The 116,915-nt window shown below is 43.6% G+C and overlaps 2 protein-coding genes across 5 annotated transcripts; one reads left to right on the top strand and one right to left on the bottom strand.

Moving 5' to 3' along the window:
* Positions 1–593: 593 nt before the first annotated feature.
* Positions 594–69,411, bottom strand: REEP1 (receptor accessory protein 1). 2 transcript variants are annotated; one of them, XM_071447476.1, is made up of 9 exons: positions 69,187–69,411; positions 41,041–41,113; positions 38,189–38,265; positions 36,229–36,349; positions 34,546–34,659; positions 21,231–21,399; positions 15,359–15,394; positions 6,611–6,750; positions 594–4,482 (listed from the first exon to the last, which is right to left on the bottom strand). In XM_071447476.1, the coding sequence occupies exons 1-9, from the start codon at positions 69,216–69,218 to the stop codon at positions 4,411–4,413; spliced, it is 834 nt and encodes a 277-aa protein (XP_071303577.1). In that variant the 5' UTR covers positions 69,219–69,411; the 3' UTR covers positions 594–4,410. The 2 variants fall into 2 exon arrangements, with proteins under 2 accessions (XP_071303577.1, XP_071303576.1); XM_071447475.1 differs by lacking the exons at positions 6,611–6,750; positions 15,359–15,394 and having other exon boundaries at positions 69,187–69,401.
* A 17,207-nt stretch (positions 69,412–86,618) lies between these two features.
* Positions 86,619–116,057, top strand: KDM3A (lysine demethylase 3A). 3 transcript variants are annotated; one of them, XM_071447381.1, is made up of 26 exons: positions 86,619–86,769; positions 87,307–87,495; positions 89,983–90,132; positions 92,284–92,394; positions 93,925–94,027; positions 94,654–94,778; positions 95,258–95,330; positions 95,411–95,499; positions 97,539–97,690; positions 98,686–99,257; positions 100,472–100,673; positions 102,084–102,298; positions 104,981–105,133; positions 105,426–105,521; positions 105,854–105,981; positions 107,666–107,852; positions 108,320–108,489; positions 109,244–109,480; positions 109,904–110,075; positions 111,013–111,103; positions 111,667–111,797; positions 112,597–112,716; positions 112,801–112,940; positions 114,708–114,884; positions 114,966–115,100; positions 115,314–116,057. In XM_071447381.1, the coding sequence occupies exons 2-26, from the start codon at positions 87,325–87,327 to the stop codon at positions 115,392–115,394; spliced, it is 3,981 nt and encodes a 1,326-aa protein (XP_071303482.1). In that variant the 5' UTR covers positions 86,619–86,769; positions 87,307–87,324; the 3' UTR covers positions 115,395–116,057. The 3 variants fall into 3 exon arrangements, with proteins under 3 accessions (XP_071303482.1, XP_071303484.1, XP_071303481.1); XM_071447383.1 differs by lacking the exon at positions 86,619–86,769 and adding an exon at positions 86,774–86,908 and having other exon boundaries at positions 112,804–112,940; XM_071447380.1 differs by lacking the exon at positions 86,619–86,769 and adding an exon at positions 86,774–86,908.
* The last annotated feature ends 858 nt before the right edge of the window (positions 116,058–116,915 follow it).

The following is a 116,915-nucleotide window of genomic DNA, read 5'->3' as shown; positions in this document are numbered from 1 at the left end:
GGGGAAGGGGAAAAAAGAGAGCAGGGTCCATCTTAGCATTGTTGCCTGTCACAATAGCACACTATTGCCTTGTGTCCATGCTAGAAAGTGCAGGGGAAAAAAAAACCCAAACCAGAATTTCATGCTGGTTTTATAACTAATTTTAAAATGTATTGGCCACCAGCTTTCATTACAGGACTCACATTTTATGTCCTCTGTTGGGTTTTGAGTAGTACAATCTATTCTTTGTGTCCTGCACAACATCCTCAAGCAGACAAGTCAGGTAATTTCTTGTTCATTTTTCCTTTAAGTCTAAATAGACCTCATACTGCACATTCCTGGTCACACATGAATGGAACAACCACAAGGGTTTATCATGGGATCTCTTTGGAGTGAGCAGATCAACCAGACCCTTTTTTTGCTAAGGCTTGGATCAGATGTTTTCTCTACAAAGCTGATACTCCAGAAAGTGTATGAAAGCAGTACTTTAAAGCATTCCCTGGTCCCCCATTTTTGAGCAGAGTCCCTGGTCATCAGCCCCAGAGCTGCCTGTATAGCAGAGGTGTTTTGCTGTACAAGGCTGTAAAAAGAATTTCAATGAATTCACTAGTTACTCAGAGTGTTCAGTAGCTGTATTTTGTTCTTTTTTCCAGTTCATGATACAGAAAGTTCTGAAGGACATGCAGCACTTAGTGAATACATCTATATACAGTCAGCCAGAATTCAGATAAAAATAATACAGCAATCAAAGTGATTATTCTGGCCTGCCAGATACATTGAACAGACTAAAGATGTTTGGTTTTGTTTTTTGTTCTTTTTTTTTTTAATAAAGAAAAGATTAAGACTTTATTCAAGATGTATATCAAGCAGTATAACAAAACCAGCAAAACATCAGCCTTTGGAATTCTGTTGGTAATGGCTGTCCTTGTGAGGCATCGAGTGTACCTTTTCTACCCATCACAGGAAAGAAATCACACCAAGTGCACAATTATGAGCCTTAAATAGTTTGTCTAAACGCAAATCCCGATGTGTTCTCTGCTAGTTCAAATGTGCTGGATGCAAAACAGGAACCTGAAACTAACAGCAAAAGGGAGACTGTGGGTGAGGAGCACAAGGGTTCATCACGACACGAGGACTCGCTGGCAGCCAGAGGCAGCAGGTTGTTTACAGGAGAAGCGTTGTCTCCAAGCAGCTTTCTCCCTCCTAGCAGGAATAAATTGCCTGATTCTCTTCCCTTCTGTGCTGGGTTTGCACTTCCACAAGGTTTTTAGGTTGATTCATTCCAGGGTGACAGGGACACACGTGAAGTCTGTCTTGTTATTCGTGGGATCCTGATTCAGCAGTTGGTGACTGCTGGAGCTGTGCTGATGCTGACCCCTATGGCAGGAGAGGAGGCACAGAGGGGAGCACTGGGCTGCTCCAGGCTTATTTCTTCATAACTGCATGATTTTATGTAAATTGGGGAGGTCATTCACAGGCCTGTTTACCACAGACCACCTCCAGCTGCAGTTTCTCTCCCCTCAGCCTCAATTTTATGTGATTAAAATAATGCAGGTTTCACTGGAGCCTTGAGCTGGGTAAAGGCTGTTTCCTTGGGCTGGCCTGTTCTCTTCAGAGTTCCACTCTCTCAGCCCTCTCTGAGACATCAGGACATGCTGCCTGCCCTACAGGACTGATGGTAGGGGCCAGCTGCCTGAAAGGCCCCAAAACTGGGCTTTTTAAATTGAGCCAGATCCGCTCTTTTAAACCATCAGCTGAAAGATTGCTTGATTTTAGGAGGGGAGATCTGGAAGTGCTCAACCAGCCTGCACACCCAGAGCTGGAGCGGGAAGGGAGCTGAGAACTGCTCCTTTCCAACACATGCCTAGAAAGCATCCATCCATCCATCCATCCATCCATCCATCCATCCATCCATCCATCCATCCATCCATCCATCTCTCCTGCACACCCCGGTTTGCCAGGAGGGGTCAGCAGCAGCGCAGGAAGGCGAGAATCACCGAACCGGACTCGCTCATTGCCAGAGGCTCCAGAGAAAAGCTGGAACAAAAGAAAGACTTCACGGGTGGTGTTTATCCGGAATGAACACAGCAGCTGTGACACCGAGCTGACAGGCTGGGGACAGCCCCTGTAAACAACCTGTGCGAGGAAGGTGAGGAATCAAAGCGAGTGGCTGCTCTCGTCTGTACAGGGCACTGGAGCACAAGGAGCACGAGTGCACGAGGTCAGGCATTCACATTTCTGTCTATCTATATGCAAATATACAGCTCCGTTGATAATACAGTTTTTCTTTTCCAGAGATATGAAAAGGTTTATTTTTCTCATTTATACAGTGAATGTTTTGAGAGATATAAGGCAACTCCCTTGTCAACATTTCACCTCAGCACTTAAGAAATGCTAAACAGTCAAGTTTACAGTAAAACAGCAGATTAGACGCACATTAAATAGTTTTAGTGAGAATCAATGTTAATACAGCGTGGCTGAGATTAGAACTTGTCAGATGTTATGCAGCTCTATGTTGTTGGGGTTATTTGGCATAATTGAGTGCAAACTTGTCAGCTTCTTTTTTATCTTACAGCAGCCCATTGCATAGCAGGGAAGCATGGCTTGCTTGCAACAGGATTTTATTTTCTGCTAACAGTGCAGGCAGTTTTCCTATTTCTTTTTAATGTTAGCCAAAAGAAATCAAATAAACTCTAAAGCTGCTTAGAACTAAAATACATTAGCTTAGCTTCTCAAAGCTTTTGCTGAGTATCTTCCAGGGACCAGCTCTTCTGTAACTGCTCTTTAGACAGGTTTGTTTGGGATTTTTTTTTAGTTTACTTTCTGAAGAATTTTTCAAAATTTGCAAAATATGACTGAATCAGCACATGGAAATAAAATTCTCGTGTAATGAGGCCAAATACTGTGGCAGACACAGGAAACACCTGCTTGATTTTCCATTTCCTAGCCAGGTCAGATAAACATTTCTGTGTGCACGTAATTTATTTCTTTCTGCCCCACACATGTAGGAAGCTGTGGGGGTGACCTCAGGGACCCACCAGGTGGGCAGCTGGGATATGGATGCACACCTGGCAGAGAAATGGTTTCAAAGGCCACTTCAGAGTTATCTGTGAGCCTGGCACACTCCAGCTGGTTTTTGGCACCCTGGGCTGCTGCACCTGAGCCAGATGAACAGTGACACCATGGAGCCCCTGTGCTGATCCACTGGTGATGGCACATCCTACATAATGCTAAATCCTTTTCTAGTCTATGTGACAGGTCCAAGAGCAAACACAAAGGGTCACGTAATTAACTTATGTGTGAATCTCACATGCTCAACACTTACAAGAGACACCAACTTGAAGCACAAATACACAAACCCTACCATGTCTTCCTCTTCTTTTATATTTCCCATTTATATATGGATACAAATAAACCACTCCATCTGGTTCTTGTGGTTCTAACCAAACTCCATGCTACAGGAGAAAGTCCAGGCTTCAAAAAGCAGCTCAGACCCAGCACCCTCCTCTGCTCATGCAAGCAGAACAGCAGCCCCTCAGCAGCAGAGCAGAGTGCTGGGACTAGCACTGTTGCAGCAGGGAAGAAAGGTGTCTCTTCCCCTGGAAATGCATCACTAAAGCAATTCTAATTTCTGTTGCTGCAGCTTGCTCAAGCCTGGCTTGCTCACACTTTAAAACTCGCAGTAGAACATTGGCCACAAGTGGTGGGATTTAGTTCTTCTATACGTCATTTTCCACAAAATACTCTCCTGGCTCAGGCTGATTGAAATTAGGACTCTCCCTTCATTACATCATTGAAACAATTTTTTTTTCTCTTGCACATCACTTCCTCATCCTCTGTAAGTGGTTTTGTCTCTGTGGGTTTAGCACAATGGTTTTCTCAGAACATGTGATTTACTTGCAGAAAAACTCATTTGCAGCTCAGCTTTCTCTAACAAATCTTGGACATTTTGTACAGTCAAAGTACTTTGACATTTGTTACATCATTCACAGTCTTGAGGAGGAAGGGAGGAAAGAGAAATCCATGGGTTCTGCAAATCCACTTCATCCATGATAAAGCCATAAATAAATACACTGTCAATGTAGCATCATGAGTAACTGATTATTGTTGTTTCCTCTGGGCATTCACAGAGCAAGAGCTATGCAGACACAAATGAAACTGTAAATGTACACTGTGGGTGGGTGCACATTCTGCAAACCAAACCAGGACCCCTCACCTGCAGGTGCCTGCCAGACTGTCCTACCCACAGCAGGGACAAACACCAGCAGAGTGCCACAGAAGGACGTGGAGAGGGGAGGAGAAAGGCCATGTCTACAGTGCTGTACATCAAAGCACATCCATCCCACTGCTGCTTCCTAGGTTATGAACAAGTAGCTCTTTAAGGCAGAAGAGAGACATTCTGTGGATCTTGGTGCTATTGGCTCATTGCACTCACATTGTTTCAGTGGCAGAGGACGAGGTACTTTTCTTCCTGAAGCGAGGTCTAAGAGTCCTAGGCGGTGCCTGCAGAGAAACGAGACAAAACTTCAGAGGCATAGTAGGAAACATCTTTTTATTCCTTACAACACACCCATCTTTGGGGGACCTCTGTGAATAGGATCCCATTCCACTCATGAAATAATGCAGAAGTTTTGGTCCTGAAGATCAATGAATGGCCAGGTGAGGACTAATCTCTTTAAGAAACCTGTTGTACACCCAGGTGTAATTAACACGTTCCTCTCTGGTTCTTGATTAGAGGTGTGGCTAACGATTGCTAATAACTCAACAGTTGAAAGAGCCAGGTCAAACTGGTGCCATTTACAGCAGCTCATGAATCTAGAGATCAAACAGGTGGCAGGGAGCCAGCTCTGGTGTCTCCCAGCCCATCCTGCCCTGTCCAACCCATCCACAGCTCCTCGGAGGGTACAGCTCATGGCATTACAAAGCTGCAGGGTTTCCCAAGATGGGACACACAAGGACTGTAATTCTCATGTGGTAGAACTCCTTAAAATCACCCTCTTGCTTGGGAAAGAGGCCAGACAATATCTGTTGAAATTATTTTAGAAACCAGCTATTGGATTTCTGCCTTGTAGTCAGCTGGTGCAGAGCCCTTACAAGGAGCCCTGACTACCCAGGAGGAGGCAGACCAACTCCAGGAATTTGGTTTCCTGTGGTTAACCCTGTTCTCCAGTCTCAGATAGACATTAGGCCAGCCAACAAATGAAAGAAAAAGCCCTAATCTGCTGTGCCTACTTCTCTCTGAAGAGTTCTGGAGAGGCATTGTGTCTCATGAGCTTCACAACAAGAAATGGTTATCAGATGTTTTACCAGGGCATGGATTCTCAGTGTGGAGGCCTGTCACTACATCAAGTAACACTGCAAGGTGTGGTAGGATCTTCTATTCCATTTACATAAACATCCAAAGCCTTGCTTTCTTAATAGCCATTAACCCATATTTACCTGTTAGGGCCTGACAGGACCAAAGCAAGGACTTTTCTTTAACCCATATTTACCTGTAAGGGCCTGACAGGACCAAAGCAAGGACTTTTCTTTAACCCATATTTACCTGTAAGGGCCTGACAGGACCAAAGCAAGGACTTTTCTTTAACCCATATTTACCTGTAAGGGCCTGACAGGACCAAACCAAGGACTTCTCTTTTTTCAGGACTTTCAAACCCAAGACCATGCCCTGTTTCTGCATTGCCATGATGCAGCAATGTATAACAGCACGGTGAGGTTTTGTTTAGATTACACCTAAATCTCCATTTTTTCTAGCTTGACCATAAACCCAAGTAGTTTCTCCAGAGATGAGATTAATCCAACACTTCACCCCATCTTCCAAGCCCGAAATCTTCCAAGCCTGAAATGCAGGTCCCTGCAGTGAATCCCCACCAGCACAGCAGATCTGGATGGGATCTGGAGCAGAGGTGAGGAGCAAAGCTGCTGTGTAGAGCAGCAATGGATCCCACAGCACACCTGACTCCACAGCTGCTCAGAGGAGCTCTGTGTGAACCAGGGACACAGCCAGACAACTAGAGCAGCAGCTCCTGCAGCCTGGGAGAAGGCTGCTCTTGGGGAAACCAGGTGGCCCTTAAAGCAAAGCTGTCATTAACTGCACAGCCAAGGCCCTTAAATGGGGCATGAACAGCTCTGCCTCCTTTGGGTGGCCACTGGACAGCTCTGGGAGTAGCTGGAGAGGCTGCACCTTTCCATGGCTGGAACAGAGCAGCCCAGACTTTGGTGACAGCCCCCACAGGTAGGACAGCCCAGCAGAAGGGATTGCAGCTGCTGGCCAAACCACACAGCTCTGCTCCCTCACACTGAGCCAAGGGAAGGACTTGGGAGGCAACAAACTCAGCTTCCCACAGGTGGAGATCTGCTGGCTGTGCCTCCATCCACCCTGCCCAGATCTGCAAGGAGTCTGCCTACAGCATCTCCCACAGAGATTTTATTTCCTCCATAAGGAAATGTTGCTAAAATATTGGCAAATCAGAGCAAGGTCTGCATTTCCTTTAGTTCTTTTGTTTCCATGAAGCAACTTAAAGTGTATTTAGTGAGTTTAGACCAAAGAGAGGTGTTTGTTCAGTTGAAGATTCCAGCTGAAGAATCAAGGAATGTCATAGAAGGAGGAGTCTTGACAGTATGGAAGTACCTCAAGGGGTGGATCCTTCTTTTTGGGCCTTTTGTTCATGGATGCACAATCGTTCTCTTCATCATCTGAGAACACTGAGCCTTTTGTTTCACAGTTTGTCTCAGGTGGCTTCTCATACCTAATGCCCACACTTAATTCACCTATTTAACACAGCCATTTGCAGCCTAAATGTGAAGACAGGGGATGAGGAAATCAGTGATGGTTTGGTTCACACAAAGGTCACTCACTGCAAAGCCATGCATCTTCCAGGGATTAATACGCAGAAGAGTCACACATCACACTCTAATAATAGCAGCTGTGGGATTAGAAATCAGTAGGCTCTTGTTTATAAAGCCATGATAAAGTCTATTTTGATTATTTTACACAGAATTGAGACTAAATTCACAGCTTTTGATGTTTGGGAGGTTGACACTAGAAAGAGATTTTTTGTTTGTTTGTTTGCTCAGGGATAAATAAAATAACTGATTTCTTGAATTGCTGGTTCCATCCATAGCTCCTGCATCTACTGCTTCCTCTAGAAGACTCCAAATGGGTGTTGAAGTCCTCTGGCAAGCACAGAGAGAGCTGCCTGGGATGCAGAAATAGGAAACAGCAGCACTTACTGACTTGAAACTGAGAGTGGTCAAGGCAAGCCTTGTGGTCAAGTGGTCAAGGTCAGGTCAAGACTCAGTCTGAGATCCACTGAAGTTCTCAAAAAGCTTCACCAGGCACTGAATGGACCCTCATCAAGTGGGTGTGCTGCTGGAAAACCAGTGCAGGGAAAAGTGTCTCTTCTTTCACTCTGGAGTAAGTGTGGTGGTGGAGCACTGGCTCTGCTGATGTTCCTGAAGGCAGTTTAGGGCCTCATAACTTCAAACCACAAACACTTGGTGGTTCTTACCCTTGTAACTTATGGCACACTCTTTGTGGGACTGGTTGTGCTACACAACACAATCCATTTGCTGCCTAAATACACACAGTAAATTTTTAATGAACAGCCCAAAGCAAGAGGTACAGAAGAGGAAACTCAACATGACCAGGTTTCCTGCTCTCCATGGTTTCTTACCAGCAGGGCTGGAGGTTTCTCTGGAGGTTTTAATTGTTTTGCTGGATGTTTAATTGTTTAATTGAGAAGGCTTTTTTTTATTCCAAAACATGGGAGGAGGGGAACTATTTGCTGTTGAAGTGGCACTAATCAGAATTACTGGGTCTATACTTCGTTGCATGAACATACATAGAAATAATGCTCTGTTCTTCTTGTCTCAGCCTGACTGTAAGAGTCTGCTGGACCAAAGACTGAAACCAAAGAGGATTCTTAAACATCTAATACTTACTAATCCCTTTTGCTTCTTAAAGCCCAAAAGAACTGAATTCTTCGACAGCTCTTCCAGTTGGGTAACAGACAGGGGGGAAATGATTTGGCCACAGCAACACCACAAGTCATGAGCAGGTCACTGGGGCTCTCCCCAGTGCCAGATTAAAGTCAGCAGCTAATCACTCTCAGCCCACAGGATGCAGCTGCTGCTCGAGACAGCAGCCTGTGCACACCATCCTCTGCCCACTGACCCTGTGCTTCTACCCCTTTATCACCATTCACATGGGCAGGCTGGAAAACACCACTGCAGGTTTGCAGGAAGAGCTGGAAGTTGACTTTTTCCCCAGCTGTACTGAAGATGTTGATAAGCATGTTGCAGAGAGGCCCAGGATAATGCTGAAATGTTTTTATTCTGTGTAGGACTGTAGTGTGAACACTGCACTGTGGGCAGGATTAAATGTTCTCTAGACCACATGGCAGAAGAGTACAGGAATGTTTTGGTTTACTATTTTATCCCTCCACTTGGGAAGTGATCTACCCAGGAGCAGCCTGGCTTAGACCCTCTCTTGGCTGTGGAAGCTGTTCTTTGCTGCCTGCCTAAGCCAAATCAAAATTTAGTCAAGTTTAGTAGAAGTGGCTCAGAGCTTCTTTTAATGGCCTCACTGAGGTTGGCACAGTGGCCCAACAACACAGTTCCAGCCATGTGCCACTGAGAGCAGAAAGGGGCTTTCACCAGGGAAAAAGGGCTTGGAAAGGGACAGGATGGAGGGGTGTTGGAGACCCAGAGCTGGGGTGGTCAGTGACCAGAGTGAGGAGACACTGGCCGCTGAGGCTGAGGGAACAGAATCATGGCAATGTGCCATGCTGCCATTCTACAACCAGCCAGTCCATGGAAAAAGAGCCAGAAGGAGCTGTCAGCCTGACAATGCTTCTGTGAATCCCATAGTTTTGCAGCACACATTGATGTCACCTCCACAGCAAGCACAGTCTCCTGCAGGTTTTCCATTCTCCCCATCAGTCCAAGCATCACATCCATGTCCTGAAGCTGCTTCCATGAAGATCAAGAGAAGAGCTCAGCCTCCAAGCTGGCGCATGCTGCTTTGATCCCTGCAGCTGAGAGGTCTGTAAAGCTCACTGGAAGTTGGGCTCATGCCCTTTTCTTCCCTGCTCCACGTCATTGTGAGTGGGACACTGAAAACCACCCAAATGGGAACCAGTTTAGCTTCAGCCTCACTCAACTGGAAGAAGGAAGATGGGCTCTCCCAGACTATTCCACCACTTTTCTGGCCATGGATGAGAAAAGATCTTTAATACACACATCACTTTCCTTCAGACCTGGAACAAGAAGGGAGGACTCCCTGCCCATCCTGCCTGGATTGTGAGCAAGCCAAGCTCATATTGATCTGCCAGGCTTTGGGGTGCCAGCCTTTGTCCCACATTTGTGGAAGCATTCTGCTGTTGTGGGATGGCAGAGAACTCATCTCCAAAAAGCAGCTGCTGTGTGAGCCCCAGCTCTGAAATTGATATTTTTTGTGAATATGATGATGATATGATAGAAAATGGATTTTCTGACACCAAGAGAGTGAGTAAAACTGTAAAGCAGGGGTTAATCAGAAGAACAAACACACATGTGAGGAACTGCTGAGAAAGGAGATGGAGGTTTAAAGTGAATTAAAGTGTTCTGGGACACCAAGGGTTGTTACCAGAGAAGGTAAAGATTGAGGAGCTAAACATACTGTTAGGGCTGGAGCGTGCATTTTGAGGACAGCACTTGGCCTTGGGTGACCTTCTGTGTGTTTGTAAGAGCCATTTTTATGATCTGAGGCTGTGGGGCCTCAGGTCACTATCAGATGTCCCCAGAGCAGCAGAGTCAGCAGATTGTGCTGCTCCAGGAACAGCCAACAAGCCCAGGGACTGCCCCAGCCAGGAGGTGGCTGTGTACAATCATGGATCAGACACCAGACCTTTGCCCTGGCCCTGCTGGGGAGACCCTCACTGCCCATCCCAGGCTGGGCTGTGCTTTAGGTGTCTCCACCTGGTACATTTATGGCTCCACAGCTTTGTGTGGAGGGGCTGAATTGCTGCAGAAGTGGGAAATGGGCTGGTGTTCCAGGACTGAAGCTGCTGCTGCCTCTTGCAAACACCTTTTCAGTGCACAGACCAGATTACACTCCTCTCTCCACTAAAGCAAGACAGAATCTGACTGTAAACAGTCTAAGGGAACAGATTATTCCAGTTAATTCCCTTAATTCCAGTTCCTATCATTCCATCATAATTCCTCCCAAGGGAACTGATACAACCAATTGTGTGGGAAGCCCTGAAAATGGGCACATTTCAAGGTAAAGCAGACATTTGAGTGCTCTGCAGAGTTGGGATCTGAGCTGTTAATGTACTTCAGGGAACAACCCAGCATGGTGCAGGAAATGTAGGGCCAGATCAGCACAATCTTTCATCTCTATGATTCAACAAGGGTAAGAAATTTCACTGTCAACACTCTTTCTACAGCAATATCTGGGATTGAGCAGTGTGTGCTGGTTCAGCAATCACTTTGGTTCAGACTCTGGTCCATGCTGCCATGTAAATCTGTACCAAATTCCTTTGGATTTTCTTGACAACAGAAGTCAGGACCTGGCCCAAGTGAACAAATGACTTTGATCTAGATCCTCTGAAAAATCTGGACACTTAAGTAAGGTTACAGTGAGAATCAGACAACTTTGACATTGGGCCTCCCCTTACTTTGCCAGGCACAATATTTCTTTCTCCCATCACTTGAATTCCTCAGGAGCAATGGGGGAAACCACAGTCACAGACTACACAAACCAAGAGTGATGTGTTGTATTATTGTAATGGAAGGTAAAGTCACTCCAAAGTTAAGCCTTTCCAGGGCATCATTCATACAAAGAGGTTTGCACACCACTGAATAAGCACAGGAGAACAGATATTTATTCTACGATGGCCATCAGCTTCTTTCCCCTGCAACAAAGATAAATTCACCATCATTTCCAAAAGACATTGACCCAAGTCCTGTACTCCCCAGCAGTTTTCATTGCCAAACCAAGGAGTTAGGAGCAGCCAACTACACCAGCACACACTGCCCAGGAGCCACCAAACAGAGGCAGACATCCTTTCCAAAGCTGGAGTCAAATGCAACCAAAGCAAACAAGCCTAATTACATCAACAAAGTCATCCGTTAATGAAAACACATCCCACAAATGAGCGAGTTGTTAAGTGCTAGTCTACTCCAAACACCTCAGAGGAAAATTCATGCAATCTGTAACACTTACATCAGAGTCCCATAATATTTACATAGAGAAAAAGAAAGAATAAACTGTTAGGAGAAAACATTTGGGTGCAGAGGGGGAAGGAACATTGTTTCAGAACACAGAAATATTCATCTTTGCTTTTATCAGATCTGTCATTCAGCCGAAGTTTATTAAACAATAATTAATGTTTTCACTTTCTGCTGGTACAATGCAAATGTGCTTAAAAACTTCTGATTTTCTGTGAATTTTTTTCTTCCCTGAAGTAACCAAAATACATCTGAAACTATTTTTAAATCTCAAAAAGAAAATCACAAATTGCTATTCATAAATACCAGTGCAAAGGGATGCAAACCAGCCCCGTAAAAATTTGCTTCAGTGTTTAGTAAAGGGAAATTTTAAGGAACAAAATGCCTAGAGCCACAGAAAATTGCTGTTTGTTCTTTAAGTTCAGTAAGGTTAAAAAAATCCTCAGAATAAGAGCTGGAAGCAAAACTGGCTAAGAACCAAAATAAAACCACCTACACCATTTAATTGAATTAGTTCAAAGATGTACAATCAGCCCCCTTGACATAAAGTCAATTAGTGTTTTTAAAGCACTTTCCACTGTAATAACTCATGTGCACTTCTGAGCACACCACAAAGGAGGGGTTAGATTCAGTAATAGACCAAGGAGGTGATTTATTTAAAGCACAATTAAGTGGATGTCCCATTGAGGTCCTTGGAGAGCTGCACTGATGGCTGGGTGTGATCTGTCACCTTGTGGAGCACAACCCTGCAGTGCACACCCAAACCAGAGCCATTCATCACAAATGTCCCTGCACATTTCTTACACTGCCTAAGGCTTCTCATCACCATTTTTGTATTAAATGTCCCCTCAAATACTTGCAGTCCTAACAATTCTCCTGATATGCAGCTGATTCTTCACTTCATGAGAGATATATTTATTCTCTGCAAGAAGGAAAATGGTTTCTCCCTCTCAACCATGCCCCAGGTCTTTGCAACCTAAGAGACATTAGTTGAGAGAACACCAACAAACATAATTTTGTTACTTCTTAAATGCTGGTCCCAAGCAAGATTGTTTAATATTGAGCAGCCTTTAAGCATTTGCCAGGCACTGCCAAAAGACAAACAGATATCCCTGGAGATTTTCACTCTGTCCTCTCTGAAAGGGAAAAGGAGCTCTTACATAATTGTACCATTGCTCCTGAACGCTGCAGCCTGACTTTCCACAGAACACAAAGGAGAGAAATCAGAAACTTGGGTTAAAACCTGGAGGGAGTTCCACCAGCAAAGGCCTGGCCAGGAACAAAAGCAAGAGGAGCTGGCATAGGAGCTGTCAAAAAGATGTGCTGGAGTGCATCTGTCAAACAGGCTTGTGGTTTAATGAAGCTGCCCAGGGCAGAGGAGGATGAATGTCCTGAATTGCATCAATGTTTTGTCATGTGCAGACTGTGAGGCCAGTGGGAGTGATCCAAATGGGCAGGAAAGGGCTCTCCTGTGGAGCCAACAGCTTCAGCACAGAGAATCTCATCAGTGCTGACAGGGACAGACCTGCCCCAGAGCAGAGGGGCCCATCAGCTCCCTGGGGTGCTGTTCACAGGGGTCCCAGGATGAGGGAAGAGGTGAGAATCTTGACTCCATGTTTCAGAAGGCTGATTTATTATTTTATAATATATATTGTAAGGAAATGATATATTAAAACCATACTAAAAGAATAGAAGAAAGGATTTCATCAGAAGGCTAGCAAGGAATAGAAAAGAATGGTAATAAAATTTTGTGACTGACCAGAGAGTCTGCAACAGCTGGACTGTGATTGGCCATTAATTAGAAACAACCACATGAGACCAATCACAGATGCACCTGTTGCATTCCACAGCAGCAGATATTTATTGTTTACATTTTGTTCCTGAGGCCTCTCAGCTTCTCAGGAAAAAAAAATCCTAAGGAAAGGATTTCTCATAAAATATGTCTGTGACAGCACCCAGCCCAGCACCAGTGCTGAGAGGGACAGTCCTGCCTCAGAGCAGAGGAGCCCATCAGCACCCAGCCCAGCACCCCTGACAGGGACAGATGGAGCTCAGGGGCTCAGCCTGGCCTTCAGGCTCTGCAGAAATGCACACTCCATGGCACCTGCAAGGTGCCATCCTCCTGACACCTTCTCCCAGGGTATCATCTAGGGAGAAGAATGCTTGGACTTTTGCCCCACCAGCCTGTGCTCTCCTAAGAGCTGAGGAGGTTTCTGGGAGTCAGAGAGTGAAATAATGGAGTTTTACCTACAAGTTTCACCACAAGAGTGAAATAATGGAGTTTCACCTATTTACAATAATAGAGTTTTACCTGCAAGAGCATTAATGCAACTGCTCCTGCCAAAAAAGACTGCACCAAGGCTCTAAAGCAGCTTTTAATATCCCTGCTTGAGGAAAGACTTGACTATCTGCCCATTTAGATCATAAACTCTTTGGAAATGAGAGCTGTTAATGAAGGACTCTGAAATTGGCTGCACTAAAATTTGCACCAAGAGAAGATGAGTGCCAATAGCTCAAGGGAACTTAGCCCTAGCTAAACAAAATTAGATTCTTTCCTCCCCCAGCTTTTTGTGGCACTGAAAAATGTTCACATGACGTAGTCAGCTCTCCAAAGCTACCAAAGATGCACTTACAAAGGAGCATTTTAATGGCAGGCCACTGTCTGAGAGTGCATTAATGCATCTATTGCCTGGGAGACAGAGAAAGGGCAGCCTGTGGAGACAGAATGAACCCTCTATGACACAGAGCCTTGGCACATCCCTACTGACATGGTCTATGCTGGAGAGGGGGCAGGAATAGTAAAACAAGCCAATGTGAAAAACAGGGTATGCAATTTCAACAAGACCCAAATTACTTTGGGCCCACTTCATAAACATATTAGACTGATTGCTGCTTTAGCATCATTAAAAGACTTCCCTAAGATTACCTCATGACTTTTAAGCCCATAAGGATTCAGTGATTCTTTTTATAAATAACGCTTTGAAGTCAAATCCATAAAATAGGTTTAGGCTAAAATTAGAAGAGTTCTAATAAAATGCCCTGTGAATACAAGTGTTGTTTCAACAGATACCATCTTAAACATGTTTCCTTGTCCTGCACAATGGCACACTCTGCCAGAAAAGGAGGGCTAACAAATCAAATATGAGGGAGGGTTTGCCACCCAGGCAGGGTGCAAGGAGCCTGTGCCAGGCTGGAACTATCAGGCTCCAAGCACCAGCACTGGGCTCTGGCATCAGCTTCAGGGCTCTGGGAAGGCACAGGCTGCAGCACTGTGATCCTTTAGTCCTCCTGCTGCTGTCTCCAGTGTGCAAAATACACAAAAAGCACATGAGATGAGAAGAAAAGGAGTTACAAAGGTTTTTTTGCTTCCACCAACATGAGACACTGCCAGTCTGTATTTCTTTTTTCTCCCCAGACAAGCTGCTTGGCAGTCCCATCCTCTGGCATGCCCAAATTGGAGTTCTCCCACTCCTTTCATCTGTCACTGGGAAAAAAATGCAGAAGTGACATGTCTGGGCTCTTAGCAACCCAGCTAACTGGCACAGCACTGAAAAGACCACCAGCAGCTAAACCATTCACTGCTCTCCACGTTTGTAAACACAATAAATGCTGGGGACAGTGGGGACATTTTTCAAAAGACCTTCTGCCAGAGACTGAATCAGGGAGAGTCAGTTCAAGCCTACTTTGTCTTACCAGGCTCTGCTGCTGGGATTTGCTACATACCCTGCTCACCCCAAACACAAATGTCCTCTCCACCAATGGAGAAACATGTGCCAATCCTTAGGGAACACAGCAAAACAGGACTGGGGCTGGTGAGGTTTTGCTCTTGCTGCATTCCCAGTGGATTTACACCAGCACTAGGGGCAGAGGAGTTACACTGCACAGCAAGGACATGGCCCATCCTCTAGAAGAGAAAGGAATGAAGTTTTTCTCCAGAGGAACAATCCCCATCCTTGGGTAACACAGGTCAGTATGGTGAGAAGCACTGAGAGTCCTGCCATGAGCACACACACACAGCTCCCAAACCCACTCACAGCCTGGCTTTGCCCCCCTGGTGTTAGGAAACCCAGTGAGCAAGAGCATCAGGAGCAAGCCAGGCTGGGGGATGCTGCCATGCCCAAAAGGGATGCATGGATACCAGGAGAACAGGAAATCCAGCACTCACCTCTGAGGAGTCGGCACACCGAGCAACACGTGCACACTGGAAGAGGAGCTGAGAGTTAGGAACTCATTGGGGAAGCCACTCACTCTTAGAAAACACCTGGCACCACTTTGAAGGGCCCTTCAAGGCCCTGGTGTACACAGGGAGATGAGCAGCATGGAGCACAGACTCAGGAATGTGCCTCATCCCAGGCTGTGTCCATAGGGGTGTTAAGGATGGGGTTAGATACAACTCCCTGGTGCTGTTCTCAGATCACTGAACAGAAGGAACTCCTGAGTGGAGGGATCTGGGAGTGTGGGTAAGCAATGGGAGCATGGATGCATAACCCAGTTAAAAAAGGCTGTATGATAACAAACAGAGTGCAATACTGGGGTTTGTAAGGCTGTGTGCCTGGATTCTTCCAGCAGATTTAGAATTCTTGTAGAGGTCTACAAGAATTCTAGAATCTACAAGAAGGCTGCTGCAACCACTCAAACAGCCTCTAAAGGAATCTATCCACACATCCCTGATCTTCCTAAACCAGGAGAGTCCCACAGGAATTAATATCCTGATGGAATTGCCATAAGAATGAAAGCAGCCAAGGGGATTGCATTGCACCCCTCACTGAAAGCAGGTAGTTCATAACTGTTCATGAACATGTGTGAAGTTTACAGCTTCATCTTGAGCACAGTTTGTGTTCCAGGAAACAGCCTAAATTTCCAGTTGGAGCCTTTCAATTTAATGCTCACAGTGGCATCAATGACTCCACATTAAAGAAAGTTATTGAAGAAGAAAAGGTTTTGAGCTCTGTGTGATTTTTTTTTTAGTTATGATTATCCTGCACTGGAGACACTGGAAGTTCTTCTATAGTTTCACAGTCATTTTATTTAAAGCAGCACCATTGAGAGCAGATGTCTCACTGTCCCTTGCACTCTGGCCTCCACCTCCTTGTCCCATTGCTGATGTCTGTGCTGCTGCTCTCCACTGGATCTGACCCAGGTCAAGAGCAGCTTGGAAGCAAGGGATAACATTTAACTTGAACCAATTCCTTGACTGGGGTCAGCATGTAAAAATAGGATTTGAATGTATCCAAAGGAAAAGAGATGGGCAGAGTGAAGCAGCTGGGTTACAGCTTTTAGTGGGAGTGCAGCCTCACATTGGCTGGATGCTGCTGTGAAACTCTGGGCTTCCTCAAGAGATCTGCTGTGGGTTCAGCCTCTGATCTCACACAGAAGGAAGCTGATCACAGTTTTATGAGAGTTTATTCTCTGGGAGTTCAGACAACATATATCTGGGGTGCTCTCACACATCTTTCTGGTTGATGGGGACTGAATACAAACACATCCTGACTGCTGATGTTCCCCCACCTTTGTTCTGCATTGCAAAGCCTTTGGTCGTCCTGCACAACACCAAAAAACCAGCTTTGATTCTCTCCTGCTCAGAGGAATGGAGAGTATGAGAAAGCACACTGTCCATTCCTGCTTTGAAATCATTCCAGATAAGAATGATCTTAGCCTGGGACAAGCTTAAGCAGAAAGAGTTCTGGGTTTGGGCAATACAGAGGGTGGCTGCATTGTTTGTGATCCTCTGCCCCAGGCAGCATCAGCTCTGCACACTGACTGTCCTCTGATGCAACACAAATTAAGGTAATGCTGTAAGGTTAAGAAGTGCAAAAGCTCCTGTTAATAAAGATAGGTCTGTATGTGAATTGTTACTGGGCATTTGCCAGAACAACAGGATTCCCTTGAAAAATATTTAGAAATATTGTTCTGGAATTGACACTTTTCCATAACAATGCACAGCCACATGACATTTACAGTTCCCAAAGGAAAGAGGCATTTCTGCCTGTGGAAAGGGCACAGGTTGGAGCAGGCACAGAAGTAAAATGTCACAGTCCATCATCTGGGTGCCAGGACAATAAACTGAGAAATGCTGAACCAAAAGTGAAGTGAAAAATCAGATGAAGAGGTGGTGGGCTCACTGTGCATCCTAGGTGCCCATCAAAGGAAGGGGTGCACGTTTCCCTGGAGCTGTTTGTGGGGTCAGCAGCCACCCACAAATCAGGGCAAAAGCAGCCTGTGCCTCTCCATGCCACCTGGGTGTGGCTTTTGGCTGGGTGTGAGGAGGAGGAGAAGGGGCTTTCTGGGATGAGTGGGCACACCTAGAGCCCACTGTGTGCTGAGCAGTCCCATTCCTGCAGAAGGACCATCCTCACAGCAGAGCTGCACAATGGACAGGCATTGACTGCCACTGAAACACAGCAAAGACACAAAAAGGTAGAGGGGGCAAAAAAGGGTAGCAAAGGGTAGAGGAAAAAGAGCAATTCTCCTTGTCTCAAAGGCAGCTCTTGCTTATTCTATTGCTTGGCCTCATAAGACACTCTTCAGCAGGCAAAAAAAACCCCCTTTGCTGTATCTGCATGAGGTTGTTACAAAATGGCAAACTCTTCACACAGTACTTTGTGTCAAGAGGGGATTCAAAGAATCACAAATCCATCTAAGCAGCACCATTCACATTACAAAAATAACAGCAGTGGAAACAGAACAGGCTGAGTGTTTGTGTAGCCTGGTCCTACAGCCAGCTTTTGGCCACAGGCACAGCCCACTGGTGTCAGGAGAGCCTTTTCTCATGCTGCAGTGGGCTTGGAAACATGCCCAAGGGTTGGGAAACCAGAACCTGAACCACTGCTGGTCACAGGGGTTGGGGGGTTTCACACCAACAAAACTGAATTTTAGCACTCCCTTCTGTGCAGGAAAGACAACAGAGCTCTCCCTATGCCCCTGTCTTTCCAAAACACTTTATTTCAGATGTCACATCTGCTCTTAAACACAACAGTCACACAACAGGCTTGGAACCAGCAACACCAAGTTCCACCCCAGGTCTGGCTGTGTGTCCACTGCTCAGGGCATGGGAGGCACATGAACAACTCTGAGCTCATCCCAAAGAGCCCTCTCTCCTCTCAGGTGGGGTCAACTCTCAGCACCTCCATGCCAGCTCCCGAGTGATGACAGGGCTTTAGCTTCTATTGGCTAATTGGGTTAACATGCATTTTTATGTTCAGACATCATTGTTCCAGCTATACCTTAATTGTAACCATGTGAGTTTCAGAGCTTTCATCAAAAAGGGATGATGGTTTGGGTGTGTGCTTCTTTCCTGAGGGCTTAATCTAAAATTCCTTAATAGCAAGGCTATTACCCCTCAGAAACTGAGCTCTGCTCTCTTGTCAGACTAAGGAACCACACCAGGTGAGAACATGGCTCTGTGGTTTTCACTGTGAGCATAACCTTAAAGTCCAGCCCTCAGCTAATCCTCTTAATTAGTGTGGTCACAAAGAGATCAAGGAGCAGGCACAATTCTAGCTGGCAGCAGTCAAGGACAATCAACATAAGCCTCCTTTGAATTATATAAACTTTAGGTTTTGTTTTGGGAATCATTATCCTCCTATTTTAAGGTTTCTCTTAGAACACCAGAAATGAAGCATTTACAGAAGGAAAGGGTAAGCTGTTTCCTTTTTTGTTGGTTCTTTTCTTAATGTTGCTAATATAATTTGTGGATTTGCAGTGGGACTAGGATGGAAAGAAAAAAGAGAGGGGAATATTTCTAAAAAGAAAAATATCAAAACAAAATTATCTACTTTAAGTCTGCTTTGGGTGAAAGTTGCTGATGTAAGAGGTAATAGAGCATCAGGAAAATAGAGGTACAATGCAGGTTCTGTAATTCACAAGAAAAGTTGTCCATTTAAAATGAACACCCTCATGCCAAACACTGTCTGGGTCATTTTTAATGACTCCATCTGATGTCACATTGACTGTGTCCCACTGTTTCTAAAGAAGGTAAAAAATCAGAGGAGTTCAATGTTTCTGTGAGGCAGTGGGGACATCTGACAGGGATATTTATGTCATCTGAAGGCTTTGAGACAGGAGACAGGGCTGTGTGTCTCCTGTTCTGTAGTGGCTGCTCATGCCCATTCTCACACATGCATTATATATATATATGTATATATAGCACACTAATGGGCAGAGGCAAATTCTGTCTGTCCCTTGCTGATGTCCAGCTCTCCAACTAAACAAATATGAAAGGTGGAATGACAGAGCTCTGTCTGGGCTTAGTGTGCCCAGAGCAGTGTCCTCTCAGCAGAACAAGGCCCTCAGGACGTGGCACAGTGTGGCTGGCACATCACAGTCACACACACACACATATGACAGCTGGCTCTGATCAGTTCTCCCCTCCAGACATTCTGGCTACACACAAAATGGTGCCCACATGGAACAGCACAAGGATTGCAGAGACCAGAACTGGATCTTTCCCTTCCTGTGATCAGAAGGGAGAGCAAAGCTCGCAGCTGGAGTCTCCCACCACCTGCAAGGGGAGTCTGTGTTCTCTGCAGGTGGAGAATGAGGCACCTCAATGAAATCACCAAGTGAGGTGGGACAGATGGAGTCTTGGAAGATTTTGCAAATTTGTGCAGTTTCCATTAAAAGAAAAATTAAACCCACAATCTCAAATTACTTGAATCCAAAGTTTGTGATAAACACTCAGTCTGATTTCAAAATATTTACAAACAATTTTTCAGAGATTCATTCTGAGAGATCCTTGTGCACTATGGACACTAAACCAGACCAAAATAAGAAACTCTTGTGTCTTGGGACAGGGGTTTGTGGCCAGGTGAGCTGACTCCACTGTCCCAAGAGCAAAGCTACAAAGGCTGCTCTACTCCATGTGGAACTAAGATAAGTAAATTACAGTTTATTTGTGTCATTATTTATTTTTGTCTAAATATATGAGTTTTTAAAGACTTTTATATTCTGTGTGTGAACACTTTATTTTCAGACTGATTATGTCAAGAGAAGTGTACACAAGGCCATATATAAAGATGACAATAAAACCACTGTGCACCAACATTTCAGTTTACCCATAAAGAAAATGTAATTCAACAGATAATATTAAAAAAAAAAAAAGGAGAAGTCTGATTCACAGAATTTGTAAGAGGCTTGAAGGATACTCTTTAGGAAGGATCAGACAAGACATTTCCAATACCATTCCAAAACTAAAGCAAATTAGAAGGCATAGCAAATACCCAGGCTTGAAACAGTGCAAGTGTTTGCACAGACCTCAGCACAGGTTGAAAGTTGAACAAGTTGAAACTGCTGAATTTCTGACTTGCCAGCATATGTTTCACAACTCCCAAGTGCAACACGCCTGCAACTTTCCATGGCTTCTCATCACAGCACTGGAGTTGGGTGATCTTTGGTGGTGTGTGGGAATCCCAGGAACCATCTGGAGCCACCTCCTTGGGATAACCCTCCATGTCTCACTTTTTGAGATATAATCTGCAAAGCTATCTCCAGTTAAATGTTTTGGATTTGGACTCAAAAAGATTTCTTTAACCAAGCTTGAAATAATTTTTTTAACTGAATCCCTAGGAATGGATCTTATTTACAGCATGATATTTCTTCCCTTTGTTCTTTCAGAATTAGAAAACAAACTATTGTCCTTAAAATAATTTTTTTAACCGAATCCTCAGGAATGGACCTTATTTACAGCATGCTACTTCTTCCCTTTGTTCTTTCAGAATTAGAAAAACAAACTATTGTCCTTAGGAAACACAGTTTTTCAGCATGGCTTTTAGCCCCCAGCTCAGGTTGCAAAGACTCAGTCTGGCTTCTCTGCACACTCAAGTCTCATCCTTGGTACCAGCCAGGAATAGTAACCATCAAATGATGATCCTGTTTTTTTCTCTTAAGTGCCAAGAGACCAAGAGCATGTCTGTGTCCTGGGAATTCTGGTATGTGCTGCCTGCAGCATCTGTTTCTCTCTGTCCCTGCCAAGGGCATGACTTCATTGAGCAGTGTGATATTCCAGACAGCACAACACTGAAAACAACACTGGCACTTACCTGAGCTGCCAGTGCCTTCTGATGCACTTCTGGATGGTTTTGGGTGGCTCTGTTTGCTGCTTGTCCGTACAGTGACCGAGGGAGGGACGGTGCTGCTGCTGTCCCCACGGATGCTCGACAGGTCCTGCATGCTGAAGCTCCGTAGCCTCTCAGACAGGGCTCCCTGTCCCTGGGGAAACAAGCAAGTCAACAACACAAAGTCAGATCCAACATTTTGAGACTTTTTCTCTCTTTCTCATTGAGATCTATCAGGACGATAGGAAGAGAAAAAATTGTGTGGTCCAGTGACCTAGAGATGACAAAAATGTGTTGCTAAAAGCATCATTCCCTCCCTTGGCTCTTCCTTTTGGAGTGGCTCTGTGGCAAACATTTCTGATTCTTCACTGCAGTGATGTGAGCACAGAGCAGCCTTGGCCATGTGTTGAATTTGCAGGCAACCCCGAGAAGGAGAGAGATGAGTGAATCTGACTCCATGTTCTGAGAAGGCTGATATATATTATATTATATTATATTATATTATATTATATTATATTATATTATATTATATTATATTATATTATATTATATTATATTATATTATATTATGTCATGTCATGTCATATTATAATATCATAGAATGCTATACTAAAACTATACGAAAGGATAGAGAAAGGATACAGACAGAAGGTTACAAAGAATGATAATGAGAACTTGTAACTCCTTCCAGAGTCCCAACACACACAGCCTAACCATGATTGGCCATTAAGTTAAAACAATTCACATGAAACCAATCAAACAATGGCCAGCTGGTAAACAATCTCCAAACACATCCCAAAGCAGCAAAACAGGAGAAGCAATCAGATAATTCTGGTTTTCATTTTTTCTCTGAGGCTTCTCAGCTTCCCAGGAGAAGAAATCCTGGTGAAGGGATTTTTCAGAAAGTATGACAGTGACAGCCATGTGTAAAGGAGCAGGATGTTGCTTTATCTTTCTAGTAGGTACTTTCCTTCACTAGGAATGAGTCAAACAGATGCTTGGCTTCAGAATCACAATGAAATGGCCTGCATCAAAATAACTCCCTTTTAAATTTAACCATCTATGGTGATATTTACCTAGCCATTCTCAGCAACACACAACATTTCCAGAGCACAGAAAATTTGCAATTTTAAAGTAATTAAAAAATATTGTTAAACTCCAAGAAAAATAACAATGCTTTTTTTCATGCAGCTTAATGAAGAAATGAATTAATGCAATATTTTTATTTCTTTTTACTTTAATTCTCAATCTGACAACAAAGATATTCCTTGGTGAAAGGAATTTAATTGTAAAGGATGGGTTGGTTAAGTGTCACTTTCCATTAAAACTGCACCCCATCAAAAGGTTGACTGTAAGTATTCTGTAACCTTTATACTGCACCACAGCCATAAAGAAGGAACACCAAAAAAATCAATATATACAGAACTTTTGAGTTACATTAAATGACATTCAGAATATAAATTGTACAACTTATAAAAATTACATTGATGTTTTAATAATTTATTGAGGGGGGAGGATCTGAAAGATACTTCATGGCACATAGTCTTGAAAAGTACTGAAGTAAACACAGAGAGCCTGATTCTAACATTCTTTCTGCAACTGTAAATGAGGAAAAATTCAATGGCTTGTTTGACTGAGATGAAATCAGAAAGAAGGCAAATAACAGACAGTAAATATTGTCCTGTTTAACAAAAAGATAAGGTAACCTGTAGCAATTCACCCTCCACTTTCATCTAGACTTGTATTTGTCCAAGCAGCACAGCCTGACCAGTGCCACAGCACAGGGCTGCTCCCTTCTGGGCTGCAGCTTTGACATCCTGACCCAGGGTGCAGGGCAAGGCCATGGAGAGCTCACTCTGCAGCTGGTCTGGCAGAGAGAAAGGTTCAGGACTCACCCTGGACATCCACAATCAAAGCAAGACTGGACACATTCCTGCTAAAGCTCTTGGGCAACACGGCCTGTCCCCTATGCATTGATCCACTGGGAAGGCAAAGCAATAATTTACCCACTGATTTATCAACACCACTTCAGAAATTCTGCATGCACAGTAAAGGAAAATCAGTGTCTCTATCTCATATAAATTCCTCAGCACCCCACTTTTAGGGTGTGTAAGTAGAGAGGGCATCAGGTGCTGCTACCTACAGTCACTGTGACAGTCTGCACTTTTTACATTCAAGAAAAGTGACAGACCAGTAATCTCCAACCTTTCAGCCTGAAGCTTTTTGCACAAGAAACATGAGTTCAAACTTCCTTCTCAACTCCACATTTAGCTTTCCTGCAGACTGCTACAGAGAAGCAGCAGACTTACTTTGCTCTTTCCCACTAGCCTATTCTACTTTTGAAAGTATTTTAAATTAAACTGATGGGGCTTCTTTGCTTAAATACCAAGACATATCATGTTGCTGATTTTATAGGCATGGCAGTGGAGTCCTTAGAATTTATATTTTGCTAAACTCTCACCTCTGCCCTCACATTCTCCAGCCTGGCACAAGAGTTGATGCCTGAATTTTGGCTACTCCTGCCAGTGGCTGAGCCACTCTTGGGGTATGTTCTCACTCCAAGAGGCATCTCCAGTTAATCCTCTTGGGCCAGTTTTGTTTTTTTTTAAGCTACATTTACTCTGCAAATGTTTCTGGGCTGGTAACTGGAGTTGCCTTGCATGGCTGCTCAGCTGGGTGAGATCTCAGCTGCCCAGAGCTCAGTGCAGCCCTGGATGGGTTTTGGAACCTGCACTGAATTCCTGCACAGACACCAAATTCTCAGTGACTGATTCCAAGCCAATACAAGATATCCTACCCTGCAGCCTGATTGCAACAGGCAGATCTCCAGTGAGAGCAATCTGACCATTAAATAACATTTTGCTATTGCAGAATGACTGGGCCAGCAAAGCCAGAGGGTTAGCAGCTGATGAACTGTAATTTGAGTGCTGTATTCCTCCCTCACACCCAGCTCAAGTGTCAGCAGGGCTCAGGCTTTTCAGCTCCCCCCAGCTGCTCTGCTCAGCCAGCTAACCCAAATTCCATTTCATTCCAGCCAGCAATTTCTGTGTGTGGACATGAGTCAGGTTAGAGATGAGATTCATGTGTCAGACCAACCTGGCAGGGAAGATGACACCAGCACTTTGAAAATGGAGAAGATGTGTTAATATTCTTGCAGTGCACCTTGTGATATAGCAGCAGAGAATGGTCAAAGGGCCCAGGAGAGCTTTGAAACAGGGACCTGAGATGTGCCTGTCATCTATGGGTCTGTTACATCAGTGTGGAATACAGAGCCTTGAGCACAGACTGAAGCAGCTGAACTGAACAACTTTGACTTTCTCCAGGAAAGAAAGAACTAAAATTGCCTTTTCTTAATTTTTTATTTAATTTAACCTGAGTTTCTAACAGCAAAAATAAAGATGGTTTATAAAACAGGTAATAGCCAAATATTACTGTTACTGTTCCTACCATTCTATGAAGCAATTTTTCCAAACACCAGAAATGGCAAGAACAGCAAAGGCTTGGCCTGAGTGAAGGCACTGAACACCTGTGAAAACCTGCAGAGTTCCATTTCCCTTCTTTGGCCTTTGTAGGGATAGACTTGATTTATTTGCTCCTAGAATACAGTGTAACACTCACATTTCTTTCCCAGTTAGCACAATTTTAGTTGACCCCAAATAGAAATGTGTCAGAAATTACCACAGAATGGGGATGGTTTCAGAGTGAAATGGAAAATATTGTTTACCAACTTTTATTTCCCTGCCACTTAAGCAGCTGGTGTAGATGAAATCACAAACATTTGAAAAGCCAGCATGGGGAGGGTTTGCAGAGCTGTGTTTTAGAAATAAAGACTTTATCCAGATGTAATGTTTATTGTTCCACAAAAATATTTATCTTTTATTAGCAAAAGAAAATAAGTTAATAGCTTTATTTCTTGACAGAGTAAATTTAGCATAGCTCATGTTTTGGGCTGTGTTTTGTTAAAACAATCATGTGGAAGATGAAGAGCAGCTGTTTGGGGGATTTTTGTTTACTGTTGTGGCCATGATCATGCAGATGCTCTTCCAACTGCTATAGACATGAGAGATATCCCAGGAATTTCAGCAAGGAGAGAGGATCCAGCTCCTGAAGCTATGCCTGTGCTGCAGGCCAGAGCATGTTTGCAGCACCTCCCCACAGATCTGGGCTAGTTCTGCCCTAGAGAGTGTGACAGCAGAAACATCGTGACAGGAGCATCGTGACAGTAACACCATCTCTGTGTCAGCAGAGAAACAGCTCAGTGTTATTACAAAGCCTCCTAAAAACTGTGGCTGGGAGGGCTGTGGGACTAAGGATGACACCACCTCTCTCTCCTCCTCACTGAGCACCAGCAGTTGCCAGGATGATTGTGCTGGCAGTGTGAGACCTTTTTGGGACTTTAGAGGACACAAGCACAAAATGGTGCTGGAAAAATGAGCCTTAACTTCCCTGGGCACAGGACTCCCTGCCTGCACTCAACTTCTCATCCAGCTTCTCTTCAGACATGGAGCACCCCTGTGGACATGGCACTTCTGATTTTACAGACAGTGAGGTTTTGGGGAACACGGGTGGGAACAGAGGTGTCTCTCTGTTCCCTGATCACTACAGTGCATCTGTCCCCAAATTCATCTGATCTTGCCCATAGGTGAAGGTACAGCACAGACTGAAAGTGGAGCTCTTCAAGCTTCCTTTCCCCAGGATCAACCAACCTCACAAGTTCTCTTTTCACTGGGAAGAGCCAGGGTTCAGTGCTACTGAATAGGATAAAAGACAAATACTAAAAAGGACATGGTAATTTCCCTGCCCAGTCACTGCTATCACTTGATATCAACCTTATTTAGATTCATGACTGCACCAACAGTTTGAGGGCATTGGCCACCAAGACAAACTGCAGAAGCTCATTTTTGATTCTAAGTGAAATTAAAGCTCCCATCCACATGGCAAAGTAATTAATCTAAAACTAATTTAAGTATTAAATTAAATTTGGTCAAAATGATACATTGTTATCTCACCCACATCTAGCACATTCTCTCCTTTTTGCCTTAAAGACTATAACAAAACAGTATTAAAACACTGAACTTCCAGAGCCAGCAACCTGCACACTGCCTTCCTCTTCATGTTGCAGACATCACCATCATCATCCTCCAAAAAACAAACATCAGCCTCTCTGGGTCCAGAGCACAAACACTGATGCAATCAGTATTTGCCTGGAAGGATCAGAAATACTTTCCAAAAGCTGACATCTGCATTGTGACAAGCACTGTAAAAGGCACTCCATCAGAAAGAGCTGGAACTGTCTTAAATTTTTTTGCCATTTTATAATCAGTCTCTGCATTCCCATTTGAACTTTTTAGAGGAAAATGCATTTAGGAGTCTGGGAAAAACTGGGTTTAAGTTCAGTGGAATTATTCATTATAAATACTTCATGTATGTAGGTAGCTAAAGTACATAAAAATAAGCACATAATTTAAAAATCTGCAATTTATATAACAGTTCCATTGAATACGACCTAAATATAAACAAATAACAGTGTCTAGATTTTATCATTCCTTCAGTCTATAAATATGAAAGAATTCTATAAACATTATTTAGGCTTCAAAACACCTCTAATACCTACAAATTCCATTTTGCAGCTGTGGAAACTATGACACAGCATGACAAATCAGGAACCCAAAACTGCCAAGTCACAAAAGAGAAGCTTTTAGTACACTCAGTGTTAATGCAGGATGGCACCTCCTGGCCTTTTGTCTCTCAGGATCAGCAGTTAATGGAGACAAGCAAGGGAACACTAAGTCACACTCAGCACACTTCCAGCACAATCCTCAATCTGTTAATGCCCTCCTCTCTTTTTGCTGTGGCTGTGGTTAGCAGTTCTCCCCCACAGATGTCTGCATGCACGTTGCAGCCTCCATCCTGCCAGTGTCTGAGGGTGTAGAGCACATTCCCCAGCTGGGGCTGTGGTGCCAGCAGGACTGCCCCAACCACACCTGCCAGAGATCCTCTAAAAGCTCCACTGCAACCCCAACCATCCCCACAGGGACCACAGCACAGGGAGAGAGATCCCTTCATCCATTAGTGAGAGCACAGCAGCACACACAGCAGCAATCAGCCCAGTTCAATGAGTGTTCCATGTAAAAGCTCCCTGCCTGGAGCTGGAATTTCTTCCAGTGCCAGCAGAGGACCTGGGAGGCAATTTGCTGATGAGATCAAGGACAGGCTTTTAAAGCTCAGCACGCAGCATCTACCCACTGGAAGCAGAGCAGACAGCACTTGGCCTCAGCTGAAAACAGTCCAAACTAGTCTAACAACTAGTCTAACAACCAGTCTAACAGGGAGCAGACATTAGTTAGGGGTTAGTAAAAGCACTCAGCAGATTACCTGCCCTTTTTTCTGGTCCCAATACAAGTGTAAATGGAGTAGCTGAGAGACCTAGCAAAGGGAAAAAAGAGAGCCATTGTGGCAACACACACCAAAGCTTTGAGAATAAGATCTATTTGAAGCATAAGTAATCGAGGTCAGACATGAGCATGACACTGGGCACCATGTGCAGGGACTCACATACACATAAAAAGCAGGGACACCCACCTGTGGACAGAACCTGAACACAGGTCCTCCCTTCCTCAGCTTCCCAGGAGAGATATGGAGGAACCACTCCATAACCCCAGCTGACAAGGTGTCACCTAACATGTGTTTTTGAAGATTAAAGCAAATTATAAACACAATGGGCTGCTGCTCCACTCCTAAAGCAAATTATAAACACAATGGGCTGCTACTCCACTCCTTGCACTTGATTGATGCTTCCCACTGGAGAAATCCCCAGTGTCAGGCCTAATGACTAATTTAGGCACAGGATTATGTGAGGGACACGTGGCAGTCATTTTAGTGACTGACACTTCTCCTGAGCAGTACAGTGACAGTGGGGAATTGCTCACTGAGCAGGAGTTTGCACACAGAAGCTTCCTCATGTCTGGCTGCAGGCAGGCCCTGAGCAGAACCATCAACTTTATGGGCAGAGCACAGGCATGAGTGAAGGAGTAAATTGTTTCTGCCACCAGATGAACACAAACATCCTACAAGCAATATCCTTATTTATGGCCAGGGCCTGCGTGCCATGCCTAGTCTGGAAGAGCTACCTGTTTGGAAATGTCAGACAGTAATAAAGGCTCAAAGGGAAACCAGCTGACGTTAATGTTGATGGTGGAAATGTAATTTCATCCACCCTTTTTGTTTGTGCAGTTCATTTCCTCTCCAGGGAACTCTTTGTTATTGTTTCTCCCACACTAGCCTCTCTGTATAAACTTATTTTTTGGTTCTGCTGTCCTGTGCATTCAGGGAGTGTTGTTTGCTTGTTGGAGACACCAACCAAACAGCCATGAAAGAGAAACTGGAAAGAGTTACCTGGATTGTAACTCAAAGAGCACTAGCATTCTATAGATTTGTGAAAAACAGATTCTTAAGGACTTCTGAATGAAAGATGCATCACACATGACAAGAACACTTCACAAAGTACTGGAATCTGTGGCCACCATATATTTTAAGAAAGCCATTTGTTATTCCCCTTTATTGGTGTAAAATAGCTCCAAGATCTTTGATTTTGGATCCCAAATGGAAACTACTTCCAAAAGCAACAAGCTCAGCCCCTCTGAGATAACAGCAAGGTGCCCCCAGAGGCTTCTCAGACTGTGAACTCTAAATCACTGCTGACCTCTGCAGCTCTAGGCCATGCTACTGATGAGGGCACCTGATGTGGCCATCACAGATGTGGTGCTAAGCAGATTGGTCAGAACTGTGCTCCCATGTGTTTGCTCAGCAAAGGAGCACTCTCCCTCTGAGCATTGGGATCTAATCATTACAAAGAGGCTTTCTCAAGCATCTTAAGGGAAAGGATGCTCCCCACCCCTGCCCCCCTTTCCCAATTCAAGTAGAAGTGCAGCTCTCCACTGTTCTGTTACAAAAGGCAGCATGTCTCTCCCACACAAGTATTTTTCTCCCAGTTTCCACGGTAAATAGGTCTAAAATCACATGGTAAATTAGGGATCTAAATATTGATTTTTCAGGCAATTGCACTGGCTACACCAGCTGGATACTAGAAATTACTTAAATGATGCTGTTTGTCTAAAGAGGATAAAGCCTAAATCATCACCAGCATTTCCCTCCAAGTGTCCTGGTTTAAAAAAACAACAAATGCACTGAAAAACCCTCTGATAAATTTCTTGGGCTAAAAGGCCTTGAGGTAATGAAGCTAAAACCCTCCAGGGGAAGGTGAGCCCAAGGGTGGAAACAGAAATGAAGAGAATGGAAATGCCAGCCCAGACAGGTGGTTTGGGAGCTGCTGAGGCAGGGCATTGGTTGAGCAGGTGGGTGCACACCCTGAGCCCCCTGCCTGTGTGCCTGCCTGCTCCTCTGAGCCATACACACAGCGACTGCTGGCTCCCCACATTCCCCACCCAGCAGAGGCTCCTGGGCTGCTTCTCACACTTATTAGGCACAAATGGGCTTTTCACTGACACCAGTCATGTGTGCCTGCTCCCTGCACCTCATTCTTCTGCTCCTGCCAGGGCTCTGCACCCACTGCCAGCACCACGCTGTGCCCATTCCCCTGTGCAAAAGTGGGCACACCATGGGCACAGCACCAGCTGCTCTGCCACCTCCCCTACACCAGGGCAGGAGAAAGGCAGGGGGAGGTTCATTGTCAGAAACCTCTGCAGTACACTGGTCTGCTGGCACGGGATGTTTTCTCCAAATCTCCTTTGAAAAGCAGTGTTGAGGCTGCAACTTGGGGATGGTTAAGTGGCTGGGAGGAGGGTTTGTCTTCAGGTGGGGAAAGATGTGGGTCTGTTTAGCAGAATTGGTTTGTTTAGGGTGGGGAATAAGGATACATCCAGACAGGATCTGGGAAACTCAGGAGTGTGAAAGAGAGAGTGAGAGAGCTGGGGGAGAGTGTAAAACTGGTGATGTGTGGGTTGTAGGAAGCCAGGAGGCAATGGCTGGGCAAGGATAGAGGAGCTGGGACTGGGGACATGGCAAAGCAGCAGGTGGCAGCAGGCTCAGTGTGACAGGTGAAGGATAAGGGCTGGGAGTGTGGTGGCAGCAAGGGAGAACATACAGGTGTGCTGGGGAAGGCTGGTGCTGCTTCCAAGCCACTGGAGCCTCTCCTTGCTGCAGCCATGTGTGTCCCAGCTGCTTCCACTGGATCCTGACTGGTGGCAGTGAAGAGCCCACTCTTGCCCAGGACCCATCTGATGGATGCACTGCCTGGCCAAGGCCTGCAGCAGCCCCAGGGCTGGGGCTGTAACAGCCCTGCTGCTGCTGCTGCTGCTCCCTTCTGCTGTGGCCCAAATGCAAGCTTGTTTTCTCTCCATCAAGGTGAGCTGGAAAGATGGTGGTGGTCAGGGCTCTTCAGGAATGGAAATGGCTGAATTAGCTGGAACTAATTGAAAACACACAAAGAGCAGCAGGATTTACTGCCTGGTCATTTAATCCTACCACTTATGAGTGACCCACTTGAAGTCACCACATGTGACAGAATCACCAAGTGATGAGGACAGGATTAGAGCCCCAAATGAGATTATTCTCCTTGGTGGGGGTGTGAGCTGCTAGGAGCAGGGAAAAGATCTGTGTTGAGCACCTAGCAGGGGTAATAAACCAGATATCCAACATTCTGCTTGCCTAGTGAGCATCAAAAATAGACTCTCCAGAGAGAGAGAAAACACCCAAGTGAGCCAGCTGGGCAGACCCAGGGTGCCTGGGACACTGACAGCTCCTCAGCCTGTAAAATGAGCTGGCACAGGTTTGTGCCAGCATTAGCACAAGTGTGGCTTCAACACAGAACAGAGCAGGGGCAGGGAGCAGGAGGAGGGGGAAGGACAAACCTGCAGTTGGATAACTGAAACCATGGGGTATTTAAGATAAAAAAGGGAAAGGGACAGGGAATCAGAGGTAAGGAAGGTGTGGCTGTGCACAGCTTGCAGCATCTTAGCCTGCAGTAAATATACAAGCAGCAGCCTGTCACACACCAATTAAAATCAGAGGGGCAGATGCATTGTGCTGCACAAAAAAGGATAAAGGATAAACAGGATGGATTAAAAAATATGATGGACAAAAACAATGGATAAAAAAAAATATGATGGATGAAAAGAATTAAAAGATGGGCCTTGCCCAAAGATCTTATCATGAAAGACAAAAGACCATGATGGATCACAGCTCAGACAGAAAGGAGAGGACAGGGCTGGGCACAGCATGAGACATGTTCTCTCTCAGGTATAGGAGCCTTTAGATTTCAGCCAATTTACTGAAAACAGATCTGTACAGAGTCCCTTTTCACCTTTTCAACCCAGCAGCTCACTGTCTATTGCCACTATGTGAAGTTGATTTGCAAAGCCTAAAGGTCCATTTCTGCATACAAAAGCATCTTTTCCTCACCCAGTAATCCAAGTGAAACAGTAAATAATCCTCACATTCACTTGCTGGTAAAAGCCATGTTTTCCATGGAAGCTGCAGGAGCTCAGTGCTACTGAATAAATCATCATCTCTATAGGTTCCAATTGTAACACAATCCTTTAAAGGCTGAAACCAAATGAACTCACTTTCCCACCACACTCAACACTTATCACAGACTAGCTGGATATCCTTAAATCTTGGCGTTGGGAAAACCATGATAAGCCTTAGAAATAGTATTCTCTTTCCTCCTTCCCTGGAAGCTTCTCCCTAAGGACAGCACTGCAGTCTGGTCTGGCATCTGTCTGCTCAAAGTGTTTTCCAGATAATTAGTCATTTACACTCTTCTCAGGCAGGATAATCTGGCTCAGTTATACCTTCTCAAGTGAGCAAGGAAGGGCACTGACACTTAGTTGACAGCAGCTGAAAACCAGGGCAAGAGAAGCAGCTCCTGCTGTACCACTCCTCCCTGGGGAACAGCTCCCTCCCCATCGGCAGGGACAGCGACATGGAGACACATCCACACCCCCCAGCCACATCCTGGATGCCTGAGGAGCCCCAGCTCAGCACTCCTGCACTGCAGCACACCAGGCTGGAACTCTCACCAGGCTGGAATTCTCACCAGGCTGCTCTCCCTGCCAGAACAGTGGCACATTCCCTCTCAGAAGGACAAGGGACAGGAGCTGCTTTAACCATCCCTGGATATTACACTGGGAACAGACTGGGGTGTGCTCCCATGGACAGCACAGCTAATCTGTCTGGTTCCCAAGACCAGGAAGGGATGATCTTGCTTTCCTTTCCTCTGGCCATGCTCTCACAATGCAGTTCAATCCCTTTCCTTATGCTGGCTCAGCCACTTGAGATAAGTTTGTGGGCTCAAAAGAACAAACCCCTTTCTTTTTCTTTCAGGATTAACTTTCTGATAGATAAGAGATAACCTGAGGAGGTCCAAAATGCTGGAGCACCCTGGGAGCTGGAGCACTCCCCCATTTTGGAGAAGGAGAGCTGTCAGATTGGCTCACACTCTCTGTTGGAGCTGCACCCTTAGGCACACAGAAACAAGCAACTTGCTGGAGGCCACAAGCCAAAGTAGTGAAGGAAAACAGGGATTCTATTTTTTCCTCATACATTCAGAGTAATTTAAATGTCAGGGCTTAGGGAAATGCTTGAACAGTCATTGCTTTGTTGTAAAAATCAAACAATGTATTAAATAACAACCTCTCAATCTTATTAACAAATCCTTTTCCCCTCCCCAAAGTAGTGTGCAAGAAAGACTCTTCTGGCCCATTTACAGGTTGCAATATCTTAACAGTTTTCTCTCAAGTTGTGTTGGCAGATGTGCAGTACAATAATACCACAGGAGTGACAGAGTTGTTTTCTTCCATCACTGAAAGGGGAGTTTCATCAACCATGAAAAACAACAGCTTCCTTGTACCATGGAGACTCTTCCCTCTCTTCCCCATTGCCACTGGAGCCACATTTTAAGGCAGAGAGAGCCTTAAGAAAAGCAGCAGAAAAGTGGAACAGTGGGAAGTAAAACCGTGGTGCTGGCTCTCATTCCAGTGAACAGCTGATGCAGACACTGTTGCAGTCCTGATGGAGGAACAGGTTGGCACTGTGGGTTTGGATTACTGTTGAGCTTCTCATATTCAGGAGCTACCTAGAGAGGAGCCAGAATTCCTTTGGGATTCACACAGAGTTTCTCACTGTGTCCTAAAAACAGCTCTAGCACAGACAGTGTGCAGCACCTTGTAGGAAGGGGCTCAGAGCAAAGGCAGTGCTGCAAAATTGGCATTCCCAGAGCCTATTTATGTCCCCAGTGTGACTTCTTCAGGCTTACATGGCAGCAGCAAAAGTGTTAAGTGTCCTGAAGGCATCACAAAAATGTTATTTCATTGGGCATATGATACACAGCACTGTCCTGGCTCCACGTTTATCCCAGGTTTCAGTCCAAATTTGGTTTATCTCCTAGTCCCTGGGTTAGAAGAGTCTCCCTACTGAAGAAAAACAGCTCAGGAGAAGACAGACCTGGCAATATAGTCTGCACAATACTAGGCAGGGAAAAAGGAGACAATTTTTGGGTTTAGCATATCCTTGTGATCCCATGAGCATGGCACACCCTTTGGGCTCCCCCCTTCTGTAATACCTTGCTTTCAACAGGCTTTATAAGCTGTATGGTGTTTGGCCTCCCAAGGATGCATTTTGCATTTTTGCAGGAAGTAAGGCCAAGGACTACTAAAGTGATGTGCCTTAGGTCATAGGAAAAGCATCTGGCAGAGGAAAATAACTTCCTTCAAGTCCCATTCTCATGTTGTTCCTACTACCAGTACCCTCCTTGTCCATATGTTTCCAACTGTCCTTTTGGAACAGGCCTGGTAGCCAAGTCTCCAAACACACTGTGCACATTGACTCTAAGCCCATGGCCAGAGGGCAGGACCCCAAAATGCAGTTATCAAGTCCTTGCAGCTTTCATGCAGGAAAAGGAACAACAGATACAGCTATTTTCTGGGTTTGGCTCTGAGCCAGGAAGAGAATATAGGATACACCCCTTCAGATGAGACCCCTCATCCAACATCTACTCATCCTCCAAAAGCAGCTAATGGCACTTCCCATTCACTCTTACACAACATCCCAGCAGAGAATTACACACCAGTTATGTTATGTGTATGCCTTGCAGAAGAACTTTTACCCTTCATGAACTTCATCTTCTTTCCCGTCACTACACAAAATTATAGCTCACTACACAAAACACTGAGAGAACCCCACCATCCCTCCCCCCCTCACTGGGGCTGCTGCTGGCATAGGGGGCAGAGAAGATGTCAGTGAGTCCTGAGATGTCAATGTGAATCCTGAGCTGCAGCTTTACCTTGGAAGCTGCCATGACAGCTGCCGTGGCTGCAACGTTCAGCCCCCGCTTGCCAAAGTGCACCAGGGCGTCGTAGCTCCGGTCCTTCGCCTGGATGAGGCAGTCATCGATCTCCTGCCAGAGCAGAACACAAAACAAACAATTAAAAAAGCACAAGAAGGGAAAGAAGGACAAGTTCAGGCTTATGCTCCCAGTCTCAGACTCTTGGCAAAGTCAGGTCATGCTTTACAGAGGTAGATGTCCTCCATGTCCTCCACTGTGGCTGGAAAGAAGTTCACAGCCAACATTGGCAAAGGGGAAAAGTTTGCTGGGGGGGCAATAACTCTCATTGCAGGATTGGGGAACTCTTTATTCTACAAATGGAAGATTGGAACCCAAAGCTGTGATCCTGGAACAAGAGAAATCTGCCTGAGCAACATGAACTGACAGCCATTTGCAAATTGTGCAATCCAAAGACAAATGGGATTGCCTCATATATAAAAATACTCATATGATGACACTGGGCAGCTGAAGCTGCACTGCCCTGTGGCCAGGACAGGTGGCCTCAGAAATATCTGGGATATCTCTGCACATCACAGCAGTGCCCAGCTTCAGATGCCCATGGAATTGGTAGGCCCAGAGCTTCGGGCCTTTGATGCTGCTCAATTTACAGTGAAACAGCTGGGGAGGTTCCTGCCCTTATTGTCCCTCCCTCAGGACACTGGGGTCTGGATGATAATGATAGCAAGGACTCCTAGCTCTCAGCTGGTGGATGTTCTGGGTTAGTGGGGCCTGGAAGCTGTGAGGAGCTGCTGGCTGCTCTCCCTATTCCCCACAGGTAAGAGGTGGCAGCTCAAAATGCATGAGCCCTGCTTGGGGGAAGCACAAGCAAAGGGAAGCAGAGACAATGGGTTGATTCCCACTGTCCTTCTTGGACAGGACTGAGATCCAACTGCTCCTTCACTGCCTGTGGCTAAAGGGAGAGCTTCCATCTCCAAGTTGCCAGTGCAGGAATCAGTCACTCACTCAGCAGTTTTCATGTTGGTATGTGACAATAGCTGTTCTTGGGCCATTTATTCTCCTGAGCCAAATGGATCTGCCTGACACTGTCCCATCCACAGCCACAGGAATCTCCCAGGCAGGCAAATGATAGCCAAGTTGTAATGTCCCCCTCCCAAAATTAGCACCTTTAATTTGAGCAAGACATTTTTTAATCTAGGACCTCAACAGGCTACATGCCTTTTTTCACCACACTACACAGCCAGGCATGTGTTTGCTAAGCCTATTTTAGACTGCCTGGGCTGTTTGTCTCACTGCTGTACAATGCTTTAGGCAGAACAAAGTTGAGGAGTCCTGGCTGCCAGACCAAGTTTCTCTATTTGTTATATCCAGCCACAACAGAGCACTCCAGCTATAATCAGCCAGTACATGCAAAGCAGCTCAGGAAGTATTTTTATCCCCCTCCCTCCCACCTTCTCAACTGCACCAAAATGAGTTAATAAGTGTGAGTGCATTGAACAGATGCCAGTATTTAAAAACACAACAACCACAAAGAACAAAAACACCAACCAAGAAGAGGGAATCAAATAATAGAGGGAGAATCAGCAACTCCCAACCCTTCAATGGAAATGAATGATACAGGGACTGGAATAAACACACCACAGTTCTGTTCCACCCAGAGAGGACCCAGGCACCTGTGATTACCTTTTCTTTTGAAGACAGAGTTGGATGAACAAATTTCCTGTACAGGAGGCTGGAGCCTTTTGTGTATGGAGACAGCAGCCAAGCTACAAAAGCTATTTTGAGTTCATAGTAGAATGGAAACCTAGAAGAAAGAGAGGGTTATTGTCTGCTCCCAATTTATCCACTGCCCTTAATTAGAGATGCTCAGCACAGGTAGGGATTTGCCAGCCTAGCTCAAGGCAGCTTTTGCTTACCAAAAAATCTAAGGATTAAAGTGTATTGACTCAGTTTTGAGCACATCTCAACGACACATGTGGGTGAATCTTTACTTGGTTATCAGGACCATTATTTAATGGTCTGGAAGAGACTCTGACATGTGATAAGAGGAGCTTTCTATATGCAAAGATCACAGGTGCTGCCTTCACAGTATCCCCAGTCATTGAAAGCAAAGACCAAACCAGCAAACCAATATTTCATTGATATGTATTTATACACTTTCCATCTCCTTGCCTCTCAGCTTTTAAGCTAACACTTACATGACTAAAATTGAAATACAAGAACCTTTGTTGTCCAAGCAACATAAAGGTGCAGATCCACACTGACTTTCAGGTAGGGCTGCAAAATATGGAGGACGTTAACAACAGAACATGCTTTAGCTGTAACAAGCAGCCAGGCACATCCTGAGATTAAATTATCCAGACCCTTTTCTGGAGGACAGAGGCCAGAGCTCAAGACCCAGCAGCATCTTCATGTGGGCAGGCAAATTGCTGCCAGCAGTGTGAGGAACAATTGTTGCTCTTTGCAAGCAAGAGCAGTGCAGAGACCTGTGATGGCTGTGGACCAGCCCAGCTGGACCCAGACAGGCCCCTGCTGTGCCACACAGTGCTGTCACTGAGCCAGCTGGGCCAGCCAGCACCCAGGTCTGACACCATGGGCCTCTGCAATGCTCTGCTCTGAGCATGGATGTGCCAGGCTGATTTCCCACCTCACTAAGGATCTCTACAGCACACTTGATTTCACAGGCTGGATGAGCCCTCTGCCATTTCTCTTGGCAGACTCACAGAATTCATCCTCCAAAAAAACCACAAAGCTCCAGATGAGCACAGGAGAGGTAGATCTGCATGCAAATTAGATGGGCATTAATGTCTTTTATCTCCTTTTCAATAGATCTGACATGTTGCCAAGTTCTCCTGATTTCCTTCATCTGGAGGACTCACCCAAGGCAGGCAGTGCTGTGCAGGAATAGGCTGTAAGGGCCATGCACTGCAGTCACATTTCACCCTAAATCTATTGATCTCACTGGTTTCTGGTAGAAAGGCCTTACTATAAAGGGCAACCAAGCAACAAGCACTTGCAAACCTGAGCATCCAAAAAACACTGAAACTGATAAATAGGCATTTACGTACTCTCATCCTGACAGAGGTCACCAGGCATCCTTCCACAGGCACCAGAGAGCCACATCAGTGTTGACTGTCACTGTCCTCCATCAAACCAGAAACCCAGCCTAGCCAAGAATGTGCCAGGCAAAACATCCCAGGAACAACCACCCACACAGCAACCTACAAAGTCTCGTGCTGCAGGGCTGTTTGCACCTGATCCACAGTCTGTGTATTTACTGTAGGATACAGCCAGGCAAGTCTAAAACTCAGCCTGTAGCTAAATCAACTGTTATTTATGTGATGACCTCTGCAGCATCCAACTGGGCAGTCAGCTGTGCCTCTCTGACAGGCAGGGCTGAGACTCCAGTAATGATTTTCCCACTAATGAGATACCACTGAGCCTTTCCACTTCTTTCTTTTCTCTGTGACAGCAGCACCAAGAAAGGAAGAATGTCTCCTGCAGACAAAAATCCTCCATGCATTTGAAGCTGCTGAACCCCTGTACAGGAGTCAGTGCACCTTTTGTGTGCCATTTTTTCCCCTTGTAAACATTTCCATTTTCTTTTCATCTCATGCCAAAGAGCCTCTCCCCTGGTGCTTACCAGCAAAGAAAGATATCCGTGAACGTCTCTGCTGTGGTGAAGAGCGCGAATATGATCCAGTACATCATCCACTTGACCTGGTAAACAAAAACAGCCTCAAACTATCTCTTACAGGCACAAGTGCACAGAATAACTCTCACAGGAAAAGAAATTCTTACCCCCTCACCCTCCCCACTGTGTGTTTAGCAATTACTGTGGACTTGAAGGTGCCAGTTTGCCCCACTTCAGCACATAACACGTGTCAGATTTACACAGCCCTTGGGAAGGTGACTGTGGCCTTTAGGATTGGGCTCAGGAAAAGAAGAGCACACCCTGACTCTGTCCTTACAGAAACTCCACTGGCCAGTAGAGCATGACAGCCCTATCACAGGACATTAAAAATCTCACTTGGCTCAGTTAATAGCAAATGTTAATACAAGGTTGTTGGCCAAACTCCAGTTAAGACAAAATGTAATTACTTACATAATACCTACAGCCAGCAAAAGGTAAAGAGGTAACTGCCCATCCCATAATTGAGAGCTCAGGAGCACAATCAACTCACCACAAGTTACTGACTCAGTGGGCAGCCCTGGAGTGGCTGTGCCTGCTCCACCCATACCCAGTGCAGTGAGAAGGGCAAGGGCAACAGTTTGAATCCCTTGCCTTGGGCTTCGGGGGGGAATGTTTTACCTCACACTGGTAGTGAGAGCATGTGCTGTGCTGTCTTTGTTCAACTGGAGAAACTCCCCTGTCAGGGATGATGGTTTCCTTTGGGCTGACAGCAAGAGAGTCTTTAGGGATGGTGACTTGGTTAGATAAACTGTAGCACCTCAAGTAATTCAGGAATTTGGAAATTTTTGTCACTGAGCACTAAATGGCACCTAAAAGCACAGCTCAGCTATTCTGAAGTATGTAGTATTGGTTCTTCTTAGGATGGAAAAAGATGGTGAGACAAAGGTTGTTAATTTAACTGACAACAGTTGTTTAATTAGGTGTACTTGAAAATGGAGATCCCTAAGCAGCTTTGCTGGAATGTTAAAAAGCTTAAGGAAGTAAAACCCATGAAAATCCATGAAAATCCATGAATTAGAGAATTATGTTAGCTAAGGCTGGTGCAATTGCAACAGGTAAGGAAAGGCTGGAGGGAAGACAGCACAAGAGGGATACCTACACCAGGTGCTGCTCTGGGGAATGGAAGATGAAGGTGTCAATAAATTTGGATCTCACCAGCTTGGAAATTATATCCCCATGTTCTCCCTGATACAGTGGGACAGTACTGATAGTCTCCATCTCCCTGCAGGTACTGGAATTATTCCCTGAGCACCTGTCACTACATAACTGCTCTCCTGGGATTTATATTTATGTGCATATTTATATCTATACGTAGTGTGACAACAATAATGGCACTGCCAAATGCCTGAGAGCATCATCTTCCTAGAGCAGCTTCTGCCAGATTTGTTATGTAACTGTGACTCCTCAGAGCCTCATTGCCAACACGGCTCTCTCACTTAGACATTACTGCCAGCAAAACTTTTAAACACAAACCAAGACCTGGTGTGGATGGGCTTGGATCAGCCTAAAACATTCATCAAAATTACTATTACCAAGCAGAAAAAAAATTATTTTAGAGTGATATAAGTTTTGATTCATAAGAGACGGTTCCTCCTGTGTCAGTGTAAATTATTACTTCATTTATAATTTTTTTTAAATCACGCCTTAATGGATACATTGCCACAACTGCTATATTAAACTGAAATCAATTGTAAGGGCAGACCAGGTCAGATCAGCTGTTCTCACATTTGCGTCACAAGCACAAGTGTCTGATGTGAGTTCCTCTTTTCCACTTCAATTTCCAACAGGAACTGGACCCTTCAACAAAATACCTTCCAATAAGAGACTATGGAAATATTAAGTATCAGTGGCAGACACTGCTTGGAGATGCTTGTGAACATCTTCAGCATTTTCAGGCAAAGAGGCCCTGAGAAACTCAAGGGCTGCAGAGACATTTTACCTTAAGTATCTGCTGTGTTCTGTAACACTTATGTTTCTCAAAATACCCAAAATCATTTTCTGAAGGAGGAAAGTTATAAACAAAACTCTTAGCAGCCACAGTGAGTCCCAGATTGAGTTTGCACTAAAGATTTTATGGGATAGACATGTATGCTGTTTTCCAGATGAGAAAATGGGCTTGTTATCCCTGGGATCTTGAGAGGATTGAAGAGTCAAGATCTGGAGGCTGAGCTGGGTTCAATGAAGTTAAAAGAGCTCAGGTTGTGAAGGGCACTACAAATCCCACAGGACCCCAACAGCATCCAAGTGCTTTTGATTCTCCCTCATTTCACTTTCCCTGGTGGCCCCATATGCCTTTAGAAACCAGGGCCCAGGAAAGATTTTTCAGCAAAAAGCAAAAAGAGAGCACAGCCAGCTGCCAGACCTGCCTGTAAATAGGTCGCTCTGCAAGGAAGGATGTTTCTGTCTGAGGATTCAGTCATATGCACTTCTAGTTGCCTCCTCTTATCCTTGTTTTGAATGAGCAGTTAAAGCTTCAAGGCTTTTTGAAAAGGCTTTGATTTATGCTGCTCTTCAGAAACAAAGAAGAGCACACAAAGCTCTGGATGCCAAATGCCTTTTAAGTGACTGTGTATCTCACCACCAGAGGAGCAGCATGCATTTGTCAAGGAGCACATCAGCTCTGCACTGGGGCCAGGAGCACAAACCCAAGGCTCATTGGTGCCCAGCAAACAACCAGTCCACCTTCAGGCCAATCTGCCCCTTTATGAGCTTTCCCAGAATACAGACAACACTTTTCCAATGTGGTGAGGAGCAATCTTAGAAAACAACCCCCCAGCACAGCCACAAACCTCATTACTCACATATTCTTTGATGTCCTTTGATTTCACGGCTTTGTAAGAATAATATGCGGGGTAAAGTGTGCCAAATATAAGCCTGGAAAAAACAAACAAACAATAAACGGATTAAATTGATTTCCTGTCACAGGGAAAGATTTTTTTTCTTCCCCCTGTGTTTTAAATGTGGTTTTTGCACTGGTAAAATGTGTAAGGATTTGATTTAAGCTTGAGTGCACTAAGTACAGCACAGGAGTGATTTTGCATCACTGAATTCAGAGCAGCTATTTCCAGTGACTTGAATGAAGAGCAGAGATTCAGGCTGGTTTTCCTTTTGCAATGGTTTCCAAACCTGTACCGTATGAGTTACACACACAAAAAAAATAACCAAACCAAACAAAAAAGGCCACCACCACACTTTCAAAAGGAAATTAAAAGTCTGATCTTGAAACAATCTACTGCAACACCAGGAATATGGGAGTATTGCTTTCAGAGAGAGAATTATTTGTCTAAAATCCCTTCCACCTCTGTTCAGTACTCTGAAAAGCTGGCAGATGATAAAGCAGGATTCAGGTTCTACTGGTGCAAGGGTTTGGGTGCCTTATCCTACATTAAACCTGGTACATGGAAGAACCTTGCACCGTTCAGTAAAGTCAATTTGGGCTCATGAAAGGAGAAGGAATCTGCCCACCAAGATATGACAACATGATGAGGCCTAAAAGTCCTAGCTCTGCTGCTCTTTCAGACAGCTTCCTTTCATTTTCAAGCCTGAAAGGGATGCTGTCAGCTTCAAGATTTCATGTAAGAAAGAAACAAGGATCTGTAAGTTAAAAATAGCACTACTGAGAAAAACACGTGGAGAATTTTTTATCCTGGGTTCTCTCTGCATCACTGCCTACATGCTTATTCACTTGGATTATTCTGGACGTAAGCATAGGCTTGTCAAAACCACTTTGCCCTGCCCAGGTTTCAGTCAGTTTTATTCAAAGCAGGAGGATGATGCTGCAAAGTCTAAATTTAATAGATTGCAGGGTAATGTTTATTGGCTTGCAACTACCCATCCTTCCGCTGAAGCTTTTGCTTTTAATTCACACAACTGTTTCCTCTGCTCCTGGGAATGAAAATGATCAATGTTTCAATCCCTAATTGTGGAGCCACATGGACCCAGAGCCATCTTTTTCCACCCTGCCAGCAGTGACTGTGTGCTGAGGGATTCATAATTACAGTCAAGTCCATTACGTGCATAAGGCATTAAAAATTAACACTCTGGGATATGGTGCACCATCATCCTTCCCGGAGCTCAGGAAGGTATTTATGAAAGAATGGGGTGAGCCAGCACACATCTTGATTTCCAAAGCAGTGACCAAAGGCAATTTGCCTGCTATTCATCATGCTCACTGTAGCATGGCTTAGCAGAACCTGAAGCACAATGCAGACTTCAGAAAAGCAGCTACTGAGCGAGGAGATTCAACATTTTACAGAGGCTTCCCACTGGTTTCAAAAAGCTTTGCTGGTAGCAGTCAGCTCCAAACCTATTTCACTCAGAGAGGCTTGTGCTATCTGCAAGGATCAGATACAAACACTCAGAAAGATCCTGGGAAACCAAAAGTGGTTTTGTCCTTTGCAGTATCCCACCAAACAGCAACATGGGTTAAGGCAAGGATGAGCACACACACAGTGGCTTGATTCTGCTCTCACTGAGATGTAACAACAAATATTCCAAGTTCAGTGGTAGCAGGACCTAATCCAAAGAAGGAAGAGTTCACAAAAAGAAGAAAGCTACAATACTCAGAAAATAACAGCTGAGCACATGAAAAATATTTTTGGCTCTCCTTATAAAATGCACTGCAATGCTGTTCTTCCTTCTTGGCCTAGGCTGGCTGCTATCTCACACTTTTATTTCCTGCAAATAATCACTGAATGATTGATATTCATTTCCTCAGTTTGTGCTGGTCACAGAAAGTCACTGGATCCTGAAGAAGCAAATGGTTTATAGGAATACCAGAAAATAATTAGTTGCAGACAATAAATATTTGGGGAAAAAAATCATGTGAGGGAAGGAAACTGCAATAATTTTGCATGTGCAGAGCAAGGGACAGTTAATAAGGTGATGTGATCTCCCTAAACTGGAGATTCAGAGTTTCACTGATTTGCCTTGCAGGGTGTTGTGTGCATATATGGACATTTATTACTGCTGTGGTTTACCAGACTGAAAATTGTTTTAAGGAATGTTGGAAGCCAGTCTTGTCACTGCTGTGGCTTACTAAGTGGCTTGGGATCACAATCTCTGGGTACACTCTACAAATGGAAGAGAAAAGATGTTTGGGCATTTCTGTAAAGCATATTCAGGGGTTTTAAAACAAATATTTGTGTATAGGGATATTCCAAAAAGTCTCTTGAAGTTACTGTCTTCACTTGGCTTTGGATCAGGGTCGAGTACAATTGATTTAATTAGAACACACATCAATCCTGCATCTCTTCCCTCAGTTCCTCTACCCTGCTGAAGACAATAATTCTCACTTCCCCTTTATCCAAGCTTCCTGCATAATTAAAGTTATTGTTGATTCCTGCCTTCCTTCATCCCCATGCTCAGAATGTTGCCAAAGCACTCGTTGTGCACGCTACAAACCTGGGGCTGACCCTTTGTCCCTCCTTTGTCCCTTGAAAGCCATCAAGTCTTTCTTTGTCCAAGTCTCCTTTCCACCTCTGTGTGCTCTCTACCCCACCTGGATGCACCCATGTTTAACCTCTCTCCCCTGTCTCAGTCACCCCCACTCCCAGCCTAACAAGCTGGAGTAACTTATCTTTGCTTTCCATGCCTGAAAACGTTGTTCCTAACCCCTGTTGGTTTGCTCTTTTATCACATCCTCCTCAGTCCCTTCTCTCCTTTAATGACTGCAGTGCCACCACCCTCTTCCTCTGCTGTTCCCTGCATTTATTCTCCCACACCCTGGAGCTCCTGTGCTCCTTGCTCCCCATTGCACATCAGTTCACTGCCTCCAAAACAAGCTGTTCCCTGGCAGTCATCCTGACAGCCCCCAGTCTGAGCCTGCAGCCCAATTCCAACCACATCATTCCCCAGCCCTCCTCATCTCCATATCCTTCTTCTGCCACGCTTCTGATGCTCCTGATCCAGATCACAGGACCTTCAGCTTTCTTCCCACCTCCCCAAAATCACAGGACTGCCCCTCAGTTCCCTCCCACAGCTGCCAGCTGAGCTGAGACTCAGATGTGCTGTGACTCTTTCTGTGTTACAGGCACTGTCTGTCTGTCTGTCTGTCTGGTGCTGGCCAGCCAAATTAATGAGCTACCTATGGAGTCAGCACTGCAGCTTTTACCTCCTGGCAGACAGTGCTATAAAACAGTCTCCTAGCCAGCAGCTAATTCTTAGGAATAATGTAGGAAATTTATATTTGAGACCTCTCTCACCCATCTGTTTTGGCCACAACCACTTTGCAGACCCAAAAGTTTTGCAGCAGTGGAAAAACAGACAACTTAAGTCTCATTTCCTTAGGAAACCAGCATCAACTCACTCCCCACCCATTTCCATCTTTCAAAGCTTCTTTGAATGAGCTGTGTACCCAAGAAAGCCTTGGCTCTTTTACCTTCTGTGCAGAAGCAGATATCCTGATCACCAAACCTCCCAGAGCTTGATGTAGAGTAGCTGCTACATTGAAAGCTACAGAAATGTTCTGCAGTCTGGGCTAAAGCAAGCACACACCCTCAGGGTATAGAGAGAGACACAAGGAAGTGGTGACATCCATCAGTGAGCTAGGAAAAGCTCACTTGCAGCATTAAACAAATCACCACAACAGCCTAACAGTTCCAGCACTGCTCTGTGCTGGAGGTCTACACCAATTACAATCACCTTGGAAAAGGACAAAACAGCAGCTGTAAAGAAATCACTGAAGAGTCAAGTAATTGTGCAACAGGAGGCAAAAATCTAAGTAAAAGGTTAGACTGCCTAAAGAATAGGATAAGGATTAATGCTGAAAATCCTATAATCCTATTAGGCACCTCAGCAGCAGCAATCCCCAGCCTGGGTCATTACATGTGCTTCTGGTCATTCTTTGTCAAAAGGGAGACACGAAGGCAGGAGGGGAAAGAGAAGGACAGGGAAAGTGGAAGTGCACTGGGGAGGATCCATAAGAGGGACTGGAAAGGCTGTAAATGTTTCTTTTGCAACAAAGACAGACAACTGAGGTTTTATTTACTCCTCCTGATGCAGAGCAAGAGGATGCTCAACTCAATAAAGAGAACAAAGGCAAAAGGAGGGGAGAAACCCCCTGTACCACCAGGAGATATTATGTGGAATGGATTAACTGTATTTATTAATATAATTACATTATGTAGGATTTGGGGTTTGGGTTTCATTATTCAAGTTTACCATTAAATGACACAGGAAAGGATGAAGCTTCCCATATTGTGGGGTTTCCTGATTGTCAGGGGAATAGTAAAGCAACTGAACTGTTGGCTCCTCTTTAACAAACCCTGTCATATTCCAGGGGAGCAGCTGCATCATCACCAAAGCTCCTTCTGTCTCCACTTAGCAGGACAGCCACAGTCAGACCTGGCTCTAAAATCCTTCTATTCCTTCTGTGGATCTGCTGGAGCAGTGGTCTGACCATCAAAGAGCACAGGCTATCCCAGATGTGCCAGTATTCCTGACAGAATCCAGGCTACACTCTGGGGAGCAGCCTCAGAGCTGCTACCATGACCTGGGAGGGTCCCACAGGACATCTTGGGTTCTGATTTGGTGATGCTGCTTTCCTCATGGAAAAGTCACTTACCCACAAAATTAACTCTCATGCTCCATAAAATAGCCCCTGCAATAAATGGAAAGGCTCTTAGTGATTCTCAGGAGTTCTTGCCAGGACTCAGGTTACCTCCAGAAATGCCTGCACATCCACTCCCTTGAGCACTTTTAACCACAGGGGTATTTTCTGGGTGCTGTTACAAATACACCAGCAGGGGCTATCTACATCCCAAGGCTCCCAAGTTTTGCTCCTCTAGTTACCATGCCACCAGCAGTGTTTGGGCTGCCCAAACACTTAGAACTTTGTACCACCACAACACAAATAGAACTGCCCTTATTTTGCCCATAAATAACAAATGTTCCCATTTCACAGGCACACAGCAGCCAAGACAGCAACTTCTGTGCACAGGGATGGACACATTTAGGAATCAATGAGATATTTCCTATTTTCTCAACATGTTTACTGGCTAGTGTGTGTTTCAGGCCCAGAAAACAGAAGCTGAGCTGTCACCATGCCAGCATTCCTCAATGATACAACCAAGAAGGGTGCCAATAGGTTTGTGTTCCTTATTATCAGTCCTAATTAATGTTCCCACAGTGCCACAGATTAAAAATAAACAGCACTGTCTTTGCACTGAAGGTTCCTGGTTGAAATCCAGCAGTCAGGGATGTGAAAATAAGCAGTGCACAAGGTAAGGGAAAGGGTTAATTTGAGTCCCTGGACAGGCCAAATGCCTGATATTCAAGAGGGGGCTGGGGTGCAAGAAGCACCAGCTGCAGAGGAGCTATATTCCTATATTCCCTAGGAGGTGGCTCCTGCAGATTCTTTGCAGTCACTGCTCAGCAGAATGGTGGCTCCAGGGAAGTCAGGAGCTTGCCTGCTCACCCCCAGGGTGACAGCTGACACCATCCCCACCTTGGGCCCCAGGAGATGTGGATACCTGACCACGCCAGACTGACACCCTGATACACTCTGAGAGCACTCATGACAAAAATATCTCTCAAGGAAAGCGCTGGGTCCTGATATCCCTGGGACAGATCAGGCTCACTTCAAACTCCACTTGAATCAAATCCTTTTGGGGCTGCTTCAGTGCCCAAGCACAAACGTGCAGGTGTGCCCATGTCACTCAGCCAGTCATGCAGGTAAAGCTCCACTTGCACAGCCACCCAGCACATCCCTCTGCTTTGGGAAAGTTTCCTCTGCGCCTCCTTGGTGACCTGCTGAATTCTTCTGGTCTGCTAGGACCATGTCCTCACGTCCACACTTCCAAAGAACAAACACACCCACACCAAGGAAGCAGAAGGCACATCCAGGAGACCTCTAACACAAAGATGCTTTGCTTTCCATCCAGATCCACCTCCAACTTCTCAGCCAGGTTACTACAGAAGCAAAGTGAAACTTCATCTTGGTTAATGTAGCCTAATGGCTGCTGAAACCCAGTTGCTCCTCCCGGTGTGGCTGCAGGGCACAGGGACACTGCCTGAGCAGTTCTGCTTCTGGCCTTCCATCAGAAACAGCAAGTCAAGGACTGTCCTTAATGCTTCTAATTTAAGCAGCCTTCATCTTCCCAAACACGTTCCTCTGCAGTTGTCATGACCCTTTGTTGTTTTCCTCAGCCAGGCCACTCCTCACACAGCAGCTGGCAGATGGCCAGGCACAAACAGGTGAAGAAACAGCAGTGGGGATGGGTGGAGAAATGGGCCTTGACCAGCCTGGAGCTGTCACACAACTACGCTTGGGTCACAACAACCCCAAGCATTTGGGGGCAGGGTGGTTTGAGAGGCTGCTCAGCAGAAGGAGACCTGGGGGTGCTGGTTGACAGCCAGCTGGGAATGAGCCAGCAGTGTGCCCAGGTGGCCAAGAGGGCAAATAGAATTCTGGCCTGTATCAGCAATAGTGTGGCCAGCAATCCCAGGGAAGGGATTGTCCCCCTGTGCTGGGCATTGGTGAGGACACATCTCAAGTGCTGTGCTCAGTTTTGAGCTCAACACTTCTAAAAGGATGTTGAGGTGTTGGAACATGTCCAGAGAACTGCAACAAAGCTGGTGAAGGGCTTAGAAGACATGTTCTATGAGGAGCAGCTCAGGGAACTTGGGTTGTGGAGAAAGAGGAGGCTCAAGGAGACCTCACTGCTCTTTAGAACTGACAGGAGGTTGTAGTGAGGTGGGGTTGGTCTCCTCTGTGGTGTCTACAGTGAAAGGCTGAGAGAAAATGGTGTTAAGTGGCACCAGTGGACGTTCAAATTAGATATTAGAAAAAAAAATTCACTGGAAGAGTGTTAGGCATTGGAATAATTTGCCCAAGGAGGTGGTGAGTCACCATGTCTGGAAGTGTTCAAGAGGTGTTGGGATGTGGCACTTGGGGAGATGGTTTAGGGGTGACTGTGGTTGCCTGGGGTTGGCAGTTGGACTGGATGATCTTGAAGGTCTCTTTCAACCTCAATGATTCTGTGAGCTATTACATTTGTTCACATAGAAACTCTACATTCAGACTGGTCTAAAAAGACCAGTCCTCACTGTTCCCTTTTCCACACTTCCTGTAACAAGAAGATAGAAATGCTAAAATAACTCCATTACTGATGGAGAGATCTTGTTAAATATTGGGATTGTTATGACAGGGCACGTGATGCCTACCAAAGCCTGACATTCCTAGAAAAGCTACCAGCAGTGAAGGGTTTTCACAGGGTTATGTTTGCAGGGGTACCCTTGAGTATCATATTTAAAGTCCATTCAAGATTAGGCAGGTACTTAACCCTTCCCAGGGTTACTGTTCCAGACTCTCCTCAAACTCAGGCAGAATTCTATCGATTCACACTCAAGCCAACACTTGAAAGTTCTCCTTCCAGTCCTTCAGAACAGAGAATGCCTGTGTGGCTGCTATAAAAATACCCCACAGCTCTGCAGCTATTTTAGGAAGTAAATTCCTTGCAGGTGGAGGTTTACTAAGCTGCTGCTCTGTTCTACTTCACGCTGCCATCAGTGGAGCTGCTGATGAGAGAGAGGAATTTGCTGTCACCCAGACATTGTTTGAAGAGGGGTCTGTGTGGAGAGCGTGTGGGGCTGGTGTGGGACCTGTGAGAAGCTGCAGTAAACAAGAAAACTGAGGCTGGCACAGCCCAGGAGGCTCTGAGCAGCTGCCTGGCAGAGATAGGGTCTCGTGGGCCTCACCAGAGGCATTTGTGCTGCTGCTGCTCCTCCCTCTCCAGCCCCAGCTCAGCAGCACCACGGGAGGAAACAGCCCACGGCCCCAGCTTGCAGCCAGTGCTGGTGGGAGAAACACTGATCACTTGTTTTTAAAATATTTTCTTTAAGTTTAATAGTAATAAAATGGTTATAAAAGTAGTAATACAATTAGAGTAATAATAATTTGGACAATTTTAATTAGGACAATAGAAACAGAGTTACAGATGTCCGGGTACCTCTTTCTGGGCAAAATAAGCCCAAAAAAGGACACCCATTAACAGAGGATTAACCCTTAAAAACAATAACCTGTTGCATATTCATACATCTTATACATGATGCATAAATCCATTCAAATACAGGATTCTGTCTGGTCATTGTCAACTTCTTCCTCATAATCTTAACAGCATCATCCTGCCAGAGCAAGGCAGGAAGAAGTCAGTTTCTCCTGATAATGGAGCAATAAATTCTCTTTCTCTGAAAGATTTAGGTGTCTTGCAACTGCTATCTCAGTGCTAGTACTTTCTTTAGGGAAAAAAAAGCATTTTATATAGCATAGGTTCTATTTTAACATTTTGTTATAACCTAAAACTATATTTAACACACTACTTAGGAGAATTAATGCAGCATTACTTTCTAACACAACACATATAATATTCATTTTCATATTTGTGAAAATCCAATCATAAAATCCGCATTTTCACAGCTGGCTCAGCCCACGGCTTCATCACTCTTCTGGGGAAGAAGAAGCAATCAATCCATCAAAATGTGATACTGAGGGAAATCAAATCTGTATCTTTTGGAAAAGAAAACATTCCTGTTCTGTGACCAGGTCAGATCTTCACCCAGCTCCACTGCTCCAAAATGCAGGGCTCAGGGTCTGGGTGCCCCAATGTTCTCCCTGTCCAGTACTGACCTTATAATTCTGGCCTTGAGAGCTTTGTTTTTCTCCAAGTCAGATAAATGGCAATTTGAAAACTAAATGGTATGTTTTAGATGGGAAGGGCTGCTTTTCCTGACTCTGGAGAGGGGGATGTTTATGTGGGAAAAAGCTTTTTTAGAAGCACTGATATTATATTCCAGAGCTGACAGATGGTTCAAAATCTGCATTGTGAGTTAGCCTACAGATTTATGGTAGGCTCATGATATGAAAAGGAACAGAAAAACTTATAACCTAACCAAACTGATTTCTAGGCTAAAAAAAGGTACAAACTATGGATTGCTTATCAACAGAGAAGCTCCACATTATTTTCATAGAAAACCACATCATGTTGAAAGTATTATTTTGGAATTATTTTGACTGATACTATATGAATCACCTTTTAGGAAGTATAACCACATACAGAAACCCAAACTGAGAACATAATCCTACTACATTCTCTGTATCTGAAAACTCAGTTCAGTTTACGGAAGACTTCCACCATCAAACCATAAGTGCTACCACTGTCTGAGGAAGTGGTGAGAAACAAAAGCTCCTGTTCATCTACATCTCACTGAAAGGCAGCTTTAGACTTCTTGTGGTGTACTCTTGGGACAGAAAACAGGAATAAAAAAATTAAATTAAACCATAACACATCCAAATCAATTGCAACATAACCTCCTTAGAGTATTGTTACTTCAGCTTCTCAGGGACAGAACATTACTAGAAGTGCTTAACTAAATGCAAGGAATATTTTAGCTCCATGCAATTTCAAAATTAAACCAGAAAGTCTCTTTGGCCCAAACACTCAGCTAAAGCAATGCAAAATACTGACTTTCCATAGATTACCAATGACTCAATCTACTGTAACAGATCAAGCAGTCCCAAGGTTGCTGTGAGTACCTCTGGGCCTTGGAGCTCTCCAGAAGCTCTCAGAGGAGGAGAAACCCAGGGTAGATCTCTCTGCTAGCCAAGGAGAGCAGTTTGGTCCAGAAATGGTCAGGCACAGTCATGGCCAGCTTGGTGCAAAACAGCCTGAGGTGAAATCCTGCTGCTGTTCCAACCCCTGCCATGGGCAGGGCCACCTTCCACTACTATGGAGGATCCGGTAGATGCTGGTAAATTAACAGTACATGTTAATTTAATGTTAATTTACTGTTACTTACCAGATGCTGGTAAATTCACAGCATAACTCCTTCCATCAGGAAGTGATTTTCTCACCTCTCTGAGGATTCCAGAACATTAACCAGAAAACCCAGAAGACCAAACATTTTGAAGGACCAGACTCACTGAGAACAAGTGGGACCCAACTCAGTGTAACCTCCAGGTTCCAGAACCAATGTCCACCTCTTAGTTAAGTAAACAAACAAACAAATCACCCACATACATCTTTAAAACATTTCTTCTCATTTTGATAACACATCTCAAAGGAGGATTTCAAAGTGCAGTATGAATATTATTGATGTGAATATCAAAGCTGGTGGCATTACTACTGATTTCTGATTATTTCTATTTAATTACTGGTTTATGTCTATTTTAAATGATAAGAAAGTGAGACATCAAAATCATACAGGAAGAATCATATCAGGACATGATATATCAGTGCCCAGTTTTCAACTCCAGTTTTAAAGCAAGAGTGTAAGAAAGTTAAGGCAAGATGATTCTACAGGTAATTTCAGAATATTCAGCCCAGCTCCATGCTTTGGTTAGCACGGGTATCAGAATGCCACATGCTAAATATAACAGCTGCAAAATTGCTGTGAGTTCACAGGCCATGCAGACCAAGTTTCTCTTTCTGGCCCACACACACAGATTGGTATTTCTTCTGGGTACTATAAACATTTTAGGGAGTGGCTGGGCACCTGCTTTCGTACTAGGACCTGCATAACTTTTATTTTAAAACACAGGAAAACAAGAAACTCTCATGCAGCTTGAAAAAGAAAGACTTCTAGTCTTTTCTAACAAGTATTTGACTAGGGTTTGTGGTGTGAATTTAATAGAGTTCTTTCCTCCAGGGTCTTTTGTCATTTCATTCATCCTTTTTAATCCCTCCATTTTATACAGCTAATAACACCATTGTAATGAAATGCATGGTGCAACTGAGATAAACATGAAAGCAGAGCTCTCCAGCTGGAGCTGAACTGATACAGAGCAGCCTCCAGACTAACCCAGACATAAGGGAGAGGAAAGCAGAAGGAAACACAGCTCTGTTCTGAAGCCATGGACCCCTAATGAATAATCAATCAGATCTGCTGGCTACACCTCTGAATTCAGCTTCAACTACCAGGACAATTCTTTGCCTGTAATTAAAATAAATTAGAAGAAAAATGACCATTTAGTGGCTAATCCTAAATCATGGTGTTAGGATAAGTGGTACAAAAGAGCAGCTGGGGCAGCCTAAATAACACCCTGACCTGGCACCTCTCAGGGCTGTCCCAGGGCAGCATCAGCCCCACGGGGGTGACACCCATTGTGACAAGGCAATGGGAGAGGCTCCCCAGAGCACTTCACAGGCTGGGGGTGGTTAGCACCTACAGAGGAATGAGATTCATTATGGGATGCATGGGCAGAGAGTGGGCTTGGGCTCACACACAGAATGGAAAGCACACCAAAATGACAGCCCAGTGGCACCTCTTGTTTCACATCTTCTCCTTCACATACTCACCCACAATGGTCACAATGTACCTATTGAAGCTCTGGAGCTCTCCTGGAGAACACATGGAACAGCCAGCACCCAGCACTGGGCTCCTGAGCTTGCATTGGTAATGCTCACTGCAGAGCAGGAGCACTTCCCCCAGGGCTGAATCTGGAGGAACCAGGCTCACCCAGGAACAAAGGAGCAGCACCAATCCCTTGCCAGAAATAAATCATGAGCCCCATCCAGTCAAATGTTCAGTATCTTCATCTCTGGACTCCTGTTCCTGCTTGCTTACCCTTGCTTTGAAGAATTATTTATATATATAAAATTGGAATTTCCTTTGCTGCAACTTGTTTCCATTGCCTCTCCCTATTGAAAACAGGGAATCCCTGACACAGGGAATGGTTGGCATCTGACTCCATGATTCAGAATGCTGAACAATTGCTTTATTAAAACTATACTATATTCCATTAATACTATATTATAACTATACTAAAGAGATACTATACAAAAGATACTAAAGAATACTAAAGAAAAACCTGTGACTGTTTGTCACAGGTTTGAGCCAATTGGCCAAGGAATCAAAACCATCCTCAGCAGAATCCAATTGACAAATCACTTCAGGTAAACAATCTTCCTAACACATTCCACATGTGCAAAAACAACAGGAGCAGCAAGTGGAGATGAGAATTGTTTTCTCTTCTTCTCTCTGTGCTTCTCCAGGAAAAATCCTGAGAGAGAATTATGTCTCTCTCTGTTCAGAGAATGTGAATGCCACATCTCCCCCTTTTGCTGCACCTCCACAAAAAGCCTTCTCTGTAACAATTCTCCTCATTTTTGAAGACAGCAATGACATCTCCCCTTCACCATTTCTTATTAAGGCAGAACAAACACCCCACTCATCTCTTCTGGTGCACCATGCTCTCCAACCCTCTTCCACTGGACTCATTGCTGCCAGGGCTCTCCTTCTACCAGGGAAACTCAAATGGGATACTCTACTCCAGCCAGAAACTGTGACATCCCCCCATAGCTGCAAAAGAGAGGGGAACAATCACTTTCTTCAACCTGCTGGATAATCCCCTTGCTATCCCAGCCCTGTGCTGAGATCTGGAAGAGAACAGCTCTCCATCATTCCTATGGTCAGAGGCACAGCAGGGCCAGGGATCCAGTTCCTGGATGATGAGGAGATTCTTCCTTGCTGCTTGGAGAACCTTCTTCCTCAGCCCCACCACTCCCTTTCCTTTGCATTTGTGCTGTCCCCAAGGAGCCAAGCTGGGCAATACCCACTGGATTGCCAAGGGAAGCATGTGGAGAATAGCACCACACCATCTTAGCTCTGGGACTTCACACAGAAGAGGTGCTGTTAGCAGAGCTTCAAAAAGAGGGGCAGGGAGATGAAATGAATATTTACAAACAGTGCTCTAATTCTCTTGCTTAGTCATTTTTGGTGAGCTAGAGGAACAGTACATTTCCCTTATCTCTACAGCCACACACTCACATACAAGGCTTTGTGTCATTAACTGTGCAGTTGCTATCATGGTTTTATGGTAATGTTGCTGCATGATCTATTCTTACACAAAGCCATGAGTAGAGAGGTCATCATCAGCTTATTTACCCCTATGCCAAACATCATGGCCCACAGCACATATCTGGAGATAAAATGACACAACCTTTCTTCTGCTGGAGCTGGGAGCCTCACAGGGAAAGTGAATGACCCACACATGGTTAATACTCATGCTATGATAGTTTTTTAAAAAGATCAAGGGCTGCAAAGCCTTGATCAAGCTAAAATTGATTTAAAGGGCTTTCTTAAATGACAATCTCCTCCAGACAACCTAAATTCATCCTTCAGAGGTTGGAGAACTGTATTTTCAGGTTAAATGAAGAAAGATTAAATGAAATTGCTCCTAAGAAAAGTTATATTCTGTACTGTTGAAGGGTTGACCTATGACAGTAACAGGACAAATACACACTCCAGGGTCCAGAAATCTTTAATTTTTCTGATCTAATCATTCTAAAAGGCTTTTCAGGGCTGTACTTAAGGACCCAGCAGTACCCTAGGCACAGAAATACCAGCACCTCTGTAAGCTTTCACCATGTTCAATCAGTTCTCTCCAAGTTTTTGGGAAATAGCTGAGTTCTCAGATCCCCTTTGTACATTTTGTACTTTGTACATCAGCCCAGCTGAGCACTCCCCTGCTTGGACATCCATCATGCAGTGCTGACACACAAAAGCTGCATCTGTTGTCCTTTAACTTGCTTGGGTTGGGCAGGATATTGTCACTTTTCTGGCTCAGAGCTTACCAGCCCACAGTGTGGGTGGGCTAAGATAACCCAGGTAGAGATTCAGCTGCCCAGTCTCCAAAATTCCTGCCCATCCTCTCAGTGACACCTGCATATTGCCCAGAACTGCAGCTGAAGTTAAATACTCTGACTTGTAATTCACTGGCCAGGTGCATGGGACAGGTACAGCTCATGCAATCTGTACAGAGCATTCTAGAATACCTTTGCTTTTGCTCAACAAAGAGTATCCATGTACAATCTGTACAAGTAGAACTTAGACACATTTCCTTTGCCACTCTGGGATGTTTCTTAAAATGCAAGGCTTCTCTTCTGAACTTTGAAATCTCTCTACATCTGTTTAACTTTCCTATATCATGATTCACCTCACAAGTGAACACACTTCTGCTACAAAAAGACAATTCCTTCCCTATTCCTCACAAATAATTTTATCTTTTTAATACCTCCAGGTTTTGTATTCCTTGACAAATATTTGATTTTCTTTTAAATTTCTGATATTTTCCAATCTTACCATAGCTTCTCCCTGAAGCTTAACAGGTTAAACACTTCCCTGTTACACCAAAAGACTAGATTTGAAGCCCTGTAATATCCTAGTGAGTGAAGTTTGGGTCTTTAACTAAAGGTAAGAGAGAGAAAGGGGTTTCTTTTTACTTCCACTGATCTTTACAGCACAACTACTATTCACCTACATTATATTTTCTTAACAACCACCTATTACCTAAAGAGCAGGCAAGGCTCACTAGCAAGGACAGGTATCTACTGAAGCATTTCCTGGCACAGCAGCTCATATTGAGAGCTTTACAATGACATCTGACAATTTTAAATTTTGGACAAATAGATACCTAGGGTAAAAACTTTCAGAGGAAGGCTGAGATGACAGATATCTACATGTTCCATTGCCCATGCTGGAAAATAAATGGTTTTCAGCACTGGAAATCAGCAGCTTGGTCACAGCCCAGGCAGTGTGAGATCTAGAAAGAGAAGCTGCAGTTTCCAGGCACTGCTTCTGTGCCACCCCCATCATCACACAGAGAGACAATCTCACTGTGAGCACATCCCAGCAATTCCCACATTTCTCATTTACTCTCATCAGGTGATTTCTTGGAAGCACTTACAGGAACATTTCCATTCAAAATAAAGTACCAGGCAATATTTTCTCAGAAAAGAGCACGCACACAGCCCCGCAGGTTCAGAGTACAAATCAAAATATCTGATGGTCACAGATATATGCAATATATGCATGCATTATAGAAGTTGGGATTTAAAATCCAGTTTCACAATTTGATGAAGACATCAGGTTTTTTTAATGTCTCAATACAGCAGTGTTGCTATCCAGATACTCAATCCTCCTTCTGACAGAAGATGTCATGTTCCCATTTGCATTCAATTTTGATCTCTCCCAGAATTCTCATGTCCATGAATTTCAGGCTCTAGCTGAGAGCCTTAGAGAGCAAAAGGGATAAGCCATGCTGCTCTCTTCTATTCTGCATTTCCCCAAACACAAATGTGTTCAGATCAAAGCCTGTGACACAGGCACAGCTCCATCCCTACACCATGAGGAACAGCACTTTGTCTCAGGCTTGGGTAAAGAGCCTGTGCATTGCACAATTCTGAACAGAAGGGGCTTTGCCTCTCTTCTTTCTTTTGGCTTAGAAACTTCACCTCTTTTCCATTCTCACCTTTCCTCTCACACATGTACCTTTCAGCTGGCAGCTACTCAAAATATAAAATAAAATATAAACTGAGTCTTAGGAGCCAGATGGAGACTTCAGAGAAATAACTGGGGAGAAAAGCAAAGGGGAAGACAGCCAATTCTTCAAGGACCATTTCAGAGATTTCTAAATAAGCAGCTGCTTGAGAAGGCAGCCTGTACTTTTTGTGGGAACACCCACACTGCATGCTATCACATGCATGCTCTTCATCATTTCTTATTCATTAATACTGCTGGGTTAAATGCCACAGCCCAGTGTCTGTCCCCTCTCTCAGCAAGGGGATTCACACAGGAGGATGACAATGTTGCAAGTGCCACTGTAAATAAAGCATTTCTATTTTGAAATGAAATGGTTAAAGTGTTTCAAACACGTGTAGCTGTATAAAATGTGTCTGGAGAACTGAATTTACACAGACTTCAGCCATTTATGGCCTGGCTGCTCAGAGTGAGGTTTCCTGGTCTCAAGAATATACATAAATTATAATGGTGTTTGAACAGGGACCTGATTTGTTACAGCCAAGTATCTGCAAACCTCAGCAGAATAATAATTGAAAAAGAATGCTGAGCTACTCCAGTTTAGCTGTATAGCACATCTGAGTGCAAGAAATCTCAGGACACACTATATCAAAGAGATGAAAAAATATCTCATCTATAAATAAATCCTTGGGGGTGGGGGGGTATGATTTTACAGAATGGGTTTACATGAGATTAAATATGAATTACCACAAACTACATGGAAAGCAGACTGGTTAATTTTAAAGTACCATGCAAAATCAGGCATAGTACTCATAAATTTAAAATGCACATCCTGCTTCATGGACAGCAGGCAAGAATCTTTCAGTGGCTGTCTGCAGGGTCTCAAGCAGCTCTGCTGATTTTGCAGTGGTCTAGGAACAATATGTAGAAACAGGCAGAGAGTGTGTATCATAAATCACATATGTCACATCCCCTCAGGCCCTGGAAATGGCTGTCAGTGAGCTGCTGGCCTGTCCAGCTCTGAAAAGCCTGCAGAGCAGCAGTGGTTTAAGGTAGGCAGGATCAGGGATGAGCTCAGAGCCAATGGCCATGGTTAGCCAGCAGCCTGTGTGACAGAGCTTCACACCAGGTACAGGCATGAAGCAGCAGAGATCACAGAGTTTCAGCCTGTCTGATGGGATTAAAGTACCTTTAAATATGTGCTAGGGTGCCAGAAGGCATTTGCATTCTTTAGATTGAACCTAAAGGGAAGGTGGTCATGCTCTTCACCCTCAGCTTTCAGTGGGTATGACCACTCCATAGACAAAAGCTGGCTAGTGAAGCCCAGCAGAGCTCCAGAGGTGAGGCCAGAGGGGTCTTCATTCCAGCTTTGGGATGGCCCATTCAATTGGCTTGGGTGCCTGAAGTGCAGGCAAACCCAAATTCCTATTTCCTGATGAAACTCCCAATACCAAAATGCAAGGATCATGACAGGAGCCCTCTGTCCTTCACTGTCACCACTCAAAGGGCAGCTTAACTCAAAGCTCACCAAGAACACAAGTCCTCCATTGAACTGGCCAACTTCAGTCCCATAATATTCCATTTTCCAGGATGCAGCTGGCACCCTCTGCAAGGCCTTCACTATTCTGAACTACAAAAACAACCTTAAGTCTCCCACCTGGGTGGATTTAAACCACTCCCTGACCTCAGCAAAGCAGCAACCAGTTGACACAATTTTAAGCTCAGGTATTGCCCTAGGGATGAAAAAATTATTGAGGTTTGCATTGAAATAGCATTTTTCATCTATTTATTTAGTTTGTCTGCAGAAAATCCAGCCTTGATTCTTCAGGTTTACCACAAGCCAGGACTGGGATTTTTTTTTTGTGGCAGTTCTTGCTGAAATTTGGCACTGCACCCCTTAGCCTACTTAGAAGGGCACAATAGAGAAGCTTTAATTATTCCACATACAAAATTTTTTCCCCCCCATCATGTAGTGTGACTTCTTTCTTAGTTACATTCAGAAGCTTTCTATTGAATTTCATCTTTTTTGTTTGGATGATCACACTTCACTTCACACAGATTTTGTAACTGATCACATGGCTGTAAGGCTTTTCTGAGCACATAAAATTATACATTTATTTGATTGCTGGATTAGAGGAAAAGAGTTTGTGCAATTCTTGATGGAATGAAGAATCTCCAAATCTTCTAAGTGAATGTGTGGTTCCTCAATTATCTCTAAGTGTTCACCATGAATTCTCATCTTAGAGTCAGCTGTAATCAGCTGTAACAGAACATACCAAACACAAGGTTCTCACAATGCTGTCAAAATACTGATAAAAACAGCTTTACTGAGCACAGTGAGATGGGAGATCACAAGCAGACACCAGGATAGGCAGCAGAACACAAGGATTTTTGCAGACCTGTTCAAAAGGACCACAGAAGTCTCCATTGCAGGCTCATGACAGTTACAGCTTTATAAATATCCAGATACAGATGTATCTGTGAGGAAGATTATATCAGAAAGCATCATTAGACCTCAGGTTCTCTATAAATCATTAGAGTCAGCAGGGGATTGGTTTGACTGATTGCACTCTGACAGTTCTGAAAAGAGGTGTGCACAGTGTAACAAGGACAAGGAAATTCCTACAACGTTTATAGAGGAAACAATTTGCTCTTAGTTCAGTGTTTGTGTTTTTAAGGTATATTTTAAAATAGCAGCTTCCTCTCTGCATTTGATCCTATGAGAAAGACCCTTTCTGTATATATAGGACAGCAGAGTGTGTTGCCATGGAAACTATTATGATCTACTTAAATTCAACAGATCCAGCCTTATGGGGTATATTCCCCAGAGTATCTCAATTTAATTATTAATGTTCTTTCTAAACAGCAACATCTTTCTGTTTTGACCAAAATCCTTCTAAGCAGAATGAAAACAATAAACCTGGAAAGCAGAGTCCTTTGTTCAGCTACAAAACAGGTACAATTAAGCCAGGGAAAAATGCAAACAGCCTCCAGGCTGCCCTGACAATGTGCTTTAACTCAGACCCAGATGAATTGTTTGGAAGAGGGAAAGTCCCATTCAGTGCTTGTGTCCATCATGCCCCTGGCCTCTCTGCTGTGGTTTCCAGCAAAAAATACCAGCTAGGATTGTGGGATTCTTTTGCAGAGGGACATGCTCAGTGGGATCTAAACACTGGCCAGCAATTCCTTTTCATATAACCACCTGTCTTACAGTCATTCTCAAGTCAAACCACTCAATCTTTTTCCATGCAATACGTGACTGAACTCAAAGCCTTTTAGCCTCAGGGCAACTCCAGCATCCACCTCTCTCTTTCACATGTCACCATGAATTCTGCAGGTAGATTTAGGAGCCAGATGGTGTGATTGAACCTGACCTGACACCAGGGATAGTTTCTTGTGGGTCGCATAATCTGAGTGTCTTGTAAGTCTAAGTTTAGACATGCACAGACCATGTCCTCCCAAGCAGAAGAGGCAGCAGGACAAGCAGAACCCTTCCCTGAGCAGAATGAGGCTCAAGAGCTTCAAACCACAAAAGGGCCTAAGGCAGAGCATGGCCCAGAGCAGTCCTGTGGGAACTGCCCAAGCTAGAACAACCACCTCATCATGAGGGCTGTTTGATGGGACCTACAGCTGGAGAGAGCAGCTCACAGCAAGGGTCAGAGCTTTTGTGCTGAAGACATCAAGAGAAAGGTGACCATGAAATATTGTGGTGGATGGAGAAGTGATTGCTCTGCTCTTTACCATCACCAGGTGTTTCCCATCTGTCCTCCCTTCAAGGCTGCTCTTCCTGAAATGCCAAACAAGATTCCTGCTTGCACTTCTCCACGAGTGCTCCTCAGGGACTGACAGCCAGGGGAGTTCTGCCACAGAAGAAGCTTTTCTATGTAAAACATTCCAGAACACCCATGATTTCTGACCACTGGCTTGGAAATTTCAGCTCAGAATTCATATTTACCTGGCCCCTCCAATTCTGCTCCACTGGGGGCACCTCACACCCACATCAGGCTCTGCCATGTGCAAAATAGAACTGGCAGTTTTCATAGACAGAGATTATCACTAAGACTATTTTACAGTTACCAAATCAGGAAAGAATAAATAATTTGCCCTCTTCCCACTGCACTGAATCCAGGTTCTTGATATTCTCATATAAAATCTGCTGTACAAGCCCTTTCCTTGGTTATTGGTCATAAACCTCCCTCAAAACATGAGGCAAGAAATGTCTGTCTGTCAGTTTTTGGCTTTCCGGTGCAAGCATTTATTTATAGGCTGGAAATGAGAAATAGAATAAATGAGCTGAATGAAAGGAAGCAGCAGCATGAACTCAACAGAAGTGTTTCTTCTGCAGGAGCTGCAACTGTTCATTAATACTGATAGCATTGGACTGGCCTGGTAAATTCACAGGCAGGTACACACATGGTCCTGGCATCCCTGGGATCTGTCCAAAAAGGCACAACATTCCAGACACGAGGGGCATTCTTTGTAGCTCCTCACAAATAGGTTCTTCAATATTGGTTTTGTTATCCTGTAAAATTTGCCATTTTTGGAAAGCAAAATATTATTATTGGCTCCATGACAGAGAAAGGGGAAAGAGAGGCTGCAGCTTTACTGACCAATTGATGGATTCCTTCTTTGAAACTGGATGTTTATTTGTCAGCAATTAGTGCATGAGCAGTCAGGGATGCAGCAAGCAGCATCTGAAGAAACAAGCCTTTCCTCAGCATGACACCAGTTGTCTCCCAGTCACTGCCAAGAGTAAATCCCCAACGTGACACCCAATCCTCTGCCTCCATATAAATGTGTGTCCCTTCTGAAACACAATCCTTGCTCTTCATCTCTACTTACTGTACAAGCAGCTTCTCTCCTTTGATGCCATCCCTGCCCTGCTTCTGGCTCTGTGACCACTTTTACCAGCATGCAGATCTCTGCTTTACCACCCAAGTTAAAATCCCTTGCCCTCCCCTTCTATTCTTTCTTGTCAGCAAGAAACAAACAGCAGGTTCTCTGCTAAGGAGCTGGGCCTGTTCTGAGGCTCACAGCAAAAGATGGAGTGGTTCTGTGTACAAATCCTGGGAAAGTACCACCCATGTTTTTAGCTCTGGCATGGTGCTCCAGGCCTGGAGTGCCTTCCCAAGTCCTACCTATGGAATGAGCAGGTGTGTCCTGTTACCCCAGTCATCCTCTTCAAAAGCACACAAGTCATGGAAAGATAAAATACAATCTTCATTTTGTCACTTCTCCTAGCTCTTTCTCACCACTCTGCTCACCATCTGTTTTGCCTGTATTTCATCAATTTAGATTCTGTCTTACTACATGCATGTAAAATGCCAAATCAGAGCATGAACACCTTACCAGCAAGAGTGTCACAGAGAAATTACTGAGGAGCACAGGATCAGTCTCAAGAATGACTTACCTAGAATGCAGAATTCCATGTATTCATACCTTATTTATTTTTCTATTATTACAGAACTTAGAAGAATCAGCTAGAGACTATCCCCCACTGTCTAGATGTTGTAAGATAAAAAATACTAAATGAACTAAATGTTGTAAGATAAAAAATACTAAATGAACTAAAAAATACTAAATACTCTTGTTGCCCACAAGAGTTTGCAATCTAAGTAGCATACCAGTGATAACAAAAGTATGTGAGACCTTCCCTGCAAAAAGCAGCATGTGATTAACTTCAACCATAGAGGTGATCTAAGGGAGATTTTGCCATATGAGCCTTATCACATGGATGGATCCCTCCATTAGGTCATTTCACCTCACAAGACCTGCCTGAAATCTGAGGGGTCCCAAGTGGACAAGCCAACAAAAGGGAATCTAGACTCACATCCTTGCTGCCTAATGAAGACATAGAAGAAATTTTGTCATACAAAGATTCTGCAGCAATCCAAACTGACTAATACTACTGCAGCTCTCAGATCTTCATCCACCTTTAGCCTGATTATCCTGAAAGTTCCCAAGGTATCAGCTCTGCCTGCTGAGACATGGAAGCAGAAACACAAATGCAGTGCTTAGTGTTCAGAAGCAACTGCTGCTCAGGAAGAAGGAGGTGTGATTGTGTGTTGTCTTCCTTCATCCAGTTTTTACCAAGCATTTCCCCTTGACCCAACAGCTCTCCATGTAACACACAACCCCTGATGGAAGCTCCAGTCTCACTCTGTTAACTGCACTAAGAGCACATGAAAGTGTTTCTCAATCATTCCTAATCACTGGACCATCCAAACTTTGAAAGAAACACACAGCTTATTTTATATCCCACTGTTCCTTAAGGATAGATGATAAATAATAAGTCACATGGAACTGGCAAAATGTTGAAATGGTAATGTCTTACAAAACTGTAATTCAATAGATTACAAAACTTGTAACTAAAAATGAGTAAAAATTGGCATCTTCTAGCTAAACTAGTTAGGACACAACTAGTCATGCCTGTATGAGGGTTTCTGGTTTAGAGCTGAAATACTGACTGACCACAGCTCAAGTACCTTGGATCTAAATCTCCCTCCTGTGATTAGGAAACCAATTTTAGGCAGTGTAATGCCTGATATAGTAGCCTGTATTAAGCAGTCTGGCTCTTGCTTTCTGCTGACTATTACCCTAAGGACAGTCCTGAGGATCTGAAAGGGAACAGGTCATGATTCAGAATACTTTGGCCTTTGGTTGTTTGACTGCCTCAGTAGCATCTATTTAAGTCTGTAGCTTTGCTCTCTCCCTCTCACACCATCAAAAATCCATACAAAAACTACACACACACTTCCCAATTCCCTTTATCAGGTTGCCTTTTATTAACTTATTGAGCAAGCAGTCTGGAGGAAATATGTTACCTGTTACCCTGTGGAATTCTGTACACATCACTTGATCTCTGTGTGTCTTGGTGCCCTTACCCATACAATGGCAGTAAAAATCCCTTTAATGACAACAACAAAAAATAATGCTTCAAAGGGCTTTAATACAGTGAATGAAAAGGGTCCTACAAAGGCAAAATACTGTACAGAGGCAAAGCCCCTTGGCTATATCCCATAGCTGCCAGGCTGGTAAAATATCCTCCCAGAACCAGTCAGATCTGTGATGTGCACACCAGAAAACCTTCCCCACTGGGGCCAGGAGCATTTCCAGCACATCTGTGTTGGGCAGAAAATCTGGGTCAGGGCTGCCAGAGCAGCAGGCAGCCCCTGCTGTCCCCTGCAGCGTGATCACAGGGTCACATTTCACACCAAGGGCACGGCGAATGTCGCACCTGCGCTGGCTGCTCCTCTGTCACTTACTGGCACCAACAGGTTCTGCCCCCTCAGCAGAGCCAAAGGCTGCAGCAGGGATGCACATGACAGCCACAGGGACCATGTGCTCTTCACACTGCAGTGCAAGCCTGCAGCCTCTGTTTTGGAGGCATTACACCACTTTTTATACAGGTAACATTTGTCAGTAAACTCCAAGTATGGCAGGGGGGCTGCCCTTCCCACTTCCCAGCTCCAGAGTACAGAAGAGTCCACTGCAAACTCATCCCACAGCCTTGGCTGGGAGCTCAAGCTGCACTTTGGGTCCTTTGCTGTATTTTCAGATAATTTTACACCTCTGGTGTGAGGCCTGTAGAGAGCAATGAACACCTGAATCCCTCATGTCACCTGCCAGCACCAAGTAAAGCAGGCTGTGAAGGACCTTAGTGGAGATAAGAATTGTTTTCTCTGAGCTTTCTCACAGCTTCTCAGGAAAATCCTGGGAGAGAATTAAGTCTCTCTCTGTTCAGAAAATATGTGAATACTACAGACCTTCACATACAGGATGTATGACAACTAAAATACAAATGCAGATGTATCAATAACCAACACATTATATATATCAAGTGGTAACATCAGCTGAAATGCTAATGCTGATGCGTCAATAACCAACAGCTTGAAGCTGTGCTCTGCTTTTATGAGAGAAGTCCCTGCTTGCTTGAGTGGATCCTGTCTCTGCCTCTCATAAAGAAGACACAAGTTATCATTTTCTACCTTCAGATAATAGCCATGATACAACTTTTCAGGTTTTGTTTCATTCATAAATTTCTTCAGGCTTCCTATACACATGAAAAGTGGGAGGAGGAAGGATCTGCTCAGTTTCTCTAAAATGGAAATTCTTTACAGATACAAAGATGAAATCAATGTCTGACTCAGTAGCACTATGAATTGACACCAGGTGAAGATGGGGTGGCCAATCTCACAGCCTTGCTGAAACAGCATCACAATAACCAAGAAAGAGAAAGCTAACAAACTGTGATAGAGAAGGAAATCACACATCAGGTTAAAGAATTCTTTGGTTCCCCTTTGATTTTGTTCAAAATCCAACCCCTTCCAGGGACAGCCAGCACACAGGGATGGGAATTCCCAGTAAACATACCTAAAGCTGCCATTCTCTTTCACATCAAAACATAAGAGATCAGAGAGGCCATTAATGATATCTTGATTTAAAAGAAAATAAATGCAGGCAAAAAAAAATCATAATTAAGGCTGTGAATTTTCACCATGAAGAACATATTTAACCATTTTACAACAATTTGCAATGCACTTCTAAGCTTCTCACAGGAGGAATTCAAATGCCTAAGTCATCACATAGCATCATATCATCTACTGATAACCTGTCTAACCCAGCTTTGTTTCTACTGGCATTTCCTTCCTCTGCCAGGTGTTCCAGATTGAAAGTCTTTCAACAGGCAGTGTGATGTGTCTAACTTTCAGAATGGGAGCCAAAACCCTTTATTTCTGTTCTGTGTGATCTCAAGCACATAACCCAAGTCTCATGTTTCTGACCAAGGACAGGATTCCCATGCCAATACAATAGGCTGCATTTATATCCACAACTTTTAACTTCAAAGGGCCTGTAGAAAACAGCCAAAAGCAGCTATCCAGGATTGCCAGTGCTGTGCACTGTAGCTGAACTGGTCTGCAATAACAAAGACAGATCCCCAAGTCCTTCTCCTAGAGAGGCCTCTGCCTTTTGAGGGAAATTGAATCTCCTTTGAAATGAACAGCAATAATTTGTAGTGCTAAGACAGACCAATGGTCCCTTCTGGTCTGCCTCAGGGAAGATAAATTCACAACAGTTCATTACACTTCACAGATGAAGAAACTGAGATACAGGTGCTCCAGAATGTCCTTTGAGATGTACTCAGAGATGAAGAATAAAAAAAGGCTGTAATTAACCTACAAATAATGATGCTTTCCCACTCCAGTTGCTGTGAGAGACATAGGAACAAGTCACTCCAAGATGCAACAACTGCAATTCCAGAGATCACAGGCATCCCTTGGTGGAAAAGTCATCTGTAATTCACTGCCATGAGAAAAGAAATGTCCTGATTTTGTTCTCACTGAGATGAGTGAAAAAGCTACTTGGGAGTAGTACCACAGGAGAATGAGACTTGAGCTCTTAGAGGAAAAAGACATCCAGGGACACAATTACCTTTTTGTTTCACATTTGTACAGTACCTAGGGCAGATCCTGAACATAATATCCTTGACTTGAACACACAGCTATGGCAGAGATGCTGCTCTGAAGGTATCATTTCTCTTCTGAGGGTTCCCAGCACAGAGATCTGCAGGCAGAACAGAACCAGCCAGCACTCTGGACATAAAGCCCAAACATTAAAGGTGAAATGAGGTAAGAGAAGGTGTGCAGTGAGCTGCCTGGCTTCCTGCTGAAAAGGGTGAGAAGTGCTCACAGGTTCTTCTCCTTCAGCAATGCTTTGGAAATAGAAACTGCCAGGACAGAACCAGTAACAACCCAATCAGAGACAGTGGAAGCAGCAAAGCTCCTAAGAGACAAAGCAAAGGAAGCAAAGGCTTGCTTTTGTCTAAAGCCCTTTCTGTTAGCTGAGTCATATCAGACATAGCCCCTGTGGAGATCAGCAGAAGTCATAAGAGCATAAATCAACATTAAGAGTGTGACTAAACCACACCACGCCACTTTCTTCATAATTCTTATAAGTTAATAAGATTTAATGAAAAAACAACTACATAGACACAAGCAGAGGGAAAAAAGCCCAACCAGGTGGCCATTCTACTTAAGCACAGCTATCTGTACTGATGGATCAACCAGTGATTCATAATGAAATGGGGAAACTGGATTAAATAGATTAAATCTTTGCCATGATCCTAATCTGAAGGCCTTCTGTACACCAAATAGTCAGGGATCCAAATCCCAGTTACTCTGGATGGTCTGTGCTGTGCTGCAGGGGGATCCTGGCTGTCTGGCCTGTGGTGGGATGCACATTCCTCTTGGATACAGGAGAAACTTGCTCATCACCTGACATTAAATCACCTGCCCACCTTTGTCTCCATCTAAGTGTAGCAACAAGCTCTCTTGTGAACATCCTTTTCATCTGGCAGTAGGAGTGAGGAATGGAAATGTCTTTCAAAACAAAAAAATGCTCTGAGAGTTGAAAAGATCAAAGTGTAAGGGAACCTTTGCACAGACAGATCTGCATGGTGTGCTGTGTCAGACAGAGGGCTCCTCCATGTCAGACACCTCAGGGTTTCTGGGATCTGATGGAATGTAAGATTATAAATAATCTCCTCTTGTTTTATGCAATGCTACCTCTAGCAAATGGTGTTTTAAGCAATACTCTGAAGAATCCAAGTTTCTGACTGGGATCTTAACAAACCAGCACTTCCTGGTGCAAAATAGTCTTAAAGGATGGATGTACACTCAGCAGTGGAAAGAAAGTGGTGACCAAGCTTGGCTTGACCTAGGTTTCCTTGCAAAATTCTTACTTATTACTATGACTGCTAAATAATTAATATTTACACTGCATATTCATTATTTGCTACTGAAAATGCAGCATAACAAATAACTGGTACTGCCCTCTGCACAGCTGAGTCCATGCTGTGACATGTTATTGTGATAACACTGAAGAGAGCAGGAAGGTCTGTGTGCTCAGCTAACTACCTGACTGGTGAATCGCTCCAGGTCCTGCCCCTAGCAGATTTTTACCCAGCCCATGTGTCTTCAATGAAATCATCTGTGTAGATGTGCATGTGCTCAGACAAGTAAGTTAAAGTACCACCTCTGTGTAGACATTCTTTGTTCTTGAGGATTAGCTGGGTTACACGATAATGTGGGGTTTTTCAAAGTGGAAATTAGTCTAGTAAAGGAAGAAAGAAAAGCTGCCTTAGTCAATACATGCTACATCACACATTGCTGGCAGAGATACCTGCACAGTTATACTGTTCAGATTAAATCTTTTAAATATTTAACACTCTTTCCCAGAATGAAGTGCAAGCCAAATAATGGCTAGCTGCAGCTGAATCCAGATGACAGACCTCCAGGGGCTAAATTCAACTCCAGAGCCCCCTAAAACCTTCACATCTGACACTTAATGTCTTACTGATACAGAAACATAACTAAGTCAAAGGTGAGTTTTCCTTTTGATATTTCATCTTATATGGCAAAAGAGACCAGGAAAATGCTTTTCTGGAAACGTGCTGATGGTGCAACATCATGGCACGTTTCTTTCAGACAAAGAAAGTGACAGGCCCTCACAGATGCTCTAAAATAACTTAAGAGCACAACAGATGTCCTCCTGAATCTGCAGGAGAGGCATCTGCATGTATATGATGGAGAAAACTGGCACATTATTCATCTGATGCCATATATTAGCCTTCCCCAGTCACATTTCCAGGAGGGAGATCAGCCATCCTGCTGCCCCACCTTAAGACCGTAATCTCCCTCCTCCAGGAATTTTCCAAATTACATCCAAAACGCCTTTTTCTCCCTAAACCTCTCCTGAGATGGGGCAGATAAACATATACCTCGAGCTTGCTCCGTTTCCCCTGTTGCCTGGGAAGAATTTCCAGGGAATTTTTACATCTATTCCCACCTAGAGCAGCTTCAGCCATGGAAAAACTGTAGGACGAACGCAAAGAGCCACACGCTTCTTCAACCCAGACTGACAGGTTAAAGGGAGAGCGAGATCGCCTTTTGAGAGGACGGGCGGCAAGTCGCAAAGAGGAAAGGAATATTTGATATTTATTTCGCGAAACAGACAGAAGAAAGCGGCGCCTGGGAGACCCCGCGGCCGCCTCTCCCACGCCCCCTCGCGAGCCCCCGGCCACGCCGAGCCCGGTAACAAAGCGCCGAGACAAGCCCGTGTCCATTTTCCCACCCGTGGATGCTCCATCAGCCCCTCGGGACCCCCCGAGCCCGGTAACAAAGCGCCGAGACAAGCCCGTGTCCATTCTCCCACCCGTGGATGCTCCATCAGCCCCTCGGGACCCCCCGAGCCCGGTAACAAAGCGCCGAGACAAGCCCGTGTCCATTCTCCCACCCGTGGATGCTCCATCAGCCCCTCGGGACCCCCCGAGCCCGGTAACAAAGCGCCGAGACAAGCCCGTGTCCATTCTCCCACCCGTGGATGCTCCATCAGCCCCTCGGGACCCCGAGCCCCTCCGGGCGATGTCACCCGCTCTTTTTCTCCGCTGTCACCTTGCGCTGCACAGCGCGGCAGCGCTTTACCCTGCACCCCACCCCCGGTGATTTTCTCATGCTGGAAAATCCCACCTGACCCACCTGCCTCACCCGCCGGGCAGCTCAGCGCCCCGGCCCCGACAACAACCTGCTAAATTTAGCCCGGTATCCACAGCAGGGGCAGCGGGGCGGACGCCGCACACACACACACGCGGACATGCGGGCGCACGCTGCAGGTGCCGAGCGGCAGCTACTCACACCACGAGCCTGGAGATGATCCATGAGACCATGGCGCTGCCGTGTGCCGCAGGGCCGGCTCTCCCGGCACGGAGGGCTCGCCCGGTGTGCTCGCCCGCTGCCGGCCGCCGCCCGAGTGCGCGGGGCGGGCGGCTCGGCCATCCGGCCCCGCAGCCTCAGCGCAGCCTCACTGGCGGCACCGCCCGCAGCCAACGCGCAGCCGGGCCCGGCCGCCCACACTGGGCAGGGCCCGCAGCCGCCCCCCGCGGGAGGAGGAGCGGGAGCCCCCCACGCTCCCCGGAGGGAGCTTTGGCGTGAGGAAGGGGTCCCTGCCCCAGCCGCGGCACCGGGAGCTTCTGGACAACCGCAGCCGAGCAGGGCACGAAGGAAACCCAAGGGACTGTTCACAGCAAAGGAAAGGCAAAGCCAAGGCTCGGGGTCCGTAGAAAGAGAAGGATTTCCCCGTTTCCCCCTACCCTGCAAAATGTCCAGGCACAACAGACAAGGGTATTGGCCACAGGATCCAGGTAAATTCCCATCATCGTCAGGGATGACAAGCAGGAATCTCTCATCGACATCACTTTTCATTAGCGGGTCTCACGGCTGTCAAGTCCAATTTCCATGAGGAACAGCTGCCCCCACACAAAACAACATATGTTGGTTTGACCTGCAGGTTGTTCTCTTTAAGTTTCCTTTGGGTTCTTTTCCTTTCTTTCAATGAGACATGCCAAATGTGGTTAGATTGCCTGAAATCATCTCCCCTGCTTTGGTTTACCCCTTCTACTGGAAACACACGTGCCCATGGCAGTTCATTACGAGGTTTTGTCTTGTAGTAATCCTGAGATCTCAAGCTTGCCACCAGAGCAGCCCCAAGCTTTACTTGGAGGTTGGTCTGTGGAGCAGCTGGCCTGTTTCTGGCACTAGGTCCAGGGCTCTGGCCACCCCTGTCCCTGGGTGCACTGCAGGATCCTCTCCTCCATGCCACATTGCTCTTTCTGAAGACTGGGCAGCTGCAGCAAAGTGTCCCCATCATTGTGAGACAGCATAGCTGAAAGATGCTGAAAATCGCTTATGTATTGTGAATAACCTGGCAAGAATTCTTTCAAGGAGAGACTGAACATTTCAAACCAGACGCAGCAGTCCTAGGAGCTGATCACAGGCTGTCTACTCCCAGGTTACCACAGACATCTTCACAGCCTTATCCACAGTATCCAGCCCTTACCATAAAATGGTTTGGTTGAAAGAGAACTTAAAAGTCATCTCATTCCAACTGCCTGCCATGGGCAAGAACACCTCCCACTAGACCAGGTTGCTCAGAGCCCCATCCAGCCTAACCTTACACCTCACTTTTCTTCTGCTTAGATCAAAAGTTCTCTGTAATAGGATCACCTTTTTGTTGTCATCTTATTGCAAAGCTCCTGTACCTTCTCGGTGATTTCTCATGTGCAGCTCCTCACAGCACTCACTCCTTCCTCACAAAGCAACCAACAAAACACCATCTCTCCTCGCCCAGCTAACCCACTCTTTTGTAGCACTCATCCTTATTGGACACAGCTGTGGCCTATTAGGGGCAGGCCTGTTCCTAATCTTTGGTGATTAGTACAGCTGCAACTCCTCAGGTGTGAGATTTCCTTCCGCACTATCTTTATTTCCTTACATTCTATCCCACCACACCTTTTCTCATGTCGGCTCTCTGGATCTGGTACGCAGAAAAACAATACGTCGAGGTGTCGACAGACAGACCAACGACTCACTGCCTTCAGACAAAACTGCAGGCATAGAGAGACACGTAATTAAGGTTATTCAAGTTCAGCACCTCTAGAAATTAAATCTGGGGGAAGGCGAGCGCTGCTGTGCTGGCCGCAGTGGGTCCGTGCCTCCAGCAGGGGGAACTTCCAGCCCGCGCTGTGAGCGGAGCGCGCCGGCGCCTCCGCCCCGCGCCAGCTGCGCTCCTGCTCCCTCCCAGCGCCGCAATTCTGGGCTACGGCCGGGCTGCGAGCCACAGCTGCAGCTATGAGGCCAGCACACGCTCGCTCTCTCCTCTGGGACTCTCAGGGTGGAGAGTGGCAGCATCGCTCCAGCCAGCACCGACTGCTGGACAGGCAGCCCAAAGGCAGGGCTGGGTGGTGCGCTGCAGTAAGCAAGTGTAAATTAGCCGTCCTCTGCAGGCATGCTTGCTCTAAGTGAGAACTGCCTTCTCTCCAAAAGAAGCCATTAGGTCATCCAGCCCAAATTCTTAAAGCAGTGAATCATCCTGTGGCTGTCTTGCTTGTATATCGTAGCCAAATAAGTACTTGGAAGTCTGTTATCCGAGATTTTTCCTGTGTCAGGATTATTTAGTGTGAGCTTCTAGACTGCACGTTGGCAGACAATTTATAACATTGTTACAATTAATGATGGGATATTATCAAGTACAAGGCACAGATCTCTCTGCAAGAATATTTCTGTTATCACCAAAATACATAAAACTTGCCACTTAGTATTGCTGCATGTTTCCTGGACCAACAAGAGAAGGTATTGTATCATAAAGACAGATAATACAGAGGGCAACACCCAAAGCTGCAGCAAAACATTTTAGTGCTCAAATCATAACTCAGCCTCGTGTCCTCTTGATTCCCTCCAACGTTGAGCTAAGAGTAATTTCAGAGACCAACTCAGTGAGAAGGGTATTTGGGGGATCCCTCCTCCTAATAAGTACATCCAGCCCTTTTACACAGCACAATTTATGGTTAAATTTCATGCATATTCATTACATTCCTTGGGATAGGAGTGCTTATACAAATTACTTCCCAGAAATCATTAACAGCATTAGCATTTGTCACACACAAGTGCAGTGTACTCTGGTGGCTGCACTGAGGAAGGCTCCAAGTGAGTCTTCCTCGGGGCTCATTCTGATGAAGGCTGGCAGTCTTCCTCACTCTGCCCTTTTCACCTTTCTTTCTGAAGCATGCACAGTCCTTCACTAGTTGGCTCAGCGTTTTCTGCTGACAATAGGTTTTGTTTCTCTTATCTTGCCAAGGTGCATTCTGCTTCTCTTATCTTGACAGGGCTAAGGCGAATCCTGCTTCTTAGGCTTGTGATTAATATTTGTTGACTCCTACTTGTTAACTCATGTAAGCATGAGTAACCAACTTCTTTCACTCTTGCCTCCTTCCAGCTCACCATGATCCCTGCAGTTCCTGCCAGCTGCCATTGCTGCTGACCCCACTGCTCTTTTCTGGGCAGCAAACCTCAAAAAGGTTAGAGGATTTTTTTTTTTTTTTCTGGCTGGCAGCACTCTCTGAGAGGGGTAAGCAGGACATGGACCCTTCTTGTGCTGCTGCTTTGTACACAACTGGCACAATCGTTACCTGATGACTGATCTTAAGCCCCAAATGTACACAGATAATTAACAAGGTAGTGTGGTGATGGCAAACCTAAGGGAATGCAGGGAGCTTTACTGAAACAGCTGTTTGGTAAACAGAGGGTGAAGGAAAGACATTCAGCTCCACTGTGTCACCAGTGGAAGGGTGACAATGCCCCCTACCTACTCCTCATGGGCTGTATCTTAGGACAAGTCACACAGCTCTGTGCCTATGAGCTCTGCATGTGACATCCCAAGCATCCTGGAAAGAGGCTTTGCTTGAAGAAAGTCTTCCCTTTGCTGTTAAACCACCTCATCCAGTCTATAAAAAACCAAACCAAAGTGAACAAACAAAAAGACTCCCAAAAACCAGAAGAGTTAAAGCGTAGGAGCAGATATGAATGAATTTATATAGCCAGCTCAGCAGAAATACCATCCACTGCTCATGGAACATTTTGGAACTGCTTTAGCAGTAGAAGGTTTGGCAGTGGAAAATCCTACACAGATTGCAGCATTAGATGGTCTGATTTCTGTTTCCCAAATTCTAAAACAAATCAGCTTTGTTACTGAAGGCAGAGCCACCACCCTTGCTATGTAGTCTCCTCCTAGCAACTACTTTTTTCCAAGAAGTTCACAACCATGGAAAAGTCAGACCCCCCCAAGAGCTCTGCTATAATCAGACTCATTCCTCTCAGGGAAAGGGGATCTCTGCCTCACAGCTGAACAACAACTGCCAAGCTCTTAGAACAAAAGCGTCACTGACATACATGCACAGGGCACGCTGTTACCAAAGCCAGAAAAGGTCAGCAAGCAGCAAGTGCAGACAACTCCTGTGTCCTCCAATGAATCAAACCTACACCAGAGGCATTTAAGAACAGCTGAAGTGCAGACAACCCAGCCAAGAAATGTATCCAGGAATAGAGAAAAATATCAGAGAGAAAATCTGTGATAGTCGGGTGCTGAAGTTCATGCGGCAAAACCAAAAATGAATATAAAAATAAATAAACTACACGTAACCATAGTGCACACATATACCATGCAGTGTTATTACAACACCTAAAAAGTATCAGGAGAAGAAAGATAGTTTCATCAGGAATAAATAGTCTGCACCCCATCAAAGAATGCACACACACACACACACATGGAGATAAATATATTCAGCCTCTTGAAAGGCTGAATATTTGGTGTTATAATTAAAAACATAAATATTTGGTGTTCCACCCACTGGAATAGAATGGGTGATTCCTTGCATTTATCTCCTGATTTCTACTTGGGAAGCAAAACAAAGTAAATGAAGACCTAATGTGGTAACATGGATAGTTAGAGCAAAAATCCAAGAAGAATGCAGCTCCTGAACACAGTAATGAAAAATGCCCATTTCTGAAATGACAGCTTTACTAACAAATATGAAGTAGACAGGAAAAGGTTAATTCTACCCATGGGGGAGATTGTTACAGCATGGGGAGACATTCAGCATTTCCTGGCTATTTCCATCTTTATTATTGAATTAACTGCTTCAGAGCTATGGCCATTAGCAAAGAGAGATTAAGAAATGCCTATTTTGTCTCAAAAGTGGGGGTGTGGTCTGACATTTGCACTGGGAATTGCAATTTCTGAGAAACACTCTTGATTTCAGTGACTCACTAGCAGAGCTTGGGGAAAACACAGAGACCAGCATGTCTGAATGTATCATTTGGTTTTAGGTAAACAAAATGGGAGGACTTAGCCCCAGTTATCCAAATACAAAACTCTGCAGCCCAGAGCTCAGCCACTGATACTCAGTATCTCAGATATTAAGCTCTGAATATCTCAGGTTGTACATCAAAAGTGTCTTCTGAGAAGTCTGTTCTTTACTTTCTATATCCTCTTCTGTAATTTTGTCCTGCTACATGTAATTTACATGCTACAAGATGCTTCCTCTGCCTTGGAATAAATCCATGTGTTTTATATTAACTCATTAGTGGTTCTGGGGTATCTGCAAACCCTCCAGCTCCATGAGAAATTATTCTAGTTCAGCATGTTTTCCATTATAGTGATCAGAATCCTAGAATCATAGAATATCCTGGGATAAAAGGGACACATAAGGAACAAAGAAAATGCTTGATTTACAGCATTTTATAAATTGATGAAAGAGTATTTTAGATTGGGAATTACTTTTTCAAACTTAAAAGTCAATAAAGACATTAATAAATTACCATTGTTATTACAGTACTTCTGACACTCAGGTTAGATTCCTTGCTCCTTGTTAGCTGCTACTTGTTACTGTTTACCTCCTAAACACCTTGCTATGAACAGTGAACAACTGAAATGTAAAAAGAATGGAAATAGTTCCATAACCCCCTCTCCCCACACACATATAAGCAAAAACCCACCCTAAACAACAACCCAAACCAACCCAAAAATCCTTCAATTGTGACTTTGAATAATAAGGCATTCTGTCAAAACTTGAAACCAGTGTGAAGCCCAAGCCTATCTTAGCTTTAAAACAGAACATTAATGGCCATGGCAAGCTTCTGTGGATGATGCACACTGAGTCAAGACTAGGGAAGGTTTCCCTTCAAATTTGCTTGTGTGTGTCTCTGGGCCCTTGTTATCAGCTGCCTCAGGAAGGAGATACTGAGATGTGGAGAGCTTGGGTTTGATCCAGTGGGTCAGTCCTTACATTCTTGCTCTGGAAGGATGGATTGTTCTGAATTTTATTACTGTGCAGTGTTTAATGATGATAACAATAGTGAATGTGCTGAAGGATGACTTGACCATGTTCTTGACCTTAAAGGAGACACAGAGAGAAAGGAGGCAGGCAATTAAGTGCCACTGTGAACATGAGGTTTGCTCAAGAGAGATATTGAGAGAAATACGGTCAGTGCACGGCCTTGAGGCTTCACTGAGGTGCCACGCCATGCAAACAGGAATGTAAATGATAACAAGAGACTGTAAATAACAAAAGGGGCCCCTCTGAAGAGCAGAAGAGAGGTTTCCTTCAAGGAAACAGGAGGAATGTGCAGGAGGCTATCCATAGCCCTGATTCTGCCAGGAGAATGCTGCAGATGGGTCTTTGCTGTTTCCAGAGACTGTCTTCACAGACTGATGTAATAAAAGAACTGAAGGCAGTAAGAAAGGAAGGCAAAGTGTTCCCCATCCCTTGCTGAATTACCTTTAACCAACTAATTTGGTATCACAAGCACTGTTCTGTTTAGCAGCATCCTGCACATAGATGAAATCCCCCAAGCAATTACTAGGCTAATATGGCAGCATAAAAACATGTTTTAACAACTGTATAAATACTACTTAATGGTAAGTTTTACTAGAAGGCTGCTATTGACCTTCTGGATCAGTTTAAAGCCCAGCACAATCCAGGATATGGTTTCAATTCTGTGTAGAGCCCTGAGGGAGGCAGATGGAAACGAGCTGCCCTGGCACAGCTGGCAAAGCTCCTTCCCATAGGAGCTGCTCAAGGTACTGGCAGGTGAGCAGCAACCTCACTGTGAGTGCACTCATTTCTCCAGGGGCTTTCTCAGACTTCTGCCAGGATTTTTCTCTTCCTCCCATGCACCAGAATACACCTGCATCCCCCATGTGGGCCCTGCTCTGTTCCTCTCAAGGTATGGAAACCACTCACTGCTTTTAACTGTTTTGTCCTCAGTTACAAATGCAAAGAGAAATACTTACACTGTAAGACTCTCATACACTGCATATTCATGGACATGAAATTCCACACACTAAGCTACTTTCAGTTTTATTCCATTCTGGAAAAAGTAAAAAGGATGATAGGGAAAAGAGGACTCTTTTTATGGGCAAGTTATATAACTGAATTTTTTCTCTGCAGTCAGGAAACTTGCAGCATCATCCTGCTTCTCTCTCTCTCTCTCATTATGTGGCAGTAGGAAGAAGAATTAATTGTCATCCCCGGGACAAAAAAGGCTACGTTCCAAAACGGAAACAGAAAAAAACTCAGGATCCAAACCAAACAATTAGAGGCTTAAAAAAATATTTTAAAAAAAAGACAAAGGTAGACTTTGTCCATTGTGATGAGAGTTTTCAAGTTACCTTCTACAGGCTATTTATAGAGGCTCCCCATCCCTATAAACTTTACTCCCCTCTAAAGCCTTACAATATCTCACTTTAATGCCACTATTAATGAGACCAGATAATGGTTCCTTGGCTTGGTACCTGCTTACAGCTCCCAGAGGTCAAAGTGAGTGCTGTGGGCATTGCATACAGAGAGCTCCCAACACTTCACATGGCTACTGAAAGTGTTCTAACACATTTCTGAACCATGCATGCCTGACTGAGGAAAGCAATAGTAGTTTTGCCCCACAAATAGTGATCCAGTACATCTGCTTAGCACAAAATTTGAAAAGGCTACACCTGAAATTGAAATTTGGACTCCTAGCAGTCTACACTTCAATATCACAATGTACTCTCACAAAGAGAAAAAAACATAACAGAAAACTGCTTAAAAAAAAATCAGCATCTTCATAATGATTTTAAAATAGCATTTCTCCTCAACCCCCATTTTCCATATCAGTCTCCAGCCAGAAAACTGCAAGTCCCGACCTCTCAAACTGCTAAATGAAGCATTTGCAAATACATGTTCTCCCTCCACACTCCAGTAAGAGACTCATCATTGCAATGCACACAGATGATGCAGTGTTTTCTGTGCTCTCTTCTCCCTCAGACACCAGCCCAGCCATCCTCTATTGAAAATACTTTCCAGATCTCTAAGAGCCCAGAGATTCTCCAAGTGCCACTGAAATGAAATGGACAAAATAGAGCCAGTGACCAACAGCAGTGAAGGTGTATCTCTGTCCCAAGGGAAGTGGGCCAGCACATCATGAAGGCCTCCCAGAGCTACCCTGGCCCCAGCCAGGGTGCTGCCAATGCAGGTGCTGCTGTAGCAACTCAGAGCTTACTCTGAGGCAGCTACACAGGAATGTCCTCAGGAGCCCTGGGGATGATTTTCAGCTCATGCCAAGCTCCATGCTGCTGAGGCTACACCTCACTTTGTACAACAACTGAGTTACAAGTGACCCACTGAGGTCATTGTGTCCAACTTTCAGCTCAAAGCAGGGCCTGAGCACTTTGAGCCTGCATGCCACTGGGGAGGACCTCATCTCCAATAATATTTTATAAAGGAGTCTAGACATTAATTTGTGACCTGTAACACACCTGTTCCAGTGCAGTGAAAAATGAGACAGTTTTACCCTTACAACAGCTTTGTAAAGCTGGTGTGGTGGCAGAGATCTGAAGCTGTCTCTGCACTGAAGCTGTCTCCCCTGGTGCCAGCAGCACAGCAGCTATCAGAGCAACAGGTTCTGTTACAACCTCTTAGGTCAAGATGCTGTTCTTTTGGGTGGAAAACTGGTTCTGCAAAAGTCAAGTGCATTCCTTCTATTAGCTACAGGCAAAAGGATTTCAAACCTTGGCTTTGGGTTATAGTGAACACACATGGTGGGCAGCTGCAGCCACTACTTAAGAGTTAATCCCTCTAATATCCTTTGTTAATCTAACTACAATGATCAAGTAGCCTGGAACTTATTCACCATGGACAGAGAGTGTATGTTAGATTAACAGGATTACCTGCTGAGGGTCATAGTAGCCTGTATTTATTCAGCACTTCTCTGAAGAACACAAGGCACCTTTCAAAGGTGGGTAAATATTTGTTAATCCCAGAGATGAATATGTAAGTGCAAAGAGGTTAAGTAATAACACTGGTTCCACACAGTGAACCAGTAGCACTATTCCCAGACATGCTTCAACACAGCATTCCTTGAGCCATAGGCTGGCACAACCTGCTCATAAAGCCCTAACAATCCCAGCTCTCCCATGCCAACAGGCTGCCTAGAAAGCAACATTTCTATGGCCAGTTAAAGCTTCATTTTCACTACTTATGTTTTGCTGGCTTTGAAAGACTTTACACAAATACATTTGGGGAGCAAAAAAGTCTACAGTACTTTGCACTGGAGCATGTCTAACACACTGTTATGGAATAGTCAAATGTAAACATTCTGAGCCATCTGTAAACTTTTATATGTATCTTTTATAGCTTGGGGTCATGATTTTGCATTCTTTGTATAAAAACATTATATGTGTTTAAAACAGCCTGACAAAATAATGAACTTGAAGAATAAAGCTTTCATTTTTCTCTCTCTTTAAAAGATCCTTTACACCCACAACCAATTCCTGTGATTCCTGTCTATAGACATTATTCTTCTAATGATCATAAGGTCACCTGTACCACAGGAAACCTGTGAGAGCTGAGCACACACCGTACTCCTCATTAGCTCATTAGTGGCCCATACCAGCATCCATTGCAGCAGCTTTTGACAAAGAAAAAAACCCCAGAACTTCAATGCCTGCTTAATTTGGACAACAATGTGTAAACCAGAGCAGCACAGACACCACCCCACTCCATGTTTGTATCTAGTCAGCATTTACTCTAACAGGAAGGGTAGGGCATAAACCAATAATTAGAGACCTCTACAGCAAATGAGGAAGATCAGATATCTTATGAGGGATAATTTGTCCCACTAATTCTAGACATCTATTTTAGTATTACTCTCCTTCTGGAGGTGCTTCTCTTCGCTCTCTGCAGAGTAGGCTTAGACAATGAGATGCCTGCTGGTGGATGAAGTTCATTAAATCCAAATTTTCTGTGCTGGCAGACTGTGACCTACATGTTACACAAAGTGAGATACATCCAACCTCTGCTGCAACCAGAGGCACAGTGCTAATCATCTCATGGAGTGAGTCAGGGAACCCAACACCTGACATACAACCATGCCTGCTAAAATTCCAATGATCTGCTAAATTTTTTTTCCAACACCTCATTTTCAGCCTTGTTAATTATTTCAATCACCTCAAATATTTCCCTCCTTGCTTTGGAAACAAATCTGTCTCCAGTTACCCCAGCCTGTACAGGTTTTAAGCTACTCCTCACTGTTTATGTGTCCAAGTTTGTCAAACAACAGAGATAGCCTGGAGTAACTTGGCTGTGTTTCTTATATTCTCATTAGAAAATTGCAGCTGTAAATTTTATTGTGTGATAAACTGTGTATAGGAAATAAGAGGTAAAAAGCAGCAATAGAAATCTATGCCACAGCAGAAGTTCCTCTGCATAGGAAACTGGAAAATGTCACTTCCATTTTTGAAAAAAAAAAACCCTGCAATTGTGCTATTTAGGGCAGCAGATATTGGGAAGCAGGTAAAGTTCAAATTTACCTTCCTATGCTTTTCTGAAGAGACAAGAGACAGGACAGATTGCAGTCTTTCTCTTACAAGAAGACAGGGCTGACATATGATCTCTTAAATCAGTGGATGAAATTGCTGGTTTCACTGGAGTTAGGAATCTGCTTTGGAACCACTGTTTTAATTTTAGACACAAACCTCTACCATCAAAGCCCAGGCTTTGGAGAGCAGCCATTAGTGTCTGACAGCTGTGAACAGAGACCAGGGAAAAGACACTCTAAAGTTTCACTGACTTGTAGTTGACTTAGAGAACTTTACAGAGAGGAGTAGAAAATCACTCAGTGGTTTACAATGACAAATCCAGTGCGTGAGATAATGACCAGATAATTACCAATGCCCAGCTGCACTGCAGGCAGCCCACTGCAATCCCAGTGCCCCCAGAACTGCCCAGTGCCCCCTTCTCCTGGGCTGGGTGGAGATGCAGAGACCTCTGCACATGGCAGGAGAGCTGACACTGAGAGAACAACAGGAACAATCTGTAACCCACAGCTGTAACTATTTTTAAGCAATACTGTTACATTTGCTCTAAGCTAAAGAGAAATTACAATGCCTATTTCCAGTTTCTGGACAGAGGGTACTGGTGGGTGGGAGCCAGTGTGATGGAACTGGGGTGTCAGCTGATTCTGCTTTGAATATATTTTACTCAGAATTTCAACTCTCACATATTATTTCTTGCATTGCCCCTTTATCTAAAACAGATGACTCAATCCCAATTTAATACTAAATATCTTCTGGGAGAAATTCTTAGCAGCTACTTCACAATCCTGCTTTTTTTCCTCTCTGGCATTAAGGGAGCATAAACACTTATTAAAGTTTAACAGGGAAAGTAAATTTGAAGATTAAAAGAATGTTTAATTACTAGCTATGAGACTCATCATCTTTCAGGTGCACAACACAAAGCAATTAATAAGAATGATTATTGTTATTCCTATTTACAGAGAAATGAGGTGAATTAAATGATCTGCCTTATGACACACATAGTGTTAGATTCCAGATCTGCCTCCCAGTTCTGTGCTGCACCAACTAGGTCACATCTAGCAATACCTAACTTCTAAATATTCCCAGTTCTATATTCACCAATATCTGGTATCTTAATGTTTCTTAATATTTCAATTGATTATTATTTTTAGCTTCAGTGATACATTACTTTAGCTTTGTTAACATTATATCAGCACAAGATACACAATTTTAAAAAAATAGGGAATTACTTCTCAGCTGACCCTTGATGTGAAAAGTTACTGCATTTTCCCACTGGAATCAGTTACTGCAGCAGCAGGAAAACCCCACAATACATTCATTGCTCCAGTTCAAGGGCGAGTTGGTAAATGACAGGACAGAAGAACTGGAGCCAAGAGAGCTGGTGTTCTCTGCAGGGGGTGGAGGATTTGCAGTCCATCAATAAGAGTCATGCACGTACAACCACCCCCTGAGACCACTCTGCCATGTGTCCTCCCTCCAGTCAAAAGGCTGAGCCTCTTTTTAAGTGAATACACATTCAAGAACAGTCAAAGTTCTTGTCCAAATTGCACAAACTCGTAACTTGAGCATCACCACTTCTCAAATGTTCACTATTTTGTCAGAAACTGCATTAAACTACAGAGGCTGAAAGAGAACTTCCAGCTATCCAAACCCATGTGGGTTTGAATAATCAAAAGCAGCAGTGTGAATTTAGTCCAAATGTTCTTAGAAAAGTACATAGGAGGGTAGTTTAGTTTTAGTTTAAAATTAGAACAATTTCTATCCCCAGTCTAGGACTCACCTGCACATGCTCAGCAGCCCAAGCTGCTGAAATCTGTCAGATCCACAAGAGAAAGGTGTAAGTTTTCTCCCAAGGGAAGACACTCTATGACAAAACAGATCTGTTTAAAATAAAGAGCAGGAGGGACTTGCAATAAACTGAAAGAATCTCTCTGGCAGCGGCAGGAAATGGTGTGAAGTGTAACTTTGCCAAAGCCAGGTTATGTTGTTTCAATGATGGAAGAGCCTGGACATTATTAAGTAGCAAAACATGAGTAACATCTTCTGTTTGCAGTTCTGGTGTGAGGCTTCTGGAGGCCAGCTTAATTAACAAAGAACAACTCTCCTCAGATCATTAAACAATGTTGCCTAAAGTTCACTGTATCTCTTTACCCACCTTTCAATGTTTCCTTTTGTACACCACCAAGACATTCCTGCTGTGGTGGTGTTTTCTAATGGTTCAAATATATCCATCAAGAAAATACTGATTTGCATTCTTTTATTAAAGAATGATTCCCCAAACCCTTTGAATTATTAACTGATAATGCATTATTACCTGAGGGGAAAGGGCTTTTTCTTCCACAACAATCTTCCTCTGAAGCATTTAAAGAAAAACAAAACCAGCACAGAATTATTCACCACACTTTATGTATAACGTTTGCTCATGGTTACTTTGTAAAGGTTATTGCATTACTCTATCTATAAATACTAATTTAACTTTAGAATTAATGTGCAAAATTTAATATCTAATTCCAATCCCCAGGTAATACTTAACACAGAATTAAATAATTAAATGTTAAATTAATAGTCAATTAAAATTTAAAAATTGATCCTGATTTATCATCCTAAGAGTCCTCTCATGATTTCATGTCTCTACGGTTGGGATAAAAAACTCAAGTCCTACTAACTCATCACTAGCAAAAGACAGCCCCCACTGCAGAATAGGTATGGGAGTGGATAAGAGGAGGTCAGCATTTCTCATTGTTTTTCCTTCAGCAACTCAACTTAATTGCATAAAATTAAAATGTACTTTGTATCAAAATACGTGCTTCCTTCAGCTTCAGACAGTGAGAAAATATTAACTAATGTCTGACATGAATTATTTTAAGTTATGGTAAAGAGATAATGACTGGAAAAAGGATCTGGAACCAGTCCTGCCACTCTTGCAAAGCTGATCCAGGTGAGGTGTGCTGAGGTAACAAGGCTGTACCTGAGTAAGGAGCTTTTATTTTTTCCTGCTATAACTAGAGCTAGAGTCAGCTTGGATCTGAGCAGTGACTGATCTACATCAGCTACCTAAGGAGCAATTTAACTGCATCAGTTTGGTGCTACTGAAGAAAGTTTCTGGTAGTTTTTGCTCATTCTTTAGCACCACATCTCAAGACATACTGGAGAAATGAGCTAATGAGTTATCTCTCAAAGCTCTGCTTCCAGTTATACTCCACAGAATATTCTGGGTTGGAAGGGACCCACAAGGATCACCAAGTGCAGCTCTTGAGTGAATGTCCCATCCAGGGATCAAACCCCCAGCCCTGGTGCTATTGGCACCATGCTGTCAGCACAGCTGGTGGTTTCATAGCCTCACCAACTTTAATTACACATCCCTACACATCCATCATTAATCACATAGAATACAAAGGACTCCATGTTCCTCTTCTGTGCTTGTACAGCCCTCTACTCAGAGGGCCTTTGATTGAGAATGGAGACCCTTAAATGTCACCACAGTAAAGATTTTAAAAACCAGATTTTAATAGCATCCTGCACTGATCCTTGCTTGTTGTAGCTGCACACACACTCGTAGGTTTAACCTGGAAATGCAGGAGAGCCCTGAAAAACAATCTGCTCCCTTGTATGGAAAACATCTTTGGAGAACACAGTGCCAGGACAGTTATCTAGACAGTTATCTACAGCCCCTTCTCTGACTGAAATGTCCCTTTCTTATAAAGTGTCTGTGACATCAAATACTTGTAGGTAGTGGGAGGCCAATTTTCAAGCACAAATATTTGAATAGCACATCCAGATTTTATATGCAGAGAGGTAGGCGTAAATGCCTGAATGTGCAATTGTTTAGGCATAAAATTGGCTATTGAGTTTTATTGCTAAATTCCAATTTAAACTAAACTGTTAAATTCAAATAATGAAATTCAAACCTCAAAGCCTCTTCTGCTTTTTTTCCTAGTGATACCCCCACACAAGAGAAATTTTCTGTTACTTAATGGTGGTTGAAAGGAAGAATTTACTGAAGTGTGTTCTGAAGTTACTGTTTAAAGAGCTCCTGTTTGCAGACATTATTTCTTTCTCACATAGGAGCTAAAGGCTTACCTATTACCAGTTCAACCCAGTAGGTAGGGCCAGCTGGAAAAAATTATTCTCAAGACTTCATGCAGGCAGAAGAACAGGCTGAAACCTGCTTTTTTGAGGTTCAATCAGTTCTGCTTATTTACTACATTGCTGTGTTCTGCAGGTACTTCAACAGACACTGAGTTTTCCAGAGGTAAATAATGCAGAGTGAGACAATTGAACCTATGCCATTATCATAGGGTTAGCTTGAAAAATTTGAATATTTTGATGTTTTTCTTGACACACTGAAGGTAGGCAAATATACACATAATATTTCTAACAGACATTAGTTTTTGTGGAGACTATTGCAAGTGGTGAAAAAATAACCAGTTAAGAAAAACAATTACAAACATGACAATTACAATTACAGTACTTTTTTCCTGTTTTGTATGGTTGTCATACTGAGAAACAAGTTCCTAAATGATGCAGCAAATTCAGAGATGTTTAGAGTGATAATTCTAAATTTTATGTGCTTCACTTATTGACTCAAAGCTTCACTAGTTACCTTTAATTTATAACATTTAAAGAAGCTAGATAATTTAGGAAAGATCCTTCTTTAATTTCAAGAAATGAAGAATCCTAGGAAATGGAAATAAGTGGCTAATTATTTTCTCTGTTTCAAAAGCAAAAAGTCTTCAGTTGTGTGGTTTCTACTTAGACCCTAGGGTTTGAATACTTCTCTTTTTTTCAGGACTTTGAAAGCTTGTTTGTACCATGGATTATTGAGTTTTGTCTGGGCTTCTGTCAACTTGTGCTCTGTTTGCTTCCCCATCTTCTCTTTTGGTCTCTGCTGATTTATTTTATGTACATTCAGAATGCTGCTTTTTGATCACATCATCTTTTAGCATCCTTTTCTATATAAGTTCATTTTCAAGGGCATTAATGGACTATGTCAGTGTGTACTCTCAGCTCTCCAGGCCAGGACCTACCCAAAACATTAAATTTAAAACACCTGTGACCAACCTCCATGCCACTCTTTGCATGTGGGAGCTGCTCATTCACTAAACTCACGTTGTTGTCATTCAAATCTCTCCTTAAAGCTTTCCTTTATTCTGATGCTAAAGGGGAAAAAAATACTATTAGGCAACTGGAGAGCTACCAACAGCTTGATCTATTACATTGACTAATATTGCTTCATTATAGCCTGACATCCCTCTTCCTGCATGTATTAATCATCTACTCTTTGAGGCAAAGTGTTCTCTCTGCAGAAAATCCAAGAGCTTTAAATAATGAGGTTATGCAACACCTACATGGTGTGATGTGTCAATTGTACAGCCACTGCTACACGAGCCTAAAGTCTACAATGAAACAAATCATTTGGTAGTTTCACATCTAGCTTGCTTTATATGATATCATAAATTCCACCTTGCAGGTCTGGTTTATATAATAAACATTTAAATGTGAGAAGCAAACATACCTGTTTTTTCTTTCAGTGCCAGCTAACGAGTGCCTCTTCAGACTGCACACAGTTGCTGATCTATCATTTTTTTATTATTCACTTTTATTTCTTTTGTTTCTCCCTGCTGAAAATTGTAGCAATTAGTAAGTTCATCTCATTGATAGAAATCATTGGAGATTCCCTACAGTTGTAAAAGAAATTGTAATGTCTGATTTCTGTGGAGTAGACAGAAATTTCCTCATCATGGCACAAGAGGAATTTTTTGAGCCTTTTGATTTCATACATGAATGTGTTTGTTTAAATGTAGTACGCAAATGATCAGTGAAAGCAAATTGGTGGGAAAGACTTTAAAAATACATTTAACCTAAGTGTGGAAATGGATTCTTGGAGAAAATGGAGGATGAGACCACAACATGGTAGGAATATTGCAGCGTTCTCTGATGGGGGTTCTTGAAGTGAACACGTCTCTGGTGATGGAAAGAACCCTGGAGAAAGCAAAAGCTGAGCACCGTGAGATTTTAGTAAACTGGATGAGTCAACAGCTTCTTTGCCTTGGGTACTTTCTGCACTTTTGGTCTTTTCCTCCCACGTGCTCTGGTGGGAAAGTCTTACAGTAGAGGAGTACGTGTGTCTTTTTGGGTCACTGCTGAACACCACCACCCAGATCACGTCATATTCTCTGTTTAACTCCTTGGTTCTCATTGGGAATGGCTTTAACTTTAAAGGCAGTAGGTTTAGATTGGATAGAAGGAAGAAATTCTTCCCTGTGAGAGCAGTGAAGCAGATTCTGTCACCTTGCCTTGCTATTCGTAAGAACACACAGGTCTCATGTTAAAAGCTAGAGCTGGTGGAAGCCATTTGCTTTTAGATGCAACTGCACAACCTCCATCAACGACAACTGGAGCGCCTCCACAGCCTCCTGTCCTCCCCAGGAACATCGGGCACATTGTTATTTTGTGATATTTTATCTTGTTCCCTGTCCCCTGCCCCGCAGGGCCCGCCTATCCCCATGCCCCTCAGCATGACAAGATGGCGGCCTGTGGGGCACCCGCAGGTGCTGGTCCCGCCCCACGCGCATGCGCAGAGACGCCCCACAGGTGCCACCGCCCCCTGTGCTATATCTGAGTACGCCGCGAGCCGCACGTATAAGGGACCGTATCACGCCCTCTGGCCTCCCTTCGATCCCTCCGCCGTCTCTAAAGGCAGTTCCAGTGGCTGGAGGCTGGGCGCTCCCGAGGCGGGAACGCGGCCCTAGAGAGGCGCCCCGGCCCTCCGGAGCGCGTTCGTGCCTCCCTTGGGGCTCGGCTGCGGGCGCTCCGCGGCCTGGCCCCGAGGGACTCCTTCCCTCCACGCTCAAGCGGAAGGATACATCGTTTTTATTTTTTTATCCGCCATCTGCTGAGCAACGGTTTCGGGGGTGTGGCCAGGCGCGCGGGCCCCGCCCCTCCAGGCCAATCGCGGCGGGAGGCTCGCTGCCGGCCCCGCCCCGCTGGAGCAGCGCAGCCAATAGGGGCGCGGGACGGGGGCGCGCGCACGGGTGAGGGGGCGTGTGTGCGGCGCGGCTCCGACAGTGTCGCTTGGCCGCGGCGGCGGTCGGCGCGGGGGGGTGGAGGGGAGCGGGACCCGTGCCCGCTGTGACTGCGGGGCGCGCCGGCAGCGGGGCCGGGGGGGAGCAGGTGAGGGCAGGGGCAGGGCTGGAGGTCTGCCCGGGTGGGCAGGCCGGGGTGTTGGTGAGGCGGAAGGAGCTTGGCCTGGTCGCCTGCTCCCTCCCTTTGGCTGCCGCCCGGCGCTCTGACTCCTCGGAGGAGGAAACAAAGAGGCGGCGGGGGTGGGAATGGCCGGGAGCTGCGCTGCAGCCATTCTGGAAAGACCTTCTGGTGTTTCCTTCCACCCACCCTCGCTGAGTAGTGATTAACAGGACCGTGGGCGGGGGGGGGGGGAGACCTGTGGGTGTCCGGGGGTCCGGCTGGAGCCGCTTGGAGAAGCGGGGGGGGGGCGGCCGGGAGAGGAAGGAGGAAGCGCTCACCGCCCTGCCCTGTGTGTTTCTCTCCTTCCGTCGCTTTCCTCGCTGAAGGCCTCCCGATGAGTTAAAATGGTGCTGAGGCTCGAGGGGAGCTGGTCGCTGCTCGTAGGAAAGAGGTTCCTCTGCCTGTCGGAAGAGGAGGACAGGACGTGGGACGCCAGCCTCATCTCGGAATGGCCCTGGAAGTCGGGCAGGATCCGGGCTGTGTCACACACGGACATATCCAAACAAGACCTGAAGGTAACCGGGAACTTTCCGAGGGACCCGCTAAATGCAGCGTGTGGCCGGGGAAGTTGGTGTGGCTGTGTGTACACGTGTGTGCACATGCTGCTCTCGGGGGCAGAGCAGACGGAGACTTGGCCGACACGTTTGGAAACGTGCACCCCTGCCCGAGTCCCCGATGTGCTGGTACTAATGCCGCAAATTATCTCGAACTAATTACGAATGTGCTTTCTTCCACCGGCATTTTGAAAAGCAGGTTTTTACCGCACCCACTGCGCCTATGGTTTATTTCCTAAAGGTAAATTAAGGTCTTGCCAGCTGTGAACAGGTTTTTGCCCCCGGAGTTGAAACCGAAGCCCTCCAATGCTGTTGGGATTGGTGACTTTCCTTTCCTGCTTTTGGAGCAGCTCTTTGGGTTTTAAAGTCACACCAAACTCACGCCTGGTGCTGGAGGTCTCTCGGACTCTTCTTGCATGGTGGCCTCTTCTTATTAATGATTACCGAGTGGGTTTTTGAGCACATAGTTACTGCAACGGTGGTGTAATTGGTTAGCTGTGCATTTTGGGTGGGAGTCAAGCTAAGTTTACGGTTTGCCTGTGAAGTTGTTGAGGGGCTTTATTTGGCAGCTGTAGACATTAGAAGTATTCAGCCATGTCTGGACGCTTACTGGAGTGTAAACTGAGTGCTGCTCCCCAAGGACCGAACTCCATTGTAGCAGCGGCATCTTGTGCTTGTTCCTACAGAAGGCTTCGATGGCTGTCCTGTGACAGCAAGAACAGCACCATCTTCCCGTTTTAGCTGTGTCCTTTCCTCTTTTTTGGTGATGAGAACTTAGTGATTTCCGATTAACTGACTTACTTGTCAAACAAAGCGAAACTTCGGATGTTTCTAACTCTTTCAAGAAAGCGTAAACTTTGTTTTCAGCTTGTTGTTGTGGATCTGCGGCAGGGGTGGAGCTTTGTCCATTTTTGGGCGTGGGGCTGTGCCCTGTGCCGTGCTGGGAGTGAGGAGGAGGTTCTTGGTGCAGAAACTCTTAGGGACTCTGTCAGCAGAGGAGAAGAAGCAGATGCTAATGGGGTCTCTATTGTGAGCTTTGTAGCTGGTTACGGTTCTGCCAGAAGCGATTGTCTTGATGTGTTCTCCAGTTGAAAAGTAAAGAAGTTGCAGAATGGGCAATGGAGGTGTGGAGAGCTTTGTATCAAAACAAATCCCATCTCCTTTCCTCTCTCAGTTCTGTACCGACATGATAGACCCGAAAAAATAAAGGATTGAGAGGGGGGATTAAGTATTTCTCCTGTAAAAGAGTAGAAGTATTTATTTCAATTTTTATTTTTTATAGAAGGACTCTCAACTGCTTTTGAAATGCTTTTCTCAACTGTGTTTTCTTGTGTGTGCAGTGATACAGTAGACTGAACAAGCCATTCTGGTTCTGGTTGTTATTTGCTTATCTCTTTCATAGTTTCTGTGCACCTCAAAATTACCAAGTTCATTTCTGCACCCATTAGTTCAATGACTCCTGGCTGTGGTAATGATGTTTGTGTGCATGTTTTCACTTGCCTTTCCCCTGAGAGGGATGATAAAATTTCAGGAAATGTTTCTGAGATTCACTCAATTGAGATTTCTGTGCTGTTTCCTAAATGCAGTTAGGCTGGATTGCTGTGTTCTTTGGGAAGAGAAAATGATTTTTCCAAGAGCAGAGTCCTCTACCAAGATGTTCCAATTCCTGTATTCAGGCCAAGTTGTATTTGTGGTCTTTCCCAATACCTTGGTGATCTCCCATGTTGCCTTTGAAATCAGGGTAATGCTGTCCCAAAGACATTGGTCAAGCCATCATATTTTTGCCACAAAATTGCTTTCTTCTTGAAAAATCTGCGTTGTTTATGAAATTCACAAGGATAAATAGCAGTTAAAAGCAGTCAAGAAGTGACCTTCACATTACATAATTTGATCACCTTTACCATCCTACTGTCATTTGTGCTTTCAATAAGTTGGCTAAAGTTATTCTTTGGGATTGGTATTTTTTAAATAATTTTGGAAAAAAAATAAAAACAAAACAGCTTGTTTATTCCACTGCTCTAGAATTTGTGGAAAATCCATGTGCCACTTCTGTAGGCAGTCCTTTGGCTTTAGTGGACTTTTTTTGGGGGGTGTATATTTTTCCCTGCTTGCAAACACCAGTGACAGTGTTAACATATTGAATTACCTTGAAGCAGCATTAAACTTTTTGAGATGGGAAGTTGTAAAGTTAAATGTAAATACTATTATTTTATGTGACAGTAATGATGATAAACCAATTAACATTGATTGTCACTTATAAAATACTGGGTCAACCTTGGATGCTTTAGTGATTGCTTGATTATATGACAGGCAATAATCATGCTGGAATTATAAGTACATTTATTGGTTTTTTTTATTTTTGAGTAAATCTATGAGTTTATCTTTTCCATGTTGAATGTGTCTGAATTTTATAGGTAGTCACTCCCTCACTTTGCTTCCTTTCTGTAGATTTGTGTAGAATTTGATGATGAATCATGGGAGAAGCGAAGATGGATAGAAGTCTACAGCAGGATGATGATAGCATTCCTGGTGGAGCAAAAGCTGGTGCTGGCTGAAAGAAAAACCCAATCCATGCCTCCTGTCCAGTGGCCTGCAATGGCAAGTACACCCTTGGCTTGAGTCACTTAGGTTCTGCAGCTGCACCTTCTGGGACAGCTTTGTCACCAGTGGGAATTCCTCCAGTGCAGCCTCACTCCTGGGTGTCTTGGGAAGGGAGAAAATCTCTTTGTGCAGCTCAAACTGACAGAGCTCAGCAGCATTTGAAGTTGGTGGACACAAGGATGTGTTTGATGTGTTTTTATGACTTTGCTTCTCTCTCAACCCCCTGTTCTGTATATTGTTAATTCATTCTCCCTCTAGTCTTGTGTTTTGTTTCATCTTCCACAAAGTAGAAAAAAATAGAAAGGAAAAGTGTAAATGATAGGTTTCTAAGGATAGCCTGTGTTTTTATTTTAAGTTTTTGACTCTGCCTTGAGTTAATGCTATGGTGATTCTTGATCCCGAGACAAAAATCATTCAGATTACTTTAATGTGATGCCTGCCTGGTACAAGTGATTTGTGAGATTTAGGTTTTCTGCATACAAAAAGCTGAGCTATACTGTACAAGGAGAGAACTGAGCTTTCTGTACCTGCCATGCATGGCTGAATAGGCAAATGAGCCAGGGGAGGTGAACAGGGAACATTTCCTAATGTATTCAGCCAGTGTAGTTGTACTTGACTACTTTGGATATTGCTGCTCAAGAAAGCAGTGAGATAAGTGAAAATGCAAACATGTAAACTTGCTGAACAAGAATATGCTGAAGCTGTAGTCTGTGTTTTAATACTACTAACTTTGCTAGGCATAAAGTGTGCATTGTAATTCATATTGCTGCATTTTAGCTGGTCTTTCTTAAGCAAAGCCATTCTAAGCAATATTTATTACAAGTAGGGCCCAATAGAATGGGAGAGGAAATGGAAATATAAATCCTTAATTTTATTTCCTGGGCTGTGCATTGATACCAGCAGTTCCTCTGGTAGATTTTGCTGACAGCTTGTTCTGAAAACCTTCATATTTAAACTTAGCTGTTGTCCATTTCCAGGTATCTGAATAGTTCTTACTGGATACTTCAGTTTTGATATAAGGTTTTCCTCCTGAGGTGTTTGATGTGTCAGTTCATGCAGGGTGCATGTTCCAAAGCTCATTTTGCAAAGGATCAAATGTAGGCCAGTCCTGGATCTTGCCTTGGCAAAAAAAGACTTTTTCTCCCTTTATCATCACACAGGGCAGGAAAGCAGAGGTCATGAAAGAGATGTGTGAATTAATTTATTTGAAACTTGATCACAACTTACAGGTTCAAGTGTATGGGAGAGTGTGTTTGTGACAAATGGAGTAGCTCTGTAGAACTCTGGTAATGCCCAGTTAGTCCTGTAGAGACTCTTGTCCCTCTGCCAGTGCTGTCCTAACTGAGGTGAAGACAAGAAGGAGTATCTGGTTTTGGAGAACTGATCAAAGAAAAGCCTTCTCTTGTCAGAATGATTTCCTTTTTAAACGGGGCACAGTTACACTTTTCAGGTAGGGAGGAGTTACTGTTGCCACTTCTCTGGTTCCAGGCTCCTGGTGCCTGTCCTCTCAGATCTGGTACTGCCACTAGACAAAATTTAATTTTGAGCACCTTAGGAAGTGTTCAGAAGCTTTTAAAGGAAATTTTTGTTTCTTCTCTGTTCTTAAGGCTTTTGGTATGTCTGAACACAACTTCATCATTGCACTGCAGTGTTAAAACAACTGTGAGGCTGTCCAAATCATCATGTGTGCCTAAATAAAGGTTTCAGTGTTTTCAGAGTTGCACAGCTTTTGAGAACTTTAATGTAAACTATGCTGCAGACATTCATTGATTTGCTAGCTATTTCCCCAGTCTGCCATAAAGAGGTTTATTAGTAATATATCTGCAATTAGAATTATTACATTAATAAATTTTTCATGTGGACATGAATGATTAATTGCTAATGATAGCCACCTGCACTGAATTCCTAATTCATGCTGATATATGAAATTAGTTTCAAGTGGAGTCCAGTAACTTTCATTAGGTGTGTTTTAGAAGTCTTATTGGAAACTTGCTCTGTTTTCAAGAATTGCATGTAGATGTGGTAATGTAACAGAGAAATAGAAGCAAAATTAAAATTTAAAAAATTAAAATTAATTTTTAAATGCAAATGATGAATGATGAGATCTTCTTGCTCTGTTTCTGAGAACATGTTTATCTTTTTTTTTAGACCTACAAGTCCTTAGTGGACAAAGCTGGAATGGGATCATTGGTTTCAGTGCGCTACCTGGGTGAAGAGAAATGTGTTTTCCTTTCTAAAGACCTCTTGACACCCATCCAGGTAACCTTGACTGGCTTTGTAAAGATGAAAGATGAATCCCTTATCTTGATATTTAGGATGCATCAGGGTGATGTAATCAATGCAAACTTCAGAGGGGTAAAAACTTGTGGTAGGTGCTTATTTCTGTAACTCATAAATAGCAGTTCTGAATGAAACATGTCTGATTAGAACCCTCTGGAGATAATTCAGGACAGGGTCACCTAGGGGAGCTGGATGGGGGAGTGTACTAGGACAGTTATTCATGTGACAGCAGTTTCATGTGGATTTTGGGGATAACCTGGAATAGTTTCCCTTTCTTCTTTTACACATGAACTTTGTGCAGTGAGTTGCAGCAATGTCTGGCATAAATCTTGCTATTTAACAGAAGCACATCACTGCTAATCCCAAACAAATGAGGAATTGGGCAGAATGGAAATGAGGTGATTGAATTACTGAGCACCAGAGGAAGGTTTGTTTGTGGAAATTAGGTACAGGTGGGCTGAAACTATTGTTCCTGGGCAGGTGTTTGGAGGAATAGTATCTGCTAAAGATCAAGGATTTAGCCTTTTTAGGAAATTAGTCTCTGTAACCTGTAAACAATCTGAAATAAAAGTAGTAATTGTTGTCCTGTGTTGAGACTGCAAGTAGTGCCATCATTAATGTTCTACTTAGACTTGTTAGCAGTCAGCAAATATACAAGTCCTTTAGAGAAACTGGCAAGAGAGTCACTAAAAGCCAAGTTTGAGTTGTAGATAGTTGTCTTGCTTATGTTAGCTCAGAAGCAGGGTTGAGATCTCTTTGTGCAGAAGCCTTATCTCAGCACTGCAGTGGAAAAGATTGCTTTACTGGCATCTTGAATAACACTTTATTGACTTCCAGTTCTTCAGTCTCCTGCCTCTTACAAATATCACAGCAGTGCCTGGACAAAAAGATAAAACCCAACCCCAAACCCTTTTCTTATTTGCACTCTCTGAGCCTTGGGTGGAAACTTGCAGTGACCTTTCCATTTCAGAATCAATTCTCATTCAAGGATTTGAGAGGAAAAAATAATACCCATACATTATGCTGAAGAAGGATGAATAATTTAGATGTAGCTGACTCTGTTTTCATTCATATAAAGATTCTATAATGGTGTCTTGACACTGACTGGATCCTGGCATTATCATAAATAGAAACATAAAATATTTTCATTTGCATCTGCTCAGGACAAATATGCTGCTGCTTCTGAGGACTTAAAATCCAAAGTTAAGAATGGACAGTTCAATTAAACTTACTGCTCATCAGCAATGTAGTACTACAAAGCTGGGTTATTTTCAGAACAATATTAAAGTAGACCTACAGAGCTCATTTCAGACTCTCTTGCAGATGCTTGTTGTGAATTAGTGATAAAAAAATAACCTGCCTCCAGTCCACCAACCTAGAACTGCTGGAGAGCAGATTAATGAGAATTGGATTTGTGTGGATTTCTGCCATCTGGGTTTTAAATATTGTGGGATTTTGTCAAAAGCATTATCCTGAATGCAAACTTCTGTTCTTTTTTTCCTGAAATAGGATGTGGATGGTTCCAGGCTTTCTCTTAAAGATGATCAAAATGTAAATGAGGAAATTCAGGCTCTGGTTAAGAAACACCTTGATGAGACACGCTTGGTCCAAGGTACAAGCATACTGTGGAGCAGAAAACTGGCAATAAATACCCAAGTCCAAAGGGAAATCCTTGCAGTGTTGGTGTAATTAATTGGTAATCTGTTCTAGGGGATAAAAGCTTTTTAAAAATACTGATTTTACTCTCACAGCAGTGAATGCAAAATGTGAAGGATTGTAGATGTTTAAGTTTCAAGTATTTCTTTTGAAAGAGTGAGTGTGTAATTCAGGCACATATAGATGGCCTGGTACTTGTGAAATAGATCAAACTTGTAGCAATTCTCAAAAATTTTGAGTTGTTTATTGTTTCAAGCAACTTGATTTTTTTTTTCCCAGTTTGTTGCTTGTTTGTGAAAACTTCCAGGGTGTTGTATAGAGGCCTCCTTTTTTAGTCAAATTTAAAATTGTTCCTTTTCTTTGCTAGAAGAAGATATAAATTCTTTAATTACTGGGTTCACACCAGCATATTTGTACTTATGTGCTTGCACATGCAGGGAGTGACCTTTTTGAAAAGGTAAATATTGCATATTACAGTTTTCATTTCCCATACTGTAAGAACAGAAAGAATTCATTTTGATAACTGTGGTCATCTTCATGCCTTATTTGTCTTAAGCTCTATTTTTTTCTCCAATTTTGTAGGTGGAAAAAATATCATTGGTTCAAAAATTAGGATTTATAGCCTGGACCCTTCTACTCAGTGGTTCACAGCTGTTGTTGTCAATGGTAATCCAGCTACAAGAACTCTAGAAGTCAACTGTCAGGAGGTAGGAGCCAGCTGCAGTGGTTTACAAATGGATATGGGGAATAAGTGCAAATTTTATTTATGTCTCCACCAGCACCATTTTTATTTCTGTCTTTACTGTAATCTTTAAACATGGGTGTCAGTGTAGTGCAGAACAATGTAACCCAAACTGTTTCTTTATGCTGCAGGTAGATTATTAAATAACAAATGTCCTTGTATGAAAAATGAGGGAGACCTGGAGTTTTTATTCTGAGAGTGAAACAAAGATGATCTTGGTTTCTTTGCTCTCTGTGCTGTGCAGACAGCACAAGTTCTCAAGCACCAGTTTTGTATTTTTATGCAGAGACACTCTCACATGGTGTGTTGTTAAATTCAGCTTGGTATTCAAAGAACCTAGAAGTTGAGTGTCTAAGCTTAGTCTGTACCACATCTAAGATAAATATATTTAAAATAGTTTCACCTCTCTAAATGGCTGTTTTTGTGTTCCCTGTCCTTTTCAAGATTCCAGCTTTAAAAACTCTTGATCCAGAATTAATTCATGTTGAAATCATATATGACAACAATGGAAAATGTGGTAAGACCTATTACTTTTTGTCCTTCAAACACTAAGTAGGTTATTTGTGATAGACTAATCTTGATCACCTTCTCTTCCAGATAAATCAAAAAGCTTTGGGGGTGTGAAAAGGAAGTCATCTGATAGCAGTGGAAGTGTTGATGCTAAACACACAAAATCTTCTCCTGAGGTAATGTCTTGCTCTGTTATATATGGCTGTTACATAATGATTATGTCACTTCTCACAACATCTTAAATAAGGATTAGATTGGAAAGTAGAATGATAAATGTAATCCCTTGGAGGGTGTGTTGAGTTCTTTCAAACTTGTCTGGGCATGAATTGACCATCTTGCCTTGTGATAATTGGAGTAAAAGCTACTAAGCCTTGAATGTTGGTGCTTTGTTGGGGCTTTTGTTTGTTCAATTTTTGTTTGTTTGGGGTTTTTTTAACTGTACTTTTTGCCCCCTCCTTCTGCTTAAGAGTTGGTCTGCCTGGTCTCATGTATTCTTGCAGTAGGAGAAAACACAAAGGAGTTCTGAGGTTTATAACTTTTGCATTTCATGTTCTTTCTTTAACCATTTTGTACATGAAGCCAAAACCTTCAGCTGCACTTGGATGCTTTGAGCATTCAAGCTGCACAAGCAGCAGTGGAAGGTTGTTCCAGTACAGAAAGGAGATGTGACTTTTCTGGTACTCTCATGTCTACTTTTATTTCTTTTGTGAGTGACCTGCTGGCTATCACTGAGAGATAAATAAACTCTCAAAGGTCAGAAGACAATCTGGTAACTTCAGTGTAGAAATGCAAAAATGAAAAATCATGGCTTGGCTGAAGAAAACTTGCCCTATAATTTTACCCCAGTATTTTAGGCAGGAGTAGCCAGTCTTTGGGAAGCTCTGGAATAGGAGGGAGAGGGTTGTGTTATTTCTGTGCAGATCTTTCACAACCTCACAAAGAACCAGCCTGAGGTACCCAGCACAGGGGAAGGTGCCTGAGTGAGGAGAGGGTCCTGTCCTGTATTTACTGCTGAGGAAGAGTGTGCAGCAGAGCACCATGGAGGAGCAAAGGATTGCAGTCTTTGTGTTTCCACAGCTTGTGCTTGGGTACCTTTAGCAGCTTTTGGTGCTCAGTTTGCCTTCAGTTTTCTGCATAATTCAGCCATTGAACAGTCTGCTTGACACAGAATGTATTTTACATTCCAAGTGCCATACTGAAGAATTACCATGATCTGAATTCATAACTTGTTTTTCCTTAAAGTAGTGGAGTTATTTACTTCTCATTTTTCAGTCTACCTTCCTTCAAAGGACTGGATCATTTTTCACTTTTGCACTCTTTGGGAAATGCCTTGCAACCGTTTTTTCAGAGTGGTTACAGTGAGTGTGCTTTCTAGTAAGGAAACCAGGAGCTATTTGTTACTCTGATTTTGGTGGATGTCAGTATGTGGGAGTGATTAGCTGAAGCCATATTTTTTGTTAATAAATATGTGATAGTACTGATTTCTTGTGTGGAGTTAATTATCTGCAGCATTTTTCTGAGAGCTTGACTTGGTGCCTGACAGCTGTGCAATACCAAAGGAAAAAGGAAATATTTTGGAGCTGATGCTAATGAGCCTGTAGTGGAACTTTCCAGCTGGGGAAGGACCCCCACAGGAAAGCCACTGTTCTAAAGACACCTGGTAATTTGGTAGGCCTGTTGTATTTCTAAATTGATTACAGATTTCTCAGGATGGTGATTTAATCAATGTAGGATTTCTCTACTTAACACTTTCTAGAATTCTGCTGCAAAGATTTTCTTGCTACAAGAAAGTTCACATCTAGATCTTTGGTAATGCTGTCAGTCTTCACAGTTCTGATTTTCACTGGGATTTTCAGCTGAGATTAGAAATCTATTTCTGACTGCCAATTGCTGCAATTACTTTAGAAACATTGTTGCACTGGCAGTTACAAAGAGCAGAGCTTTCTGTCTTTTTTCCACTTTCTTAATGCACTTTCCCAAAAAAGTTAGTTGTTAATTGGAGGCACATGAATTAACATGAACAGTCTTTCATGGAACCCATGAAGTTTAAAAGGACACTTTAAAGTCTTTCCACCTCATGAACTGAGTGACTCTTTACTTGACTTTATTAAACATGGTAAGAAGAGTATTATTCTGTTTTTCCTTTCAGGCTGAACCCTGCAAAGCCATAATTTGTTGTCCTGAATTTTCCTACCTGTTAAAATCTCCCTTGCAGGTTTCTCCCAGTCAGGGACACGTGCAGTCAGTACCAACTGTGCTGGGTGAAGCACTGCTGGGATGTACTCCTGCAAATAAAGACCAAAGGCACCCAGGCCTGCCCCTGCCAGCCAACTCACCACCCAACCTTGGTGCAGAGACTCCTCAGGGGTAAGGAAGCAGTTTTATGCTTATACAGATATTTTACCTCCAAAAAGAATTCTGATTCTTAGCACAAGAAGCTCTGAGGTCATTTTTAAGAGCTGTAGTAACTCCTCTTCTGCTATACCAGCATAGGAAAGTGTTAGATTTGCCTGCCTGGATATGTAATTTACTTCCTAATGCCATGTTCTTACTTAACTTTAAGGAAGTGGCCCTTCAGTGTCCCAGGCTATTGTCACTGTTTCATTGTCCCCATCTGTAAAAGGATACACAGGTGTGGTGCCTGCTTTGTCAAATGCATTCCTTCCCTGCCCCCAGCAAAAGCAGAACCTGTTCAGGCAGGTGCCTGCTTTCTTGTAGATCAGCTACAGATCCCCAGTTAGATTTCTGTTCAACACCAGTGCCTTTGGACTTTTGTTACCCCCAGTTCTGTCACAAAGTGGATGTGATGGTAGAAATAGTGTGACAGGAAAACCCAAATTTGAAGTGCTAATAGGGATTTTTCTGCTAGTTTTGTCTCACATGCTGAATGTGGAAAATATGATTTTTTTAAAAGGTTTTTTGTGAGAGAGGTTTTACAGTCTCCAGCATAGTGACTTGTGGTGCCAGTCAGAAGTTCCTTGAGAATCTGCCCACAGACATGCAAATGAAATTCATTTGGTTATTCAGCAGTTGCCTGAAGGAAATGAGAAAGCAACTATTTATTTGTGAGAGAAGGAAGTGGAGTAGCAGCAAATACCTAAATTTGTGTGTGCCTACATGGGTGTACAGCTTTATTGTTCTAACTTTAAAAAAATTAATCCCAAATAAAACACCTGAAAAACACAAACCCATTTAGCCTCACACAAAATATAAAGTACTCACACATCAGAACTCAAAGCACATAATTAAATAACTAAATTTCATCTTTCAAGCTTTAAGTGTGCCTGGATTGAGCAGCTGATGCTCTGATTTGTTTGACACATTTGTGGGTTTTTTTCTAATTATTGCATGTTGTGTTTCAGCACATGTAGACGAAGCCTACCAGAAACTCATCCTTCCTGTCTCAGTACTGGAGTTAAACCAGTGACAGAAGAGCTGACAGCCTTTCCTAAAGTGAGCTTTATGTCTAAAGAACAAACACAAAATCCCAGTGAGCAAAATGGTAAATATACCTCTTTGAAAACCTCAAGACCTTCATCTTTAACTGATTCAGCCAATGAAAAGGGAACCAACCTGAAGAATACTAATGAACCTTTTATGAAGGCCACAACAAACTTTCCCAAGGAATGCATTTCCATAAAACAGTTGCAGCATCCCAACCCTTCTGTAGCAATACCCAGAGGCAGTGGCACTGTTGAACTGCAGAGAACTTTAGACTGCAGACCCTCAACCTCAGATGCTCATCTTCTGTCCTTCAGTGAGTGTGGGCTTAAATCACAAAGCAGCTGCAACAGCCACAGCAGCCACAAAGGAAACAAGATTGATGAACTTGCAGACATGGAGTTTTTTATTAGAAGAAATTCAAATGAGATTCTTTGTGACAAAAGTGAAAGTGAAAGCTTTTGGACTGGAAGTGCCAAAGTCCAGGATAATAGTAAGTGTTCCTAAAATTTCCTGTCATATCAAAGTCCTTGTAATTTCTAACTACTTAGAAGTAGATAATTTGTTACAGATGCAACATTAGTAATTTAAATTGTGTGAGTAAAGCAGCAACATGAGTTATTTGTATATACTTTTAAGACAGGAATGCAATAAGCTGGAGAAACACCTTTTCCTGATAAAGGAAAAGGACTAATAATTATATCTTTAAAATAAGTTGTTACAAAATATATGCAAGAACAGAATGGCAAAAGGGGTTACAAAATCAAGGTTCTTTTTGAATACAGATGCTGGTGGCATAATGAGCCTACCTTTTAGCAATGGTCCTAAATTTTACAAGCATGGTTAAGGATGGAAGTTGTCCTTAACAAAGCTCTGTTCAAGAGGGGCTTTGATTTAAAAACTGTCATGAGAGCAAAACAAACACAAACCCACCCACCAAAAATTAAAACCCACTCAGCCCCAAAACCACCCACCTTGTTTCTCTTTTCCATTTGGTGAGCTCTTCAGGTTTTCACATGGGACAGGAGGGGATAGGCTGTGGTTGTTTAAGGAGCTGGACTCCTGGTGTCCTGCTGTGCTTCAGGTGGTGTTGCTGATTGTTCAGGATTCTGGGAATCCCCCTACATACCCACATCTTTTTCTTTTTTTTTTTCTATCTCTTGTTGCTTGGTCTTGGCTTACCATGTGCTGTTCCATAATTAGCATGGATACACAGCCAGCCAAGCAGTCACTGTTGTGTCCCCTGCAAGGCCTCACTGGCAGTGTAGGAGGAAGGGAAATGTTTGGCATCTGTTACAGTAAAATGCTGAAAGCTGTTGCATCATGAAGGGGGAAAACAGGACTGAGAAATGGCCGGGTTGTACTCTGTCCCAATTTATTGTGAAATATGGTTGCTCAGGGCTCCAACTCTGGCTGAAGAACTTCCTTTAAAAGCAGATGTTCTTCAAAATGCTCCTCTGTGAAAAAGTGAAAGGAGCTCTTGGTTCCACAGAGTCTGTGTGACTTCCCTGGAACTGCAGCTTGAAACAGTTCCTGCTGACTGCAGAAGAGGTTTCTGCCAACTGCAAATATTTTTAGCATAACTTAGGTTCAGTGTAATGTGAAACTTGCAGGAGAAGTTGATGTGAGTCTTTCACTAAGATACATTTGCTGGCAGTTCTGTGAGAGAAGCCTCGGTTTTTCTGACACTGGCTGCTCCCCCTGCAGTAATTGTCCGCAAGTCCATCCTGGCTGATGCTGCCAAGGTGAAGAAGCTGCAGCAGAGCGGGGAGGCCTTTGTGCAGGACGGCTCCTGCAACAACATCGCCCCTCACCTGCACAAGTGCCGCGAGTGCCGCCTGGACAGCTACCGCAAGAACAAGGAGCAGAGGGACTCCACCGTCTTCTGCCGCTTCTTCCACTTCAGGAGGTGAGGGCCATTCACATCAGCACTGTGCAAAGTGAAAAACACCCCAGAATAGTCTCATGGAGGTCTCTGTTGCAGAGCTATTTAGTGCTGGTGTGTAGCTACAAGACCCAGTATACCCAACTAATGAGTGGCTGCCAATGGTTTTCTAGCCCTTAGAAATTGTACAAGTGCTTCATTTGAGCAGAAAATATTTTGGCAGGACTTAGAGCTCTTTATTTTGCTGTTCTGGGCTGAGTGCCAGTAGGATAACATGAGTTTAGTTTGAGTGCTACAGCTCAGTAGAATTGGAGATACTAATGAGAGGGTAGATTCCATGCAGGTTTCCCAAAGTTTAGTGGTTGGATGCCTGGAGTGTTAGCCATGAACCCACAGCCATGGAAGGGTTGCAGTAAGTGGCTATGGGCTTTCAGCTGGGGACATTTGAGCTTCTCATGGAAGTGTTTAATCTGTGCACCCACTGGAATTCAGTTTTGTTGCTAAACTTCTTAAAAAAATACAAATGTGTTACTAATCTGTTATTTATCCTCAGATTAGAGATTTTACTATAGTAAATCTTTGTATAATCTGATGTGTGAGACCAAAGTAACAACAGAGTATGCTAATTCATCCTCTCAGGGTAACAATCCAGACTTGCAGTGCAGTTCCAATCAGATGAATCCTTTGGTTTAGAACTTGAAACTGATGGAATTATCCCTTTTCATTGAATGTGCCATCTGCCAAATCTGGAGATGGCATTTGTCTGATGACAGTAGCTGCCAGCACGTGTTCTCCTGGCACACCTAACACTACAGTGAGCACACGTTGTCATCAGAAGTCACCTTCCTTCTTCAGCATTTAGTAAAAAGGTTCCTGAGCAGAACTCTTCATGTTTTCCATTTAAGACACTACTAACAATATAGATCTCATTCTTTCCACCTACTCAGAATCACTCAAGAATATATCTTACTCAAATTTTGCTTGATGCTTTTTGACAGCTGCTTCCAAGTGAATTGTTCCTTGAAATATATTCTATATTTAAGGCATTCTAACTTCTCTTGAGAGTTGTATGTAGTCCTAGATAAAATTATTGCTGTTGCCATCTCTAAATGTGGCCTTAATGCCAGTGCATTTTAAAAATTGTAAATCTGATTTGGTTTTGTGTGAATAAAGAGCCACTTGTTGTAAGGTAGATTTCCTAACTAAAAAACCTGAATGTTTTCAGTCTTTTTTCTTTAAAACAAGCAGTGCATTGAATGTGCTTAATGCTAGTGACCAGTATGTGTACCCATGTCTGTTGTAACCTTTGAGTAAATTCATTGGCATACAGTACACACACTTGCAACTCAAGCATGGACTGATTGGAATGGATTTAAACAGGTGCAGCATTTGAGATGATGAGGGCTTTTTCTCCTTTTCCCCCTTTTTCATCAGGCTGCAGTTCAATAAGCATGGGATACTGCGTGAGGAAGGTTTCTTAACTCCAAATAAGTATGACCCTGAGGCCATTAGCCTGTGGCTGCCTTTATCCAAAAATGTTGTGGGTCTAGATCTGGACACAGCAAAGTACATCCTGGCCAACATTGGAGACCACTTCTGCCAGCTGGTGATATCTGAAAAGGAAGTCATGTCAACGATTGAACCACACAGTAAGATCAACTTGTATTGAAATCATTTGTGTTTTCACAGCTTTATGTGAAGCTTTGAGCTTCTGTGGGAAAATTAATTCTGTATATTTGGAAATGCCATGTAAGATTGAGTGTCCCTCTCTCTTTTCAGAGAGGGAATGGTTAAGAGCCACTGTGAACTGGTGTAAACAACTCTTTGCTCCTCACAGGGAGGGGGAAAGGGAAGGGCAATTCCACCCTTCTTTGTCAGAAGTTGTTTCTCAATTTATCAAATTACTTTTCCTGTTACAAAGGGAAGAAAAAATCAAGCAAACTACCAGGTAGCTGACAACAAAATCTGTTCTTGGTGTGAAAATGAAATAAAGATTTTACTTTGCACAGGTTCTGTTAGATTGCTTTGGCCCTATATTATTGTAACTGCATCATGGACCTAATGCTGTCCATGATGCAGTTATAATAAAATAGGGCCAAAGCAAAAGAGGAAAAGAGATTTTTTTTTCCTCCCCCTGCAAGTTTCCAGTAGCACTTTTAGAAGTGATTGTGTGCAGCCCTACTGGGCATAGACCAGAGGAGTGCTGGGGATGGGATAACTGATTGGGGAGGGTAATTAGTGTAGGCAGGGCAAACGTAGCACCCCCAAACACAGAGGTTTGGCCACATCAAAAACTTTCTGTAGCAAATGTGAGCAGACAAATGGGGAACTCTACAACCTTGCATCACCACTTCTCAGAGCAGAATGACTCCTAAAGCTGTGTTTGTTTTCTGGATTTTAAGTGCATGACCAGGGTACAGTGCAGTTTAGGAGATGGCCACTGTCTGCTGTGTTTGTGGAGTGTTGACATTAGATAAAGATCCTCTCAGTTTGGCAGTCACTCCACTGTTCTCAAAGAATAAAAAAAGCTGAACAAGCTTGAATGCCCTTCAAAAGCAGGGGGAAGATTTGAGATATTCCAGAAATACTCACAGTGGGGTCTTACCTTGGGCTGCTTGGAATCTGCAAGCTTTGCTCTTCTCTTGACCCCCAACGTGTTCAGGTCTGTGGAACCAATTTATCTGTAGCCAGAGTGAGATGTGGAGACTAAAATACAGAAAGACTTTTGGGAGAGTGAAGCTTTGGGTGAATTCATGAAACAAAGGGAAGATGTGGTGTTTCTTAATAGCAGAGGATGCATCTGTTGGCATAGCTACCAGAAATATCCTCTGCTTAAAAAGGCACAGACATGTGTGAGCTCTGGAATTGGCTTGAAAGGGGCAAAATCTCATTAATTCATCTTTGATTGTATTGGCCTGACTGGTGAGAGTAAGGGAACCCACCTTCATTAATATGGAGGTTATTTTGAATGCCCTGGGCAGGAAAGAAGTAATTTACAGTCTGAATATGTGGTGTTCTTTGAACAGTACAGTGGGAGAGTGCTCAGTCAGCACAGGAAAAAGGGAGATTCTTCTGCCACCTTGGCTTGAAGTTATGGTAAATTTAAATGTGTTTTCCCTGTGAAGTAAAAGATTGACTAGTATAGAAAGAGCAGCTTGTTTGGTCACGTTGTTCCTTGGCTACCAAATGCCAAAAGGAAACAGGATCAAACTACAGAGAGGAACCAAAAATTAGGAGGAGTACAAAGAGAGAAGACTAAGAAAATATAGAAAATTGCATTCAAAAGATAAGAAAAAACCTTCATCCTGTTTGGGGGAAACTGGAGAGTTGACCTAGAAAATGATAAATATAGTGCATGTTTTTTAAAGGCAGAGAAGAATGGAGCTGGTGATATTTAGACCTCTGTCTCTTGGAAGAATTCTGAAGCAAGTACTCAAATCATTTTTACCTCCTACTTAAGAACAAATTGTGCTAAGCTATTCCAGTGTTGTTCCATACATAGTCAATGGGCATTATTCAGAACAGGAGCAGCAGATGTCTTGGATGCTGGTATGGTTTTCTTAGCATGCATTAGGACATGGTCTCTCATAACTTGCTTTTAAAATTAAGAAACATTGTGGGCAGGAAAGTTTCAGAGAATTTACAAGTGTGGAAGGTAGTAGGAGGAGGCAGGTGTGTGCTTTTTGTCTTGTCTAGTTTAGCTGGCAACACAAGGAAGTGGAGATCAGGCTAAAATAATTCTTGCATAATCAGATTCTCTGAAAAATACAGCCCTGGAAGGGCTTGTAATTTTTTGCAATATATTGTCCATGTTTGGGATGTTTTGAGTGGACTGAAGAAGTGTCTTGGGATGAGGAAGGAGGAATAGAAAACCTGAACAGCAGCAGTCAGTGCTTCAAAGAAAATTCACCATTCTGAGAAGGTCAGATAAACACAAACACATAAAACCTCCCCAAAGGCAGACTGCTACCTGCCCACCATGCTGCTGAATAGAGAGCAAGGACAAGCTGGTTGTGGCAAGCTACACATTAAGTTTAACTTGCCAGGAGTACCTGAATTCATTTCCTGGATTGGCTGTGGGATTTCCACTTGGGGATGTCAGGAATGTGCTTGTTAACTTGGACAGGAATAAAAGCTGCGTTTGGTGCTGCACAGGAGGAAGCAAAGTGGTCCCAATTGCTTGGACTGTTGTGTAACAGCAAATGCATTTTTTGGAGTCCCAACACAAGAGCAAGTGTGAGTCACATCCCTGTAGCTGAAGTGGCTGTAGTTACCTTGCAAACACTGAATTTGCTGGCACCAACACTGTGACTGTCCCGTTCTGCCTGCAGGACAGGTGGCCTGGAAGCGCGCGGTGCGCGGCGTCCGCGAGATGTGCGACGTGTGTGACACCACCATCTTCAACCTGCACTGGGTCTGCTCCAAGTGTGGCTTTGGGGTGTGTGTGGATTGCTACAGGATGAGGAAAAAAAGCTCACATGAAGGTGGGAATGCTTATTACTACCTGAAACAAAAGGGGAGGAGGGGAAATCAAATCTCTGGTGGACTTGGAAGTCAATGGCAACCTTACACGAGCCAAAAAAAAGCCTTCCTAAACAAAAGGATGTGTTGTAGGCCTGTGGTTGGATGTAAGAAATGAGCAAAAGAAATTTCCCAAAAAAAAGCCTTCCCAACTAAAAGGATGTGTTGTAGGCCTGTGGTTGGATGTAACCAATAGTCAAATGTGTGGCTTTCCAGAGCAGCAGCAAAAAACTGTCATGGTTTTGTTTTTTACAGATGATGACTCGGATACTTTCTCCTGGTTTAAATGTGTGAAGGGACAGGCACATGAACCAGAGAATCTAATGCCTACACAAATAATTCCTGGAAAAGGTATTGGGAATATTTGATTATCATAAAAATGTGCTGTAGGATTTTGCTGTCTTTTGTGTGTTGTTGATATTGTACTTAGAGAGGTTTGATTTTAATGGTAAAGTTAGTAAAAGCTTAACATTTATTATCCAAAGACAGGAATAGCATGTGTGTTTAATACTATTTTATTATCTTTGACCTTTACAAAGAAGTAGCAGAACTTCTTGTTTAATGATGACCAGTAGTCACATGTTAGTGTTTAGCTGCACAACACACACAGTTTCTTAACAAGTCCTGGTGCCTGCTGGATGTTGTGATTACATGTGAGCTCATTTGTGCTTCTCTCCCTTCAGCTCTCTATGATGTTGGTGACATTGTTCACTCCGTGAGAACAAAATGGGGAATAAAGGCAAATTGTCCTTGTGCAAATAAGCAGTTCAAAGCACTATCAAAGCCAGCTCTAAAGGAGGATTCCAAACAGGTATTGTTATTGCCTCTGTGTCTGTGCAGTTAAGTTTGTGTCAGTCTATTGCATGTTCCTGAAGCCGCTGCCAATTTGGCTTTGTAGGTTGCCAGCCCTGAGCTCTGTGATAACCCCACCACACAGGGACAATTTGTGTTCATCTTTCTGATCCAGCTCTTCTTTAAGTTTTTTGGGGAAATCTCATTTGTGTCCCTTTGACACTGAGCCCTCACTAGTTGACCTATCCTTAAAAAAGGCTCAGTGAGGATTTTTAGAGCAAAAATGGGATTAGATGGAGAGATCCCTTAAGTGAAGAATGTGAGGAACAGATGAGTGGGAATGGTAGTGAAGTGTAGGCTATTCCTTGGGTCCTGGAGATAGAATACATGCAGCATCTAAAAGAGTGAGTAAGGTGGAAGAGCACTGGGATTCACAGAATAACTAAACATGAAAAATATTGAGATTTAGAGGAGTGTGGAGATTCACTGATTTCTCTGGCAATCTGGTAGCTTTGCTTCTCTGTATTATAGAAAAACCAAAATAAAGGAAACTCCACAAGATACATATATTTATAAATGGATGTAGTATATTTTTGCTTTTGACAACAGAGCACAATTTAATAGCATAGTTTGGAAGTATCTCACAAGAAATGGGATAATTAAGTGATTTTAATTTTCTTTGGATGTTTATTCATAGCCTTATTTTGAAAATAAATGTCACCTTAAGTGTAAGAAGCAGGTTGGACTTGATTTTGGTGTAAGCAATGAACAGAAGGGACCAAAAATATTTCAGTTGTTAAAAGTGTGGAAGATAGTTATGTGAATCAAAAGTTAGCATTCAACTGACTTGGCTTCAGTCTTCTGAATCAAGATTTCCTGTGATTCTGGACAAAAGCTGCACTAAATTTATCTACACATCTTCATAGAATTAGTTACTGCACTGGTTGTGTGAGGATAAGCTCATTAAGGGTTGAAACATTTTGTATTTTGTCATGTTTAGAATTCTTGCAGTCAGTGAGAGGTGAAATGGAGAATGTAATGGTAGGCAGACAAAAAAGCAGAATTTCTTAGTTGAATATTGTTTGAGCAGAGAGAGGAGGTGTCACCAGTCATGCAGAAATCCCAGGACAAAGCTGTGGTTTTGGTTATTCTGTTCCTAGAGCCTCCAGATCAGCCCAGATAAATCAGCTGCACAGGGGATGGACAATCCTGTACCTGAACTGTGCTGGCCAGGCCAGGGCTGCACTCAGGCAGGTGTAGCTCACACCTGGCAGGTGGGTGCACCTTTCCTGACACCTTAAGAGAAAGTTTTAGGAATGCTCCATGTCTGTGTTAGTCCTCTGAGCTGGAGCTCCAACTTAGCCCTGGCCTGAGCATCAGCTGTGACTAAAAATGTGAGAACTGCTGTTAAAACTGCCCTTAGTTCCCAAGCAGTCCCAGAAAATGCACCTGGGAAATTGGGCTCCCTGTGCTTGTCTTGAGGGTGATGGACTCTGGCTGCTCCTGAATTCAGGAGCTCCCAAATCCTGCAGAGCTGCCATCTCCTGATCCTGAGCTGCAGTGCTGACCTCTGGTGGAGATCACACGTTTTGAGGGCCAAACCATTTTCCTGTTTAAAGGATGGGTTTGGACATGCTATTGCTTGTATTCCCTTTGTGTGAAGTGTGTTTGTGTCTAAACAAGTTATTGCTTTGCTTTTTCAGCACTTGGCATCCGGGGACAGGCCTGGCCTTCAACACAACAGCTTTGTCCTGAGCCCACAAGTCACTACACATGATCCTCCTCTAAAGTCAGCACTTGGAAGCAAACAAACTGCTTCTGTAAATACTTCTCCTTCATTAAATTGGTTTTCAAACCTAACCAGTGGAAATGTGAATAAAGAAAACAAAGGTATGTGCAGAACCAGTGAAGAGTAACCCCTTTGTGGCTGCTTGTCAGAAGAATATAGGTCAGACCCAGCAATATCTTGTGCAGAGAGTGATGTCATTGGCCTGCTGGGATGAGTGTTTAGTGGCTTGGAGTGAAGCCTGGCAGAGTTAGCATATTCTGTTTCAAAAACTGGATTAAATTCCCATTGATGCAAGTATTCTTGAAAATTCAGTACAAGAATTCTTGTTGTTCAGGGGTTTTGGTTTTTTGGGTTTTATTTAGAATGTGGGATTTTAAAAATATTGGTTTATTGAAGAAAGTTAAGTGACAGAAATATTCTCTCTGCATGTATTGGGAGGAGATTTATATATATGCATATACATGTACATATGTACATGTATGTATGTAGGAGGATATTGTCTTGAAAAAAATTCAATGTATTTTAACAGTTTTGAAGTATTCTCACTGTTTTCCTTTCTTCATTTCAGAGAAGCTTCTCATACCAATTTCAAAGAATGAAAATAAACCTCTTCAGACACTCCCTAGCTTAGCCAAGCCAGCTGCAGCCCTGCAGACATTCAACAGTGCAATATTAACCCCTGTGAGCAACAACAACACGGGCTTCTTGAGGAACCTGTTGAACTCTTCTGCAGGAAAGGTACAGGAAAAATTCTGTCCTACAAGTTTGAGTTGATCCCAGGCTTAGGTTCTGTTTTAAGCCTGTGAACAAGTGCCACAGGCAGTTTGCTTTCTTGCCACAGTAAAATTGTCTTCATTTGGGAAAAAGGACTAAATCAGTTTCAGTGCTCAGTTAGGAGTAGCTTAGTGGTGCTAAGTCTTGGTGAGGAACTGGGAACAAAGGGATAAAGCAGATGAACTTCCTTAGGGTGGAGTCTGGCAGCTGCATTGATTGGGATGTCTTTTAGACTCAGAAAAGAAGCACCAATGAGCTTGCAGATGGAGGGAAGAACCTTCTGTGGTGTCTTCACCATACCTCATTTGCAGACTGGTTCACTTCAGATGTTTCTGGGCTTTGTCTGATTTTACAGAGGTTATTTCAAAGTGATGGGGAAAAAATACTGGCCTTGAGAATCCTTTGCTAAAACTGGATTTTTGCTCTTTGATGTAAAGCAAGTCCTGTTCTGGGTTTCTGCAGTGTTGCTGAGATGCAAATCAGAGCAGAAATTGTTGTGTCAGAATTCTGTAGATAAAGTGTCAGAAACAGCACTGGCATTTAATGATGGTGCATTTCTAGACAGCAGAATTCTGCAGTTGTTGGTTTCTCTGCACAATTGGATTGATCTCAAGTGAAAAATTTTAGGAGTGGCAAATACTTTCTTTAAAACTTGCAGGATAAGGCAGCAGAAAAGAGCACTAATTTTTTGTTGCTGTTCTTTCATGTGTTTTATCAGACAGACAATGGACTGAAGAGTACACCCAAAATCCTTGATGACATTTTTGCTTCCCTGGTGCAAAACAGAGCCATTACAGACCTGCCCAAGAAGCCTCAAGGGCTGACCATAAAGCCCACGATCATGGGCTTTGACACACCCCACTACTGGTTATGTGACAACCGCCTGCTGTGCCTGCAGGACCCCAACAATGAGAGCAACTGGAATGTCTTCAGGGAGTGCTGGAAGCAGGGACAGGTATCCTCATTTCCCTGCTTTTTCCATTTGCAATTCATGTGCTTTGTCCTTCAGTTGAAGCACAGCTATAGCCACTGTAGTGATAAGCAACGTTAAACCTTCATCAAATGTGTGTGGCATGAGCACTGGTACACATCCTTATCCAAGGATCTGTTTTACTGTTTAAATCTGTTTCTAAGCACAGAGCTGCAATTATGCCTCTATATATAAAATGCTTTGGCTCTATGTATAAAAAGCTGCCTCAGTTTGAAACAGAGAATGCTCAGATGCATGGTAAGGCAGAATTCTGTTGGGGGGCATACTGAGCATTTAGTTTGCAAAATGCCTGCATTCAAATGTTCAGTGTATTTTATGTATTACCCTGTTGTAGTTAGAAGTTTTGGTGTTGAATAATTCTTCAGAATATGTTGTTTTGCTTTCTAGCCTGTAATGGTGTCAGGAGTGCATCACAAGTTAAATGCAGACCTCTGGAGACCAGAGTCCTTTAGGAAGGAATTTGGCCAACAGGAAGTAGATCTGGTTAACTGCAGGACCAATGAAATCATCACTGGAGCTACTGTAGGGGATTTCTGGGATGGTTTTGAAGATATTTCAAGTAAGTACTGTGACTTTGTTCCAGTAGGTAAAACACTCAGCAGCAATAATTCTGTCCTGGCATGGGTTTGTGATCCATAAGCAGTGTACAAGATGTTAAAGGATTTCTCCTCACCTTGGACAGTTTGCTGGGGATGCATTGCAGACATTTATGCTCATAGGATTGTGAACTGGATAAAAACTCATTCCCATGAAGTACTCTCCTTCAGGAGTATGTTTGGCTGCCTTTAGTCTTTTGGGGAAACATTCTGAGGAAATTTAAGATCTTCCTAGCAAGTAGGTACATCTGCCAGCTTTTTTTTTTAATTCCAGTTGAGTGAAACAGAAGAGCACAGGTAGGGGTGATGCTCACAGGTTAAATGGGTGCTGCTGTTTTAACTTGAAGGTACTACTTTGTTCTGAGGAACTGAAGTTACTTTGTATAAAAATACATTTTTGGGGAAGTGAACTTGAGGTTTTGCCAGGAGAATTAATAGTTGCTATTTCTTCTGGGGTTCTCCTTTATGTGTCTGTTACACATCCTTATCTAAGGATCTGCTTTACTGTGTAAATCAGTTGTAAGCTTAAGGAGTTTTGTACTTGGGGCAAGGAGAGTGGGAGGTGGAAGACTCACACCTTTCTTTTCTGTTACTTATCTTTGAAGAGGTTTGGCTTCATCAGCTGCTTTTGGCCTCAAACCAGTTTCTGAGCTAAATTGTAGGAAGTGCTTGGGCAGGGAAGCAGTAAGCCTGTCTGTCTGACATCTCCTGTTGTAACACGTTGTCATGAGAGTGATACCCTACTCTGGTGTCAGAGGAACTTGTATGTCTTCAGTTCTACATGAAAAGTTGTGGAATGAACATGATTTTAGACTGAGATAAAGATTTATTTATCTTAATTCTTCATATTCTGAGTTGTACAACTGTTAAAAACTAAGATTTGTTAATATTTCAAATTAGGTCGCCTGAGAACAGAAGAGGGAGAGCCAATGGTACTGAAGCTTAAGGACTGGCCTCCAGGAGAAGACTTCAGAGATATGATGCCCTCTAGGTATGAACTTCTAGAGGAAATGTTCATTGTTTCTGTGGTGCACCCCCAAAATAATGGACTGTAGGAATATTCCTGTGTGTTGAGAGCTGCCTCAGCTTTGAGCGGCAGTTGGTGCCATGTGAACAGTTGTGTTTCTCAGAGATGCCTGATACATGGCAAAATGGAAACCCTACACAAGTTTCATGATAATTTTTTGTGGTTCATTGTGCTTGTTGCTAAGTAAAGTGGGCACCTAAAACTGCTCCTAAAAGCCTGGATCACTTTGAAATCTGAAGTTCAGTTGAAGCTTACTTTTTGGCCAAACATTTTTAAATATTTGGATTTAAGCTATTTGATATTTCTTGAGATGATTACACAATGAAATAGCATTACTCCAGAGCAGTTAAATTTATGTGCTGTATTTCTGTGCCTTGTTTGTTTGGCTCCTTTTCATGGTGTCCAGCAAAAGCCCCCTGAGGGAAAGACTATACTTCCTCAACTGGAGAGAGCTTTTGTTGCAGTCTCTTTCAGTCTGGTTTTGGTTTTATGACTACTTAATGTTAAATTTTGCTGCATTATCTTAGGTTTGATGATTTGATGAAAAATATCCCATTGCCAGAATATACCAGGAGAGGTGGCAAACTCAACCTTGCCTCTCGACTTCCCAACTATTTTGTGAGACCAGATTTGGGCCCCAAGATGTACAATGCCTATGGTAAGGAATTTTTCACACTGAAGGTTGCACTGACCACATGTTCCTCTTGAAATTTATTGTAGATTATGTCAATCCTTGCTGTTGTAGACAATTTGATTAATCCCATGGATCAGAAAACCTGAGTTTGGCTCATCTGTAGGTATCAATGATGTCCAGAGCATGATATGATTTATTTTATTAAACATCTTTTTGTCCAGATGGTTTCAAGCCAATAGTAATTATTCCCAGACTTCCAATCACCTTGCTCCACAGGCTGACAACATGTATTTATTGTTTAGCTGCTTCTGGCTGTATTGCTTTTGTTGTTCTCCTTTTTGAACTGTGTCATTTATTTTTTCATCTCTCCTTGAGCAGTTTTTTTTTCCATGTCTGGTTTATTTGCTGTCACTCAAAAGACATTTAAAATGGAGCAGCATCATGGCTAGTAGAGAGATGGTGGATAGTAAATCCTGTATCAGCTGCTGTTTTCAGAGTGAAAAAGAGACTGTTTCTCAAAATGCTTTATCCTAAACTGCTGTAGAAACCCTTTTCTAGCAGGACTTCAACATGGCTTTTATATATCATAGAGACTAGACAGAAATGCATTGATCTGTATCAGCCTGTCAGCAGATCACTTGGGAAGCCACAAGATGGAGCAAGGTCCTGGATAGAAAGCAAATTGCTGTTCTGGAAGCATTTGTTGGTAGAAGTAAAAGCACTCTAATCTTCTCAGAAAGTGCTTCTGACAGTGGTGTAACATTTCTTTGTCTTACTAATGGATCTGCTACTCCTTTTCCACCCCCTTTGATTCCTCCCCCAGGCTTAATAACACCAGAGGACAGAAAATATGGCACAACAAACCTGCACTTGGATGTGTCTGACGCAGCCAATGTCATGGTTTACGTGGGGATCCCCAAAGGGCAGGCTGATCAAGAAGAAGGTAAAATTTCAGTGGTGTCTGGGGGATATTCCTGTGGCCAGAGAGAGGATCCTGGAGTGTAACTGCTGGTGCTGCTTTCCACAGAAGTGCTGAAGACCATCCAGGATGGGGACTCTGATGAGCTGACCATCAAGCGTTTCACTGAAAGCCGAGAAAAGCCTGGAGCTCTGTGGCACATTTATGCTGCCAAGGATACAGAGAAAATCCGGGAGTTCCTTAAGAAGGTGAGCTGTTCATCTTAAAAACTCATCTTCTGCCTGTGGAGGCTTGCAAGTCTCTCTCTTTGGGGCTTTTCTCCTCCTTCATATCCCAGTTACTGTGGAAACAAATAACTGGAGTTGTACCAAGACAAAACTTCTATGCCACGAGTCTTGGAGGACCTGAAAAGGGTGGAGAGCTGAAGCTTGCAGTTACCTTGTATGCAGATATTCCTTCTGCCCACTCTGCTCATAGATGAGTAATGTTACATAGTGAACAAGAAAATAGCTGGTTTAGATTTAAGGAAAAGCAGTTTAATTTGATCCTGTTTTGAAGAATGTGAGACATTTCTGAGAAATGTCAGATCAGTACATGGTACATAACACTCTTGTTCTCTCTCTTACTACCTTTTTTTTTCCTCCCTACCTTGATGGAGTCTGAATTAAGGGTGGTATTTTGTGTCATGTTTTCATGGGAGTTCAGGGTTTAGTGGAGATGTGCTACTACTTCCAAAAGGGCATGTTTCAGTGTTCAAATTTACCTTAGATGGTCCAGAGTTCTTGTGGTCTTAATGGTGAAACTTCTTTGGTGCATTAAAAATGGAAAGAGCCAATATGCTGATATTTAAAAAGATAAATTGGATGATCTGAGCAACTGTTGGCCTGGTCAGGCTTATGGCTTTCTTGGTGGAAGCTGGGAGAGGCTGCAACAGACTTATTTAATATTAACAAAGAACAAATCTTATGGTTGATCAAACATGATCCTGGGTTTGATAAGCATTAGCATTTGGAGTCTTGACATCTGTGTCTCACACCTCAGTCCCTTGTATCACACTTGCTGGCAGCTGTGGAGCATTCAGCAGCTTTTAGTGGAGTAGAATCAAGCTGTTTATCTCCTCCCAAATGAGTTTTTGGGCTACAGTCCTGGGTGTAAATGTCTGCTGCAGCAAGTTGGATTTATACAGCAACTTCTTGCAGAAATTCTCTCCCCACAACCCTCAAATTTCTGTCCTGAAGTGCTTGTTGTGCCTCCCAGTCTCGTTTCTCCTGAAAATGTGGTTTGCATCCTCTGGGTCAGTGAGCACACACTGACTGATGGTGGGCTCGAGGCAAACACCTGCAGAGTTCCACACTTGGTGCAGTGTCTGCCAGTCACAGGCTGTAGAGTCAGAGAATCTCAGAATGGTTGGGGTTGGAAGGGAGCTTTAAGAAGATCTCATTCCAACCCCTGCAGTGGGCAGGGACAACCTTCTCCTGGACCAGGTTGCTGAGAGCCCTGTCCATCCTGGCCTGGAACACTTCCAGGGATGGGGCAGCCACAGCTTCTCTGGGCAGCCTGTGCCAGTGCACACTGCCCTCACAGCAATGAATTTCTTCCTAATTTCTTCTTCTAATCTAAACCTACTGTCGTTCAGTTTAAAGCCATTGCCCCTGTCCTGTCACTTCACACTCTTCTCCACAGCCCCTCTCCAGCATGAGTAGTGTCACAACACTGGTTCCATGTGTGACAGTGGTTCCCAATGTGGACACAGGCAGCTTCACTTGCCACTGTCAGATGGGATTATTTGCATTTTCCACATCCACATTTGCAATGTCTTTGAAGCCAGTGGGACCTGAGCAATGCTGAAACCTTGACAAAGGTCTGAGTAAAGATCCAAACTTGCATTGTGTAACTTTCCTACCTGAACACCTGGTGCAAGTCCCTCTGGCATGTTTTGTGGAATACCACAGATACAGCTTGACTGTCCAGTCAGACTGGTGTGTTAAAATGTTGTTGTCTTGTAACTTTGCCAGGTTGCTGAAGAGCAAGGCCAAGAAAACCCTGTAGATCATGATCCCATCCATGATCAGAGCTGGTACCTGGACCGATCGCTGAGGAAACGCCTTCATCAGGAGTACGGAGTTCAAGGCTGGGCTATTGTACAGTTTCTAGGAGATGTAGTTTTCATCCCAGCAGGAGCTCCACACCAGGCAAGCACCAGGGACATGGAATGGCCTGACTGCTTGGGCAAACCCTTGAGCATGTGCCTAATGCTTGTTTGTTCTCTCTAGGTTCATAATTTGTACAGTTGTATTAAAGTTGCAGAAGACTTTGTATCCCCAGAGCATGTCAAACACTGCTTCTGGCTCACTCAGGAATTTAGATATCTGTCACATACACATACGAACCATGAAGATAAATTGCAGGTAACTCCCCAATGCTCAGTGCTCTTGAACCTTCACAAAAAAAACCCTAAAATAAAACAAATGTTTTCCCAAGTTTGTGATTTGCATGAAGGTTGGGCAGATGACTGTGTCCAAACTGACTGGCACAGGGTGAGGGGACGTAAGTGGGAAAGTTGGAAAACTATCTGTGCTGTTTGCTTGTAAAACCAAGCACCTTTTGCTTTGCTCATGCAGGTGAAGAATGTCATTTACCACGCTGTTAAAGATGCAGTTGGGATACTGAGAGCTAACGAATCCAGCCTTAGCAGACCGTGATGTAGAGCGCCTTAACCACACACTATGAAACAGAAGCGTTGGCAGCTGTTTTACCTACTCAGTCAGGACCTCTGTGGACTTTGAGATTATATGAATGTTACCTCATCTTCCTTTCAGCAGTACCAGAGGATCGTGGTACTATGTTCTGTGTATTCTTCCAATGTTTACAAACCTGATATGTATATGTAGTAATATGTATGGACTGTGGCATACTGTGAATGCTCAGTTGCAATAGAACTTTATACGGAGTTGCTCTCCAAACTGTACAAAATACCTCCTATAGAACTGTTGGGAACTATTCCAAATTACTCCTTTGAAAAATATTATTCAAGGCATTGTAAAGCTTCAATTTTTAAAATTTATTTTGGGGTGGGATGAAGTATGGAATCACTCAGTTTAATAACCAATTTACATAAAAAGTTAAGAATGCAGTTCTGGAATTTCACATTAACATAGAACTAGCATTTAAATTAGCTTTAAGCTATTGTATAGTAACATAGAGATGGGAGTTAACCATCTTTAGGTAAATGTATTTAAATTTCTAAATGTTAAAAGAAACTTTTAATCAAATGTCTTCTGTTCGAAACTGCTCTTTAATTTGAACTGATGTTTGATTCTCTTGTTTTTAACACTGAATGGTTACATAAAAACTCTTCTATTTCAGATACTGTTCCTTGCCTGTCTTCTTCAGTTGACTATTTAAAATGTAATTAATTTGATGCAGTACTTTGAAATGCAAGTGTATCATAAATGGTTCATATTGTTTATTGAAGTATTTGAAGGCTTAGGTTATGGAATTTAGCAGCAGACCTGTTTAGAGTGATTTTTGGTTAACCAAGCATGACTTAGCTGACACTACTGCTGCCAGTGCTGTGCTCTGTGTCACATGAACTTTGCAGCTGGAGTCTGAAATGGTGCACACAGAACTCAGGGTTGTTTGGAGAAATACTGAAAAATATCATAAAACAAGAAGAGGGGTTATGAATGGAAAAGTGAATCTCTCATTTGATGAGATACCCTGAGACAAAATTAACCTTTCAGTTCCTTCCCAGCACTGAAAGTTGCCAGATGGCCTCCATGTTCACTTTTCTGAGCTTATGCAACAAATGGAAAATTCTCCCTGTAGTACTTGACCTGCTGTTTGTGTTCAGCAGCAACTCTTGAGTCTGGCTTGGGTGGCAGGGTTCTTCTTCAGAACAATTTCCTCTGATTGCTCCCTCAGGAGAGGGGACAGGCTGCAGTCATGTGCAGGAGCCTCTTGTAAGAGTTAAGTTGATTTACAGAAGGTTTGCCTACACACCCGCCCTTCACTGTATTCAGTGAGAGCTTTCCTCTGCCTTCACTTGCTGCCACCTCTCAACAGTAAATAACTTGTTCTAGTCACTGCAGGGGCCTTGATTTGGCATTTTGTGCATGAACTTGTCAAGTATGCTTAAACACAACACTTACCTGAACGTTCTCTCTTGAACCACCAAGTTGAAGGAGATGACAGTGAGCAGGTTAATTGCTTTCCTTGGCACC

This window comes from Agelaius tricolor, unplaced genomic scaffold (assembly GCF_023055355.1).
Source record: "Agelaius tricolor isolate 1412-34295 unplaced genomic scaffold, bAgeTri1.0.p SCAF_24, whole genome shotgun sequence".
In the NCBI taxonomy this organism is placed as follows: domain Eukaryota; kingdom Metazoa; phylum Chordata; class Aves; order Passeriformes; family Icteridae; genus Agelaius; species Agelaius tricolor.
This window is presented reverse-complemented; position numbering and strand designations above follow the sequence as displayed.

Excerpts from the sequence above, each read along its gene's own strand:
- REEP1 (XM_071447476.1), bottom strand. The coding sequence starts at position 69,218 with ATGGTCTCATGGATCATCTCCAGGCTCGTGGT. Across the intron at positions 34,660-36,228 it reads CTCTGTCTTCAAAAGAAAAG|GAGATCGATGACTGCCTCAT; the intron begins GTAATCACAGGT and ends CTGCTCTGGCAG. Across the intron at positions 21,400-34,545 it reads CTGTCATGGCAGCTTCCAAG|GGACAGGGAGCCCTGTCTGA; the intron begins GTAAAGCTGCAG and ends TTGTTTCCCCAG.
- KDM3A (XM_071447381.1), top strand. The coding sequence starts at position 87,325 with ATGGTGCTGAGGCTCGAGGGGAGCTGGTCGCTGCTCGTAGGAAAGAGG. Across the intron at positions 90,133-92,283 it reads CTGTCCAGTGGCCTGCAATG|ACCTACAAGTCCTTAGTGGA; the intron begins GCAAGTACACCC and ends CTTTTTTTTTAG. Across the intron at positions 112,941-114,707 it reads TCCGGGAGTTCCTTAAGAAG|GTTGCTGAAGAGCAAGGCCA; the intron begins GTGAGCTGTTCA and ends TAACTTTGCCAG.